Source organism: Myzus persicae, unplaced genomic scaffold (genome assembly GCF_001856785.1).
Source record: "Myzus persicae strain clone G006 unplaced genomic scaffold, MPER_G0061.0, whole genome shotgun sequence".
Taxonomy (NCBI): Eukaryota; Metazoa; Arthropoda; class Insecta; order Hemiptera; family Aphididae; genus Myzus; species Myzus persicae.
Genome location: NW_019104344.1, coordinates 615,645 through 759,823, shown reverse-complemented (window position 1 = coordinate 759,823; position 144,179 = coordinate 615,645). Strand labels below are relative to the sequence as shown.

General features: G+C 28.5%; 7 protein-coding genes and 1 long non-coding RNA gene across 13 annotated transcripts; 3 read left to right on the top strand and 5 right to left on the bottom strand.

Moving 5' to 3' along the window:
• Nucleotides 1-33,628: 33,628 nt before the first annotated feature.
• LOC111041348 lies at nucleotides 33,629-59,479 on the bottom strand. Its single transcript, XR_002605317.1, has 2 exons — nucleotides 59,040-59,479; nucleotides 33,629-33,776 (listed from the first exon to the last, which is right to left on the bottom strand). It is a non-coding gene; the product is annotated as an uncharacterized LOC111041348 (long non-coding RNA).
• A 20,689-nt stretch (nucleotides 59,480-80,168) lies between these two features.
• LOC111041363 (pickpocket protein 28-like) lies at nucleotides 80,169-86,172 on the bottom strand. Of its 3 annotated transcripts, XM_022325614.1 has the most exons (7): nucleotides 86,074-86,172; nucleotides 84,689-84,896; nucleotides 84,307-84,577; nucleotides 84,183-84,242; nucleotides 83,727-83,841; nucleotides 80,712-80,806; nucleotides 80,169-80,637 (listed from the first exon to the last, which is right to left on the bottom strand). In XM_022325614.1, the coding sequence occupies exons 1-7, from the start codon at nucleotides 86,106-86,108 to the stop codon at nucleotides 80,474-80,476; spliced, it is 948 nt and encodes a 315-aa protein (XP_022181306.1). In that variant the 5' UTR covers nucleotides 86,109-86,172; the 3' UTR covers nucleotides 80,169-80,473. The 3 variants fall into 3 exon arrangements, 2 of the variants coding, with proteins under 2 accessions (XP_022181306.1, XP_022181305.1); XM_022325613.1 differs by lacking the exon at nucleotides 86,074-86,172 and having other exon boundaries at nucleotides 84,689-85,157; XR_002605319.1 differs by lacking the exons at nucleotides 83,727-83,841; nucleotides 86,074-86,172 and having other exon boundaries at nucleotides 80,532-80,637; nucleotides 84,689-85,157.
• A 692-nt stretch (nucleotides 86,173-86,864) lies between these two features.
• LOC111041364 (amiloride-sensitive sodium channel subunit alpha-like) lies at nucleotides 86,865-95,824 on the bottom strand. The gene is made up of 4 exons (XM_022325616.1): nucleotides 95,589-95,824; nucleotides 92,681-92,865; nucleotides 87,184-87,408; nucleotides 86,865-87,097 (listed from the first exon to the last, which is right to left on the bottom strand). The coding sequence occupies exons 1-4, from the start codon at nucleotides 95,649-95,651 to the stop codon at nucleotides 86,887-86,889; spliced, it is 684 nt and encodes a 227-aa protein (XP_022181308.1). The 5' UTR covers nucleotides 95,652-95,824; the 3' UTR covers nucleotides 86,865-86,886.
• Nucleotides 95,825-98,613: 2,789 nt separating this feature from the next.
• Nucleotides 98,614-101,151, bottom strand: LOC111041346 (integrin-linked protein kinase). Its single transcript, XM_022325587.1, has 9 exons — nucleotides 100,885-101,151; nucleotides 100,629-100,794; nucleotides 100,346-100,538; nucleotides 100,180-100,260; nucleotides 99,750-99,945; nucleotides 99,437-99,680; nucleotides 99,270-99,369; nucleotides 99,024-99,154; nucleotides 98,614-98,963 (listed from the first exon to the last, which is right to left on the bottom strand). Exons 1-9 carry the CDS (start codon nucleotides 100,971-100,973, stop codon nucleotides 98,817-98,819), a joined length of 1,347 nt encoding a protein of 448 aa, XP_022181279.1. The 5' UTR covers nucleotides 100,974-101,151; the 3' UTR covers nucleotides 98,614-98,816.
• A 163-nt stretch (nucleotides 101,152-101,314) lies between these two features.
• Nucleotides 101,315-106,725, top strand: LOC111041347 (transmembrane protein 19). Of its 2 annotated transcripts, none has more exons than XM_022325590.1 (8): nucleotides 101,315-101,505; nucleotides 103,014-103,201; nucleotides 103,810-103,914; nucleotides 104,182-104,319; nucleotides 104,398-104,547; nucleotides 104,621-104,725; nucleotides 104,853-105,068; nucleotides 106,173-106,725. In XM_022325590.1, exons 2-8 carry the CDS (start codon nucleotides 103,045-103,047, stop codon nucleotides 106,328-106,330), a joined length of 1,029 nt encoding a protein of 342 aa, XP_022181282.1. In that variant the 5' UTR covers nucleotides 101,315-101,505; nucleotides 103,014-103,044; the 3' UTR covers nucleotides 106,331-106,725. The 2 variants fall into 2 exon arrangements, with proteins under 2 accessions (XP_022181282.1, XP_022181281.1); XM_022325589.1 differs by lacking the exon at nucleotides 101,315-101,505 and adding an exon at nucleotides 101,813-101,916.
• A 1,483-nt stretch (nucleotides 106,726-108,208) lies between these two features.
• Nucleotides 108,209-118,417, bottom strand: LOC111041344 (E3 ubiquitin-protein ligase RFWD3-like). Of its 3 annotated transcripts, XM_022325585.1 has the most exons (11): nucleotides 118,170-118,417; nucleotides 118,036-118,092; nucleotides 111,738-111,850; nucleotides 111,483-111,679; nucleotides 110,861-111,194; nucleotides 110,633-110,769; nucleotides 110,427-110,567; nucleotides 110,079-110,303; nucleotides 109,788-110,013; nucleotides 109,269-109,715; nucleotides 108,209-109,164 (listed from the first exon to the last, which is right to left on the bottom strand). In XM_022325585.1, the coding sequence occupies exons 3-11, from the start codon at nucleotides 111,838-111,840 to the stop codon at nucleotides 108,905-108,907; spliced, it is 2,070 nt and encodes a 689-aa protein (XP_022181277.1). In that variant the 5' UTR covers nucleotides 111,841-111,850; nucleotides 118,036-118,092; nucleotides 118,170-118,417; the 3' UTR covers nucleotides 108,209-108,904. The 3 variants fall into 3 exon arrangements, with proteins under 3 accessions (XP_022181277.1, XP_022181276.1, XP_022181275.1); XM_022325584.1 differs by having other exon boundaries at nucleotides 118,036-118,416; XM_022325583.1 differs by lacking the exons at nucleotides 118,036-118,092; nucleotides 118,170-118,417 and having other exon boundaries at nucleotides 111,738-111,861.
• A 230-nt stretch (nucleotides 118,418-118,647) lies between these two features.
• Nucleotides 118,648-121,669, top strand: LOC111041345 (T-complex protein 1 subunit gamma-like). The gene is made up of 2 exons (XM_022325586.1): nucleotides 118,648-118,889; nucleotides 120,034-121,669. The coding sequence occupies exons 1-2, from the start codon at nucleotides 118,796-118,798 to the stop codon at nucleotides 121,593-121,595; spliced, it is 1,656 nt and encodes a 551-aa protein (XP_022181278.1). The 5' UTR covers nucleotides 118,648-118,795; the 3' UTR covers nucleotides 121,596-121,669.
• Nucleotides 121,670-127,209: 5,540 nt separating this feature from the next.
• On the top strand, nucleotides 127,210-133,242 carry LOC111041350 (ATP-binding cassette sub-family G member 1-like). The gene is made up of 13 exons (XM_022325593.1): nucleotides 127,210-127,498; nucleotides 127,609-127,797; nucleotides 128,102-128,219; nucleotides 128,356-128,545; nucleotides 129,011-129,156; nucleotides 129,245-129,486; nucleotides 129,565-129,657; nucleotides 129,757-129,869; nucleotides 129,928-130,096; nucleotides 130,694-130,794; nucleotides 130,932-131,090; nucleotides 131,159-131,344; nucleotides 132,249-133,242. Exons 2-13 carry the CDS (start codon nucleotides 127,713-127,715, stop codon nucleotides 132,402-132,404), a joined length of 1,758 nt encoding a protein of 585 aa, XP_022181285.1. The 5' UTR covers nucleotides 127,210-127,498; nucleotides 127,609-127,712; the 3' UTR covers nucleotides 132,405-133,242.
• Nucleotides 133,243-144,179: the final 10,937 nt, after the last annotated feature.

Below are 144,179 nucleotides of genomic sequence, written 5' to 3'. Positions count from 1 at the left end.
TATCAATAATTAATTCGACTTTAATAGTTTAGAATTCAGATACTATACTAATAGTATACTATTTTTATTAGATGGTCTCGTTTAGCATAATATTGCAGTGTAATTTCTTAAGCCAGAAATTATCACTAAAATAGTCCAATAACCTGCAAGCTTAAACTCACTAAGAAAAATAATCATTTTGAAAGAATGCTATTTTTTATTTCATGATTTATTAACTCGGTTAATTTGTGGCACCTTTTGCAAACTATAACTCTTCACGTACACAGCATGTAAATTAATGATGATAAAATGAGTGCGCATAAATAAAAATCAAGTGCACGCTCAATTTGGTCACAAATATTATTTATGATGTTGAATTAATGAAAGTAAATGTCATCAATAATGTATTTTAACCAATTCAATACAATTAAATTAAAACACAAATTTTATTTACATTAAATTAAAATTGTTTGCTTTGAAAAACGTGCCTTTAAGAATGTATTCTCAACAAAGCTGATTTTCTAACTTAGGGTATAGTTTTTGTTTTTTTTTTTTTTTTTAATTCAAAGAACTGTAAAATCCTTCAATTTTATTTTATCTTTGACAGTAATAAAAACTGCGTACATATATAAATTTATTCAAATTTATTATTTCATGTTTTCAATGCATTGATAAGCTGGTCGGTAAATACGATAATAATTATATTATGCAACAACTTCTTTAGATGTTTATGGCTTAAAATAATATTCAGTACCGTGATTGAAAAAAAATTACTGTACCTACTTGAACCATAGTATAACACAATACCGAGTATTGTATTATTTGTATTTTACAAACAGAGGTCGATAAAATCTCTAACTTACAGATAACATATTATAAACACCAGCTTATTGCATTCGAATAATGCCCATGCCATTTTTATTTTTTAACTCGCCTGATTGTGACCGAAATTATCTCGGCCAATTATCGCAAGTTCAATTTACTGCGTTCAATTTAATATATGGCATGTACCTTCCTATCTCTTTTACGGTTTTATTTTGTTTACGTAATTTATTTCCACACAATGTAATTTAAGTCATTGATAATTCGAATTTTATTCTAGTTGTATTTCCGTACAGACATTTTGTTTATCCTACCATACAGGATATAAGTAAAAATCAATCATGAATCATTTGAAACGTTCAATAAATAATTTGCTAGGTACGTAAAAACAAATTGTGACGTAAAATATATTTTGGTCATAAAATCTAATAACTTCTTGCAGGTTAATATTTAAGAAAATATAGTAAAGCCAATTTCACAAAACAATAGTAAAATATTTTATTAATCTTACGTCAATAAAACTAACCTATAGTACCATACCTCTATATGAAAAACAAGAATTCCTGTCATGGTTTAAACCACATGGTGGCTATCATAGTTAATGAACAGAGACGGGTTGACTGAAAGTCCCATTAAATAATATATCTATTAGGTAAGTGCCTATATAGGTAATGGAAATTTATAAGATAACCACAATAGTTATGACAATACGCGTTAATATGTTTTGTGGCAAAAAGTCGGACAGGCGCAATGGATATGGGCTATATACCATAATATTATTATGAATAACACATGATGAATAAATAAATTTACATTTTTAGGGTCAATGAAAACTCAAGATAACAGAAATATCGATGACATCGCAAGGAGCTAAAAAAATGTTTAATGGCCTAGGAAAAATCCTTAGATATAGAGAAGTCATCACTAAACACTTAAAAATCAGAATACATCTAATTTAAATACATGGACAATGGTTTTCCACTAGATTTCGAATAGCAAATAATGAATAACAAATCATAATAAAACAGAAAGCCTGCCTACCAAACTTTTAATTATGTACATACTCTGTTTTCTAAACATCCACGAGTACAATATCGGTAAACTAAAAAGTCATTCATCTATATAATAAATATTTCAAGTTCTATGCATAAACATTCCCTAAAACTATATTAAAATTATTTACAATTATTGGGTGTATATCTTTCATACTATTATGGATATATTAAATGCAACAATCATAATAAATAAATATTTAACACACTTTAAGCTATTAAACTCTGTTGTTAAAGCGAATAGATAAAAAGGTTTAATGTTTTAAATAAACAATACCTACTTGCCTATAGTGAAAATAAATATTATATTTTTTTTTCTTTGATCCCAAAATCAATTACTTATTAATATTATTTAATTTTAATATCATATATTAATTAATTCATTCATATGTAATAAAAGGTTCATCATATTATAATGTATGACGCTGTAAACTGAAATACGGAATGTGGATTATTTTGGTGTGAAGCAGAAAGGAATTGATAAACAATTTTTCTATATTGCGTGATTTCTTTGCCATCAAACAATATTAGAATATCCTTATAATGAATATTTGTTGACCAAAATGTATAAACATATGTATATTTTCAACGATTGAGTTCCTAATCGTTCCAAAAATAAGAGTAAAATTTAATAAATTAAATAAACATAATTATGGCAGAATTGTGTATAACTTAGTATAATATTATAGTGAATTCCATTTCAGATCGTTCTTGGGTTATAACGATAGTAATGATTAACAGTCATTTGATTTTCAACCACACAACACTAATTCAAATACATATCTAAGTAATAAACTGGAAACTAGATTTATATGCATAATTAAATCCCGTCCGGTATTGAGTTGAACGAGACAAATGCCCTACACTACAAATTGTAATCAATACGTACTTTTGAAATATCGAATATCTAGTGTGTGTGTGTGTGTGTGTGTGTGTGTGTGTGTGTGTGTGTGTGTGTGTGTGTGTGTGTGTGTGTGTGTGTGTGTGTGTGTGTATTTATTACTTAAAATCGTTAAAAATACGATTCGGTTAGGTAGGAAAAATAAAAATATTTTTTGACGTCATTAATTTAAGCACATAAGTCATATTATTTACTTATATAAGTAATGTTAATTTTGAAATCGTATTAATAGTTGAAATTTATATTATTTTACATACTTATAAATTATAAATCATGGCTAAATATAAGTTACAGCTATACAATATAGTAATGATTAGTAAAGGTACTCTGTAAGTGTGTAATATTTTAAAACAACAACATTTATCTCGAGTATAAATGTGTAACTTAATGAGTAATATAAATTAGTATTGTTTGAATATTTTTCTTCCAAGTATAAAACTGTTATTCGACGTGGACAATTTAATATTATGACGTTTGTTTATAGTATATTTGAGGGTTTATTCCATTACATAGATACAACCTAAAACCAATTGAACATCATATTTCGATTGATCTAATTCCAGACTTCTATCGTATTAAACTATTAGTAGCAATTGTGTATAATATTATAATGTTTAAAAAAGGCTTGTTTACTTACAGTGCACTATAAAAAATAAATTTTACACATTTTCGTTCTCATATTTAATTCTCACATAAACCTATATAATATATAGAACATTTCAGCATGGGTTCAGTAGGTCGTCACGTTACACGCATTATGCCCAGATTTGATATTAGTTTTATTGATTTAGGCTGAAACTCGAATCGTTACTTCCTACATAGGTTGATGCGTATAATATACGCATACGGGACAATTGAAGCTTAATTATGTTTCACAGACCCAAAGGATATAGGGAGTATAGGTACTATTGTACCTATAATATTATATTGATATGGAGTAAATCACTACATTATACAAATGAGAGTTTATGGAATGCAAACCTCCCACAACGAAGCCGGACAGAGGGTATGGAAGAAAGAAGAAGAGTATAAAGTACACCGGATGAATTGATTTTGGCAGGTTGGATTATTTACGGAATTTTTACTTTAAACTTTGTCTGGCGCCGGTAAGGGCGTGTAACCAAAATGTTTCCAAACACCGGACTTCTCTATTGTAGCTGACAAGATGATTCTCACAGCACAACGTGTTATTTGCTGGAAGAGCTTTCACTCAGCTTGGAGTATATCAATCGAAAGTTATTCGCTACATTTCCTACTCACATAGCGGAATGCGATTTCGATATATTTTACTGTTCAGCTTGAACCGTTGAATCAAATACAAATATATATATATTAAACTTTGTTGTTCGTGATAAATAATGATAATATATGATGATAGGATGCGACCCATGCGTTTGTTGTCTCTATCTTACAGGCGTATACAACATACCAAATTGTCGTTCACTTGTTTCAATAGTGTGCAATTTTTTTTGCTATTACCGTGGTTTATAATTGATCAACTATCAAACTTCTATCGGCCATTTTTTTTTATCTTTTCATTTTCAAGCGAGATGTGGGTACCCATGTGAAATATTAAAAAAATAAAAATACTAATTTCTCTTGAAAATTAAAATATCAAATCAAATCAAAGTTGACTCAGGTAATGTTCTTACCTAAAAGTTTGTTGATAGGTCAATTCACTCTAATATCAAAACTAACAGCACCGCTATTGAAACTAGCGAACGAAAATTTTCTATACCATACATAAGTAAGCCGGAGACGACAAATGCATGGACAGCAAATGTCCTCTTAATATACATTCTTAAAATATGTTTGTGTCACAATTTGCGCTATTATAGCTATAAATCGAGTACCGTCGCAATAGAACATTTATATTTATTATTACATTTAAAGGGTTCATGCCCAATGCAAAATACGTACATTCTTACCATAAAAACAAAACTGAGTCACATAGAAAGACGTCAGTGGTGGGTGGAGAGAGGAGGTATCTTATACAGTTGACGTAGAAGCGTTTCAGTGTAGTGTCAAGTCATAATTTACAGAAATTTTAATATTTTGAACTTTTAAACTTATGATTATCACAAGGCATTTCACAATTTCAATTCATTAGTTGAAAGATTAGAAGTAAATTATATAAAATATTGAATGCGCAAATTAAACTATCTAATGACAAATTAGTATGCATATTCATCATAGCCATGCATAGAATATTAAAAGTTGTTTTTTATAAGTTTCAAATTAAAACTTATATGTTTCTTATGTTACAAAAAATGTGCTTAATAAAGAACAATATTATGTACCTATATATATATTCAATATTTAAAAAAATACTTATAATTTTTTAATTACTGACTATACTAAGATTTTAATTAGACACATTATTAAGAATATAAAGTACTTTATATTTTATTAATGTATATTTCTGGTCTTGAATTATGGCATTCAAGGCAATTAAAAATATAATTTTTAAGACTAATAGCGGCTATAATTAAAATTTTAAGTTCGATAGTTAAAAAAAAGTTATTTTAATTTTTGGTTGTCCAGCTGATGATAAAATACGGTAATTTATAAAAGACGTCAACTCCGTTATAATAACGAGCACATATTAATAATTCTTAATATAATTCTTGAGTTGCATAGTTATCAATCATCATTATCCAGGATATTATAGAAAGATTTTTTTTGCCAAAAACAACTTAAGTAATAATCTATACATAATTTTATCATTCAAATTACCTAGTGAATTAGATAAATACAAGTTACTAAGTTAATGTTAAACATTTTGGTGACCAGTCAAACTATTAAACTATCTTTGAGCAAATATCTCGTTTACAATAAGTACTTTCCAATTTCCACGAAGAATATAATATATCTCCATTCTCCATGTTCTACAATAAATCAAATTCTAAAGTTAAAAATTAAATTAAGTGCATAAAATCAATTACTCGCAGATATTTCTTGATATTTGATAACTGCGGCGAGTCATTTATCACTATGGCCATTATTCATTATTCATTAACCATTGAACATTTTATTTTTATTTTGGACTTAGTTCACCAAAAGTTATGTGTTTTAATTCTGCCGATGATCTATTCTGAGGTTATTTAGAAGGTAAATAAAAAATTGAAAATGTGTGGTCTCTAAATGGACATACGATCCCAAGTATTACTACATGTCGATACTGTAATATAATAAACTATAATAGTACAAAAGTATATAATACATAATAGTATATAATATACTATGATATTAGTTGAACACAGAAACATAAAATAATACAAATACCTAATATAATACATAACCTTGCTATACATTTGGCTATAACAGGGATCTTCAAAAGTAGTCCAGTCACAAGCATACTTAGCTAGGGAACCTACCCTCCCATTAGTGGGACGCGCAGGTGTTGTACTCTGAGTCTTACACACGCGTATAATATAACAAATCTACGTACTGGGTACGTCCTACAATTTATTTATAGTTGTTATTAAACAAAATGTAATTACTATTGACATTTTTAAAGGAGAATGTAAAATCTAAACTGTAATAATCGAGCGAAGAGTTTTTGTTTTAAAATGACTATATGAAAAATAACTATCCGCTCGAGCAGTTTATATTTTCTACTACAAATTAGATGACAATAAATTTGCAAAAAAATTATTATATATTGCTTCAATCAATTTCAATATCAATTTAAGCTATTATTTTAAATAAAGTAATTAAGTTTAAGACATAATCCAAAATTAAAAATACTTCCTTGGCTATTTAATAAACGCCTAATCAACTTAAACACAATACTAAAGTATAACAATACTAATACCACAAATATTAAGCCTTTTTCAAGAATTATTCCACTTATTCCCGGATTACGAATAAGTGAATACGATGCATCAAAAATCGGACAAAAGTCAGGACTATAATAGTCATGATATCAAACGACAGGAGTATTAAATTTCAAACAAATTGTGTCTGTTGTATTTTCAAAGTAGAAGCCTTAAAAATACTCTCAAATCCATCTTCAAAGCATTCAGCTTAACGACGATAAAAATAATTTAATAATGTCCGATTCTCTAAGCTCTCTAATCAGAGAGCACAATTTAAAAGTATCGTGGCCAACCATCATTCGAATGATCAATGAACTATAGGATCACAAAAATTGAATATATCTATGGACGTAATATTGGCATAATATGAAATTAATAAAGCTAACTAAAAATCCAAAGAATCTACATAGTTAACCCGGGTATATAATTATTAAGCCACAGCAGTATATCATCTAACCTTATTAAAAACTTAGAACTATTAATCTAACTGTATATTATTGCATGTAAAAACCTGCGATGGATTTTATAATTTACAGAGATATTATTTTGGAGTGATTAAGTAGCCATTACCGTTGTCCATAGTCCACTTTAAACCAGTCATAGATGTATCTATAATTCTTTTGTATGCTGTAAAGGCGGTTGACTTTAAATTAGGGTTTTAGGTCACACGCTGACATGTTATGGCCTTGTAGGAAGGTGAATCTCTATTCCCAGATACGGGTAAACTCATCATCACATACCGACACATACAGTGATAATAAGTATAGGTAGGTACTTTTCGAATGCCGACCACATGCCAAATTAAAATAGAAATTCGCATTTTCAAAAACTAAAAAAGAAATCCTCGAACGTTCGGCAAAATCACGTGTATATACCTAAAGGTAAATATTGGCCGGTCGACAGTGAATTATGTGCTCTGATAACATAATTAACAACATTTGAGCTGTACCCTTAAACGTTAACTGTATTTGCAAAATCGTAACACGTCAAAACGTTTGAGTACTTCCAAATATAGATCGATGCTCTTTAAAATAGTCATCCGGTACATTCGTATTTGTTGGTCTTTACTTAACTCAACCATTCTCAAAACTCATCAAAACCAATATCACTCTTACGGTACCTAGTTATCGACCATTAGAGTTAAACGTATTATAATTGTTGATCAATCTAAGACTAAACTGCTAACAAGGTTTTTCCTACAGAATATTTAACATTTAATTAACATGCTAATAATGCAAGGAACAACAAACCATAAATAGATTAAATCAAAACATTTATACTTATAGTATAGTACTCGAATTGTTCACCAGCAAGGATTGTAAATTTAATTTCTAAAATGTCTATAATCCTATATTATACTCCTGACTATTATTATTATATTTATTTAGTTAATACGTACAAAACATGTATCGAACATTTTTAGAACAGCGTTGAGTATAGGGTTGGAATTCGGAGTTCTAATAAAAAAACATTTAAAATATTATCTTTAGCTAAAATTGTTAAACTGTTTTTATTACTGCTTTTGAACCAATATCCTTTCAATTAACATTGGATCAATAAAGCATATTATTATTTGTATTCTAGAAATAAATACTCGACCATTGACTACTGCGTTAAACAGTTAACAATGATAGCCGCTATAATAGTTACCTAATTGTCTAAATGTTATTTTACAAAACCTATACTAGTATTTGATAGTTAAAAAATATTGCCCTTTTTCAATTTTAAGAGCTTAAATCTCTTTACAAAATAAAAATAAACTATTTAAATCCAAATCAATTCGGAATAATGTGAAATATTTATATTCTTATACATTACGATAAAATGTGTAAATAAATTAGATTTAAATGTATTTGATATTATAATGTAATAATATGTGAAGTTAGCCTTAGCATTCATTGTATTCTTCATTTTAATTTTATATATTATCATTACTCGATTAAATGTTTTACTAGCAGCTGCCTACCTATTAAATCCAAGAAGAATTATAACCGATTTGCATTCTACCCGGATTGGTTTTTTTTTTTAAGAACAATTTTCACAATGTAATTGTATTTTGTTTTAATAATGGACTACGGAAAACGTGCTAATATCTAAGGCGGGTACCTACAACTTTATTATTATGTTTACGGTATAATACAGTATTGTTGAATACGTCCAACAAATAAAACGTAAACAAAATACCGAATACATTATAATATTTAATTTGTTAGCCAACTATTAGTATGACGGCAAGCTCGCGATTAACTCGTATCTTATTGATATTATGCCAAGACACCTGCCCCTTACCACGCACTACTGTCAAAACAACCTTCAACCTAAACGTGTACTAACATTTCTATGCTATTAGTTTCGCATCGTTGAAGGCAATGACGAACTATTGATCTCGTTGCTGGTTGGGTTCCTTTGTGAGAGGTGTAGGGGGAAGGGCCAAATGCCGTACAGCAGACATAAGGGGGTGGGAAAAATGTAGAGATTTTCTCGATGAAATCTATATGCCCCATGAATACATCGTTTCTTATACAACTAGTGATTACGCTGCAACAAGTGTTGTTATTTTTTTTTTTTTTTGGAAAAGTTTTATTTTTCACTCGGGGAACCATATTACACATAATTAGAGTTAATGCGAAGTTCTTAATAACATCTTACTCAATTATAGGAGAAAAATCGAATAGTCTATAGCTCACTAGACAAGTTACACATAAATATCAATAGGCATAAATGTTTTCTTTGAATTATTTTATCACCGATAAAAAATAAACTCACTAAACTAATCGATTAAAAAAAAGTGATTTCATAATCTACGGCGGAATCTTTCTAAAATAACGCCGTTATTGGTCTTACAGTTTAATTATTAATATTTATTACTTTATAAGCATTTAATCCATCGTGAAGATAAATAGATTTAACAGTAAATAGTGGAGCGGAGATTGAATGCAAAATCTAACTGCAGTATTCTACTCCACTAAACCTATTATATAACTTCCTACTCATTATACGAGTAGTGACAATAATAAACAATTGTCTGCAATTGGTTCAATAATCGATGGTGGTATAGATAAACACGTTGAAAATAATAACCTTACTTTACGACAAAATATGAATTTTTAAAAAATGGAAGGAATTACTTTTTAAAAAGAATAATAAATTAAAAAGATAAAAATGAGTGTCCAGAGTGCCCGTTTAAAATATGTGAAAAAAAAAATTAAAATTAAAATCGTGAAAAAAAATAAGTAAAAAATAGGGCACGTTACTTTGATAAAAGTAATTTTGTACCTGTACTTATTAAGAATTTTGTTGAAGTTTCAACGTATTAAATTATGCTACAGGAAACACAAAAACTTGGAGAATTTGACCCATTATACATACCTAAATAGGTCAAAACTATTAACTGGATCAACATGATTATATTATATTGGTTTAAATGATTTTAATTAAATCTCGTTTCCAGTTTAGTCTGTAAATTATGACTTGAACAAATCCTAGCCAAAGTAATTTTTGATTCTATTTTTGTTATTTTTTTTGCTATATTTTAATATCCCTTTAAATATCAACTTTTTTGGCGAGAATATTTATATTTTAACAAGTATTTTTTTTTCGTGATCAGAGCGTCAGCACTTTTATCTAAAAAAAACTAAAATTACACTGACACAGACATACATATTTTAAGATTATGTAACTTTTGGAACTATAATAAAATAAATCTAATTCGTGTAATAAATTTGTCATTATTATATCTGTGCTTAGAATTATAAAATCTATTATTCAGTTCATTTTTCTAAACCTTTTTCACTCTTTTTTGAACTTGTAATTAAATATATATTATGAATATTTACACAAAATAACAATATGTAATAATTTATAATTTTAAGGATAAATCTTTGTTAAAAAACTATCTCTAAACTTTTGCTTAGAATACTGTTTTTTTTCTTTTTTGTTATTTTCAGAATATTTCACCTAATGAATTTAAATGGAAATTTATTTTCATGTACCGTAAGAAAAATTATATCAATTACTTTTTTGAAAACTCTTGTCTTCTTAACACTTTCGTTTTTTCAGTATAATTTGTTTTCATACTATTTAAGTAAAACTCTTCTGTTTTTTTTTAATTTTATTACACCCAGGTCTGATATTAAGTTCAAGTAATAAAACTTAACGTAAATATATTAAAGTTTTGTCCCAAATAAATTAGGCTTTTTTCAGTTCGATATTTAATTTTCTTTTATTTAAAAGTTGAAATAATAATTAATTGATGAAGTAATATCAAGCAAAAACAAATTTTTTTTTATTTTTACTGATCTTTAAACTTAAACTATTATTCCAGGATGTATCACGTCCGTAAAAAATTAACCTTGCAATTTAATAAAGATAAATAATTTACAACAATGATTCATCTTTATTGTTGCAAAATCCAAAATACAAAAACTTTTTTTTAACATGCACATTACATAAATTAAAAATAACTTAATGAAAATGAATAGCATAAATATTGTTTGTCTACAAACAATAACTACTACATGCTTTCTATTTTAATAAATAATTCATGTTCGGAATTATCAGGTGCTATAACCGTCCAACACTTTTCCTTCATTATTTCATTATGTCTTGTACCTATAGTACCACATTTAGAATGTTTTCTACTCATTTTCAAACTAATAACATTTAAAATGTATGGTATATTTAGTATTATTATAACGTGTAAACTTTTATATTTCGTTCCTAATTTATTTTTAGAACAGTGACTTTAGTTTTTACAAAGCTTTAATTTAATGAATGATAACATGTAATAATACTATAAAACAAAACAAAACAATCAATGCGCTAACTCGTGGAAATCTCATAGTTTACAATAGTTTTATGAAAACCATAAATTACCTTAATCTAACCACTGTTCTTAAATTGTGACGAATACAATAAAGAGATATGAATCTCAATGATGATTTACATACATTTCGTGTATGTTACATTTCAACCATGTACTATATGAAGATTTTACCATTTTGTTTTGACGGAGCTAACCACAATAACTATTCATAACAAAAATCTTAGCTATTTTATTACAAGAGTTGACTTATTCTGTTTTGTGAGTAGATAGTAAAGACCTCAATGTTCATCAAATCTAATTTATAAAATAATTTGTCGTCCAGTTAGAATGGTTGATGAAAACCATTTCAATTCGTTGAACATAAAACAAGATAGGAGATTAAAGTCATGAGAAAATTGACTTTTCTTGTTCATTAATAATAACGGGTGAATATATTTTATAGAAGTTCAAAATATAATTCGTTGTAATGGTCTTAGGAGAATTTTTCACGATAAACTATTCCAATATTCTATGATGTCCAGTGTCCACCTTATAGGTACTAAGATATATTATTGGTCATAAAAAAAAACTGACGGTATTACTCAACCATAATTTAAATTTTAAACTCATTATATAGTTGCCCGCACGCTGTAATCCGTAACACATGTGTGCAATAACGCTCTACGATTTTCTCACCATACATACGTGTATAGTGTATATGTTACATAAAAAAAAACAGTGAAAAAAATACCATACAGGCTTTCTAAACAAATGATTATCAGAGAATCTAGAAGTCGAAAAAAACAAAAAAAAATTGGAAATCATAATTACATATAATATACAAAGTGACTTTTCAAGCATACTCACCTCCATTTTTCCATTTAATAGTACTAAAAAGTTCTAGGTTAGGTTAGGGACTATATTAAGGTAGTTCTAAAAATCAGAAGTCGAATAGTTATTAAATATTTTTAAGTTAAACATGTATTCAAATTTCTGATATTTTTCGTACTACTTAAGGAGTAATAGTAGTATACAAACTTCTATGTTTCTAATGAGAACCTCCTTTTATTACTAAGATTTTGATGTACCATACTATGATATTGAAAAAAATGTACTTATTGAAAATGCGCACTGTACATTTTGAACTCTGGGAGTGAACTAGTAATTGTTTTTAATATTATATTAAACTTACCTAGGTATATGTTTTTTAATCATACATTATTATTTATTTTTAACAAAAACATACAGTGTTGCCCAAATTGCGTGAAAAATTTAAAATTTATTTGATGAATCCATTAAATTATTATATTTATAATTGAAAAATATTACCAGTGTGAATAATATAATTAAAAAAGATTGAACTATTGAAACAATTGTTGGGGATAATATAATATACCAATAGGTAAAATTTACAATATAATACGTTTAAACTCATTATTGGTGTTGATTGTTCAATCAAATCTACTTAAATTAATAAGCATATAATTCATATGGCATACTATATTTTTAAATATGTCTTAGAAAAATCTGTTACGGAAACTTCAATATCTCTTATAATAACAACTTTTACCAGCTAAAATGTATAATACCTTCTAATAATATCATACAAAATTAATATAATAAATATGCATTATTATTATATAAGTTTTTTTTAGGACCTGTCAAGGATACCGTTGTTGTTCATTATAAAATAAATAATAACTACCTATATTATGTTATACAATAGTTCACATGAATACATCCTGCAAATACTTTTAACTTTATGACAAAACATTTTTTGTTTAGCTCAGCATCTGTGAGACTGTGAATGGACCGTCGTTCAAAAATAATACCAAAATAAAAAGTATTAAAAAATATATATTTTACTCCGAAATAGCTAGGTATTTAATTAAATTAAAAATAAAAATACGAAAAAAAGCTTTTTTTCTGGGTAAAGATTTAATTTTGTGTGTCTGAATTATTAAATGTAATTTAAAAAAAAAATCTAGATTAAGTATTAAACAAGTTACTTGCATTACTTGCAGTTCATTACATTTTGAATACAATACTACACAATGTTTATTCTATTCCTAAAATATAAAGACATTAAATATGAATGAATCAAAATTAAATTCAAACCATTTAGACTATTAAGACTATAAGGCTATAATATTAGGTACCAAGTATGTTTTATGATATTATTACTATTTAAGTAATATATTTTACTATTAGTTTTTTTCCGAAAACATTGCATTTGAAAATGTCATTGTGAGCATAAAATATAATTATATACTTCAAAAGTTTCAAATATGTACCTACAAATAATAATTTTTAGTTACAACAAAGTAGCCAACATGGTTATTCTTTGATAAAATACCTTAAATTTGAATATACAATATGTTTAAAAAAAAATGAGTTTAAATATTGTTTAGTTTTTTTAACTTAAGTATAAAGTACTTATGAGAAATCTTGTTTCAGATTTTCAAGTTTTTTGACCTGGTAACAATTTTTTTATCCATATGTAGAGATAAAAAAACTAAAAAATGAAATGCTCAAATATTAATAGGTAGCTCAATAGAGTCAAAATATTTCTTTCATATATAGAAAACTATAATACAAACTTGTCGAGAATATGTCATGTATCCATTTGCTATTTGTTTTTGAGTTACGTCAAAAAAATTAAATGATTGTTGTCAAAAACTGGTTTTACGTAAAAATTCCAGTTTTTTCTCAATTTGTTTTTAGTTTTTTTTCGACCCTCTTAAAAACTACTATACATTTTCAATTTTCACCTCTCAAAAGTAATTATTAAATTCCACTTTCCCACCAGTAAATGAACTGAAATTGAAAATCATAGCTAATCATAATATTTCGACTAGTATCGCGAACACGGACACAAAAAAATAATAAAAATAAAAAAACAAATAATTGTAAAATCAATAAATTTATTGCTCCGCTCAGAATCTAAAACAATAATAATAGAAAGTATAAATACTTCTATAAATTTTTTTATCATCATATTTTCTTGTTTGTGGAATAGGCGAAATGTTCTTTTCAGTACTATAATAATACAACCCAAGTGAGTTGTTTTAATGCTGAATCATTATGAAATATTTATGTTGGTAAATTAAAATAAAACCAAATGTGATAAAAACTTTTTAATGATGTATTTTTGTACAAAACTAAGGTTTTGGAGGTTAAGGTGCTGCATTATATTGTTTTACTAACAATGCATTAAAGTCTTAAATGATCGATAAATAACATATTATATGAACAAGTAATTGTTATAGTTATTCTCAAGCTTAAAATAAAGAAGTAGGTAATTCGCAACAACTTGTAAGACATAAATCATATAAAAGAAGAAAAATAGTGGGATTGTGCAGATGTTCATACTTTTTTCTACTATATAAATATATTTCATTGGTTAGAAATACGGTAATTTATAAATTCATGAAAGTAAACATTAAACGTGGAGTAGAAAAATGTGAACTAGCCTACTTAAAAATAAAATAAAATGATTTTAATTATGTTTCTATAATATATACTATAGAATATAGCATTGTAGTCATACACAATAATTATGTATAGTTTAATATTATAAATTATAATATTACTTATTAGGTATGTGTAACTCTTATTATGTAAAAAGTCAGCACTATTTACGTATGCGTTCTAGTAATTATATAAATTACTATTTTTATTATATTAAGTACCTACATGACTATGTTAATTTAACAACAATTCAACATCAAAACGAAAACACATTCAGATGAATTTCAAATTAAAAACGTAATGTTCATTATTTCCCCTACACATAAAAATAATTGCATTGAAATAGAATGGTATGCATTTTATAACTATATAACTTAATTGAAATTGTATTTATTTATTTATTTTATTTAAAAATACACTTCCACTAACAGGGGTATTGGCGTTACTGAAGAAATACATTACATTTTAAAATGTCTAAAATACATTACTACTGAGTGGTATACAAAACATCTTAAATTGATCCGTTAAGGTTAATGTTATTGAAATTACATGTGATATAATCCATGTGTTCTTGCCATAATTACTGAAATAGGTTCATCCCTTTGAGTAATTCCAGGAGAGTCGATGTTCTCGCTGTGTTGGGTGCTAGTATTTCGAATAGACTGTTTGGGGAACATCAGTTTGTCTCTAGAGTCTTTTTGTGAGGAGGAATTCGGTTAATAGGCGTTTGACAGTAATTATTGTGGTGTTACATGCGGTGCATTTACGTTGTACCTTTTTGTTCATTAGAATGTTCGTAAGTGTATAAGGCGTGATCAATTCTTAATCAGTTGAGTATGGTTTGATGTCTGCGTGGGACAGACACATTGTCCACCCATGGGAAGGTGGCTGATTTAATTTCTCTCAGTTTTTTGTTTTTTATTAGTGTCTATTCTTATTGGCATCTTTGATTTAGGTTTATATTTATTGGGAGTTTTGTATCAAAGTGAGTTGTTATATTCCAAAACTCATATGCTGGTTCTTTGGTTGCCTATTAGGCTATATAGTCTGCTATTTCATTTTTAGTAATATTATTGTGTATTTGTGTCCATAGGAACCCAGAGGAATCTAAGGTTTTTTTTTGTTTTAAATAGTATATTCAATATTTGAGTGTATGGGGGTTATTTTTTGAGAATAAGTCAGTGTATTTGGTTGTGCATTGGTTATTTGTGGAGGAAGCTAAATCAGACCTAAATTTTATTTTTACAAATCTCCTCAACCACCAAAACTTTGAACGAACAGCTCCCATGGATTATCCCCAACCAGTTAATCTATTTCGATATGTTGCCATTCAAAAAAAATGAAACTGACTTCATTTTAATATGATACATATCAATCATGTTTAATCTAAAACACAACCAATTATGTAATTAGTTTGCTTAACTATTAAAAAAAATAATAAAAACACACAGCTCAATCCATTTTTATGTTCTTAAACATATTCTAAAAATGTCGGGTTATTTTAAATAATAAAAATAATATAGTAAACTACCTACATCATCTGAAAACTTCAATATTATAATATATCTTTTTATATTTAATGAAAAATTGAACTTTTCACAATTTAAAACTTCAAAGTGCATGGTTATTTAAAAAGTATATAATAGTATTTTTTTGCTGCCTATATTATTTTTCAAATAAGAATATTTACATAATAATTAGAAATATTATGAAGCCACTATATATTAAATTATATTTACCTACCTACCTACATAGTTCGATGAGATTTCAGTGTATATGAATATATCTTGCAAGAAAATGAAAATAAAGAGAAATTTTTAATATAAAATTTCCTATTTGCCGATGCTATAATATAGGAGTATAGATAAATATTTACTTTATAAATGAAAATTGTAATTTTGTGGTGTATAATAATATACGGAAGAATATTAATATACAATATTTAACGAGACGTATCACTGGTGAATGGTAATAGAAACTACAATAACTGACTTAAATATTATACCCTAAATATTATTTTATATATTAAATATTATAAACTAACCGGGTGTTCATATTATTCACCTATATTTTTTTCTATAATAATGTGGTTAATCTAATCCTGATTTTTAGAATTTTTAAATATATTTAAAAAGCACATTTTTAAATTCTTGAGATTTTTCTTAAGTACTATTTAAAGTGATAGTGTCCTGCAGAGATACTATCCAATGTTTTTGAAATGAAAAGTCCCTTTTTTATAATGTTAATTAATTAGTGGATAATTTTTTTGAACCGTTGATGTACCAAGTGCCAAACTTAAGTGTGTAGTTTCTCAGTTATTCAAATGTTTAAAATAAAGATAATAATCCTTAAAATGGTTAGGCATCTTCGAAACCCGTTATTGAGGACCTACTATCCTTTTAGACTTAAGTTCATGAAGTACAATAGCTCTGTAACCACTATTTTAAATTTATATTTTGATACTTCATAGTTTTTTAGAACAGGTTTTCGCTAACTAATTCACAGTAAAAAAAGAGCAATGTTCTTGTTAGAAAAATAGAAGTTTGAGTAATCACAGGATACTCCTTAAGTAGTACAAGCAATCTTGAGAGTTCAAAACTATGTTGTTGACTATTTAGTATTTAGTATATTTAAAAATTCCAAAAATCAGATTTTGAATAACTGCATTATTGAAGAAAAGGGGTTGAATCACCCTGTACATTATGAACAGAGTATCTGAGTATACAACTTTAATACCAGAGTCTATAACTATATGTGTGATTGAGAGGGGTAAAAATATTAATCGCGTTGAACACGAAACTAGATTTTTGGTGCACATCGTGCGTCGGTGCAGTAAAGGTCGGGCACACCGAAAACTATATTTTGTTTTTATGGATTTCGTGGTTATTTCAAAACTGTAGAACACCTATGACGTAGTTCCACGAACACGTTTTGCACTTAATTTGTAATTAATCACTTTTAACACGTAAAATCTAAATAGTTTGTTTGTTTACCATTTGGTCCCCTCGAATTGTAAAAATCGATTTCTACCCACTCGTTCAATCGGCTGCGTCGCAAATCGCTTTCAGGTTACAGTGGTAACATATTTTGTCATTATATTTTACACTAGACATTTTGTGAAATAAGAACCAAAAAGTTGCTAACTTTATTAATTTTTTAATCCACTTTTTTTCTTGCATATTATATAATATGTTGTGTTATAAATTCTTTATAATATAATATCCAGGTTTACAATCAATCATATTTAGGGCATCGTTGAAATTTCAAAGAGTTATCAAAGACTCTACTAATTGTTATTTATAATAGTGATCTGAATAAAACATTTCTCGTGTTAATTATAGTGTTCTTTTTTATATATGTATTTCATAGTCTATATAATCTGTACAGGACACGATAAGAATAATGTGTAATGACTGATAGTAATAATTATAAGTGAAGATAAATACGACGATAGAGAATTGCTTGATGGAAAAAGACACCCGCGGAGTCACATCCTATTTTTTTTTATTCAATTATTATTACTTATTACTTATTAGATTAACAAGTCTCTACATTATTTTCACTTCGGGCATCTTGGAGGATTACCAGGAATTACGTTGGTTGATAAGTCATAGATTAAGAAGTTAGTGTGAGTGCCAAAGCGCGCATGGAGGAACATAATGTCAAAACCAATACCAGGTTTTATCTACATTAAAAAATAAATAATTATAATAACCGAACGGTACCATGATATCAAACTTGTTGTGTCAACCATACAATAATAATAATAATTATTAATTTGACAATATTAATAATGAGTTTCAGCATTTTTTATGAATAACAGTACCATTATAATATTATTTTATTTTTCCGTTGTTAAGACGTCTCCTTTACAAATTTGATAATATTATGTAAATTTGCTCTAATGTTAACTGTAAATAAACTGTATTAATAACTCGATACTTGTACTTTCAGTGCAATGTTGTGGTCCTTATATTATTAACAAGCATCCATTAACCAAATAAACCTCAACGTACAGCATAATATAATAATTCAAAATCTGCTTCCCGAACTCAATGAAAACCACAAGTACAAACCTGTACTTATATCAAACAACTTAGATAGAACACTTGGCTGGGAGAAAGCAGAACCAAAACCATTTCCTAACTAAAATTATTTGAAAATTGAAAACCATACAATTATGTTTTTAATTTTGTAGTTCATAAAGTCATTAAACCGTATATACTACCTCAATATAATCATCACGGCTGAAGCCACTACTGAAAACTTTTTAAAAACAATTTCAAAAATCCAGCAATCAAGTACGAGTTCTAAGAAAACGTCTTAATATCTGCGACGATATTTGAAAATATAAATGGTACACACGGTTTTTATTGAAGCTAAGACATGGTAATAGATTGTCATTGTCCCACTACAATGACGACGACGATACTGCGCATCTAATTTCTTTTTTTGTGTTCTTTTGACCACTGTCAAATATAATAATTAATGGTTTGGTGTTATATCATTGCTCGTTAATATTTTTGTATTGACTTGTGGAAAAAATTAATGTAAATTAATTAACTATCCACTTTATAGTTTATTGGGCTGCGTGTTATTGCGTTTTATAAAGATAACTAGCAACACTTGTTTTCAATGTGGATTTTATATTTAAAGCAGAGAATGCTTTTTGTGTTTGCTCATCGCGAACAAAAGACAGTTTTTGAATAAATAGTATTTTCAAAAATATTAAAAAAAAAACAGTTACATAATAAAATTAAAACTGTAAAGAATGATTATTATATTATTATTCGTGACTAAATCTATACCGTAAAAGATGATAAATTAATAACTCATCATTGTTTTTTTTTAAATTAAAGATATCTGCCCAGTGGGCAAATGTGTACCATCATTTTTTTTTTTTTAAATACAAACAAAAGAAACTTAGAAAACAATAATTGTTGATTCATTTTTCGTATAATTATTTTTGTACGTAATTCATATTAGTTATGTATATTGTATTCTTAAGAGCTAATTTTCAGGGTTATAATAGCTGTTGATAAAATAAAAATGATAATTTGAACGTACCTAATGATGCCGCCTCAATGTGATTGTGAATTTCTAAATATTACAATTTACAATACTAATTTTATATTTTATTAGTTTAAATACTAAAATTATGATATCAGGTATAAGCTAAACATATTAAAATTTAAAAAAATGGTGAGTTCCATAATATTATTACATATTATTTAAACACTATAATACATAAATATATCATTTCAAAACTTATAATTTGCATAAATCTTGTACAACCCTATTTTCGTTTTTAAATTAAAGCGTCAAATTCAATTTTAATAAAATAATTGTGATTTTATTGTTATTTATAAAATTATTTGGTAACGTAACAATGGGTATCACTTTTTAAAAATCGAATATTTTGCTACTGGTCTATAACACATTTTTGCACGTTTGAACAAAATATCACACAAAAATATAAAATTAACTAAAGAAAACACATTATGATACAGTTTTTAAAAAATGAAGAATCTAGAAATATAAATTACAGTAATGTATCTTTAATTTGCTACCTATATCGTTTTATGTTTTTACTAACATGTATTAAAATTTATTGGACAATAACTATTTGGAGGGACAGATGGAAAAACCAATTGAATTCTGGTTCCTGGGACCGTTTTTGATTATATAAATATTTAAAATTATTTTTAAGTTTGTTTTCGTTGGGCTGGAATAATTCTAGAAATTCTAGAAATTCTGGAAACTACTATAAAACTATAGTTTTGAATTCACATAAATTATTCATATGATTTTACATGGTAGATACGTCAGCACAAATACGCATGAATACGAATGTAAATAATTATAGACCCGGAAAATCTAAGTTTGAGTGGTTACCCAGTAACCGATAACTATATCTCTGAGGACATTTTGAATATTATATTTCTTTTAAGACATGCAGCTGGGTAGTCCATAGGGAATAATTCTGCCTTACCGGTGGCCCAGTCTACCCACCGGTGACCCTCATAAAATATACAAATATGAAAAAAAAACGCAATAATTTTGGGTCATTATTTTTTTATCAATATTAATATTATTGAAATACGTATAGTATACAATAACTGATATTTATTTTATGTTAAGAAACGAGTTCCCTGACCAACAAATCCATCAGATTGCCAAAAGTAAAATGTTTATAAAAATACAAAATTATGCATTAGGCACTTCATTAGTCTCCCTTTGAAGAATCATTTAGATAAAATCATAAATTATAATTTTACTTTAGGAGTACCTAAAACTTTATACATTTTTTTTTTTGATTGTCTTAGGAAGGCAACATTTTATGTTTTCATCACTATTATGTGCTCACCAAAAACGCATAAAGAAAGTTTGAACTATCTAAATTATAAATTATTTTTAATAAATTTTATAATATTGTACAGAGTGATTCACCGAGCATGTTTCATTCACTCCCGTGTTTTTTTCTACTAACGAGTTAATTTAAATTGTGATTTTTGGAACTTTTATATTAACTTAAATATGATATTTCCAAATAATTCGATTCTTATACCATTTAAGAATTTTCCTGATATTGTCCACCTTCGTTTTTTTCCACGAAAATCGCCCTTCTTCCTAAAAATTAAATCCTCAAACACCGTTAACAATATTAACAAATATATTATCGTATATTCATACATTTACATATTTTATATTATATGATATTAAGTTCTGAATACTTATTAGGCGATGATTAAATAGTGTATTTATTATATTAGTAAATAAATGTAAGTTGTATAACTGGCACATACAATCGATTTATATCTTACACGTCCTTAATATTTGATACATTGTTTACAATTCGAATCAATGTATATGTAATCAAAAAAGACAATAATTAACACTATAGAAAACAATTAACTGACATAAGATTGTAACTAACATATTATCTGCTGAGGTAATGGTTAATAATTTAATCCTTTTTAAAAATATTTTTATTCATCGCCTAATTTATCATTTATCATACATCAAAAATATAAAATCATATTAGGTAGGTTAAGAAGATTAATTATACTTGGGTGTTATAACAATTTGTAATAATTTTCACAGCCTAATTCTATAGCAAATATGAACATACAATATCTAAAAACATAGCTAGTGGCGCCCAGAATATTATCTTGTAATAATTAAGTTTTAAAATAAAATATAGACCAAGTTTAAAGTTCACTTGAATTATTTTTAACCGTCAAAGCAAATTGTTTGCAACTATGAACAGTTCTTTATTTAGTTCAAAAGTGATCACCACTTTTTGAAAATGATAATTTGTCATTATAATATTGTATAGAACAGCATGCGAGTTTTAAATATCAATGATTGTTATAACTTATAAGTTTATAACCCAAACCCAGAACCGATATGTACATACATCAGAAATAATGTCATGTTATAGCTATTTGTCGAAATTTTTTGCTAACCCTTAAAAATAGTATATGAGAAAATAACAATTTTAAATTGAAAACTATAAGAAATAAAATATAAGTTTCAAATTGCATTAAACATTAAATTTTCACACGGCGCCTTAGATAGGCAATTCTGCTACATTTTTTACACTATTCGAACATTTTGGTAGTTATTAATTATTATACAGTACCTATATTTATATATATTATATTATTTATATTATAATACATTTGGAATAAAAGTTAAGATCCATTATCGTTAATGTTCTATCAATAAATTTATAAGTGCAGAACACTGATTTTTATAAAATAACATACGTCTTAAATAATATGAAGTATGCATTGTATAATATTTAATCGAACTAAAATTTAATTGAATTTAACTTTGAAGTATTCATTATGACTTATGATTTAAGGTAATGTACAGCCTTTAAGTTATGAGGTATCAGTTATGAATTATGATGATTATCCAAAAAAAATAAACATGCAATCTAAAGTTTATTGTTAATCAGTACAATTGTATTTTAAGAATACACACTTTTTATACAAACAAAAAAATGATTATGCTATTTGATCGCCAGTTAGATTATACTTAAATTTTATTTGATGATGTGATAATTAATAAAGTTGCTTCTCTAGTGAATTCAACTTTAGAAGTGAAATTAAGATTAAAACTCTACATATATTATATTTATGGTGTTCTAAAATATATTAGCGTATTGTTTGATTTTCATCAATTAAAATAATGGCAGTCAGTGCAAAAGTTTTTAGAGTAGAAGAGTAGAAACTTATTTACTCAGACAATTATTTTTGAGTTTACATAAGACATTTCTTTTTTAACATTATTAATAACCTACGTAATAATTTTACTATACATTATATGCTGCGATATGTTTGTGCATTTCCAACCTCCGTACGTTTAACAGAGTACAAAACACATTGTGTTTACCGTAGGTAATCATAAAACAATACATTTAAAAACAAATAAAAAATAAAATACGGTAAAGCAAATATAGTAACATTATATTTTGTTGTTATGACTGTATCGTGTCGACATCGCATTTAGTCGTAAGCAAAAATATATCCAATCTAGGTTTCCACGTACAATAATATAGCGATGCACAGAAAGATAATTGAAGTACGTGTTCTTATAATGAGGTGGAGTATAAATGGCTTGGGTAGCAATGATTATTATTTATTTTAAAATTATTTTACGATTTGTTCAACGATATGTTATTAGAAATTAAATCCTCCCCACTGTGTTACCGTAAGTACACATAATTATATATGCATATTATACATAACCTTTTTAGGTTACTTAACACATCGCTCTCGTGTTAAAGTCATATAGCCATATTATATGCCAGGTGTGTGGTTATTCATTCGAACAACGTCAAAACAGCGATAACAATATGAAGGTTTCTAACCATTCATCATAATGCGTTACAGGACAGGTAATTAGTTTTATATCCGTAACTCGAGGAGAACAATATAATAAAATGCGTTGTATCTACCTACACATCATATTATAGACAAAATAATATTACAGTGCCGACACGAAGGCCGGAACACAATATTTTATATTATTATTCTTCTATTGGTAGGTACGTTCCGATAAAAAATAAAATATTAAATTGATAATCGCGTCGAATACGTGTACATCGCTATATACTATCAGTATTACGACACAACACCACAACACGACGTTTTAATTAAATTGGTATCCATATCTCCAAACACTGCGTCGTGCAACTTTTTCGTCGCAACAATCAGTTCTAGAAATGTGTAGTAGGTTTCGATATTTTATTATAATATTATGACAAATGGTTATAAATTATTATCATATATTACGGAAACCCACGCGCTATAATTCAAGTGGCAGTATAAAACGAAATTATTATTTAGTGTGAACGTATATATTTACAGATCGTTTATCATCGGCGAAGATTGATTTCGGTTAGATTTCCACTTTAGGTCTTTCGGGGATATATATATATACGGTATGTGTGAATAGACACGTATAATAAATTGATAAAAAAAAAAAAAGAAACACAACACAAACAGTTTATCGCTCTGTTTTAGAGTCCGGTTACACACGCTGTGTCTTGTACCATTGTAACATGTGAAAATAAATATATATATCATATTATACTCTTGGAATCAGTTTACTTGTCACCCGCGTAGGTACCCATATACGCAGCGTCGTGTGTAGTTGTGTTGTATATCGCCATCACGTGCGACGATAATCATTCGAAAATGAAGCGCGCCGGAAGGTGGAGGAGGAGGGCGTAAATAAAATAAAGCCACAACATCGATTTCAATTTGGGTTAGTTCCGGTAGTTCCGTTTTGCGAGTCCTAAATACGACTGTGCAGACGCTCTGTCTGAAGTCGGTCCATTTTCGGCGCACAACCCGTATACATTTTACCCCCTTGCCCAAGACTGTCCAATTTCACTTATATCGATCGCGTGCAGTAGAAAGCCGGCCTCTTGTGTGTTCATAGGAAACGTAAATTGCTGCCCGTGGTGGTGGTGTACTTCATTTTACTAGTATAGTTGAAGTGCTAGCGTAAGGTTCATCAGTGTTACTGCCCGACTCGAGTTTTCACCGCCTCGCGGCAAATAGGAATTTGTGACGTCTTTACGAGTTTTGTTTCGCCGGATAAATTTTCATTAGCGTTTTAGAGTGAACTTAGATAACGTTTCTCGTTTTTATCCCGTGGAAAACCCTTATGAAATATTGTTTTATATCTATCTGGTCGAATACTTCTACTCCAAGTTGCCCTAATAATTAATTATTAAATAATAATATGCTGTTTGTTTTCCTTTTTACCTATATTATGCTGTTTATCTGCGTATTTATACTTTTAAGTCAATATACAAATAATTACACATTTATAGTAAACACACAAATGTTTTTGTTGTACACAAAATGTTTAAAAACTTTAGAAACAGTCATTAGACGACCAGTATTAGGACTAATAAACGGTAATGTGATTGGGTAATTAATGATGTGATTAAATATTTTATCTTATAAATGTGCAGCTGTGTTATATGTTTTTTTCTGTATCAAGTTACTATAGATATAAAAATGTGCAAAAAAAACAATTAGAGGGTTTCCACATTTTTTAACACTTTAAACATTAATGTATATATTTTAATAGGTGCATAACATATAATTTGAAAAAAGTAAATTCAGATTTAAAAATCTGCTATATTTCAGTATACTATTGTCGTGCATGTGCAGCAAAATTACAAAACTATATTTTCTAGGCATACTAGGAGGTCTTAAACATATTGTAGATTAATTTATTATTGTAATGTATACGAAATCTTTGACTTTAGGAGCTTCTAAATTTAATGAATTGTATCAAAAATACCTCTTTAATTCTTTAATCCTGCACCTATACGTACCATTAAATTTAAATAAAAAGTAAACAAAAATCCTTTAAGCCCCGCGGTATCTACCCTAGAGATGCAATGTGCGAGATGCATTCTGAAACAAATACTAATGTTATATTTAAAAAAACAAATATAACGTCATGCTATATGTTTTAAACTTCCGTGTATTCGGATGTGAACCTGGTTTTTCGGTAAAATGTTTATAAAATATTAATAAAAACACTACTATTCTTGTTTGAAATCTTCAACTTCAGGTCAAGATTTTAGTTATTTATAGGAAATAAAATTTTAATTTACAGTGAAGAAATTGTGAAGAGTATTGTGTTAAAAGTGTCCATTATCAAACTCAAATATTTAATTAATAACAAAAACTTTTTAGGTACCAAACTTAATGATTTAGTAATAGAAAATATGAATTTCTATAAAAAATGCAAGAATCAAAATACTGTGTATAACTAAAATAAGAAATTAATCCGAGGTTTACCAACATAAAAATATCATGAAAAATTATGGTAAAACTAAGTATGATTATAAAAATAAAATTAACGTTTTCCAACATATCGAATTTCTCCAACAACGCGCTTAGACCCTTTCAACCAGTGTCAAGTCACACGTGTCATTAAAATTATTGTTCTACCTATTTTTCCCCGTGATTTAATTAATTTATATTAAAATTAAATGTAAATAACACAAATACTAAAGAAAAACACCTAATTTATAAATTATGTAACCGCAGTGATGTGGTAATCTCAAATTATTGAATTTCTATGCATATTATAAACAAGATATTTGAATTTACTTGACTTAATATATTTGTGTCTTACAAGCATAATTTTAATTTAGCAGCGTATCCCAATGTGCAACTAGTGACTCCCGGGTTGGATAACAGTGTGTAATGTATATAATAGAAACCTACAGATTGGTTCAGATGTGATTTCATAATACGCGATTATGTTGTGCGAATACAATAATAATACTAATTTAAATACGAGTATATAACATTGCCCTGTATTGTTCCGTATATTACTATGATAATTTATACAAACCCAAACCTATTCACTATTAATTTAATATTAATATCATGTGTCTTGCGCTCATAATGCGTTATTACGTTCCAACATTTAAAATGTAATAGATTGATAATGATATGATAAAAAAACTTATTTAAAAGTTCATCTATGTATGCATTTATTTAATTACAAGTAAAAAACGATAATACATTTATAAAAAAAATAAAATTTGTATAAAAATAAAATTGCCTAACCCGCCCCGATTAATAAATTTAGTTTTCTCAACAAGGGACAGTCGATGAATATTCAGGTCATATTTAATTGGATTCGAAAGCCCTTTTAAGTTGTGAAAGTGCACAAATGCTTCCAGGTATCGACGTTATCAAATCCTCCTCATTTCCCCCCGACCGAACATTAATGGTTCCATGTACAGTTTTCCACATATTTGTAAGTATAAAATCTCTTAAAACTTTTCACTTGAAAATAAAATAAATGTAGTGCAACCTTCTAGAACTAAGGTACCATTATTCATTACATTAAAACGTATCACTAAACACATTCGACTAATTTTTATGAAGAGGATGCCAAATCCCCGTGTGTTGTGTCCGTAAATTACAACATAATAAATTAAAAGTTCCCAATAATTCATTTTATCCGGTTATTTTTCAAATTACACCGAATTGGCACATTATACGAATTGAAGATAAGATTATTATCTAGGGCGTATCCTCAGTTTTTATTGATGTTTTAATTTTAAAAAAAGTCATCAATTTAAAATTAACAACAAATTTACAGTTTATTTGAAAATTGCTTCAAAATAAAAATATATCAATAAATACTTCCGAGGTGGCGTAGATAATAAGGTAATACTCTTAACTTTGCATTTTTTTTATAGGTAAATTTATCGTAGTTATAAAAATAATAGTGTAAAATTGATTATTTTGAAGGTACAATTTGCGATGTTATACTTTTGTAAGACAGAGAAAACAAATGCCAGTGTATAGGGTCCTCTGAATCTGTATCCCTTATCATAAATTTGATTTATGATTGAACTAATTAATTTAAATTAATTAAATAATGCTTTTACATTATAACAAATCTCAAATCATCAAAATAATATTTCAACATATTTCATGTATAGCTTGTAATTAATTATTATTATATAACATATTTGTATTCAAAATAAGGTATGAGGCCATATTAATATTATGATGAGAAATTAATTTCATAATAAGGAACAAGTACAATACGTTTTTTCTATTGAAAAATTGATACAATAAGTGCATATATTTTATAGAATTTATATTACTATTTTAAACTAAATAAGACACTGTGGAAAATAACATGTTCGGATGAAATAGAGGTACGTTAAACCAATGACTCAAACTGAAAACTTGGGAAAACTTTTAACACGAGAAAACGTTTCGAAAATAAAAGTACTAAGAGATAGAGTAGTATGAAGACAGAATACCTACCGCACACCTTTTAAAATGCAAGAAAGATAAAATAGTGAGTGAATATTTTATTAAAAATGTAAGGCTCTGAAAAATATGAATATCAATGACGTAAATTCAATTAATCAAACAAGTAAAACGACTAAAAAATAATTGATGAAAAATTTAAAGATTCTTAATTATTACTATGAAACTTTCATCGAGTACTAAATAAATACTGTTACCTAATATAGCGTAATATTAAACGTTGCACAAGGTTCATTTTTCAACATTTTAACATCACACCTTAGTAGCTAACACATTTTTAAATGGTGTGGTGAATTAATAATATAATACCTGTGAATGAAACAAAAAAATGTAATAATAATAAAATTATGTTTTGCACTAACATATTTTTGGTGGTCAGAGGTTTTTATAATACAACAATGTAACGTCATAATGTAATACAGCATTTGCGGGTTGTTTTGTTCAACGTATCATATAGTATTATATATTTATATGTACATACACATAACAACACTGCACATGAAATAGTAAGAGGTATAAAACTTCATCAAAAAATAATAAGTCTAACCTTATCCTAACCAAATAATTCCGTTTTTAAAATATATGAAATAAAATTAGATTTCAACTACCACATTACTCCAAAGCACGAACATCACACATTTCCAAAAACAAGCGAAACTCGACCACTTTGAACTTAATATCGGGATACATCCCGAATTATTAATTAGTTTTTGAAGGGCAGCTATAAAAATAACATTTCTTAAATGAGATGTACGCCTGAAAAATCGTGTTGTAATATATCGTAAATCTTATAATATCTTAGTATAAACACTCAAATAAATTCGTTAAATGTTTCAAATGTTTCCCATTGATTTGCGAGTCGTCTTTATCATAATACAGAGAATAATAATAATTATTTATTTCCTTTGCTTTAATTATTTGTAATAAATTCTTGTGTATTTGAGAATATAAAAAAAAATCGAATTTACACGAAACGTTATTCAAAGTGAACGCACGTGCAAACATATATTGTTATTATCAGGAAAACTGTTACATAAGTATACTTTACTATATTGAAAAACCAGCAGTCGGTGATCGACAAAAAGAGAATGTGCGTTTAGAAAATACCAAACAGCTACTTACATCTCGCGGGAATAAAACCGGGGCCTGTAATACACTTTTGGAATATACCTTGAATTTTGTTCGAATTTTAAATTTATTAATATACTCAAAAAACTTGCCAAAAATGTAAAATGTGAAAGACTCATATTATGTTGGTACCTGTAACTGGGAATTAGGTTACCACACACGTTATGATTACTCTAATCATCTCAGATAATTAAATATTCTATATTTAAATGTATCGTGATAAATCTGTTCTATCGAAACGCCGTATAAAAATAATATAATTTACAATGGCCAGAGAAATTCGATTTTTTCCACATTTTTAATTTAACAAGGTGTGTTACACTGACACCGCCGCCTACAAATTTTAGATTCAAATCAAGAGCTTTCGTTTCAACGGTTTTTTCTCTCAATTATAATATTGTGAGTTCGTTTATTATTCAATAATTGTAAATTCGATGTTTATATTTTATTTATTACATTTAACTCTCAATACTCTACCAGAGAAACAACTATATATTATCAATAACGATTAAAGTAAATTTGTTATAAATGAATATGAACATAAGTGGCAGTAAACACAGCTGCAGACGTACACCGGGGAGCCATCCCATCCAATCTGCAACAGGTGAATTTCCCGCAAAAATCGAATTTTCCCACGAAAGGATTAGGCAAGTGCAGCACTTAAACCGACTTGTCCATTAAGCTTATAATGCAGTTATACCGTAGGCAGATTGCTCAATCAGGTTCGATTTTCCCAAACCTGGTCGCACCGAGTTGAATATATATTTGTACCAAACTGATGTATCAGAAACTGCGACTTCCACATCCCACTCATCCCGGTATTTAAACAACCGATAACTAGATATTACAATACAGTCAATCCACCGTGCATACAGTCTCATATCAGAATGGATATAGTAACATGGATTGGATACTTGCAATGATCCACCACGTGGAAACTACGAAACCTACACGGCTACACGAGCACATGAGCAGAATATTATATTACTATACAATAGAAATTAGAAAAGAGATTTAATTCAATTTACTAATATTAAGGGGTGTGTGTAATTTTCACCAAAAATAAAAATTGGCTCCACTTTTTAAGCTGTAGAAGACATCTGCACGATATAAACAAAAAATAAATAGTATCGTACAAAATAGTCAAAATCTCACACACCCGTACGACAAATATATTATCTGCATAACGATAGACTCGATAGAGGGTCAGAGTTTTTGTGTTAATACATACAACCCTATATACCTATTATCAGTGTTGTAAAGAACTTGAATTAAAGTAATCAAATACTTTAATAGTTCTTTTTAATTTATATATTTCTATTTAAGTATTTATCATGTAACATAAAAATAAAAATTGAGAATGATATGTACAATACATTTTACAAAAATATAATTTTTACTGTGAATTATACTCAACTGAAAATTAAATACTTCGATGAAACTAAACAGGTAAGTATTTTAAAGTTCTACCTAATGATACGGTGTAAAATATAACGGTGTGTACTAGTTGCGGTCATAATCAAAAATTACATACTAGTTGCGGTCACCCCTCAAAAAGGTTACATACTAGTTGCGGTCATCCATCAAAAAGGTTACATACTAGTTGCGGTCATTCAAATAATAATAACTAAGTATACTAAATAATATAATAAAATATAGTTTATATGATGATTAAATATGAAATTAATATTTCGTTTATTTATTGAATTTAGAAAAATGTATTAATCAACATTTTCCTTCCCATTTATATCGAAAAGATAAAAGACTTAGGACTGTCTACACTATTATTTTTTGTGTAGTTATGGTTAAAAATGTTGATACCTACTTATGTTTATATTACGTGGTTAAACTTGTGTCAAAATATAGTATATAATAGTAAACTTGTGTCAAAATATAATATATAATAGTATAATAATAATAATAATTATAAATTTTAACATTTTGTAGGTATAAATTGAAAGGAAATAACTTTACAGATAAGTAGTGGTGTTCCCACATATATACACTGTGTGCATTATATACAACTATGATAAGCTATGACCGCAACTAAGATATTACCTAAATTGGTGTGACCGCAACTGTTATATCTGTTTATCTCAAAAATCGTCATGACCGCAACTAGTATGCAGCCAAATATAACATTCACAACAAGATTAACGTAAAACATGAAAACCGGTTCAATTAATATATTAGGTAAAACAAAATGTTTTATACAAAAATTGAAAGTATTTGAGCGTATCCATAAATATTTTTTTAGTATTTGTATTTGTATCCGCTTTTTTTGCTGAATATTCAAATATGTATTTTGGAAATTTTAAAAATGGCCTATCCACCGCTGCAGTTATGAATACGTCAACACAAACGTGAATAATTAGGCAATTCGTATCTCGAATCGCCATCAAAAGTGTTTAAAAGTAATTTTTGAAGTTATCCCAGCCCTCACCAAGGTCATCCACCTATAATATGACGATCATTTATCACGGCACGTAGTAGAGTAATCTAAAAGTATGGTAAAAAAAACCAATGATAAAAAACGCTTGGTCGAGTGAATTAAATCTACTATTTTAAATATTCAATACGAAATATAGGTACATAACATTATAACAAAATAATCTCTAGTGACGCATGAGCGGTTTTCGTACAATATTCAAGGTGGAAAAACGAAAACCTAATCAATCTCGTCGGATTTTTCAGTTACTCTGCTGACCCTTGAATCATGCATATGCGCAGTTCGTCATCCTCATTTTCACGTCATTCACCAAGCAAATGCGATGGGCCTTTTCTGTAACAAGTTCGACTCAGGCGAAAACCCGACCCGAGAAAATATCTCTCCTAGCAACTTCGTCGCATTGTGACATAAAACCTGTCATTCTGTACTTAAGGATGATCAAAGAACTTTTGGCTAAACTTGTTTTGCAAATTATGCCATCTATTGACTCCCGAATAAAAATCATAAGCCTTTGACATAATAATTGTATCCAATCTTTTCCAACAACAGTCCGGATTGAATACTCATTAAGTTTTTGCGAATAATTTATATGCGTTTTGATGATTATTATCGTGGAATAACAAAACAATTCAAACTTTGGGTAATGTTTAGTATTTTTGCACTTTGCAGTTTGCACACTAAATGTGATTATAATTATTACGATATAAGTATATAACACAATATTTTTACAGATGAATACATATATCCATCGTTTAATAATGTTTTTACATAGTTGGTTTCGATAGCGTCTCCCATAAGTTAACATACTGATATTAAAGTTTTATTTTAAGTTTCGGTTCTTGTTTACGGCTGTAAACTTACAAATTTATATTTTCAGTAACTTTCATAGACCATAGAAATCATTTTTTAATTTTCTTATTATTTTGGGGTGCATAGCATCTCCCCTGAATAGTATACTTAAAATTTTATTTAAGTATTTGTTATAGGGTCAGTTGATTAATTGTTAAAACAAATTACCGACATTTATATAATATCAAACACCACATAGGTATATGAGTGTATCGTACAGGTATCATGAAAAGCTGGTGATAAAATCAATAGTATTATAAAACATGCGAACATTGATGAATTATGTCAGCGACTTTTTAGTAGTTTTTCAATATTATCTATAGTATTTATAGTAGGTAGCTCTTTAATAATAAGGTACTATTCATAATTTCATTTTCTTTTACACTGTACAATTCTTGAGCGCTCTCTGACATTAGAACTGAAGCTTTTGTAAGTTATTAAAAGTATTTTTGTAATTATTTCCATTTCGGTAGCTTATAAACAAACTAAATTTAACACTAAGAGGTTTATTCAATTCCGTCTACCCATAACTATTTCGTATATTTCATCATTCATCATACATACCATATTGTATTTAAATGTTAGAAAAAAAATTTTAAATACTAAATACTAACAAAATATAATATTATGTAATATTATATTTCTGAATATTATTTTGTAAGAATATTTTCAAGGCCAAATGAAAAATGTTTAGGCTTAAATAAAATTTTAATCAAGCTTAATCGGTTTTTATTTTAGCCAAACGTAAGAAAATTATTGTTAAGATTTTATATATTTGTATAACCGTCGTCTAAAATAATTTTTCATCAACTATTTGCATGAGTTTAATACACACATACATATTCACTAGTATGCTGAATACTAATTTTACTATAATAGATCTCCATTAAGATTTTTGGGTGCATTAGTAGTCTGGCATTCAGCCCATAACATGATCCAGGTAAAATTTATTTAGATCTCTATATTTTGGTCCTACTTACTTTTAAAATTAATCTTAATGTACTCACCATTGCATAAATGACGCTGGCATAACATCCCGTTCTAAGCGACTGAAAACAACAGCAAGATTGGAGAATGGCCATAATATAGTGAAAAAGCGATTTGTTTCCTTTAAAATACACTGTGGCTAAACATTACTCCGAGCTGAATTGATTCTGTAAAGCAAAAATAAAATCTAAAATTATTATACCATTCGTGAAACATGTTTTACGATATTCACTAATTATAATATATAAAGGAATAAACAAATATTTCGACAATATTAACCTGTTTAAAAAAAAATGTTTTCTGCTAAGCTAAAATAATATTTCTACATTCGTTATAGTGTAGGTACTTTATACCTGCAGGACCGTTTAGTGTAGTAGCGAGTGTATAAATTATATTTCCATTGCTAGTCTGTCATATTATTATGATAGAGTCCCGGGGTTTAATGTAATCATAAATTGTTTTTAATAACCCTTAAATCTTTGAAACTCCCTGTTGTTAGTAGATTTAACGTACTCGTACTTTCATACATTTATTACAATTTTAAAAATAATTCACTTTTAAGCACTGGTGTTTTTTTTTGTTTAAAGTATTTACAATTAAATTAACATTTTAAGTTTTAAATTCCTACTAAAATCTGCTGTTCTATTATTATTATTATATATTACTAATGTTATTATTATTATTACTATTATTATTATTGTAAATTTCACAATCCACACTCATAATTAAATTAATAGTCAAGGAAAAATAAAATAAGGTTCCTAATGAGGCGTATAGAAATTATACCTGGATTGAACCTTGATGGGATTGAATTACAGAAGGTCTCAAACCAATTATAAGTATACTATTTGAGTTATGTATCATCAATTTTCGAACAATACAATATAGAGTATTCTATAATTCTGAATATTAGATCATAAAAAAATATCTAATTCTACGAATCAAGAGAATGTACGGCTAAATTAATATAAATGTATTCATCAGCAACCTAATTGTTTTCTCTCAAATATAATATAGTTGGACCTGTATTATAGTTATATTTTATTGTTTACATTATACTGAGTACATAAATAGATAGAAATTAACAATAATGTATTGTTTAGCTAATAGTTTATTTTTCGTTGTATACAACGAATAGTGACGAAAGCGCAGAAAATTTAATTAGTTCTCATTAAGTCATGATATAAATTCCAACCATCATTTTAATTATTTCGTTTATATGAAATCATATAAAAACAATTTTAATTTAATAATAATTTTTTTTACGAATGTTTAATGAATATAAATATTATTACTCTTGAATGAATTTTTAAATCTATGAATACAATATCATCGTTTACTAATAAATATATTAATATTATTTTATCATTAGTTTTAAAAATGAAGTATGTAATTTAAGTGTAAACGTGAATGATTTGCAATCGTTTAAAAAAAAATCTAAAATAAATGTAACTATAAGCTACATGTATTTACCAGTCATACCACAATCACCAACCAGCAACCAATGCATGTGTTAATATTTATTTTAAGGTAGGTGAAGCCCGAAGTATTCTGAAGATTAACAAAGACAATAGACATCACTCTCATCAAGGCACATCTCCAAAGAAACGACACTTGATTTCATAATCCCCTCCCCCCCAAAAAAAAACCAAAAATTGTAATCAAAAACTCTAATTGTTGATATTTACGAAATATTTCCTGTTCCTTTTTTTTCGAAGAGAAGAAAATCAATTTATACACCGCGCATCCACGCATGTACAATATGATGAATCAAAATACATTCGAAATGTGAATCCCTCCATAGAGGAAGTTATCCATTGGTCCACCACTCATAAGTTTAGATTATAGGTATATTATCTAGATGTGAAAATGAATACAATTTCGTTTTTATTTTGTCAGAAAATAAGTGTCACAATTCTGCGAGTGGGCTCATTCGGGGGTGAAGACATAATTTGAACTAAGAGGTTCAACGTTCAATGTACAAGTTTCGAGTGAAAAACGCAAAAGTCGTTTTGCAAGGTAATTTGCAGTTTTGACCCAAGGCGTATCACTATACCACTATACCAGTAATGATGCGAAGAATAATATTTTGAAACGCTTGAATAGGACGAATGTTTGAAGGTTACGGTCGGCATTCAGATATGAATACCACAGGATCCGTGTGATTTGTATTTATTGTATCTATAATAATAATATAATTCATCAAGCTTCAGTTACCTCTATATAGACCAAAAAAAAAAAAAACTGAGATCATCAACGCCGGCTCCCAAATCCGAAAACAATAAAATTGAATTATTAAAATACAGTTCATACTGCACTATAGGTATAGTATAACATGTTTAATTTAAACCTGACATTACCGAGGTGCACAGGTGTTCGACTAGTTGTAGCATGTGCGTAGGTGGCTCCTGATTGCCTAATAATACATATATGAATGTATAATCGTGTATTGGTCTTATCTATCAAACTATAACGATCGATGGCTGGTGGTGGTAGAGTTAGTATTGACTTTTGCCCCGTGTCATCATTTCGTTCTACAAAGTTCATTTATTTTTATATATTATTCTACAATACATTTTGGAATATTTAATTATATTATACCTATAACTTTATTTACAATTTTTAATTTTTAATGAATTTACTCACATTATTATTTGTTTTAAAGTAGATATATCGTCTTAATTTATGCACTGGTGTAATGATATTCAAATATAATCGATCTTAAAATATTATATTTACTAATTATAATCTATTCTATTATTTGTATATATTATTATTATTTTATTGAATAGTTTAAAGTTAGAATTTTAAATTTAAATATTATTACACTTAACTTAATTCAATGTCAACAAAATACTTTTAATTTAGTGTTACTATAGTGACATAATAAAAATAAATTAAAAAATATATTGACATAAGGTATTAACCACGTTGTGGTAAATAATATGAATTTTCATATGTTGTAACCCCTATTATGTTAACTGTATTATCTAATATAATATTACGCCGTATTCACTATAATTCCACAGTTGTGTCTAGAGATAATTATAAAATAAATTTGGCGTATAGGTACAACGGAATAGAATAATATATTTTAGAAAGAATAAAACCAAATAATAAATATAGTTCTAGGTCAAATCAATACGAAAATATAAAAAAAAAAGAGATTTCGTACCATTAAAACTTCAAATAAATCTTTCAATTTATTATAATATAAATAAATTAAATAAAAAGTGACGATGCGCGATGGTAAGATTACCGATAAAGGCGGTTCAAACACTGCAGTATTGACCTAAACTATAATTGTTGAGAGGAAAAGCACGTTTAATTTTATAAGCGTCGTAGTATTGAAAAATAAATTGTTGAAATCATAGATAAATACACGGAGTCACGAAGTCACTGCACATATTAACGTTAAATATATATATAACAAAACATAATTGTATAAGGAAGCTTAAGTGGTAAGCCAACAATAATAGTAAATTCGTTCATCTACGGTGTCTATGCACTTGAGGCTAAATGTGTAGAAAATATAGTTCAGTCTGAAATTGGTCAGTTTGATTGATTGCCGAAGAAAATAAATAAGAAAATAAAAGCATAAAAATAAAGTTTAGAATAATTATTATAAAAGTTTTCTATGTGCATAAAAAAACACCCTGCTAAGTTTAAATATAAATTTAAAGTTTAAAATCTTTCAAAAATGTAGGTACTGGAATTTAATTTAAATAGAAAATAAAAACATTGTTAACATGTATTGGTAATTTTGTTAGTTACACGAATAAAAAATATATAATATGCAGCATCTTTTTTCGGGTGATAAGTTTAACGTAATACACACATTATTTCAAAAACTATAGACATTATGGAAATTAGTCTTATGCATAATTTTAAGTCATTAAAAAACAAAATCTAGCTGAAACTAATATATTTTCACTGTTTGTTATAATTGTAATTTTTTAAATGTTTCACTTTTATATTGACACCAACTATTTTTAATTCCTTACTCCAAAGAAGAATATTTTTTAAAATACTTTATATACTCGTATGTATAATAGTCACATTTTTTACAAGCATCTCAGGAGTTATAACTTTAAATACTTAAACTCCTTATCAGCAATTAGATTTTTATAGATCGAAATACTCCGAATACTATTCAGCTAATAGAGTAAAAAACTCAAAAATATATAAATAACAATGACTAATAATAAAAAAATCAATATTTTCCAAAAATGTTATTTTGCAGAGACTCTATATAAATTATTATATAAATCTAATGAATAGATTAGGTTTGGTTAAAAAAGAAATATTTTAAAAACATATGTATTTTCTGAAATAATGAATGTCGTTCGTAAAATGGATCACTCCGTATACAATCATGAACTATTTTAATTTAAGTAGTTGAAACGGATGCTAATTTTTTTTTTGTATAGTATTAGAGAATAGCAAACAGGCAAATATAACAATAAAATTAAAATGTAATACTAATGAAACCATGTGTAAAATGACTGGGCTTATATTGCACGAGACCGTATTATAAATTTTTTAAATGTGTATTTAATTTATTTTGAATTAAAATTAAACACAATATGTCGTCTACATCGCGTTTATATAAATTATTTTCAAAGCGCATAATACATAAATTATGTAAATAATTTATTATTGTTATATTTTAGTTATTAATATGTAAATATGATATCACCTATGGGTTTTTACTTTTAGCATTATAACGATTTGTAATGTTATGTTACTCATTTTTCTGAATAGACACTCAACTTTAACGGTTAGATCATAATTGTATATTATAAAATGCAATATTACAAAACACATTTTTCACACGAATGCCATAATGCATATAGCTTTAAGTCAATAAGCATATCCCATAAATACCTATATACCTATATGACTATTCTGACCTTAATACAAATACTAATGCAATATGAAACCATATTTTGGATGTTATAAGTAATAATAGTTATAATTTTTAAATTGTTTAAAGTCTAGTATAACCATACATAATACAAACGCAACGCTGTGGTTAACCCGGGTCACAGCATTTTTTTTTTTAGACTTCATAGGAATGCGCCGGATCCTGTGAGTGATATATTTGGATGATATGTCTACAACTGATACATTGGTATGCCAAACTAATTAAAGTAGTGGGTATAGCCCCCCTCATCAATTGCAGGGAAAAGCTATGTGATACTATGACTAATAGTCTTAATTTCGATTTTTTAGTTATGCAACAAATGGGTCACTACAAATCAGTAAGTGGCTACAAGTTACTAAAGTTTTAAGTAATGACCATGGAAAATATTACAATTTATTATTCATAGATGCTCATAATTTCATTACTCGATTTACTCAACTTAGTATTTTACGCCATTGCCCGCATGGTGTCAAATCCTAAACGAATTATAGTCTGCCTTTAAAATGTGTACATAATAATATATCTACGAAAGTTCAAATACTAGCTAGATACATGAATTTAACCTTGTTGAATATTTAAGACCAAATACATTTTGAACTATTATTTTATAAAAATTATGGTTTTGTGAAGTCATATCACGCCGAGACGTTTTTGGAAAGTATATATTACATTCTTAAAAACAATTTTAGTCCAAGTAAAACATTTTGAAATTTAAAAAACAGAACATTTTAATTCCAAAAAATTACTATATAAACATCTATTTCATGAACTATACAATATTATATTGATATGATATGAATTGATCAACACAAAAAAAAATGCTACCTGGAGGAAAAGGTTAATAGAAAATAAATCAAAACACTCGTTACAATAATTATATGAAATATTATTATTAGTATTATTTTTAGTCGAGCAATGTCATTTAGTTTTTGAACATTTTCGGTCAAATTATAAGTTTTTATACCAATGCCAAGTCAAGCCACCTATAGATATGTATTTTATTTAAATAATAAAACTATGGCAAACAGAAAAAACTTGACTAGGATAATATTTTAACCCTTACAGAGTATAGACTGCAGTTTTTATGCAGTACCTATAAAAAATTGATTTGGGTGGTTTTATAAATGTGTCGTTATATTTTTTCCCGACATTTATGTATTTTTTTATAATTATAACACGTGCACATGTGTTCATTAATTTTGTCATTTATTATTACAATGTAAAAGCTTCACAGATTTATTGTTTTATGTTTATGTATTGCACCGGGCCATGAACGCGGTGAGTGCGGGCGAATTCTATTCTGACCATACTGTTCCTAGCCCGTGTTCCCGTAGAACACGGTGTAAAGCACATTATTCTAATAAATAATTAATAACGGACAAAAATTGATTAATATACAAGCCATCGGTGATGTTTTAACTCACGTATATAAATTGAATTGTTAACTTTTAAACAACACCGTTCCATTCTCGGTGGAAGCTTAAACTATAATTAAACGTCATCTGTATTCAAAAATTGAAATAACATTTGTTTACAAAAACCAAACAAAAAAATTAAATCAAAAGCCCGATTATTCTGATATTAACTATGTATAACTAAATTATATTTTTCGATTAAAAAAATGACTACTTAATAAAAATATTTCATACAGTTATTGCATACTGAGTGTTTTAACTTATTTTCCATTAACACTTTTCTCCGAGTAGTAAGAAACGGCATTTATTTTAGTGTTCATTAATTGAAGGGCACGGAAATTTTCACGAATTTTACAAAAAACAAAAATAGTTTGAATAACAATGTAATTCCCAACAACTTACATTTGAATACTTTCATGGTTTAGAATAATTACGATTGTTTATCCCCCGGCTCGTAAATAATAAAAGAAAAGTAAACAAACCGAACAATATTCGTCAGGAATCACTATGTTTTTAAGTTTTACTCTTGATTCATCAAGTCACGTGTACTCAAATATCGACTTTGGAATGGCTGTAATTCGTGTTATGCTGAATCCTGCAACTAAAATATTTTAACGATATCAGAGAAACCATTCGCATTAGACCCTTTATTGTCAAGGTTTACAAAACGAAACATAAACTTTACAACTATTTACCTTCATTAAGGTTTCTGGGTGAAATGTTAACATTTACCCTATTAATTATTCTTCTTATACCGTTTGAAATGTGGTGTTCGACGTGTTAATACAACTAGTAGGAACAAATTTACTTTGAAAAATTCTTTACCAACATTAATAGATTTTTAGCAGTCGGTTGGGACGAAGAAACAATTTACCATTTACAAATTACGTTATGTGGGTGCTATTTTTTATTTTCCTGAACACACTAAGCGCTTTATTAAACATGTGCCAAATATATTTCAACCGACAATTATAAATTATTGCGTTTTGAGTTGGTAAAAATTAAGCGAATTGTTTACTTTGAGAAAACAAAAATAAATTGCGTATAACGACTAAAAATGTAGTTTTACATTATCACTTGTCGATATGAAATTTTCAACATTTTATTGGGTACTTTTTAACATTATATTAGGTCATGAAAACTTTACGCTTAACATTTTTATACTTAGGCGTGGTGTGTTCGTATGTGTAGAGTAGTGGTGCTTCTCATATTGATGAACATAGTGTAATCCCCATTTCTGTTCACCGTTGGTATTAATATACTGGGAACTAATATAGTAATATGTAAAGCAGTGGAGTAGCCAGGGGATGTTTTGGGTGTTCAAACACAGCCACCGACTGTATCTATTCAAAAAATATATGCACTAAATACCTACTTCGGATTTCTCCAAAATATTTTGCCATAATATTATAACTCTGTTGATTCTATTTTATATTTGATGTTATTAGTATTAAGATCGATGACTATAGAGAGTGGGTAAAGCCCTCTTCCCATACTCATATATGTTATATAAAATATAAAATTGAAACAAAACTCTAAAAAAATCCTGGCTTCAAATCTAGTGTAAAGTAGGTATGTATGCGTACCTGTAGGTAATAGGTATGCGTATGCTAGTACCTTTTAATGACTTACTTAGTAGTTCCTTGTAACTGACGAATAGATTAAAGTACATGTAACAATATTGGGGTACGATAAAGGATTAATTTAATCAATTGTAATAATGTTGAATATTATATAGTTCTAAATCTTAATTAAAAACATAATGAAACATAATCATACTACATTCCTGAATTTCGGATCAGAACACAACTCATACTTATCATAAATTATAGCAGCGAGCACCTATACTTAGTGACTTTGTTTTCCTTTCAATGCATTTACGAATTCAATTTAATATTTATACAAATTAAATATTATAGCAATGATAATATTCTGAACCAGATTTAAACAACTATAAATAGGTTACTATACAATACTTTTTTTAAACAAAACAAAACCATTAAAATCGTTTAAAACATTTCAGTTGGCATGAAAAAGTTTTTTATGTCTTCAAGAAGCAAACATTCAAACATTTAACAATACTTGTGTGGGTAGTTTACGAATACCTGCAATAATTTTAAATTGTAATTTTCTATTGTTTTCTAAATGAGTATCCTAAAATCACTCGAAGAAAATAAATATTAGTTATCGAAATTTGATTTTCGTAAGTACATCGCCAAGCAAATATTTTGTTCGGAGGTCGTTAAGCTGGACTACCCGTAGAGAAGGACCAATTGCCTGAAAACAACGCCATAACTTATACTATATTATTATCTAAACTGAAAATGAGAATTATTCTCGAATACTCTGCTGTTTCACTAGACACAAAAAACGTTGACTAAGTAAAAAATCAAAATAATTATTACTCATTCAATAACATTGCATTAAACTTAAAAGATTTTTAAAAAAATGCTATTAATATACTTTAATAATTTTAAAAACAGTATAGGCACGGCGAATTTAACGAATCGCATTATCGTATTATTTTAACAAATACGTCATTATTTGTTATTGTAACAACTGACAATATAGATAGTACCTATCTAAATAATTATTTTAGGATTTCAAACAATTAGTGTTATATTATAAGGATTACATTTTATCAAAATACTATTGGCGTGTCCTGCAGATGAAGATTCACGATATCGTTATCTGAATACACTATGCCAATATAATATAAGTAATCAGCGTACTCACTCGGGTTAAGAATGCTAACTTTGAAAACTTCATATTTCGTGTTTAACATCCTTTGAAAAATTCTCACGGCACAATCCATTAGTAGTTAGATCAACAAAAGTTTAATACGCTTATCCGATAAATATGTAAGAAATGATACCCATTTATTCAGCCCAGACACGATAAGTATTAGGGGGCGCGTGAAACGTGATAAAAAACCTATATTATAGTGATCATTAAAAAATATTTAGAACTGATGATAAATAATAATGTATACCTAATCTACCTCCCATAGGTAGTAAAAGTCATGAGCAACTTCTGTTCGTATGTGTAATAGCATTTAGTAAAAAAACAAGTGCCCCTATAAGGGGGTTTGAAATGGCCAATTTGAATGTAAGCGATTGGATGACGTGGTGACAATACGACCTTGAATTAAGTACACCAAATGGCTATACATCGGGGTCGCGTGTTTTACGTATGAAGTTCTCTGCCAACTCGGTCTATAAATTGATTTTAAAAAAACGGGTTAATATATTTATGAACGGATTGTTCACTATATTCAGTTAAATCATGAGGAAGCATTTGAATCGTAAATTCCATTTGCAATTGTGATCAATAAATATTGAACACCTATGAAAATAACCATCCTCGGCTTGTTATCGTAATAAAATATGATCCCTTAAAAGCACACGATATAACAAAACACAGTCCACGGAGAATTAAGATAAAACACGACCGAACAAAACAACAATCAATTATTATGTTTAGGTGCACTATACAGGTGTAATTCGGAAAAAAATATTACTGTAATTAATGGGTTAAATGTAATGAAAATATTGTCAAACAACCGTCTCAATTTTCTGATTAATTACTAGGTACCTAAATCTTATTATATATATTTTCTGTTTGTCGCTTTTTATTGATTATTAATTATTACATCTTTTTTGTATTATTGTATATTCTTTCATTAACTCTTGTCACTAAATTTACTGTTCTAATATTTCATGTATTTAAATGTTTACTTGTAATGTAACCATTGGGCTATCAGCTTGTACTTTCGATAAATAAATAAATAAATAAATAAATATGAACTTTCATACTTAGGTAAATACAAAAATAGTAAGAAAAAAATCATTGATAAGGATAATTTTTTTCTAAAGAGCTTAATGTACATTTGTTCGTATAAGATAAAAATACGTAACTGGCAATCTAAACCCCTCAAAATTATGTAAAAAAATGAAAATTAAAAACAATAAAAATCGGGAAAATACCTCTAGTTCTGGTACCTGAATTATATTCATTTTTTTACTTATACCTTATGAATGGTGAAGTGAAATTTAACGAAATAATAAACGCAATTGATTTATAAATACAAATTAAAACTTTTAACGAAGCCTGAAAAATCATATCGCTATAATATTTAAACATTTTATAGTCAAGTTATTATTTTAAATTAAATTAATGTTACTTATTAGTGTTATAAATATTGTGATGATATAATATATTAGTAGCAGGCATTAATTCCAACAATCTCTAAATTAAATTTTATAAGTACAGTATATAACTTGAAGATTTTTGTTTTTTAATCAAATATTACAATTTTATAATTTATAAAGTACACATTATACTATACTTACGAGTATCATTCACACGTGTAACATAATATGGTCTAGACAATTATTAAAGGTATTGTATGTTACTTCTTTTTATAATCAACGAATTATTAATAATAAGGAATTTGACCAGTTGGAAATAAATGTAAAAAGTAAGTATACACAATATACATGTATGTAGGAGTTTTTGTTATGGCGTTATTTTTAGAACGATCTGTGTATTAATTTTTTTAGGTTATCGTGCAAACTACCAAAACTAATTTCTATTTTAAATGTTGAATGTCGAGTTAAAAATTATTATATAATTATAGAATCATAAAGTTGTTAATATTCAAGACATTCTTTAAATATAATATTATGGAGTAGGTATCTTAATTAATTTATGGATGTAGTTATTGTACAAATAATTTTAAATCTGCAATTCAGTTAGTCAAAATTATCTATATTGCAAATATTACAATATCAGGTAAAATAAAAAAATTGTTTTAATGCAAACAAAATTACAAAAAATGATTAATTTGCATAATACACAATTATTTTATATTCATATCTTCTTACCGGATACGGGGGGAAAAATGACGACAAATTTGACCGAAACAAAAAATAATAACAACTAAATGCGATTATTCGAACACATATTGTAAACACTAGCCAAAAACAAACATTAGTCAGCTACACATTGTTACATAGGTAGCTGCTAATATATTTATACGGGGTGATACATTTAACATACGGCACTCATAATTTCAGAAAACATACAAGTTTTTGAAAATATTCCTTTTTCGTAATTTTAAGTGGTTCTATTTTTGGAATAAATTATATTTTCTATCGAAATTGCTTTTTTTAGGGTTTGGTACTATTTTTAAAAACAGCATAAAATTTGAATTTTGTATTTCTAAGCTTAACATTTTTCGGAGTGTTTCGATCAACGAAAATCAAATTTCAGACAAGCATGGTTTATTGTTCATATGTAAGTATTTAAAGTCATCTAATTCGATGAGCTGAGTAGTGGACCAATATTTTTCGGGATACCCCTATACCACTCCACCCCTCTCATCTAAGCTTTAAACAATTTTAGATTTTTTTATGTCAAAGTATTACAAAAGAGGTTCTGCTTTGGAATAATAGGATTACAATTAATACAATAATAACGAGGAAAATATCGTTTTGTAACGACTCAAAACTGTGTTAAAGAATTATTTTCAAAAACTATTTATAGTTTACATGCGTCAAACGTACTACCCGGTATGTGGAGGTATGGGTACTTTAAATACAACACATCCGTTTCACGCGTCTCTGCTGAGCTCGTTGGCGTGATTCAGGGTCGTTTTTCTTTCGCTTTACAACAACGGACTGCATGTGAGGATAATTTATCGCTGAGCTTTATCTGTTTGGCTTAAAGGGTACATGCCTTATGGCAAGGGGAAATACTATGATGGTACAGTGATTCCCACGAGGGGATGTGTATAGCCAAGACACGTTTTAGTCGCCGCCTTTAAAATATAGTTGAGTTGTGGGCAAAGATATAAATTGTTCTATATACCGATGTCTCGTGTAGTGACGTTATATAAAATAATATTATTAGACCGTAGAAAGTTTCTATTTTAAAATATTTTTCAAAAATATTCAATACAAAATATTATTACATAATCGAACTCATCATCCTACATATTGTTGCAGACCATTTTAATAACCATAGTACTTTTTTGCGCATGCCGTTCTATTCGATGTACTATTTAATTCGGGAAAACTTTTAAAAATTTTCACATCGAAAATGCGCAGTGTTTAGGTTTCGTTTAAAAACTACCAAATTTCTGGAATATGATCTTTGGAAACTTTTAATTTCTGAAATTCAGCATCGCTACACACACACTATACATATATTCATATGATATTATACATATTATATCAGATACAGCGGAGATATACGATAATACGATGTTATTTCAAAAATCCAATCTGAGCTTTCGGAATTCGTCGATTCGATGATTATTCGCTGTGCTACATTATTATACTTTTTGTATATTATTCTATACTCGTCGTTCCTAAGAATCAAATGAATAAACATCCGATGCGCGTTATTGAGTTAATATATTAAAATATATTGCAGTGTATATTATAATTTTTATTATTTTTTTGTTTTTATTTTCATTATTATTTGCATTTGTTCATTAATTATTTGGCTCACGGACGATCAACTATAGAATACCTCCTCATGATTTATGGAGGATACCTGACATCGTTTCGAACCCTTGCTATTTTAACCCCACTGAATTTTTGTTTTCTTTCTTGAACTGCAAATCCAATCAGCATTGTTGGATAATAAATAATAATTTCAAATGTGTAAAGTGCAATTCTCATTAATATTGTGATACTAAATTTTACGTGTGAGAAAAAAACACATGAAAAGTACCATTGACCTATTTTTAAGCTTTTTAATTAAGTTGAAACAAATTGTATAATTACAAATGTACTATTGATAGACCGCGACATTCGAGACTTGAAAAACGTATTTTAGTGTCACCAATGTCACGAATGTCGCTGCAATGTAATTTGACATTATCATGTAGGTACAGGTTAGCATTTTCAAACAGAACTAATTTATTTTTAAATCTGTTTTTGATGTAAACATATGTGGTAGGTATTTGTGTGGCTGAAATATTGGATAGGCTTTCAAAATGTCACTTAACGAATAAAAAAATAACAATAATTAATTATGCTGTGGTATTAGTTTCAAACAAAACGTTCGGATCAACTAAAACTTGACGAATACGTTGCACGAATTGAGTTAAAAAAATGTATTTTTTATTTTATGTACGTTTATGTGAAAGTAGATACACAATTTATACAACAACAATAATATGTCGTAAATATAGGAAATATTATTATTATTTTTTTTTATAAAGGAAAGGTAATTTGCGGCACTTATTCCATGAGCCATCATTTGAATAATTTAAATGTAATCCCATTAAATTATCCGGAGCTTTACAAAAATATTTATTTAATGCACATTTCTAATCAAATAGGAATGAAAAAAGCAAATTCGTTTTCACAAAGCATTTTTATAATGGGGAAAAAAACCGTTAGGGATATATATCTACTTTTAAGTTCTATTATTCATTTATTTGTATAACACTTTAAGACTAAGAACTAAATTCTTGCGATAAAATGTGGCAAGAGTTTATTTTGTTATATTAACAGTATAATATTCGTACGAATAACGATATACAACGACTAAGATTATTGTTTAATAATAAAAAAATTGGAATTATTTCATGATGAAAAAAAGAACTATGCAACAAAGTTTATTTAATTTTAAATTAATATAAAATCCCGATTCATACCAAGTTGCATTTCAATTTTTATATTATGCTCTTTTTTCAATTATATAATCTTGAACTGTAATATTATTATATAATAACATGAGTATGCATTAAATATTATAGAAATATTTTTTTTTTTCATTTTGTGATACTATTTTAATATGGGTTTTAATCATTATAGAACACAATTCTGTTTATGACTATGTTAAAACTTACACAAGCTTAAAATTATAGAAAAAAACTATTATTTATAAATTATATTATACAATGAAATAGTCCACTCAAAACGATTTTTCTAAACGTGTTCTAGCGACTACCATACCGAAACATTCTCAAATTTTATCCATCTTACTGCCTTATTATTATTTTTCTATTTTTCAATTATATTAGTTTATTTATAAACTGCCGATTCGCATACAAAGCCTGTACATCTATTCTATTAAACCAACAAATTGAAAAGAAAAGCGTTAACTTTACACACCACCTACGCTCAAAATCATTTTTCGTTTGTAGTGCTTTATCATTGAATTCAGATTTAATAAATTCACTACAGTGACCAATAATTGAGTTATACGTAATTTTCTGAAGTCAAGCAAGCTTATAAATAAAAAAAAAGAAGAAAAAAACCTATTTGATGAAGAGATACCTTGGCACCTATGATACAGCAGAACGACTTCCCTGGGTTTTATTTTTATAATTTATCATAACTATATTTTCATTTCAGTCAACAGCTAAATACTGGTTATTGGATAGGATACTATTTTTCCAGATAATATATGAAAGATGACTGTCTTCAATAGTCATATTAATTGAATAATCGTCATATTTTACAGGATTATCTTGACTGTATGGCTACATATTATGTTGTACTTCGTAGCGATGAAGTTAAAATATGAATTTTTCATCGACCAAACAGAATGTCACAATATGATACGAAGGTAATATATTTATTACTCGCGTTACCCTAGATATTGTATTTTATACATTGAAATCAAATATTAAATTATATCATCTATAATTAATAATAAATCTAAAATTAATAAAAAATATTCTTAATTAAATAAAAATCCAAATTGAATAAAAAATATTCTTATTTGATTAAATGCCTAAATTAATAAAAAAAATGTATGTTATTAAATTAACTTAAATTAATAAAAAATGTAATTATAAAAATCCATAACTAATGAACAATTTAATTTAATAAAAAAAAATCTAAAATGAATAATAAATATTCTTAATTTAAAATCCTAGTTGAATATAAATGTTTGATACCAGGTTCGAATGCGTAGGTGAATAAAGATGGTCCATGCAAAATTCTAAGTTCCTGGGTTAATGTGGGGGGCTAAAGTGAAGTTGGCCATCCAGGGAAAAAATTTTTTCTGAGGAAACCAAAACCATGCAAATTCTAAAAACTTTATAGCAAATTCGAGCAAATAAATAGCAATTTTTCTAAAGTGGTTTGAAGTTCCTGGATTAAAGTAAGGGGAGGACAACTTCACGCACTTAAATTGTATACGTAAAATTTATCCTAAAAATTCAAATACATTTTGCTTTATCGTTAAAATAATAATAAAAAAAACCTACAAAGAAATATAACACAGTCTGTGTAATGTGTAAGATGGGTGTCTAGATTAATGGCTTTTTTCATGTTTTTACAAGACGCGACGTAAGTATAAAGCATTATAATATCATTATTATTGCAAGAGATCGCGTATAGATCTTTTTCTCAACAATGACTAGATGTATACCCATAAAGGTACAAGGAGCTATGCATTTCTATGTCATAATGTAATAAAATACTTTTATCTTGTGAATAAAACGGAATAAAAGTTTAACTGACGTGCGGTCCTTTAAAAAGTAAAAATAAAATAAAAAACGATGTGACCTCTTCTATTCGTTTATCTTAGAGTCCATCTCACGGGTATAAAACGAAACTCAATACTATAGCTCTTTAAAAAAAAAAATATATATATAGATGGGTATAGCTTATAGGTAAATAAAAAAAAAAATGAAGTAAAACTGTCACTGAGCTACTCGGTATATAGTACATATAGTTAGAAGTGCGCTAAGCTCTACACAGTACACGTAAATAAAATGTACAACAAAAAATTGTGTGATGTATTTGATCTCGAAATTTCAATTAATTTTGTTTCAAAAAACTACAATCAGTATAATAATTTTTGTTTGTATAAAATAATTAAATGTGTATTCAAGTAGTTAAAGTGATGAAAAAGAAATTATTTTTACCCTCTTATAAATATTGGCTTTATTCATTTTTTTTTTTATATACATAAACGTTTGGAAAATTATTTTTTTCCATTCTTTCAGCCCCGAACAAATATTCATAACCATAGCGCAAATATTTAATTTTCGAATTATTCGAACTTCAATTTATATATACGTACTATTATTATGATATTATAATATCTGAAACATTTTTAATTTAATTTAATCAATATTAGTTTTGTCTGGTACACTCGATGAATTAACAATGTTATAATGTATCTAGTTGTAGTTTTATTAATGCATAGTTCACATTATTATATTTGAAAAATACTAGTATTATTCTACTCGATAATGATTTCGTACAGAAGTTTCAAGTTACGGGAAGAACCTACAAAAATTCTCCTACTTAACTTAACATTACAATGTGTATCAAATATCAGGTGAATGTATGCGTTGGCCATAGGTGGAAACCGGGGAGGCCTAGCTCCCCAAATATCCCATTAATACCCATACCAAAAAACAAAATTTACAATTTTTTAGTCATGTGAAATCGAAGCCAGTTTCTCACATTGATGTTAAACATATTAGCCTATCATATTTGTAAGGCTTATTATATGAGTGTCGATCTAAGTCATGTTTTATTTCGTTGGTTTTTCGACAATCTTGTACCGGTCTGTAAGCACTAATTATTAGCTTAGGTACTACACATTGTCTGTTCGCTTTAGAGGTGATAATTCATTTACCATGTATACTAGTTAGCGTATCATTAACTTAAAATTAATCTATATTTATAACCAAAACAATATTAGTTTGATGGCAGATATTGATTTTATACTGCGCGTTGCGACTAGTGGACTATAGTTGTGTAAACTAAAAGCCCATAAACTCGGAGGAAAAATAAATATCTTAAATAATGCTTGTCTCATGGGATTTTTAGTGGATGTCCCAAGAGTAAGTTGGTAGGCTCTAGTTCAGTAAAACTCGTATTCTCCAATCTGAGAAGGTTAGGTTTAAAATTGTATATAATATTCAGGAGTCGAAACTAGAGTAATTTATCTAGCTATTTGTCTAATAGGAAAAAAAACCCCAAGAAAACTTGAAAAATAGTATTATTTATTATAATAATTCAGACTGCACTTCAAACATCATTAAGTACTTACCTAATCAGAGTTTCTATTTCCGACAAGTCTAAAATATGTAAGTATAAATTTGAAAAATTAATTAGGTTAAATAATTATCACAAGAAAAATAAATAATACCGAAAGAACTATAAACTACTATACTATATTTTAATAATGGTATAAAAATGTTTATTTTTTAATAATAATATTAGTTTATTCATTTCATTCATTTTCGTTACATAAAAACATTTATTCACCGATAAAATCATATGACTGCAGAATGTAAAATAATATAATCTTATTACATATTTATGTTTAATACCTAAATAACCCTAACCTACTAACATATACTTATTGTGCTTGGAATTAGAGTGTATTTTTCAAATATAAAAAAAATAAATGATAATATTAATAAAAATAACAGATGAGTTACTGTAGGAATTAGGTACGTTGTGCATAAGTACTTAAAACTTGTATGTTGGGACAGTCGCTATTTGAATACATTATTCTTAATTTAAAACACTTCGTTTGATTTCTTAAATACTTACTTTCAATCGTAAAATAAAAAATAAGTAATAACAATGATAATAATATTTCATCAATAAAATAGAAATATTAAGAACTTGGACATTACATTTTTTCATAGGAAAAGCTATTAGTTTAAAATAATGTCATTGATGTATTTAAATAGCTCTTAATATTAAAAATAGGCCGGTCAAGTACACAGCACACCCGACTATTTCAAATAATAAGTCGTCGATGATTTAAATATTTCGTATACGCAGAATAAATTTAAAACGTTTTTAAATTTATTGCCTTCTTCGATTTGTTTTAGTTCCGAAAAATTGAAATTTAAAATAATTGTATTATTAATTGTTACATTTGCGAATAGTATTAAAATATTAATAGGTATTCGTAATATACAAGTGCGTTTAAATCTATTTTTTATGCATAACGACTTACGGGAACATGTTAAAATCGAAAAAAAAACAGGAAATTAAATTATAACTAAACTAGACGGGTATATGAGGATATTTGATCGAACTAGATCATGATGGAAAGTAAATTATATTATGCAAAAATGTAGAAATAAAAACTATCGAACAATAAAAATTATAATATTCGTTTGAATTATTAACATCAAAGTCATTGTAAAGAATGATTTAAAATAATTATAACTCATATTAATTGGTCAAAAATGGTAATGGTTAATGAATAATTATTGAGCAAATAAATACTCTAATTTTCAGGTGCCTATAGCGACAGCCGTGCTCAACTGGTGCTCACAAATCTCGAATATACTCGAATGTAATTTATACATATGAGTATTAAGTGCGTATAAAATGTCGTTCAAGTGGTTAATCGGTACTACTTTTTTTTTGCCGTGAGATAAATAATAACACAAAGTAAGTTTCTACAGTATCTTCAGTGAAAGTATTCCTTTTTTTTTTGAGAACTTAAGGTTTCGAATTGTATTAATTGAAGTTGCGATGAAGTACCTGTTGAGTAAGTCCCCCATTGAAAGTAAATGACGATGCTGTAGCTAAATTGTCACAAAATTAAAAAATAAGTATAAGCTACGTTATATAGAAACACTCTTTCTGTGAGGATGCGTTTATGTTCGAGTAATATAGGTAACTATTATTGATTAATGATTGAACAACTTTGAATATGTTTTTAAATTTACATGATTTTCTGGAAATAATATTAATGTTAATGTGAGTAAAAATGAGCTAAGCTTAGAATTGATTAATAATCGAAATAATAAAAAAACCGAACATAATTTATAATAATTTGTTTAGTTCTAAAATGTAAAGAGTTTTTTTTTCTAAACGATCCTATAGACCTATAGTATCATGTGAATGTTAAAAGTTTTAAGCTTATGAAATCTTAAATTTTGAGTTTCCAGAATAGTTTGATAGTGAGTTTCGAAATAAAATACTTACAAAAAAAAATATTTACCAAAATTGTGTGTTTTTTGTGTATACATTGTACACAGAGTTTTATTAGTTTTACTGAGTAGCGGCCATACATTATTATTGCTGTGGTCTGTAAAGGACACCATATTGTCAATAAAAGTATTCAAATCATATAAGTGCGTTCACCCTTTGTAAACAATTTAAGAACAGTTTTTCTTCACAAAAAAAAAAAATAATAATAAAAAGGATAACTTTGAGCTATCTAAGAATATTGGCTCAACGCTTGCTTTATCATATGCCCAGCCATTGACGAAAATCAAAAAGAAAGTATTCAAACAGAAATGAAATACCAAAATACACAAAAAAAATGTACACTCTGGAATATTTTCTTTATTTCTTATCTAAAAATATTTAATAATAGTAATGATATTATAATCACTATTCACTACCATTTTAGATCCTGAACGGAGCGATAGGCGTAAAGGTCATACAGACATATATTATGATTTTCTTGTGTACATCTGCCATCACCTTTTGGAGCAGTGAAAATACTTTAGTCTTCAACTCTGAGGATGGTTTTTGGTAGGAAATTGTATCTAGTGAGTCCTTTTGGAGGGGTCGAGAACAAAAACCAACAGTAATTTTCTTAAGAATAAGATAGAACGAAAAAAAATATGACAAAATGGTAATATATTTTACTCAGCACTAATTTTTGAGAATTTCGATTTCATTTTGTTGGAACTCAAAAACGAATAACTGCATAGATCATGAATATTTACTAGTAATAGAGAAAATATAATATTTTAAATATCTCTATGGAAATATGAACAGATTGTCTCCACTCAGAATCGTTTTTCAATATTCATAATATACAATTATATATTGTTATGATAAAAATAAAAAATAAAATTCCATTGTGCTGACCTACTAAATGACAAGATACATTCGATAACTACTATACAGCGAATCGAGTCCCTTAGTTTTTCTACATTGCTATTGCTTTTCACTATATCTTAGAAATTAAATAAAAGTATTGTTTGATGCTCAGTTGAAAAATTACAAGGAACGTCAGAACGATAATAATTAAATCAAATCGGGTAATCAGTAGTATTATTATACTATATATTTTAATAGAAAGTGTTCAGATATACTATTTGTGTTATGCCGACTTTATGAAATTTTCAGTCTTAATAACTTGAAAGTTCAAATCTTGCGTGACAGCTTGTATGTATATTAAAATTATTATAATGTAAACAATTTCAGAAAGCATTTTATGTTTTGAAAAAGCAAGAAAGAAAATAATATAATCCATAAAAATTTCATATTGTTATCATTTACTACATTGCTTTTTGAATTGCCTACTGAAATCGCAGCATTTGTAGAGTTATATTGTTACAGAAACAACAAAAATTGCATTCATCATCTTATTACAATATCAGAAGTTTCTATCGTACAAGATGTTACAAGATTATTCATTAACCCTACACAGATAATGCTAAACATCTCAGTAGTTTACTTGTTGTTTGGTATACTAAATCAAGCATTATTTAAATGAGCCTCGATAGAAATAATAGCGGACATTAAAATACACAGTCCTCATAATATAACAATATGGGTTTGTAATTGTTATTTATCGATGTGATCTCAGACAAAAAAAATGTAAGTACCTACGACCTTGATCGATTTTTAGAGGCAGCACTTTGGTGAACTCATTCGTGATGGCATAACCTTAGTCCTATATCTACATAGTATAAAAATAGAAATCAGCGTTTAACAGGTAATGAATAATGCATTTGGATGTCTTTCAGAATTATTCCCGAAGACATTTTTAGCCATAAAAGGTATGTTGTTAACGTTTCACGAACCGAGGATTCCCATTCAGAGCCAAATGCTTATGATTTGATCGTCTTGGTTATAAACGAAAACATTTAAAAAATATGTTCTATTTACTTTTATACCTACTTATATATTAAAATAAAAATTACTCGGATGAACTTGAAATTTAAATATTCGTTCGATCCATTTATTGTCGTATTGTGAACACACTCGGAACGACTTAAGATCCCCACAAAAAAGTTAATAAAAAATAATTTTTATAATGCACACGATATTATACTAAACACAACTACTATATCTATAATAAACTAATCTAATTTTCAAACGTGTTTAACAACCAACATAAATTATTGGTAAATAATACCTAAGAATTATTTTAAAATCGATAAATGTAGAGTAGATTTTAGGTAAGACTATATATTATTATCTTAATAGTTGGACTCAAGTCGGTAGTTAACTGTTCGTATTTAATTTAATATTAGAATAATAATGTGTTATTACAGTTTTTTTCGAACGAAAATGACATTATTTAGTTTTGACTTTTGTGTTTACGTTTTAAGATTGTTTATTATAAAAATAAAGTTAAAAATTTCATCAAACCACTTTCATACATACTTTTTGATAAAACATTTTTGGAGAGAACCCAAATTATTCTTGGTCTAATTAATTGGATTTTTTTAACTTAATAAAAACATTTTAAAAATGTAAATAAGTATTTAAACAAAAATATGTGAAGAAGACATTAAATTTGAACTTTTCTGCTACTAGTTAAGATTTTATCTTCAGAATAAATATCTATAGATGTCCATAGACATTATTTATCCTATTTTTTGGCTACATATAAATACTTTTCATAGATACTCGAACAATATTTATAAAATAACTGACTGTTTTTCATGTAATTATTATGATTTCAATTCATTTAATTTTTTGATGAAGCAGTATACAAATAAATAAATTATGTATCTCTGTATTTCATTACATATGTTGCTTATTAAGATGAAAATAAAATTTCAATTTTTAACACGTGGATTTAACAATACTAACACAATTTAACCATGTTGAAAAGTTATGTACTGCAATTACAATTATTATTACGATTATTAGTTCAAAAATATTTTCATTAAAAATCCTTTATATTTATATTCAAATTGCACTTATACCTAAATTAAATAATATATTATTATTTTATTTAAATCGTTATAATTACGCATACAGATGCCAGTGGTAGCAGTGACAAAATCAAAACTATCACATTAAATTTGACTAATAGAGGATAAAAAAAATATCTTAATTATATTATGTTATCCCCTATAAATCAAACCTCCGTCTGGCTAAATTGAATTTACTGTTCAGATGTTTACAAATTTTAGATGACAGTTTTACTTAAATTGGACCATTTTAATGGCAAGTTAAGTTGATTATACTGCATTAAAAATGTTCAAGGAACGTAATTATTTGTGACACTATTATTACATATAATTCTGTTATTCCATCAGATCAACTAACTTAACATTTTTTTTTTTTTAATATATAGGTGGATAAATATTATTATTATTCAAGATGTTACATAGAATTAAGGTAAAAAATGTAAGTATTATTGATTGTTAAATTTTCCAAATCGAATTTATTAATCCTCATCAATATATTTTATTCGAAAACATTTTTAAAAAATCCGACCATAAAGTTGAATAAATCCACTTTTACCTATATTATAATAATTGTAATATTTGTGGAAAATATGTTTACTACGAATACATTTTTTAATTTCTATTAATTTGAAAGGTCAGAAACTATAAAATGTTTGTATTAAAAAAAAATCATTCTTGTATCACTTAACTCAAATATAGATTACACAACGTACTAAATAGTGTATCAACTGCGATGGCACTTCTAAGCACAGTTTTAGTATTATAATACTGACTACTTTAAAAGTATTAAACTAAAAGCTATTTAAAAATAAAAAATTATTATATGATTATGAAAATGAATACTCATAGTTTTGTTTTTTAAGGGGGAGCAGGAGATATTTTTAAATTGGCTTTTCTGCGCTAACTCTACATTTTCGTATTATCTTTCCCACGATGAATATATATGATAACAAAATACCTTCGACGACTCGTAATTCTGCAGTTTCAGTTGCCACTCCACGAGTATTACTTGAATTTGAGGTGATCAAAAGGTTAAAGGAAGCGGCCGTTTTTGGAGTCCACATATTATGTGATTTACAAAAAAAAAATTATATTTTTATAAATAGTTTAGTGGTACACTTAGTGTGATATATTTATACCTTTTTTCATAAACATTAGAGTTATTACATAATGTAAAAAAAAAAACAAAAACTAATTTGATATAAAATTAATACAATTACAGTCATTATAATATTAGTAATCCAATGGTCACGTCATCGAGGCTTTCTTCTTTAATAAAAAAATAATAATAATAAAAATAATATAAAGTTATAGTATTTGACGTCCACCATAATGGACACACACCAACTGATGTGGTAACAACTATTGTGGCAACATAATATTAGTAGCGATAATAATATGTAACCATGCTAAATATTGAATGATGGTATCTACTATCTACTATAATTGTTTTAATACTTTGTTATTCAATACTCTAACCTATTTTTTTTTTTAATACATGATAAATACAATGAAGATAAATAAGGATTTCCTTCGAGATTTAAAATGTTTAAAACTTTTTCTAACAATTCCCACTAACGCAACAGGAACACAGTATCGATCGTATATTGTGAAAGTAGTTTTTGATGTTTATGGAGCCTGAAAACTTAGAACCGCTATGGGCCAAGAACATCGACTTATTATTATAATATAGTTTGGCTCTACTACAAATCGAAAAAAAAATGATCTTATTGACAGAGAAAAAGTTGTCAACCAGTTCAATAGATATGTCTGTGCAGTTTCTAGGCGTCGCATAGCTTAACTTTAGTATGATAATATTATAGTTATTTATACATATTATTCTATACTCGCATATCATTTAAAATTTGAAAATTTAATTATTTATAATTTTTTCATTTTTGTTCACAACAATATTGTATTTACGCGTAAAATATTATGCACAATCTAAATTGAAAAATATTTTAAATAATATTGAAACAATTGCATTGTCACATTAAGCATAATGATAAGGAATAAACTATTTTTGAAAAAAGAAGATTGTCAGCGATCGAAGGGAAACGCGTGGTCATTCACAAATATATTACTCAATTCTTTTTTTTATATACGTCAAAAACAGTTTTCAAAAATATAAAATTGTATAAGTAGGTAGTAATTAAAAAAAAAATGTTCTTAATTTAATATCACGAAAAATTACTAAATGATAAATTGGTATTCTAATAATTGATAACAATATGGTAAAGTTTATAAAATTTGAGTTGTGAACTAAATTGTTCGAGCATAGATGATAGTCTTTAATCTTTATTATCAATGATTATACGTGATAATATAGAACAAAATTATACAATACTGTCGTAAAAACGTATTGTTGTATTTTTTTTACAGTTAAAGTTGAAAGATAGACCACCCATCACAGGCGTAACTAGGCCTCTATAACGTGGAGTGCTGTAACTGTAAATGCCTCACAGATTCTCCACACACTCATTACTTCTAAATTAAATAATCTTATAAATTATAAACCCATACAATAACCGATCGAAATTGTATACACATTTTAACACACTTCATATAAATAATAAAGCATAATAGGTATATTATACTTATAAAACTCTTTTTACTCATAATATATTAAAGTGTGACTATGAAATTATGATAATTAAATAAAATTTAAGAAGGTTTATTGTTAAATGTAATACACTGCCCACCACAGCGTTAATTTACACTCAGCTTTTTGATGTGACCCATTGGCTTATAATTACTCGTAACCAATTCATTTCTCGGTAATGTGCATCTTAATGCTAAATCTTCTAACAATTATAACTTATAAGAAGATTTGATAGTTTATAACGAATTGATATTATGACTAAAGTCATACGCACCATAGTTATGAACAAAGTTTTTTTTAATTGTTTGCCGGTAAATATTTAATAATTTAAAAACATAAAATTGATGGTATTTCACTATGATAATAAAATTTAGACGTACTTATACCTAAAAAAAAAAAAAAAAACAAGAGGCGCTAAATTTGGACCCGGAGGTGCTTAAGATTCCTTTGCACCAACGGGGCCCACTAAGTTTATGGTGTCCCGGGGCCCAATTGGTCATTATTCCGGCCTCGGGTTTTCACACCTGATGCTGAAATTTGATGGAATTAAGGCAACGCGTCTTATAACGGTGTATTATATACCTGTGTGGTCGTGTGCGATGCGTCGCAATCGGACATCGGATGATGACGGCGGCGGCGGCGGCGGTGTCCACACGCTCGTCTGTCGTGGCCGACACGACGTGTGTGCGGCGGCGTGGTCGCGTTTTATGAGGCCGGCGACGACGGACGACCACCAGTGCACCGGTGCGCCGCTGTCGACGCGTTGTCGTCGAATGATAACAATAGAAAAACGACGTCGGCGGCTGCGGTGGCGGTGGTGACGTTAGCGGTGGCGTTAGTGGTGGCGACGGTGGTGGTGGCGACGGTGACGGTGGCTGTGGCAGGACACCGCATCCTTTGCGGCGATACACACGTGACTGTGCCGGGCGCGCAGGATGCGACCGGCGAACGTTTCGGCGCGCATGGCCACGCGGACCGACTACGACGCCGCCGCCGCCGCCGCCGAGACAGCGATACGTCGCGTCGTCTGCTTCTGTCGCGACCGTGGTAACTGGTAAGTAATAATAGTAATACGTGCATGTGATTTGGCGATGGATTTATGTTATGTAAGTGCATGTCAATAATTATATTATAATTATATTATATTATATATTTTGTATGCACCCTATTATATTATATTTATTTTACCGTTTAAAGAACCTAACAAACGGTCGCCTGTAACGTCAAAGGTTTTATAACCGAGTTAATTGACTTGAAATTAATAAGGTTCAACAAAACCCACGTAAGGTTGATGCTAATTTTTATCGTTTGTTACGACTTTCTTATATTGCTTAGGTATTATAAATTAACTTTATATATTTTGGTTTTGTTTATCAACCTGTTACATTTAATTTAAGTCTAATTTCATCTGTTATTACAAACTGGGATTTGGCCCGTTTTATTCAAACGAATAAATTATTGTTATTATTATTGTTATGACGTATGGTCATAACAATAATGTGTTGTAATGACGTTTGTTTTTGGTAAATTTAGACAAATAGCATATCTACAGTAATAACCATGAAATATACGGTCTATATAATCGATAGTTTATGATAGTAATAAATTTCAAGATAACGAAAAATATTAAACCACCAGTGTCAAATTATATGGCTATCAATAATATAAGCTCAAAACTAAACTTTAAAAAACGAAAAACGAAAAAACTACACAATTTTTATAAAAAAAAAAACAAACACATTAGGTACGAGCACAAACAAAAATAACAGATTTTTTAATATGCAACGATTATACTGTTAACTTTTTACTGAAGTACATAGTTTGGTGATTTAAATATAATAACAAAATGTATGGGTACTATTTTATAATATGTTTTTTCTAAATTTCAATTGTCATGACGAGAGACCGGATTTTTATGTTTTCGCATCTTTAGTATTTAGATTTTTTTACTTATGACTGATACACAACATTTTTTAGAGAATTTTATGCAAAAAACATGTATTAGGAATATATTGGCATATTACAATTTAATTTTGAATGTTTCATAAAAAATCTAATGGCTTATAAAGAAATAAAAAAATATTTTCATTATATTATCATATACGAAAATATCATGACAAAATGACAAAGCAATACTGATAAGAAATTAAGAACATAGCATTGATAATAAAATCAACTAGGTATTAGAAATTAGAATATTATGGATTAAATATGACCGTTTGAATATTTTTTTAAAAATTAGGATTAAACTACCTTATAATTTGTATGGACTGCTTTTTTTTCAGAATTTAGTATATATTTTTATGAAAAAAAAATATTTTTTCATATAAAAGATTATTTTTATGAAGTTATAGAGCATAAGAAACATCTTATTTTTAAAAGTTTAAGCACATATAAATCCGATCTTTAGTTATGAATATCGTCGGTTATTATGACCTATTTTTCCGGGTCCATTGAACTTCATTATAAACGATTTCTTCTGTGCTTGCAAATCTAATAACACAATACCTACTGACAAATTCTCCAAATAAATAATATTTACTTTTACTTTTTTACCATTCTTTTGCATGATATTTGTAATTGTTATAGTGCACACTTTATGTTTTAAGCTTACATTTTCTAATTTTCAGCATAGTTTCTTACGTTACCTCGAGTAAAAACTTCCAAACAAAGGTATAATAATGTTGTAAATCTTTTTCCAAAATTAATACCGTTGTAATAATGACATCTGGAGATGGAGATTTTTTTTTAATATTCGGACGCACTTGAGTTCTTAGAATATAATACATCGACTGCATATTATTTATACATTTATAAATAAAATGTTTTTTTCCCACATCAGTAAATGTTGAATGATTATTATAGGTAACTATATTTTTTTTATTATTATTATTGATAAAATTCACTTCAACGAAAATGTTTATCAGCGTAAAGTGGGTTTACATTTTTTTTTTTTTAATTACACATTTATTTAAATTTATTTCTATACCTAAATTATATTATTTTAACGTTTTTCGTGCATATATTATATATATATCACTATATCGAATACGCATATCGTAATATTATTCCACCCTGTCTGTATAATATAGTATAAAATATACAAATATAGATAATATAGTTTTCTCTTCATCGTCATTGATGTTATTGTTGTTGTTTCTGTTGTTGTTGTTGCAGATGTTTTCGTACAGTACGGTGCACGATAATATTGTTATCGTTCCTGAGGTCTTACACGTACGATCGCGTTGCGTCTGGGAGCACACGGAAATATGAAGTGTACTTAGGTCGCTCGACATTAATTTTAATCGTCCACAAGCGGCGGTGAAAGACCACGTTGGGTAACCCGCCCTAACCAGACCGCCTAGATAAAGGGTCTCTAATTTTACTCTTCTTGAAATATTTCAATGAAATCATAAACAATATTTTTTCTTCTTTTAAACGTGATCGGTAAAAGATGATTAGAAATTGTATGCTAATTAGTAATTACCTACACACAGAACTCATTGATAGTAGATAACTTATCAGTTGTCAACCAAGATTTATGAACTTCTAAAATATGTTAATAGTTATAATTTATAAATTAAGTTTATAACTGATAACTGTAAAAATATAAAATATGGTTTATTGGAATTAATTATTGGATTATAGTTGTTAGCTTATAAATCATATCAGAAAAACTAAAATCTCAGGTGATTGAAAATCAACAATCTATTATACAATAATTAAATACAGTACAACAATAGGAACATAACTTATATTGTCTTAAAGTTATTATTGATTTATGAAATTATAAACTTGTTAAGTTATTACACTCTGCACTACTTCAGTTTATAAATTATAATACATATTAGTAGTTTTAAATCATTATCAAACTATTTACAACAAGTAGGTACCTAAAGTAATAAGTAATAAAAAAAAAAACACCAAACATTTTTTTATATGAGTTTTAAAATATGTTACATGTTTTCTTTGTTTTATACTTTCATACAATAAACCAATTTTTAAAAATGTTCACTTGCAAATATTGATGGCTATAAGCTTTTCGATAGAATTAATATTTATTTTTCATAGATTAGAAATGAAATATTCCGAAATAATAAATTTCAAGACATTTTAAAAGCCTAATAATAATAATATAAACATAATACCTATATATTTTATAAGTATAATTGATAAGTGCGTAATTGCAGAAATTTGTTATCCCGGTGGTCCTCGACGGACGAGTTTATTCAAAAGAAAGAATAATGAAAATGAAAACATATTAATGTAATAATAACGCGCGACTCTATTTTATGTACGTTTTCCGTGCTTTCCAACCATAATAGTGATATATACGACCGGTTTTTGTTATGGGTAGAAATCAATAATTTTTCATTACGTTACGTTAGATTATTATTATTTTTATTAAGTATTAGCCGGGTGCCAATATTGATTTTGAAAAATAAATGTACATACTTACAAATTTTGTATACCAATAGCGTTTATTTGATCGATACAATTAAAATACCATAATATTACTGAGCACAGTAATATATTTTATTGCAGCAAACACGATTAATTAATTATAAAAGTAAATGATTTAAAAATTAACTTAATATATTTTGTTGCAATTTAGTTGCACACGTTCGGATAATAATTAATAAACAATTATTATATTGTACTGTTGACTTTACAATATCGCGTGGTCATAAATTGAAACATTTTTTTTCTATATTTTAGTCACTTATAATATTACGATGGGATAAATGGCATTATATAATGTTAGGTTATATAAACACTTTATTATATCAGTTTATACTTCATAAAAAAAATATATGTACATAATATATTCGATAACCAAATTGCAACCATTAAAAAAAAGAATAATGGTTTGCTTATATGTACTTCCAAAATATTAGTATTCATTTTTATGACTTTGGCATAACTGTTAGAGCATTTTATAACTTCGTGTTGTTGATGCATGAATGTAAATTGTCATGAATTGCACTAAGCACTACTACACGGTGTCGTGAAACTGACAATATGATATATTATTATCGTTTTCGTGTTCCTTTAAATAATTCAAACCTTCGTGGCTGTCAACACGAACAATCGTATGCAAATATGCTAATTTACAAGTTACTCAGAGAGCGTTGATAAGGTTTGAAATTAAATTATTACACAGAGTAGTTTTTAATTTTTTTTTTGATTTTAAATAAAAATGTTTTTTCATTGAACGATATTTGATTTATTAATTGATTTAAATTGTTTTCAATTATAGTGGGTGCTTAGTAAACGCGACGCAATAGTGAATTATTCTCATCCGTGACGGAGCAATCGTAGGTTTCTGCTGTCATATATTTTCTATTCTGATTTCAAATTATTAGTAAACTTATTTTCCATTCTGAACGGAACGAATAATCTACAATACTTGCTGGCATGACAATGATTTGATTTTATCGTCACTTTCTGTGGACTTTTTTCTAGACAGGAGTACTTCGGAATAACTTTCATGCAGATCGAAAATTGAGTTTATACATTACTTTGAAGAGGTCATTTTTGGATTTACTCTGCTGCAGTAGTTTCTATAATCGTAGAGCGAATAACTTCTACCAACGAGTAACGACCGACGACCGTCGAAAAACTTTGTAGAAATGTCAACAAGCGCAGTCTTTGCTTATAAACGTTTGCTTTTATTACATTTTTTAGCATACATTTTTTCAACAATTTATTCATTATTGGCACCAGACAGCAGTATAAAGTATACTATTAGGCAAATTATAATATGTACCTATAATATTGTATAGGTAACATATTATTTCATATTTTAAGTTTATCTATTAATTCTTCTATAGATACTTTACACACAACCTAACGATACTTTTGTACATAGATGTTTATTTACTTTTAGATAAAAATATGAAATCTTTCAGAGAAAACAGTTTAAAATAGTATATTTTATTCAATTTTTGTTTTTCATTTGGCTACATAATAAATATAACAAACAACTTTATAATAAGATAGGAATGGACCAAATATTGATTTTATTTTGACTTTTATAGTAATCCAAACGTGTTTATACGGGAAATCTATACTTCACAACTTCTGACTTAGTTATACATCTTCAATAAATCTCTCTCTAAATAATAGTCAACAGCAACCACCATATTCACTGTTGTATGAACATAAATCAAATTTAGATGGCGTAAGCACAAAGGTGATTAAAATTATTTGATGTAGTTTAGTGATTTATGGAATATTATAAAAGTATAATTCACATGATCACAAAATTATATACACTCTGGAATTTAATTAACTAGCTGTGGTAAGTTTAGTTTCAGAAACAATTTAAAGTTTTATTTGAGGTGCTGTGGTAGTTCTTCAAATTTTCAAAAGCATTATAAAAATAATTGCATATAGTAATATTAAGAAAAATCAAAAATAATGCTCGTGTTTAAAAAAAATTAATTCACGTTATATAAATTGTATATTATTAAGAATTATATTAATTAATATTTTATTTTTTATTTATAATGATTAATGAATTTTAATATTTGGTTTACACAAAATATTTATTTGAAACAATAAAAACCATCTCCAACAAACTTGAAACTGGATATTTATAAACAATTATCGTGTTTAACAAATATCAGATTTATACTACTATTTCAATGTTATGGATGGTTATAGCTTACGTAGGGTTATAGATAATATAATATATTATAATATTGTATACCTATAGGTACAAATATCATTTTAATCATAAGTACACCAACAATTTTTTTTTAAACCATTTAACATTTTCGGCACAAAGGCCCAGTCTATCTTTCCAAAAGTGTCTTCCCATACCATTAATGTGATTACAGGTTAGGATAGATTTTTACTTTACACAGACAAGTTTTTTAACAATGACTCTGCATCGCATAATATTTACACAGAAACATATTTTAAAATTCAGAACAATGTAGATCATTTCATAAATATAAAACTGATCGATTTTTTTTTTTGTTAGTTTCAAATAATATTACCACGTACCACAAATATAGTTTACAGTGCCTACACGTTAACCTTTTAAAGTATTCTCATAGATTATTCCATACAAAAGTAGAAAACAATTTTTTTCACACATAAAAATATACCATCCCGGCAGGGTCACTCTTTCTTAGATAGTTTAAATCGAAAATATCTGTCAAATTATTTTTTTTTTGAAACTCATTTAGGATGGGTCACAGTTGGGTAAAATGGTAAAGTAGAAAATTGAATCTTATGTGACGGATTGCCGGTGTGCCGTGAAAAATACATAGAATAGGGTATACCTTGGATGGAAATGTCCAAACACCTACTAAAATATACGAGAAAATCGAATAAGCTAAACAGCTGATTCGGGTACCTAAGCATAGTATATGTTGACTAATGATTGAGTTATAAATATATAATGATAAAGTTATATACAGGGTAATTCACCGAGCATGCTCACCCCCATTTTTTTCTTTAATGATGAATTTGTTCAAATTCTGATTTTCCGAATTTTTAAATATATTCAAAGACCATATTTTCAAAAATTCTTGAATTTTTTTGTACTACTTAAGGACTAAAGAGTGTCATGTGGTGATACAAATATTCAAATAAGAACAGTAAATTAATTAGAGAATAATTTTTTTTGAAAATTTTGATGTTCAACATTTGAATTTCGAATGAGTTTAGTTTCTTAGTTATTAAAATGTCTGTAAAGGTAGTAAGCATAATAGTCCTTAAAACGGGTCTTACAAAAATATTAAATAGACGTAAAAATGGCCCGAGTTTAATAAATACTTCGACAAATTAATATTAAAGACTAAAATGTTCAAATCATCATAGCCCTATATCTTATAAACTCATTACCATGGACCTTTTATCCTAAGAACTCAACGTTAAATAACTAAAAAACCACTGGCATACATTTTGATTTTGATCAAAAATTTCAGAAAAATGATCTTCTGTATAATTTATAGTTGAATAGGGGTGTTCTTATTTGAAAAACAGAAGTTTGTATCTCCACAATGCACTCCTCAAATAGTACGAATAAACTCAAGAATTTGAAAATATGGTCTGCGTATTTGAAATTTAAAACATCAGATTTTTGAAGAAAAAAGTGAACGAGCATGCTTGGTGAATCACCCTATGTACGATTGCACTCGAAACATTAGTGGAAAAAAATCGGAAACGTACATTAGGTACCTACTACCGTATACCTACACAATTCCATATAACCATGGGCATGACTAGAATTTAATAGTTAACCTACCCATCATGAGCATCGCTAGAGTTTAATATACAGGTATCATAGGGAATCCTGTAAAATCAAAGTTGAAAACAAATCATTCAGTAAAAGCTCACCCTCCCTTGTCATTAAAAATAAAAGTAAGCAACAATACAAGTATGATATTATATTATTATATATTTAATAAATGTATACGAATATATTATTTAGATACAAATTTTATGATAGTCTTATTGAACACCTAATATTATCTTTCTATATTTATTGTATAAAGTTCACCTATTATATGTTTCTTACATGTGTCCTAGTCTTCGACTTGATGTATGTTTTGATTCCTGGCACACACTAAATTGTACGTCAGAGTACATCCACAATATTAATATATTATTGATTATTATATATTTATAAACTTACATAAAATTATTAATTATTTTTACATAGAACCCATAAAAGTTTTTTTTTGGGCAAGGATTTGGATTTACCCAAAATATCGATGAATGAATAAAAAATAATAAGGAGGGGGGGGGGCTAAAAATTTGTTTGGTGAATCTGAGTCTGTAATATCACAAACTAGCAATAAAAGCGAACTGTTTCATAAATTGTGCACAGTTACGTCGTTCAACAAAACCATAAATAGTTGAATAATCGGTTCCTGACTGTATGTCATTTCAAAATCCCCAAAAACCCCCGCGGTCATAACAATTACTCAATTACCGACCAATAGAAAGACGGTTGAGATTGATCGTTCTCTATAATGTAACGTTCTAATTTATTTCCTCTGAATTATATATTGTTCTACAAATTAAAGCTTTCCATAAAAATGTGTGCTAGTGTGAATTTTTGAAACTAAAAAAATTACCACAGCAAAAGTAAGTATTTTAAAAGACGGACTATCGGTATAGAATATGGTCTTTAAAAATAAAAATAAAAATTTGTAATCTGATCAATATTTTTTAAAATTTGAAAATTACTTTAAAAATGTTAATCAAAGAAACAAAACTGCTATATGTTCTGTTACTACTGGACTCTATCATATAGTACGAACAGCACGTTATGTACTTCCAACGAGTTCTTACGAAAAACAATACAAGAATTTTTTACAGGCACGATCAATACTGTTCTTGATTAGAATCATTTTTTGAATGTGATGATTTATTATTGCTATTAATATTAAAGTAAAGATTTAAAACTCTCTTATTAGATATACGACCACGGTTGGTGAAGCGAAGCAGTGTCCACTCAATGCCTACAGTAATTATGTTTACACTTATTAGACAATTTAGATTTGAAAAAAAAATATAATATAGGATAAAAATATATTTACAATATTATAGAACGATAAAAAAAGTAAGCCATCAATAATAAGTAGTTTGTTTGATTTATTTATTTTCATATCACACGAGTGCGCCGTGCTCAGACTGCGGAGCATCTGATTAATCTACCTCATACATATCTCGAGTTAAGTACCTATAACTACTATAGTACCTAACTATTCAAATTAAATAATTAGTCAATTTAAAATTAGGTACCAATTTTCTTTCAAATTTCCGTTTCTAAATTTGATCATACTGAACGTTAATTTTCTCAAGACTTTTTGAATTTCACGAAGATTTTAAAATTATTATATAATCACCATAAACATAATGGTCTTCCTAATTTCGCAAATTATATGAATTTAATGAGATGAATTCATATTTCTTTTAACACAAATCGAAATCAATAATATGATGTGTCCAGACCTTTTATAAGCAAACAAAGTATTAATAACTATAAAAATAAACACTTGATGTTTTTGAACTGATAATGTATACCTACTGATCAATATTTTTACATTTTCTAACCGGAATTTCAGACAGCGCTAAATATAAAAAATATTCTCAAGAGAATTCACAGGTTAAAAAGGTTTTAGAATTTAGTTAAAACTTTTTTTAACGAATTTTAAATTGTTTGTTTTCTTTATATTTGATGTAGGTAATTTTCATCTCTGAAATAAAAACACTTTCAACAAGGAAAACAATTCAGAATAAAAACAGCATAATATTAAATGTATATAATTATATGTAAACAGTAAACACGTTTTGTAATATTAATTTATTCACCCATAAATACCTAGGTATATTAAATTATAGTTGGGTAGTTACTAGTTATAACCCAATGTAAAATGTGTAGTCGTACAACATTCATGTCCATGTATAATACATCTATACCAATTAATTGTTAATCATCCATCTAAAATTTACTTATTAATTATCTTAACTTATAATAATTGTATTAATTGTTTGTTATTTTTGTTGAAGGTTTGACGTTTATTGTCAATAATAAAATAATGTATGTTAAACATTTTAAAATATTATTACGTAAAATTACTAATTCGATACATGTATTCATGTATTTACCTCACTAATGTAAATATTAAATTAAACTTAAATGGTTGAAACATTTTAAGTCTTTATAGTGCTTAATAAATTTATTTAATAGGTATATAGTCGATATTTTCATTTTTTTTTTTATATTACTTTATACGAAAATATTGAATACTAATTGAACTTCCATATTAATGTAATGTTTGCTGTTTTGATGTTTTTCTGAAAAATTAACGAATTTTCTTACAATAATATCAAAAATTCAAAAGTACAATATAATTATTTATGAAAGCATACAATTCCCCATCAACCGACACTACAGTAATACACATAAAAGAGTATGAGCACATTTACTGCCCTTTAAAGGGTTTACTGAAAAAAAACACATTATCATAAAACCAATAGTTATGAGACTCTACTGTTATATCCGAATATTATAGAAATCTATAATAGCAGTCTCAATTATAACATATTTTGTTTGGTCAGTTTATATTATTACCAATAACCATTAAGCCAAAAATACACTTTTAAGGGAACAAATTCGATCGATGTCTTAAAAATGTGTTCAATTTATAATTATATATAATCAAGAGAGGTTATATTCTCGAATTAATACTGAGTCGTGTGAGTCGTGTATCTACTTATGGTTTTGTAGTAAGTTCATTCGTTGCACATTCTTCGATACCGCGAGATTTGAATATATAGGCAATTAATTTACCATTACGTATCAAAAACTGAAAACATATGAGAATGATATTTGAATGTATTATTGTATGCCAAGTGCGAAAAAACTATCGTAAAAGTGCAATAATAAAAAATAAAAACAATAAATAACGTCTATACGTTATTTTGTTATACGTTTATAATAATAATTATTATAAACGTAGGTATAACAAAATTTAAGACATCACATATTGAAACATCTTCAACCAAAGTATCGAACAATATTTTATTCTACGTAAACGCCCGATATTGATTATAATTTGATTTTATTAAAATATAAAATATCTAATATTGTCTATTACGACCCGAGGGACGTACGTGCAAATATGCGTTATAGATCCTATTGTTTTGTTTATTTTATAGCGACGTCATGATGATGAAGTGTCTCGCAGTGAACAATCGCTGTTCCATTTATTGTTTATCAGCTCAGTGTTTATAGTTATGATCCATTCAATATTACTGAAATATATTTCGTGTGTCTACTACATCACGAGAGTAGATCTAAATTATTAAACTGCATTTTATAATTTAATCAATATGTATGGATGTGAAGTATGAGTAGAGTTATTCGAAATTAGAAATTAGAAATTAGAAATATTACAAGGGTTGCGTTTCAATAATTGGGTTGAATCTATTGATTTTAATTAGACGACACAAAATTATAATATGATTATGTTGTTATGTGTTACCCAATATAATTTCTTCACGCGTCTATTGTTTTAGACAAAAAAGCAGGACTTTTGAGATACAGTTATAATTGGAACATTTTTAAATCTTAATAAAGACGTTTTTAATTTTAAATATATATGTTTGTATGAAACAAGTTTTTCAGATTTTTAGAGCCAATTTAAAACCGTATAATAATATGTAATATAACATGACCATAAAAACCTTGCTATAAACTATATACGAAGCTTGTTTTATATGGCATATTTAAAATTAAACAAGATGACAAAAGGCTAAATAGCTATAGTATAACATAATAGTATACTATATTTGAGAAATATTTTAAAGATTTGTTTACTTCAATTTATTTTATACTGCAAGATATCATTTTCGAGTTGAGGTATTATACTTTAGATATCATATAATGTATAATACTCGTACATTTCTTTGGAAACAAAAGTAATAGGATATTGTGCGGAATATGGACACTAATACACTATAGCACACCATAATATAACATACTGCATTCAAAACATCGTGTATAATAAAGAAATAAAATTAATTGAAAATGTTGATTATATTTATACACCACGGTCGTTATAACAACTTTGAGGCCGCAGCGAAAAAAAAATTGTACCCAAAGAAACGCACTACTGACCGAAATACTGAAACTTACTTTTTAATTCTTTAATAAAGAAATCCGGAACGTAAAATTTGTTTAAAACGTTTAAAACAAAATGGTCAGATATTTCACATTATATTTAATAAATGCAAAACAATATAACAAGACATACTACGCACTACGCACTAGACCAAAGTCGTCAAACGGTGTTTACGGTTTCAGTAAACCGAACAATGAATTAATTGATCTTTGACTAACCAAGTAAATGAACGACGCGGCCACGCAGCAAAACAATTAACAAGCTCTTTCGTGTTTCTTTCCTACACAGTCGTTTACTCGTTTTGTGATTGCAGTGTGAGAGACCACGATTTTACGACGCTGTGGGGTACGGGGTATGCCGGTATCATAGATCTATAAACAACTTACCCTAACCTAACCAAAACTTAACTAAATACGTAGTTTATAGGTCCACAGCTGGTATACGGCTGGTAAAAGGCTGGTAATAGGTATTCCCGGGGACATAATATACGCTTGGTTATATTTGTCCATGTCCAATCATTGTTATATACTCTGTGATCATCACAGACCTTCAAACGGGTTTCCTTTATACAAGTTCGCTTAAATGCTTTGCTGTGATTCTTTGGTTAGGTTGTGTTACCATGTTGTTAGACATAAATGATTATTTTTCGTGTACACGGCAAAAGCTTATCATAGTGAAAATCCGCCTTTATACTGTCAACCACAGCCTTAGAAGATAAGGACTCTTTACTTATCATTGTGTCCGCAAACAAAGGACATTTTAGTACTTGGTTAATCCGCTATTTTTATAGAGTTTCTGTTCCAACTTTCTGTATTTTACTTTTACCAACTTACAATTAGTGATCATCGAGACATCGAGTAGACATCTGTACAAAAATATATTTGAAACTGAATATTTTTAAATATCCTTAATACAATATGTGCCAATACTCAATCAATCAATACCATTTTTTAAAAATATTTTCTATTTATATAGGTAATATGTAGGTAAGAAAATATGAAAACGATAAAGACATTTTGTGTTTTTGATGCTCAAAGGAAATATAATATTTAAATCGGCATCTTTTTTAATCACTTATCGTTCTATATTATCAGAGTTAGACAATTTTTTCACAAATAACAAAATTACTTTTAAGTTTTATTCTAATATTAGTTTTTCATTGGGCTTAATTACAACATTTTTGGTACAACAAAACACAGATAATTTTGAATCTTTATTACAACCAAAAAACAAAATGTTCAAATGGGCCTCCCAAAAATTGCACTTAGCTTACCTAGTAAAACAATTATTCTCTTAGCTCATATAATAAATAAATAAAAAAAGTGGACAAGTGGATGTCACTGAGTCGTGCAGTAATGCAGTAGGTAACAATCGGCTCACTGTAATGGATGGTATTTAACTTGAATTCGATGATATAAAATCATTGTATACGAAAAACGATTCTGAGCGAAAACATTTTGTTAGCCTATAGTATATCACTTAGTGATTTCTAATTTAGTACATTTTATGATATTATGATTGTGATAAATGTAAATTATTTTACCATTAAGCCTAAGTACTACAGTAGGTTAAAATCACTTTTGCCAAATAAAAACTACACTCAAAGAGTCATTATGTGTATAAAATATAATAATATCCACTAAAAGTGTCAAGTACCCACGAATAATATTTTTTAATTAGAACACTTGAATCTTTATTCTTTGTTATTTAAAATATAATTTCGACCAAATTTTAACATAAAATAACACTATAAAAAAACTGTGTTTATATATATTTTTATTTTTTGGTTACAGAATGAACTACTTTGTTTTAAATGGTTGATCTTTAGATATAAAACTTGAACATTTTAAAAATATTTAACTAAAAAATCATTTATACATTTTTAATTTGATAAATGTTGTCAAAATTTGAACTTTATACGCTTATAAAACAATATCGTGCATATGGATTTTTAATATTTTTCAACTAATATTGCAACAATATATCAGAAGCATTGTATTAAACTTTCACTCTTTTTTCCCAGCAAATAAAATTATATTGACATTTACAGAAAAAAACTAAAAAAATGTAATTAAATGTCTTAAACAGCTCAAAACAAGTCGAAATATTTTGAAAATGTTATCAAGTATATGAATTAATAAAATAAATATATAGTGTAAATTTAAAATATCTACAGTTATTATTCGTTTTTGGGTTTAAAAAAAATCAGAAAATCGCTGGGTAAATGAGAAATCTAGTGAATATCTAATGTTGTACAAATTTCAACTTCAAACTCTCATAAAAATGTAACTTGGATTCTCAGTCGACATTTTTTTTTTCCAAAGTACCAACTGGATTCACTTTCTTACCAGAAAAGATGCTGTTGAAGAAAATCGAAGCATTTTCATTGCCCCAAAAGCTGGTGACAGACACAAACATGACAAACATTGCTCCGCTCAGAATCTAAAATTACAAATTCTGAATTCAGTAACAATGTTTTTATATCACATTATATTTTCTAAGTAAATAGTAAGGTTATGTCTATGTGGATACAATTATTACACAAATTAGAAGTTTAACCTTCTATTTCTCGAGATGACACTTATTTTTTTTTCAAATTCAACTACCCATGTTCTTACACAGTTACAATGAAAATTAGGTAATCGAATAATAAACAAGAGTAAAAGTTTTTTTTTACATTTAGACACCTAGGTAATACCTATCGCCATTCGTATAGTTTAACCACACTATCAATAAATACAAAGTGAAAAGATTAAGCTTGGGATTTTAATACATTTTAATAAATTACAAAAAAATTATTTGGATGCCGCTCATTATTTTACGAAGTGGTTTATTTGTATTATCATGTGCATAAATAACTATGGTTCGCTGCGTGCAAAATCGGCAACGTGACACGGTCATAATATCAAAACTCATATAATCTCAGTGAATATTATGAATAAAAAACCGTGACAACTACTTTCCCTGACGTACTTCCTCATACCTAAGGAACTTAAACTTTGGGTATGCTATATTATGCTCTAATAAAAACTTTGTTTTACATTTTAATTAAAATACGCGTAGGTAGGTATATAAGCGCATCTGATAGTTTTAAATGTTTTAATACACAAGTTCAACCAATAGCATGTGTTCTTTTACTTCATTTAAGATTTTACGTGCTGAAGCTAAACAATAATTCTATATGAGTTTGAACTTTTACTAGCTGTTATTCGAGTTTGAAGTAACAATACTCTTTTGGGTAATACAATATTAATATTGGACTCGGAATAATCTCAAACACAATACAACCTAATAATATTTGAAAATGTATTAAATTCAAAAAAAACTTGTCTTAGTATTTTGGTTGAAATAGTTTATGAAAAATAAAAAAAGTGGGTATAATAACAGTAAGTTCTCATAACAATATATTCTTGAAACTATTGAAATAACTATCCTGTGTTTTGTTGCCATGTAGAGTAATACTAATAATGACTATAATAACCATAATAATTATTATTTTACATAATATTATCATCAAAACAGTCAAGATACATGATTAAGGTCGCTCCAATTTTGAAATGGTCACTGTAAATTCTATTAATGAATTACCCGGTAATAATGACGAAAACAACGAAACCAACAGTTCAGCCACTTTTACGGAAGTAGTGAACGCGCCACAGTGGAACCGTAAGAGTAATATGAATAAAATACCCAGTAAACATGAGAAAAACAATAAAAGTATTGTCGATATGCAATCGAACACACAGTCATCTTGGTGTTCTTCAAAACTCAAGATTTCCAACGAGAAACTTCAATCATTTCACCGATCATCGTCTACGTACTCACCGCTTAACAGTCCATCCATTGACGAAAGCACTCATCAAACTATTTTTCAATCAAATCGAAAGCCATTGAATTCATATTCTTCGTCACAATACACAAGTTCTGATGATTTTTTCAGTAACAATCCATTTGCTAATAGGTTAAAAAATCCAACCGTAGCTCAACAATATAGTCATTCGTATTTTGATTCGAACAGTTCGTCCACAGATAGTCAAAACGCCAACTTCGATACGTTTTTCCCAGAAAATTCAACGACTGCAGATTCATTTTTAGATAATTTGGAATCTCGAGTAATAATTTTTGTTTTGTTATATATTTATTTATTTGTACATAAACAATAGTATTATCCATCGTCGTTTAATATTTAAGCTAAATATTTATAAATTGTGAATGTTTAAAACTTAGGATCTTTTACATAAGTTCTCATAAATATAATATAATCAACTGTACTGCATTGAATATAGGAAGAACGTAAACCATCTTTAGAAATGCACTCAAAATATATTTCAGAACATCGATTTCATTGGTCGGAAAATATAGAATATTGTTCTCCGTGGGTGAGGCAAAGAGCAAAAGAAATCGCTAACCATGTCAACGGACTTTTTGAAGTGAAGAAAAAATCTGAGGAATCAGAAAACGATTCCGAGAAAATTCACAAGGATTTAAAATCTGAGGTCGTTTACGAAGACTGTGGTGAAATCGATGACGATATCACGTACAAAATTGCAAGTAAATTGTGTGATACGTTTTTAAAACATGACGAAACGAATGTGTCGGATAATCAATGTCCAGATGGTGAACATTTCAAATGGAGTAATCTCTACCAAAAGCTTATAAATTATGGACAACTTTAAAAAATATATATTATATTCAAGTGTGCTTGATTATGATATTATATTATGTTACATATTATTATTATTATATTTATTATAATGCTATTAACTGTGTAGATCTATCTAAATATTATGCGTTGAATACCGTCGACGCGTCGATCCTAGATCCAGATGTCATTATTATTATATTATACATGTATATAATTTTTTTCAAAGCATGAAAGCTTTAATACTTATTTTAACGACTGTGAGGTCTTAATAAATATTTAACAATTGAGTGTATTTTACATAGATGATATTATACTTGATGAAGTCACACTTCATGTGTGAAGTGGTCCTGCCCTTGAAATTCTTAAGCTATAAGTCCTATGTTTTCAGACGCTTAAAACGTCTGATATCCTTGGAAGTTGGAATTGCCTTTATATTGGATCGCAAATTGATTGATTTGGTGATTTGCCTCGTCTCGTTTTTGAGAGCAAATCTTTGGGTTTTGTCTTCTATAATTTAGGTATCACATGATGGTGATTCGCGTTGTTTCCTTTAATTTTCATTATTATTAATATATTGAGTTTAAGAAATGCGGTCGAGTGACAGATTTAAGTATACGGTATTTTATATTTCAACAAAATATTGTTGTGCAACGATTTACCTACAACTATTGTTAAATGTATACTTTTTTCCACATATTATTCAATAAAAAATTAATATTATTATGTGAATCATGTGGTGCGGAGTTCACCGTCATACACATACTTATTGACTGTTTCAAGTACTCAGATGCAAGATCCGAATACCACATACCACATCAATTAAGTGAAGCTCTACGTCTACAGCCCGATCTTCAATCAAACATCAACATAGTCAACCTCCTAAAAAAAATTAAATTATATAACCTAATTTAAGTCTTAACTAAAAATGCAAAAAAAAATGTAGTTCAATAACTAATGGCCTAGTGCCGATGTTTTTATGTTCAATGAAAAAAAAAAACTAATAAAAATAATAATTAATAACATTTTACTAATGCCAATGAATGAATTAACATTTCAAGCGTGCTTCTATTAAAGTATAATGTATTATGATGACCATGACTTATAGAGTTAAATGTGTTATTTAGGTACATAATAATATGACAAATATAATATACGATGATAAATTTTGATATACGTTGTAACGTTGTGCAAACAATGAAATGATGGATATAAGTCAATATAATATTATTATATGGATACCAGTTGTATATATATCATATCCTATATACACCTCGTATTTGTGTGTGTGTGTATAAAATTATGTGCAATAATATTTTAGTTTATTCGAGTGCTTTAGTTCTCGCTACGTGTTGTGCTATTTTAGTGAACCATAAATACAGAGAATTTGACCTAAACTTTCACCGAGAATAGACCCCTTTGTCATTATAATTTAAATTATTTAAGTTTATATCATAAAATGTAGGTCTGTTCACCGAATACTTTGCATAATGTTATTGTTTACGTAAAAGAAAAAAATGGAATTCAGTATCATTATTGTTTGATTTAACTTGGTCTTTGACAGTTCGATATGAAGTAGTATACATAATAAATAATATATATGGTATATATTTAATTTAGTAAAAATTATAATATTATTTTAACATCCTCGTTGGTACTTCAACAATAATTATTATTACCACAATAAATGCTTTAGTAACTTGCTTACTACCTATATTGAATATTATTATGACCTATTTTTAAGATCCTGAACTAAAATGCGACTGCTAGCTACATATGAGTATTACAATTTCATCTTTACATTAGTTTACTTCTTAAGTGGTTTTACTGTACGGTCTAGTGTAATTACAAAAATGAATTAAATCATTTTATAATTTATCGATTTCAATCGTAATTATCATTGAATTTCAAAAGTCTATGATTTTTGTGTTTTGATGTAGAAATAAAATGGTGTTTCGAAAGTCTCGTATAGGCTCCGCGAGTGGCTTTATCGATTGAGTGGTGTCCAGAACGGACACTACAGATGGTGTTTTGTATAGTATACTAGCTTTATAACCATAATAATTTTTTGTTATATAATAATGGTAGATTATATTCGAAAATGTGCGTATGTGGTACCTGCGTACAATATTATATTCTTATCTTTGGGGAATATTGCGGAAAACTGCGAAGAACAGAAGAAGAGGGGAAAAAAGTGACAGTTTCGGCAAATTTCTCATCAGTTTCCGGTGACTCGGAATAGGAGAGCTCATTTCACTGTCGTAGGTAAGTGTGTGTGTGTGTGTGTGTGTGTGTATATTATATATAAGTACTATGGGTATAGTATGTTCTGTATATATAGCTACACGCACGCAAAACATCGGCCAAACACACAAACATGATTAATGAACACAATCTCGAACAGGAGATGGCCGTTGAACCGTTCTACGGTCAAATAACGTCAGGCCGAACAAAACACACACACACACACACACACACACACACACACACACCCCGAGTTAAGGTACAACCCCCACGAGCCGGCCGTGTGCCCCCCTCCCCGCGCACCTCACAATGTATATGATATTATATGATAGTCATGCGCAGACCTTAATTTCAGCTAGGTCATGGCCCGCACGCCGCGGTGGTGTCTATAAGCATAATAATATCGTAGACCGCGGACCGATTTAATAATAATAATAATACGAATAAAATAACATTACTCATTAACTCGTGACCGCAGCACTCGGTTTTGGCAAAACTCTCGTTAGTTCCGTAGGTGTTATGATATGTACGCAAGAGTGCTGGGCCTGTGAGTGTGGACTTCTAGTACTCGAAAATCTCAAAATAAGAATGCACTTATGCATTTAAAATAGGTCGCTGTTTAAAAAAATTTAACATTTTATGAAATAATATTGTACCTGCCTAAATTATAATATTCACCCGATAAAAGATAATAAAAAAAAACAATATTTTAATTAATTGATAAAACTTGAAAAATTAATTGCACGATAATCAAACAGTTGAACGGTTGTGAAGGTATACTATAATTTATGACGGGCAACTACTAAAGTTCACTTCACACACACGCCGTGGTGTTATCGGCTAAATGATGAATTACATAACCTATAGAATAAATATTAAATACATAGGTACCTACAGGCTACAAGTTTGAAAAATGATATTATTAAACAGATTTTTACATGTTACAATATTATATTTAATATCAAAGTTGTCCAATTTTGTAACTACATACTATAGTATGCTGTTAATTTGTCTAATATACTCAAATATTCGCATCTATATGCAATAATACAATTTTGAATAAACCTCTCCTTGTGTTGTGAAATTTACCTCACTAATATTACTCTACGACCTTTATAGAGAAATACTAGAAAATTAGAAGTCCTCAGCCTTATACATAAATAAAGCTTTTTGATCACCGATATACAAATAATTATATTATTCTAAAGTACCTATTTTATCATACCACGAAAAAAGGCAATTAGTCTATGTGAAAAGATAATTTTAGCCTTAAGGTGAAACTCAAGCCCCCCTCCCCCCCCCCAACACAAAAAAAGCTAACCAATTAAGTTCACAGTTATATGAATTGCCTAATGTTATATGTAGGTACCTTAGTCCGTAATAAAAAGTATATCTACCCTTAAAATCGTATGCTAAATGAATTTAACTATAAAATTAAATTAAATTAAATGTTTACCTGCAATTATTCGTATATTATTCAACTGCACTTAATATAGCGTTTTACTATCATCGTGAGGACCAGACTTGACAAATGATGGTATGATTTACAATATGATCAATTGTCAATAATATCTTTTGTACAACAATCCAATATAATATCAATGTTATCATACTATTAAGAGCAGTTCTTCCATAGAGTATTACCTACTCAATGAGTGAGCTCTCTTTACGCTATTTATATAGGCATTAGAAATGTTAGATGCTAATTAGTTACAAACTTACAACTCGCATGTGCACATTGCTTTGTAAAATGAATACATTAATAATTAACAGGGGACATGGCTAGTAAACAGAATAATATCTTATATAGGTAAGTGTAATACATTTGGTGTAGGTCTGGTGTTAGCCATACATTGGTGAAATGCATAACTAAAAAATAATACTAAGATTAACTGCACACAACTAATTTTTTAAAAATGAATATTTTTTCAAGAGAGTTGGAATTACACTTGATACGTTTGTGCATCAGTGTAATATTATATCCTATGCATTATGCTTACTTATAATATATGCTGATACAGTTATATTTATAAAATATATCTGAAAATCACGATGAGAAAACTTGCGATAAGCCGATGAAACATTATTAAATTTCGTTAACACATCCAACATTATATTTTCGTTATTATTTTCAAGAGTTTAATTACTTAAAATGAAAAATATAAGCTACAAATCAGTTTAGCACATAACAATACTGCAATATAACAAATTATTGATATTAATTCCATTATTCCAATATAGTTTATAGTTTAAAGTTTTCTTCAATATAAATATTATATTATATTATGTAAATACAAAGAATCAGATACTAAAAATTTGTTGTGAAAACTAATAATTTATTATTATGTGTATAAGAGTATCGCGTATCTCCGGTTTTCCAGCAATATCTGTAATAATATTTTATAAGAGATAGTTAACAATAGTTCATTTAACTAAATAGCAAGGCACTATTCATCTGCCGACGAAACTAAATTAGATCAAATTGGTTCTTCTCCCAACACGCGTGTTGGATCAACTTTTTTCAATTTTCTTTTTGCGTTACAAAAGTTGACGAGTGGTCTGAGTGTTAAAAAATAAATAATCTCAACCAAGCTCAAAAAGCTAAACCCCAAGCACAGTCCCATTATACCTCCCACGTTACCTAAAATATGTTAAAATTAAATCACGTTAATAAAACAAATTAGAGTACAATATATTTTCAAAATGTGTTCTTACCCATGAATTGACCGAACGTAAAAGTCATTATTCGATTATGTCCAATGAAATTTTTACTCTGATAATAAACACTTAATATCACCGAACTAGGTGCTCTAAAACAATTAATTATATTATACAATTATTATATAATATATTATAATCATTAATAAGGGATGGAAACATCAAGAAAATGTGTATTCAATTAGAAATTATTCGCGTTCCAGCCGAATATATGACACATAATTCTTAATAAATATTCTAAGGTAAAATTTATAATCATCAGTTTCTATTTTATTTTATAGATTTAATAAACCCAGCACAAATTTACTATCAATGTAAGTTTATTTTTCTATTTGAAAATGGTAGAAATTAAAGTTTTGATAATTAATACTGTTTGTACTAATCTCTAATTTGAATAATTATACCTAAGTCATTCTAATTCAAGTAAAATAATGGAACCAAATGAATCAATTCACCAACATGATACATAATATATATAAATACAAATACACATATTATAATAATAGTATATAGGACGTAGGTAGTAAAATATATAAGAAATATAAAATATTATAAATGTATAGTATATAAATTAAGAGAATCCCGTTATATTCTCTTTGATAACACTTTGTATTGTTGACATTTTAGTATTTTACAACTTATTAAAGCGATTGTATTAATAAGTGTAGAGCGGATATAGCATATAGATATTACTTATAAATATTTATACTTGATAATTCATTTATATATAGAGATAAACTTTAATTTTTCAAAACTTTTCAAAAATGTATACGATTATGAACAGTTACGGGTAAAGTTATAGAGACCAAAACAAGAAAATATATGTTTGGCTGTATACCATGGGCGTATAATATTTTTTATAAAACGTCAAGATTTACAGCGAACATTATAATACGTAAACTTTTATGATACAAAGAAGAAAAAATTAAATTTGTTGTCAATTTTGTTTTTCTATTGTGTGGAATAATGATATTATTCTCACATCTTTATCACTCGTAGAATCATTCACATGCATTCACCTAAATACATATCCGATATCGCGTTTTTCAGATACGACTTCTTATGTCTGCTTTTTCCCTTCGCCATTTTATTTTAGGGTGGTACCTTCAGGAAATTTACTGTCAATGGTTTATATGGACCCTCAAACTTTAAGATATTATTACTCACGTTATTCGATCTCTTTCAGAATACTATTTGTACTGATATTTATTATTCCAGCGTTCTTAACTTTTAAGTACTTTAAAATTATGTTCCTGAATATTATAAACATGTTTTATTCATTATTTTTATTAAATTATTTAAATTATTTAAATTATTAAATTAATAGAAAATTATTATTTTCACGTAGATCACTGTTATTTCACTGCGGGTTCCTACCTGAATTTTTACTATCACATTTTAGAACTGTTCGCGTTATTTTACAAGTACTTATTTTTCGTCAGTACCAACGATGTAATTTCCAAAAACAACACTACTGCAATGTATACAGTATAACCCACAGTTGGTTATTAAATTTGACTACTACGCAGGTACACGAAGTATGCTCCCGGTAAACATTTTTATAGGTAAGAAAACAAAAAATCTTATCACCACTGTCCACCACACAACCCTGCAGCTATGTGTTCCGGTAATAATTTAATAAGTCAAATTATAACGATTAGTTTTAAAATGTAGGGACAAACCGTTTGTTTGATACAAAATAACGTTGTCTATTCGTTGATGAATAAATACAAAAAATGTATTATATTCCCCAGTCATAAATACACCTAATACCTGAAATTTATAAGGGATTATCTGTAGAGGGGGAGGTGACCACCCCTCAAATGTTCTTCAAATCCACATAAAATAATATTGGACTCTAATCTGAATGATAATTACAATGGTTTTACGGATATCTACAGTCTGATGAGTGTTCTTTCTATGTCTGAAAACACCTCAGAAAAATTACCCAGATCTTCAACTTCAAAAAAATATCTGGTAGAAAATTGATTCTAGTTTCTACTTTTTGGTAGAGGAGGAGTCATAATTAGTAGATAAACCTCAATACTTTACGAGCTAATCTGTATAACCGAAAGAAATTGAGAAAAACACGTTGAACAACAAATATTACCATTATACCAGGTACCTATATGTATTAACGTATTTACGAAAAACCAGATTTTTTAAAATTAATTCTGTTTTTTTTTTATTCAAAAACTCAAAATTATTTAGAGACTTAATATTTTTTCCAAAAATATATATGAGCTTTACCTAGATATCATACGATTTTAAAATATTTTGGTTAATTTATTAAAGTTTGACATTTTACTGCAGCTACAAAATATCGAAAACAGAATAACTTAAAGACACTTTTTATTTCAAATTTCTCAAAAGTTTTCCTAACAAAAAAAGTAAAAAATAAGTGCAGCATAAACCAGTATGAAATTAGTATGCAACCGTTTAAATTGAACATTTTTTGGTAGTTGAATCGGTAAGACAATATTTATTTATACAAAATCAATTTATTTGTTTACTGAATAATATTTTATTTTCAACTTTAATTTCAAAACTATATTTACAGTAATAAAACCAGGCAAAAATGGTTTTAACAGAACGTAGGCGTGAACCTAGTTTACTGATAAAATAATAACCATTTCAATAAAAAACATATTTATAAGTAATCTTGAAGTATAGTAGTAGAGTAGCTGCGGTATTATGCTGTATAATTATAAACTTGATAATAATTAATAATATATTAAATATTTATAATAAAAATAAATGCAAGATAAGTACTAAGTAGTTATGTAGTACTTCTGTTAAAAATATTTAAAATCCATTTTCTGAATTGTTCTAGTTCACCCATCATTTTCAATATCAAGGGAATTTTTTATTTCAATTATTTTTCCTTTGCAAAAAAAAGTCTTAATAAGTTGTAAATTATTGCTTTGATAATTGATGTAGATACAAATATTTACTTTAATTTTTAAATAGTATACTCTTTATACATGCATAATTTTGTCATTAAATTCTTACAGGTCAGTTTCATTTTCTTTTTTTACAGATTCAGTGAGTTGCGCATTCATTGTCGATGTTTTGAAAAAAAATTCAGTGCATCCCGGTAAACAATCACATGCATCCGACGAAGTCTCTTAAATTTACAAAAAAATGCACATCATTTGTTTTGATATAATATTTTGATTAAAAAGTGGATGTCATACACACGCTTTTTAAATAATTTTTAAAAAAAAAATTGATAAAAATGTAACATCTAAAATACATTTAAACTTGTTTATGTAAAGTAATTTTCTACAATAAATAGAAGAAAACTTAATATTTTATAGCATAGCGTTTTTAGTTTTCCGCTAACGTAAGTCAATGTTTTTTTATGATTATAAAATAAACTTAAAAAACCAACAAATTGTTTGAAAGCTCGTACCCCCGAAATTTCCTAAGCTAACCGTAAAACCGCGCAACCGTTGAATAACTTACGTGACGCAGTAACCCAACATGGCATTTTAGCAGGTCCGCAAACTGGCGTGTTTTTCGTTCCTGTAAATTTCCAAGCCAACAAAAATGATCGGTTTTTTATAAGCGTTTTGAAATCGGCCCGTACTTAAGTAATAAAAAGGCACACAGCCACACTGCGCCAAAATATTAAAGCTGCGACACTCCAAAATGCAATTATTTTTAGTGTAAACTTTGAAAAATTTGAGTTTTCTCTCGTTTTGAAAGTAACAATGTCTTATTTGGGGATCCCACGGTATCAGCTCCTCGGCGGTAGTAACCACATACGGTTTAATTGAAATAGTCGAGATCATATTGACGCTGGCTAACAATGTTGGATGTGACCTGTCGGGCCATTCGGCCGGACTGTGGATCAATATCTATAAAACAGTAATACGTGATTATATTGTACTCGTGCGTATTACATTATTGTTATAGCAGTATAAACGACAAAACCAATATATTGTAAAATTGTCGTTTTATCGTATTACGTAGAATACGTCCAACCCCTGTGCACATTGTTTGTTCATGTCCTCGGAGTGAAGTTCCAACTTCATAGTAGCACTGTGATAATCACCGTCACCAAACGTCCTCAGAGGCAAATGACCTATCAGCGCGTCGCTTCTATATCCGGTGTCCGGCTTCCAGCTACTATGATATTTTTTCCAATTGTAGTTGTTGAACTCTTGCGACCATTCGCTGAACAACATAACAATTATATAATGACATGTAGGTACTGCAGCATGTCCACGACAACTGGGTACACCTTTCAACTTTGTAACCTGCATTTCTCGGTGTCTAGTGTCTACCCTATACCGGCTATACCTACATATTTTAGGATATCGGGAAATATCTGTCCACGGGAAATTTAAAATCCAATGGTCTATATAGTTTTGTGTTCCGCGAGCAGAATTCGAAAATACGTATAGGGTACTATAAGGGGTCATATGGGTAATTTAATTAGTGTGCCCTGTTTTCGTCGCGGATAACATATATGCGTAAAATTCGTCCCCTATTTTGTCCAATTTACATCAGACCAATTTCAAAATTTAGTAACCTTTTAGTCACTAATTGTAACCGACATCAAACAATTTGTAACCAAACAGTTTCTGAGAAAACTCAATGTTCATTTGGAGGGGGAGCAACCTCACACAATCCGTGTATAAAACACAGTATTCCACATGTGGATAACACCGCAGTAAAGTAGTATTAGTTAATTTACTAAAATCGTAATAGCTATATTCTACAGGAATCCCCCGAAAAAAATAATACCAACAACTTAGACCCAAAATAACCCTGGGGTAAAAGTTTGTATCAATAACACATATTATATTTACGAGATTTCAATGTCATTATAATATTTAAATAAAAACGAACAGTCAAATTTTGAAATTCAATATTATACATTATGTCAGTATAGTTATAATAATATATTCGATCGATATGACTGGCAGACCGTCTCCGCTCTAAATTGTTTTTATCGCAAATAATAGGTATATAAAATATTTAATCATTTAATACAAATTAAAAATAAAATTGAAAATTCCCAATATATTTTTAAAGGTTTTTCAAACTGCAGTTATGTTTTAATTCAAAAACATCATTTGTGGCTTTGTGGAGACTTAATAATTGCACAATAAATTTTACTTTGCACAATGACCTAAAAATATTTGGATTAATTTTATCTATTTCCTGTGTTGCCTAGCTATTTATATTTCATACCTTGAACCCGTTATCACTGCTCTGCGGTAAGGTAGTATCACAGAACAATAAAGGTAGTATTAGGGTAGTAGTAAGGTAGTATTTACTCAAAAGTTATTAAAATAGTCAATAATAAAAAATATGATAGATGTGTAGTATTAGTTTTATATATTACTCCTCGCCGCTCAATAAGTCCCTCATCGGCATCATATTGAACGAGTAACACAGGCCATACGACGTGAACGTTTCTTGAAATAGAACGTTGCACGGTTCGTTTTCTGTTGATCGTAACCAAAAAAATGACTTGACCACTTCTTCACACGGAAAGGACAAATTCTGTTAACACGTCCAACATCAAAACAAAATTATAACTTATAGTTGCTAAAATATTCCTGATTTCCGGTTTGATATTTTTATGTCCTAAGTCAATATAAATTTAGTTGTATAATCATGGTATACTTAACCTAGATACCTATTAACGGATATAAATTATTTTTATTGCCACCCGGACAAGTTCAAAATTCAATTACGTATGCTAATTGATATCGAACAACTACAATAATAAGACCAATGTAATTATTATAAACGAAGAAAATAAAATCCTCTCTCGTGATGGTTGGTATGTACGTCTTCATATTCAACTAGGATATATTATTATTATTTAACTTACCTATATGTTATCATAGCTGATCATAATAGTTAGGAGTAGATATTTTATACTATATAGCGCAGTTGATTAAAATTATAATATTTTAAGACCAACTGATAATTTTTAAATGCATTTTACTTCATCATATAATTATAATTGAGTTTTTTTTTGTAAAATATAAATCTTAATTGCAAACATTGGGCGGGAGTTGAGAAAGTTTACAATAGATAGAGAGGTTGCTAAGATCGTTGAATTATGTCATAACTCTTCATCACATTGTTTATGTTTTTGTTTTGTATATACATATACGATACGAATACACACTGCACATGTCATGATCTATTGAATAAATACACCACAGTGTAAAAACTTGTAGGATAATAAAAACGCTTTACACGAGTTGGATAATATTAACAATAATAACAATAATGGTATACTTTCCTTTAGAGCTTGCGAAACAAAGGAACCGTCTAGAAAATCTTCATACGATTTAAATTTTTTTTTCATTAGTTTATTTTCGCAAACACCGTACATTGTATTCCGAATTAATCTGTCGAAAAAAACACATAAAACTAAACAAATGGCCATCGAATATGTTTTGTTAGCGTATATGTGTATAGAAATCCCGTATAATACTTGTTTTCGTAGTCGGTATTGTTAACATCCGAATAGTTATAAACGGATGGGCGGACTTTGTTCGCACTGCACACCGTAACTGCCGGAAACGGAATCTCCCAAATAGACGAAACCGAGTTGTCTAACGATATTATTGCTGGCATCTCGGAGAACATGCTTATTAAAATGTAGATCGACACACCGCATAGTATGTATATGGCCACCAAGATAATGGCCCAAAAGAACCTGAAATAATTTTAAAATATTATACGAGTATTACGGTATCAGTATATTTTATAATATTAAGGCATTATAGGTATAGGTACAAAAAACTATGATTAGAATGTGATATTGCGATTCCGTGTTAAATTAATCGGAAACGATATAATATAATCTGTCATTCTAGGACCATATAATCCTTTACTCTATAGATGTTACAATGTATTTCAAGCGTATATAGGTTCACTTGTAATTTATCTATCCGTAGTGGTGGAAAGAATCTAAAAATCGTGGCGTATGACCTGCAGCTATAACCTTAAAGAGGGGTGCCGGCTTACACATACACAGAAATAAGTTTTATGGACAATGGTAAAATGTTACCAGATATAAGAAATGCTAATATAAATATTTGGCGAAAACTTCAAGTGTCTACAGTTATTATGGTTTCTATAATTACAAAAGAAAAATATATTTTATCAAATATTGGTTTTGAGTAAAAAGTATACCATTTTTTTCAATTTTTATTTTGTTTTTTTATATGTTTTGAAAAACTACAAGGAATTTTCAATTTTGACCCATCAAAAGTACCAATTATATTTGCCTTTCTACCAGAAAAGATGCTGATGTCGATAATCTGATCATTTTTACTATCCTTAATGTTGATGACAGACAGAAAAAAAAACACTTATCGTTGTAAAATCAATACATTCATTAGATAAGCTCAAAATCTAAAATACATAAATAATTTTGAATAATGATATACATATGATAATAAATAATATGGATTAAGATAATTACACGAGTAAAATTGCTAATAAAAAAATATTGATTTTCACAAATAATTCGGATTTGTGTTACCAAGTTTTTATGATGTATACAAAAATAATTCACATGAAGAATTAAATAATAAGTTGTATACCGAAATGTCCAACTTCATGTTATGTTTATTTTTACTGTAAATGATGAAGAAATTATTTAAATAGTGTATCGGATATTTTGAAAGTTGCCCTAAAATGTCCAACAAATCGAGATAAACATGTTAAGCACAAAAATATGTTGCAATAAAAAGTTGCACAGCTTGTGTGAACTTGGAAGCTCAAACTTTGAAATTGTTCCCTAGTTAAAATAATGTCCGACAAATGTTGAAAGTTGTCCAACAATGTTCAACAATTTATTAACAAATTTGTTGGACTGCTTGGACCGATGCTGCTAATGTTGCGCTGCCAAGTTCACAAGGGTTTGGTGCTATTGTTAATAAATGGAGCTACGAGGTCGTAGTAATTTTTTGGTAATCTGCTTACGATGCAGTTGACTCTGCCTATTGTAATGATTAACTCTTTTCTAATTAATGGCGACACTATCAAAATCTTTATTATAATATATATTATATTGTACATTGTGTCATTTAGTTCTTATCTGTATATACATAAACTATTCTCTCGACGACACTCATCTGTCCGAGCTCGACAACAACACTATTTTCAAGTCTCCATTCGACTACGGTTATGCGTAGTAGTGGTGTATGTATTCATTTCAATGTGTTTTTTTTTATTTTTAATGTTCGCGTTTCGTGTTTTAACAATTGTATAAAACATCTTTAAAAAATATAATTGTATTTATTATTATTTTTAAGGTATAAACTATAAAAAACATTTGGCTTCTTTCCAAAGAATATAGGTCCTCTCCATTTTTCTCACACAACGTTTGATATACCTACCGGCTACCCTATATAATCTGTATAATGTGTATTCTTTTATAAAAGTTTTATTTTTTATATACAATAATATATGCATTTAAATTATTCTTCTTCAAAAATGTTTTAATTGTTTTAAATGTTATATTATGCATGAATACGAATAACACAATACATTTTTCAATATCAAAATGTTATATTATGAAGTTGCCGTGCGAAAAAGTAACTATATTTTATATTTTATATGTACACATTATTTTGTGAACCATATAAACTAAAAATTACGTGATTATGTATTCCGTATAATATAAGTGTATAACATGTATACATATATAATATAGTGTCTATAGACATTGCACGGTTCATAGGACAAACGACAACTCTTGAATGTTCGACTATTACATAAGTGTGCACATACATAAATATATACTATAATACAGTACATATGACATATATACAATATGTATATTATATATGCATGTACATAATATACAACAGCTAGCGTTCTCAAACTATAAATTGGTCGAAAACATATATACAGTATAAGCTGGGTAATATCTAGAGAAAACGAACCGGATGATTGCATATACACACTGTGTATACTTTATATGACAATCGCGCACGGGAATAAATGAATAATATATTCCATAAAACTCGCCCCTGATTTGACCTATTTCCCGAATTTTTTCATCTAGTCATCTCGTATATACCTATATGTATGTATTTACTATTTAATGTACCTATATTATACATTTCGTTGTTTTCGTTGCACGCTTTTAACGCAAATCCATTATTCGATTGCAAGAAAATATAATATGGAAATGGTACTGATGCAGTAGTATATGCGAATACACGGCACGAAGCTCGAGTTTGATTTCCACAATAAAACTTTTTTTTTTAGTTTCTACACTGCACACAAAACCACCTTTTATTCGAAAGTCTAGCACGAAAAGTAAACAATATAACACGTTATCGTTGTACCAAATAACTTCGCTAATTCTTTGAGCTGAATTCCTCATTACTCATAATATTTTAATGATAACGGTTTATTATAGTGTCGGTATAGGATTGCAGGTAAATTTCACGATATTATAAGTGTTTATGGGTACTACAATATCTACATAATAGGTATATTTCATAAGCATAATATGAAGGTATTCAAGCGTATATATAATAATATGTTTAACCATTAACCAGCGCAAAATATTCATATTAAAAGATAAATATATACGTTTAAAAAGATTGATTTAAGTTCATAAAATAAAGTTTATTTGGTAAAAATTACGATTTTATAGACATTTTTCAAGGTAATTAAAATTGTTTTTCAAAACTTGGAATCGTGAATAATTGTAAATCGGCCGATGCGGATTTTTAAAAAGTATACCGAAGAAAATACTTAATAATTCCGATTAAATTTTAAATTTTTGTCATCATTGATGCGTCATACTCACATCAAACATCGACGTCAATATTCCTAAACCTAATATAATGTATACAATAATGAATAAAATATGCAACATGCATATAGATTGATAATAGGTTTACAGGGTGATTCGTTGAGAATGTTCACTCCTATTTTTTCCTTAAATAATGAATTTATTAAAGTTCAGATTTTTTAGAATTTTTAGTAGGTAGGTACAATAAAACATCCCTTAGGTAATTATTTATTTGACAGGCATGCATCCCTTTATAGATATAATAGATATAATATAGTACAGTAAGTCAGTAAAATATTGATAAATTTGATAAAGTACATAAAATAATAAACAAAACGTTTAGATACAAAAATAATATTCATCAATAGATATAATAGATACTCTTGGTAAGAGTAAGTATAAATAAAAACCAGAGGCTTGGTGAGGCGCTGTCGATCTGCGGAAACGCTCTGAATGTACGTACTGGCCGGCGTTGCTAGCTCCCGGATGGGTGACCACCCGGAATTTTTAGTAATAAAATCCCTGCCACACATACAATACTTGATCTAAAACCAACCGTCCCCCCTACACACAGCTAATGGCCATAGTTGCTATGCTTTAGTTCAATACAAAATTTAAAAAATGCATTGCACAAGATTGTTATTTATTACATCCGTAATTTTTGGTAATGAATTGGAACAATGAAAGGAATATAAAGTCATGTGAAACGGGAAGGAACTTTAAATATGACTTGAGAGATCAAAGAAGGAGGATCAATAAGTCCATTCATCAAGAATATTATAGTAGGTATAGGTATAAATAATTAAACTAATTATATTGTTGTTATGGTAATTATGAAGTTTAATAACAATTAGACACCTAAACTAAATAAGATAGGTGCTCGTCTCAAAACAAAAATATTTGTACCTATATGCTCTTTAAATTTTATAAACAATTAAGTACGTATGAAATGATGGTACTTCATCAGAATTTGGATAAGCGCATTGTTAAACGAAAAAATGGAGATGAGTATGCGCTTGGAGTATCACCCTGTATTAATTATATATTGATGTACTTGCAGACACGTCACCCCCGTAAACTGAGGTCCGCTTTGGTGAAAACGTGTGTCAATCAAAACTGTTAGGTACCGGGAGGTCAAGTAAGTTTTTTTTTTATACAATATGATTTTATATTATTTTTCAATTTCATAACTGTAACGAACTTGGAGTAAAAAAAATAAAAAAAAACAGATACAAAATTGTGGAAAACAAAAACTCCGCTCGTTTAGTATTATCAGTAAAGTTGCAGACTCTTTCTCGTTTTTAATTACCTGTACATATATATTATTATTATTGTATATTCATTCGATCGAACTCAAGTTTTTTCTGGACTGAATATTTCGTTATTCTTGAACATGCAATTGAAACAGAAAATAATACTATAATGATATAATAAACAATTTTTATCTCCCCGCACCATCCGCACCATAAGGGTAGATAAATAGGTACAGTTGGATTATAATTTACGAGAATTGTTATTATTATAAAGTCGGTTGTCAAAATATAATTCTGTACCTACAGCGTGAATAAAGCATATTTGTGATGTATATTGTTATTAATTTATTATTATATATTTATATGAATATGTTTACAATAATATAATATGGAATTAAAATATGATATCGGTAGGTTTATTTTTCCACGTCCACTAGCGTAAATTTTGTACGATAGGTTTTAGAAAATTTAATTCTTTCCACACAGAACGAAAACTAAAAATGTTTCTACTAAAAAATTTCAAATTTCCAAAATCCATTATAAAATCTTAGATTTTCCTTAATTTTTTGTTTGTTTTTCTTGACGCTTTTCAAAATTATTAGGAATTTTTCACCTTCAAAAAGTGCCAATTAGATTAATTTTCCAATCGAAAAAGATGACGTTGAAGAAAATCGGACCATTTTTACTAATTCAAGACGTGATTACAGACAAACACAAAAAAAACACACACACAAACACTATAAAATCAATACCATCAAATCGCTCAGCTTAACATCTATAATGGAAACCAAATTAAGCAGCTGCGGCCTGCGGGTAGGTATCGACAAAGTACGAGTAGGTTATCCTTATCACATAATGATATTATAATGTAAGCTTTTACAGATCATTATAGGACATTGCAATTATTATTAGCTTACTTTCCAATCTTATTAAAATTGTTTTCCACAAAATGAAAGAAGCCGTGCAAGCTAGTCATGGAGCAAAACGTCTTAAACTCAAACGTGGGCGATTTGGGTTTGTTATATTTCTGGTGCACGAGACTATTTTCTTGGTACGTCGATGACTTGTTATCTTTGACGGCTCCATACGGAAAAAATGATCTCTACAGACAGATAAACATAATATTATTATTAAGATTCAATAATATTATGTAAATAATGATACCTAATAATAATAATATTCATTACACATACCTAGGTAAGCCTACGTAAATGAAATCCGATGATTGTTTTTTATTATTATAATAATTAAAAAGTGTTTTTTAATAATGAAAATGTAATGTATTATTGCCGTATTGCATAAGAATTGATTGACTATTAATGGTTAACTAAAATTGAATGTACTTATCATGGGCCACTAAATCTTGTTTAAGGGACCATTAGCTCACTATTGATTCATTAAATGTTAAGTGCAATCCGGCATCGGTAATATAAGTTATGTACCATACTTATATAATCAGTTTAGGTCTACAATTGTTGAAACTTTAAGGTGACTTTAAACAAAATGAAAAACAAACAAAAAACCACAATAAATTAGCACTTTATTGTGTCGTAATAAATACCGTTATATAATATTATTATGATGTTCGATTGTATAATGTATTTTACATAATATTTTTTTTCATAGACAATTGATTTGTTTTTAATCTCTGTCATCGTTTTTGTTCAGCTAATATCGTTCAAACAAAAAACTTCGTAACAAAATATTATGTTTGCTTAACAAATTGGATTGAATAATATACATTCGGATTGTATCGGACATTTTATTTTTTTAATTAATCCCAGTCGGAATAAAATAACAATATTGATTATGATAACACAAACGTGCCTCACTTACCTGAAAAAACTTTTTGGTCGTTATAACTATCTATAATAGGTAGGTACTTACCTACTATTATGCTCATATATAGTCATTTCGTTTGCATTATTAAAACATAATAATATGAATAATATGAACCTTCTATATAATTGTATTCATTAATTATTGTAACAAAACAATTTTTAAAGTAGCAAAATTACCAGGTAGTATTTTGTACAAAAAACCCAATACCGACGTGCATCACAATATTTTTTTTAACAATCCGCATTCATGATGAAATGTTCCACCTCACTATATGTACAAAAACTTAGTATTTATAAGAAACTTTCCCTAAATCTGCTTCATATAAGATTGTCTTGGTCTTCCTCTTCCCGGTTCCCATAATTTAATAAGAACTTACAATTATAAATAGTAGGATGGGAACAGGATGAAACGATTTTTGACCGAATTTGGCACGAATTGCATTCGTTTATTGAATTTTGCTTACACAAAATACAAGTGACGTGACTCAAAATATTTAAATTAACTATTTTTCAAACAAATTAAAAAATACCTCAACTGAATTATATACGTATATTCATGTAGGTATATAGACAATAGGTATTAGACACTCATACAACCAATATAGGCGTAGAATTCACTCGCATATTTTGAAAATTTAATTAAATTGATCTTCTCATTTGCCCTAACTATAGATTATTCGAAAAAACCAACTATCGGCAGTAAAAGTTCACCTTAAGCAATTAGCTTTGTTCGATTCGTAACGATGATAAATTAATACGAACGTTTGAGCTGCCTTTTTGATATTTTTAATCAGTTGTATAATATATACTCAGACTACCAGGCACGGTAGCAGTGCTACCAGCATCAAATTTTGGGCAACCGTACTAAATGTTTTTATGAGCCAATAATAATAGTTTTACAATAATAAAATACAACCCATTACTAGCAGTGCGGGTGTCACATATGTGATAATTTCTAAGTATAAATATATAATCAATGGTTAACCCCCAGTTTAATATATTATATTATATTAATATATTATTTTCATAAAATATTATTAATATACCTATCAAAATTTCAAAAATTACCAAATGCATTCCAATGGGTCATTAAAATATTGGGTGCTATATCCTGTACTCCAGGTCCAACGACCCCCCCCCCCCCTTGGGCCTACCCTGAAGTATGTATGAGGTATATGTTATGTATATTAGCTATTAGGCGAACATTGAATGACAGTGCACGCATCATTATATTTTGTTTTAATTATCTATAACTTAAAGAACACGGACCTTGATGGTGAGCGAATATTGCAGCCTATTTAGAAACTAAACGGAAACTGAAGTGTTAATAGTCAATTTTTGTGATTTAAAAGTCGAGATCAAATTTGGTACTTAAAAAATCATCACCAGTGTCGCAGTTAAACGGATCAGATTACCAGATACTTTAGTCACAGGTCGTTAACTGGCGAAAAAACTTTAATTCTGCTGCAGGCTTGTTAAAATTGCCCGTCTCGATTGGACCTTAAGATTTAGGTTATATTATAGGTTTATAAATTATAGCTTCTGAAATTCAACGCGATATTCCCGTCACGTCTTAATCTCTGTCTGACGTTTATTTATGACATACCTATTGTTAACATATTTTACCATTCCACAACCTATTCGGAAATTCCAAAGCGCTTTTCTGACAGTCACGTTGTGTAAGAAACCGAAGATAGTTAGGTACGACTGGTTCAAATCCGGTGAAAACGTAACAGAATGTGGCGATTTTCTTCACATTTTCTCAATTTAAAAAAAAATTCCGAAAAGCCAGGGGGGGAATGGCTTAGCTTTCCTCACTCCGTTCACCTATGAATGAACTTGCCTACAACAGCAAACAATTCATACTAAAAAGATAAATATTTTTATTTAGATAACTATATATTATCTAGATAACGCACAACACTGAATCATATACTATAGTACTATAATACTTCCTATGTGGATATTGGAAAACAAAACGTACCGTTTTAAAATATTGGCTGAGCAGGTTTTCCAGCTGCTCGTTTTCGTTTTTTCTCGTATGCATTTGGTTTCAACGGTGTGTCTCTTGCGTAACATAAAAATATAAAATACGTAAGTAGGTACTACCTATGTGAAGTAGTGAAAAATACGTTTGAGCACTTGAAGAGTCTCTGACGAAGCGGATTAGCGTGTTTAATATTTTAAATTGTAATATTCAGTGTGGGTGTGTGTTTCACTCGTTAAATATTTAAACACACAATTGCAATAATATCATCCCCAAGGGTACATTGATGATATGTTCGATTGCACTGAACTGCAAGAACGGCAACAGTAAAATGGGAAGGTTGGCTATCAAAATCAACAACATATTTCGATTAGTAATACATATTATAGGTATTTTATATTATTATTATTTTACAATTATTAGCAGTACGATAATTTATTTTAACAAACTGTATAAGTATAATAAGGCACGCGATCGCGATGTGTTTGCCATCGAGGAATAATTCGTTTGTATACAACTGCATGAGGCATAGCATTAACAATAATTGACAAAAACTGCCATCGGCTGTATAGAATATATTATGCATATTCAACAAAAATATTGATTTTTAAAATATATATTTAAATCTAATATAAATTGTTACAGCATAACAAAACTAAAATTAATCACAATAGGTACCTATGTTATTGTAAAAAACAAGTTAAGTACCTACCTATTCAAAATGTAAGCTCATATTAAATCCTAATTATACCACCTATTTCCTTGTAATTTGAGGCCCATATTAGACTATTTTAAAGGGCTGGACATCAAAAATAATGGTGGGTAGCTGAAGTGAATTTGTTCCAGAGTTATCAATAAATTGTAATCTGTGCCCTCCCTACATTAGAATACTTTAAAAAAAATATATGCAGGTACGTAGAAATAAACAAATTGGCACCCAGGCATCATTGGCTTCGGGTACCAACGACTAAACTACGAGCTGCTCAACCACCGATTACCTACCCAGACCCTACATGTCGACTAGATTTAAGCCGAGGCCCGAATACCAAACCGAACGTTTGCAGGATGCTGGCCGGTGAAGAGCTTTGTGCCTCTCGCTAAAAAATCAATGAAAATTGACCAATTGTACATGTTGTATTTACTTTTTCGAACCCTTAGAAGAACTAACCCTCACGATCATTATTGTCCATTCATAATCATAAGGGCAGAAACTTGTAGCTCTAAAAAATCACTACATTTGTGCACTTGTGCACATTAAACTGTATAATTTGCACTAAACATTTTTTTCTAGTGATTTATTTAGAAATTAGAATAGGTAGCTTAAAAAAAGAATATCTACCTATAACAATTAGTTACCTTCATAATTTAATTATATGTAAATACAAAAACGTTCCTGTGCTCTTGTTAGCCTATGCAAATGGGACAAAATAAAAAATAACAAAATAACACTTCAGTAATCTGTAAATTGTTACAGTATTATAGGTACTATAGAGGTAGATAGCGGATAGATACATATTAGTATATTACATACCTGGTGTAAAATAAATGAACTCTAACAATAAATTAACATAAAATGTGTTTTACTTATATGGTATTATTTAAATAGCATTATGTGACAACTCACAATAATATCTTACAATTTTAATGAAATAGGTACCTACTTATAATATAGAATATTTGCTTCAATCGTTTAATCACCTTTCTACCAACCTGGCAAATTGTCACCATATGAATACCATGATTAAAGATATGATTATTATGTACCTATATCTTTAATTATGGTCCGAACCTAACTGCAGGAACGGCAATGTCGGCAACAATATTATGGGAAGGTTGGCTAACAAAATCAACAACATATTTCGATTAGTAATACAATATATTTTTTATTATTATAATTTTACAATTATTAGCGGTTCAATAATTTATTTTAATAAACTGTATAATAAGGCACGCAATGTATTTACCATCGTGGAATAATTCGTTTGTGCATAGCTGCATAACTGCATAACGCATAACATTAACAATAATTGACAAAATCTGCCATCGGCTATATAGAATATATTATGCATATTCAACAAAAATATTAATTTTTAAAATATATATTTAAATCTAATATAAATTGTTACAGTTTAACAAAACTAAAATTAATCATATGTTATTGTAAAAAACAAGTTAAGTATACAAAATGTAAGCTCATATTAATTCCTAATTACACAAATTGTATTCTACCAGAGTAAAACACGGATAATTTTTCCCTCCATGATACCTAATCATCTAAACAAAAATTCAAATAGATTTAATGAACTTATTTCAGTCCCACTAAACTTTAGGAATTGTAGTGGTTACTTTGACATGAAACATTATAATAAACTTTTAATTAAATGTTGTATGTTACAGCTGTGATAATTAGGATGTTGGGCATACATGATATTAAAACCACTTAGCAAGATTATATACCTCTGGGCAATAATCTATTTTAGTTTTGTTATTATCTACTGCATCTATAATAGACAACTAGAACAGATTTAGTTTATAATGGAAACTTATTATGCCCAGAGGGTGTGTATATTAAACTATATGAACATTATTTACTAGACAGTTCACAAAATTGTATTATAGCTGCATTATTAAATGTATTTAAATTGTTCAGTAGATCAGTAAGAGAAAAAAATATACCTGTTCAACTCTGAAACAAAAATACAGTGTTGTAACGAGTTTGCTTATTAAAAACATAATATATTTAATAATTAATTACTAATTAGTTATTACCTAATGTTAATAAATAGTCAACTTCAAAGTCTTTATTAGTCTGCATAATACAGGAAGCTCACGCTGGAATATTATAGTAGTCCAAAAGTATTAATATTATTATGCTGTAACATTCTAACATTGAAATATCTACATTTTTTAAATAAAATATTAATATTGATTTCAACTGATTTTAGTTTATAAAAAGTAAATTATAATAAAAATCAAATGATGAACTTTCTAACAAAATAACAAATATGTGTATTATATAAAAATATAATTTGTAACTACTTGAAATACATTGGTTTTGAAATAAATACTTTTGTGTAAAATTTACTGACCTATTCTGTTTTATTAAATTTGTAACCATTTGAGATGTATCGGTTTTGAAATAAATACTTTTGTGTAAAAGTTAGTGACCTACTATGTTAAGATTTCTTCTTCCGCTATAGCTCTGAAGAATTTTGTTACTTTTTATTATCTTTTCATTTTATCCAAAATTGGAAGCACCATATCAAAAGTTGGCCTCTTGCCTGGATCCTCATTCATACATATTTTAATCAGTTTGGTGAGATGTGGAGAAATATCAGATGGAATAGACACTCTTAAACCCTCCAAAGCCACCTAAAAATATAACTGTTAGTTAAGTATATTTTATAACATAAATAAAAAATCGTAAGATACCTTCATCCCTATTTCCATTGGTGACAAGTGAGAAAATGGAACTTCACGAGTAGCTAATTCCCATAGAAGAATTGCAAAACTCCACATGTCACATGCTTCTGAATTGGTATCAATTCGCTTTTTTTGTAAAGCTGAAAACAAAAAATAATACATGTAAAAAATTTTTAAATTCACTTTTACAATAATGTCATTATACTTAGTATATTTTAAATGTCACAAAAAATTTAATTTAATTCAAATATTTACCCTCAGGAGACATCCATCCAGGGTAGTATACTCTTGCTTTTTCTTGGAATGAAAATTTAGCATCTGCCATATTTATTCTAGCTGTAAGATCCTCGTCAATCTATAGATTAACATAATAACTGCACATGAAATTTAATTAAACAAAAATATTTAAAAATTAAATATACCATGATATGATGACTATTCAGATGAAATTGTGGTATAATCCTTTCCAGACTATGCAAAAACGCCATGGCCCTAGAAACATCTACTGCAAGTCTAAGTGCTAAGGCTGTGTCCACTGTAACTCTGGCTCCTTCGTGCAATAAAGTATGAAGCGAGCCCCAAGGCATATACTGACTAATAACCACCAAATTGGGAGGGGAGTTACAACATCCTATCACTGGCAACACATTTGGGTGTGAGAATATTCTACAATAAAACAGATAATTAAGTTATTAAAACTGCGTGAAAGTAAACAATCAATTCAATAATTGTCACCTTAGTTTTGGGAATTCTTCATTAAAATCCCTCGAAATTCGAGGGGTACATTGTCGAACAGCCAACACTTTAGCGACAATGTCATTCTTCTGCCAATGACCACGCCATGTTTCTCCACTGGGGGAAGTAGCCATTTTTGTGTGCAAGTAAAGATCACTCAAGTTTATTCCTTTATGGCGTGATAATGTAGCATCTCCTAAACAATTAATAAAATAATTGGGTATACATTTACAAAGATAACATAAAATAAATGAAACTTTAAACACTTCAAAAGTACCAGATGATCACCAAATAACTTTTATAATAAAGCTCTATATCATATTATAAAATTATAATATAGGTACACTTAATACAACACATAACTTATTTTAAATTTATGACAGTATAAAAATATTTTATACTTAACAATTGATATAATAAATTAACTTACTGCTTCTTGTTTTCAAACCTAACCAACTTTGATCTTTGAAATTGATTTTAGTAAGATCTTGTCCAGATTGCAAAGCTAAATCTGTAATAATTTTTATAATTTATATCATTATCGGTAAAGAAAGTTAGAAACAGAAAAAAAAACTTTTCCACCAAGTAAGCAATACCTTTTAAATGTTTTAAAATTGGTCCTTTTCCCTTGTCTAGCGGAGTATCTCCATCTTTGTTGGCCAAAGCAGCCAATGCACCGTTTTCAATGAGTTCTTCAGCTATTGCTTCATAGCCCCAGAAGCAAGCGTAGTGTAACGGAGTGTTACCGTGTTCGTTTGTGAAATTAATGTCTGCTCGGTTTTTCAACAACTACAACACAAGGAAAGGCGATGTTAGCTATAGTGCATTATATTAAAATCAAACAGAGAAAAGTGGAGAGGTAACAAAAATGACACACACCAGATGAACGATTTCATGGTGACCGTGCGCCGCGGCCAAGTGCAGAGGCGTGTCATCGCCTCGATTCGTGGAATTTATGCGTGCACCTCTTTGCACCAGCATCTCAACAATTTTCAGATGGCCCTCTTTGGCAGCCCAGTGCAACGGGCTGAATCCGTGATCATCTCTGGAAACGTAAAGGGAAGGGTGAAAACATCTGGTGACCAAAAACATTCCACCCACCTTACCACGGCGGCATGTACAAAATTTAACTCACCCGTGGTTCATGTCATGTTCGGTGTCATCGAGCCAAACCCGCACTTGCATGGCGATGCCTTCCCGACACCACTGAAATATGTCTTCCATCGCGTATGTCAACGAAAACTGGACACGCAGACGGGAATCGCAACAGGAAATTGGCCTAGTTCGGTGCGAATAGCCAGGCGGATGCTGGAAATCCTACGCACTATGACTGTAATACTGTATTGCTTATTTACTGCTGCGACTACGCGGACAAACACTCCAAATTTGGCAATACCAAAATAAACAGTGTTATCTCGGCCAATAGCAGCTGTTTAGCGAAGACACTGATAACGCGATAACGGTTCAATAGATTATGAAAAAATTAATAAATAATAATATTATTATGACGTATTTATTTGCTGCTGACTGCAGCTGAGCTGTCGGTAGTGATAGCTGAATGCTGATAGTGATAAAGCAGCCAGTAGCCCGCCTAGATCGGCTCTCCGTCCGTCATTCCGTCGCCAATATCTCATAAATTCTTTATAGGTACCTATAAATAGTGCGATTGTGCGAGTAATACAAGTTAGTAGTTAACAACATTGCAACATTTGCAACTGTCTAGTGTGATTACGTCTATAGACGGTTCGCCGCTCATGTACGTTCAAAGTTTAGATTTATTATATCGCTTCTATATTGTAATTTGTAGTAATATATAATAACCATGTCACGGATCACGAATTTTAAATAGTTTTGAATTTTGATAATGATTCCTCTAGGTTATGATTATCTCGTTTGAGCTACAGTTTTTAATTTATATTTAAATTTAATAACCATATCTCCCCGTCCATCGTCTCTTACACACGTCGACCACTCGACTTTGACCGTTCTTTTTTTGCCGATCAGTTGACTACAACTTACTTACTCCTCCCCTCCCCGCAGAAAAATAGGTGCTTACCTATAATTTGAACGTTTTTATTGTTGGTTGTGACTAAAGAATTGTTGTGGAAAAGTTGCCGATGTTCTTGAAGTGTTATAACATGATTCGTGCTAAAACTTATCAAAAAATGTAATGTTTTTCTTTTAAAACGTACCTACTATCGGTAACGTAGTAAAATGTGTTCACAATTCATATCATAATATTGTATAGTTACCTACATAACGTCTCATGGTGGATTTACCTTTAATTTATATTCTATTCGTTTTAAATTGTATGCCCACGTACAATGTACTTTAGATCAATGTCATTAGGTATTGGGATTAATTAACCACCACAATTAACTGAAATTATAAATGTATCAATTCTGATTGGCTGTTATAAGCTTCAATACTTACAACTAGCTATTGTTGTTATGTCTGTACATAATTAAATAAATAATAATCTAATTATATACTATAAGAAAAACAAATGTCAATCCTTCTATAACAATAATTTTGTGTAATGATAGTTGATTAATATTTTAAGTATTGTGAAAGGTAATTAGTTGTATTTAAGTACTATGATTTGACAGGATTTGTGTGCGCATATGTTGGTTTTTACATGATACATAGGTCTATATTGTTTATAACAATTCATTAAGACTTAAAAGTTACCTTAAATAAATTGGAATAGGTATGCTCTATAAACTAAGCATCCCTTGTAGTTCATTAGAAAATTAAAAAACAAGAAAAAAAGTACATTCAAAACTGTTTCTATAGTTTGTCCTACTATTCATTATTAATTTTTATTTTGTAAATTTACCCATGTATTTTTTAAGTAACCTTTAGCATTTCCCAAAATAAAGATAACTATGCTACTTTATAAGTTCTAACTGTTGTAATTAATCAATATTTTGACTATAACAATAATTGTAAACAGATAGCAATTAAACTGTTTCCAAAAGTGGGTTTTTGTGCAAAAATAATTAAAAACTGAACAATAATAATACTAAAGATATTAGATATCATTCTATATTAACTTTATCTAAGTTGTTAATGATTATTTAATAAATTAATTGAACTCAACTAATACAATCAGCCTACAAACTTAATTTTCATGTTACATAATTATATTGTTGTAAAGCATGGTGTTATTACTGTTGACAATGTAGTTGTTTCTAAAGTAGATACCTTGGTGGCTTGGTAGTTTGTTTTTAACAATATATTAACTAGTGTTTTTTGTTTTAGTGTACAAGAACAATTTTTCACTTTCATCAACATGGCCAACATTAAAAGTGATTCTGAAGAAATGAATGTTTCAAAGCCAACCATATCAGTTGCTTTAACTATGGTTTCTATTCCATTGTCAATGATCTTATGGATTAGCAATATTTTGTTCCGAAAATTTTATGGCGATAATGTAAATGAACTAGATGGTAAATTCATTAACTAATAAGCATAACAATTTAACAATTTTAACCAAAGTTCTATAGTTAAGTATTTTATTGAAATTTTGGGTAATATTTCATATCATGTCTTTTTAAGTAAATATTTGAACATGACTAGATGCTAGAATACTAGTCACTTTATTTAATCATAATATTAACCTTTTCACTGCTACTCTTTACTATACTCTGCAACCTAGTAGACTACATATAATTATTTTTTATTTTAATTTTGAAAGCTATGTGATCTATTTATTTAAGCTTAAAATAATGAGGGCCTGGGTTTCATACAATTGCATATTTACCAGCAAATGATAATATTATAAAACACATGAGCGTAGTAGTATGTCAACAGCAGTGAAAGGGTCAGAACTTTTTTATTATTATATTTATTCTTATTAAAAGTATTTATATTTATATTTATATTCTATTTATAATAAGAAAGATACTGAATGAGCATGCCAGCGTTGGTGGAAGAAACATCTGACTGCCACCAACAAAAACCGGTCTCTGTCTGATACCTTTCTATTCTGAATAGAGTATAAAACATAAATTAACTCAATTATATTTTATTAATTAGATATTTTTACAATTTTTAGAAGGACTTCCACCTCTGCGGTGGTTTATATCCACTTTCATTCCACTATTTATTGCTGTGTGGGGATACACCAAACGTAGTTTAAACCTAAGTGGAGCACTATTAGGTTAGTATTATTGTCAAGTACTCTATAGTCTATAATATAGTCTCAACTAATTATTCTCAACTTGGGGGGTTGCTAATATAATTTTTATGGTAAACTATACTTAAAATAACTTGGAAGTGTTTTGTATAGTTATCGTAACCAAAGAGTCAACAAAAATCTTGATGACATTATAGGGGGCAGTGGCCTTAAACTGATTGAGAATTGCTGATCTAAACTCTTAAGCCATAAATATAGAGCCAACATGATTTTTATTTTGGTATTATTCAGGTGTTGTTGTTGGTTTTGTATTGACATTGAGCAGCTATGGATTTCTGGCTTGTTTGCTAACATTTTTTGTTACATCTTCCAGAGCGACAAAATTTCGTAGCAAAACTAAAAAACAATTGGAACCTGACTTTAAAGAAGGTGAGGTATTTCAAAAATGTTTTTGTGATTTATAAATTGTATATAATATAATATTCTGTTATTTATAAATAAACGTAGGTGGTCAAAGAAACTGGATACAGGTGTTGTGTAATGGAGGCATGGCTACTCAACTTGCGCTCTTGTACATTTTAGATGTTGGATGTGGTGAACTACCTGTTGATTTCAAACGCTATTATCGGCCTTCTTGGTTATCCATTGGTATTCTCGGTAAAACTTGATTTTTCTAAAGCTATTAGCTCACTTATCAAAAATATAAATCAAATTTCTATATGTTGTTTAGGTGCTTTTTCCAGTTGTAATGGTGATACTTGGGCCTCAGAATTAGCAACAGTCTTGGACACAGGCTTACCCATATTGATAACAACTGGTAAACCAGTTCCCAAAGGTAATTCTTTAGAGCTAGTAATTTTGTTGTGCTTCATAATATATATTACTTGTATTATCTAAATATCTAATACTGATAAGTATTTGAACAAATTGAAGTATTATTAATTGTAGAATTTATGGCCTAGGTACAAATGGTGGTGTGTCAGTCATTGGATTGGTTGTCAGTCTATTGGGTGGTGTGGCAGTCGGATTAGCAAATTATGCAATGCTTATCTATACAATCGATGCAGACATGTTGGCCAGAAGTCCTGCACAGTGGCCTATAATAGTAGCTGGAGGTTTTGCTGGGCTAGTTGGCAGCGTTGTTGATTCAGTATTAGGTGCCACCTTACAATACAGTGGTAATTATATTTTTTTTCTCTAATAATTAATGATTTTTGAATAAATATCCTGTAGATTCAAAGAAGCATATTTCACTGAAATAGTTATCCACACATCAATATTATATAATTGCATTGATATATTTCTGAGTATTTTCTTACTCGTTGTATTATCACTTTTTATTTTTTAAATCTTTAGTTATGATAAAAGTTGTTTTAATTTGGTAATTTATTTAAAGTTATCTTCGTTTAACAAATGTCATGTATTAACTATGTAATATTTTTATTAACAAAAAATATCTAGTACAAGAAAAAATATTAATATTAGGTTACCGAATACCTTAATTTTGTGTATTTTATTCGCTGGGTCTGGACATCTGTCCATAGATACATGGATAGTAAAATATAGAACAGCCGACCATTGTCAACAACTTATATAAGCAAATAGACAGAAAACAACCAAATATTATTTGAGCATAAGGTTGTATTATTATATATTTAATTTAATTATATCAATTTGTAACTAAATAATTATTAATTAAAACGTTTAAAAAAAAACTATTCATCCTTGTATTGCATTTTCAAAAAAATAATTTTAAACATACAATATCTTAATATATTATCTTTATATTATTATAATAAATCGTAATTGTTGTGAAAAATGTAAGGTACTAAATAAGATACAATTACAGTGTCACCATATTACACATAACCGTGCGGTCTGTGTGCTGAATAATAATTAAATATTTATTATATATTAATATATATAGGTAGTTACAAGTTGATATTACAAAATCAACTATATAATAAACTATAAGACTTGTGGTGTTAACACTATTTACCTTATAGTTGTCCGTAGAATTTGGAATTATGGCTTTAGTGGTCTGTGAGGTTAAAAAATTGGCAACTGCTGCCCTAGGATTTAGGAGGCCAAGTGCCAAGCAACGATGAATTATTTTGAATGACTGAACAGCTGTATAATTGTACCCTAAATAATTAAAAACTGCCATTAAAGCCTAGATACTCTAATATTAATACATATTAAACTGTAAAATATTTTGTTTACAAATATATTATTGTTGCCTATTAATCATTAATGACTTGTTTGTGTACAATTTTATTCAGGTTTTAATCGAAAAACAGGAGCAATAGTGGAACACCCTGGAAAAGACATTGTACACATATCTGGGAGAAGAATATTGGATAATCACAGTGTCAACCTGATATCGAGTGTGATCATGGGAATTGTAACCCCAAAAATTGCGTACCTAGTTTGGCCATAAACATAAAAAAAAATATGGTCACTTGAGACTTTTATTTAATGTGACTATTTATTCCATTCTAATAGCTAGGTCTAAACTTTTGTTGTATTTTGTTTTATTTTTGTTAGAGTTGGAGCTAGACTGACTGAAATATTTTGTTGTAAATATTATGTCGCAATTTTTATATACATATACTTTTTATATATACTTCAATTTTTTTTTTAAAGTATTTTTCTTTTTATCCGTAAAATGTATATTTTGTTTGTTTGATTGTTAAATTATTGTATAATTATTTTTATCATTTATTTAATTTGAATTAATGCAATACATGGTTAAGGTTAACACATACATATCAATCCCTCAAATAAGTTGTTACTTAATTATTACAAAATTTTAAAATAAACTCGTATAATATAAATTGTATTTGTTTCCACCATTTTTTTTATGGACTTACCTTATTGTGCAGCTGATGTTTACTTGAAAATACCTTGAAAAAAAAATTAAAAATAGCCAAGTACATTGTTGGCTGTTGCTAAATAAAATGAACTCTGCACATTCACACAAATTATTTTAGGTGCTATAGCAATGAACAGCTTTTCGTAAGTTTTTTTCTATATTTCAAAGTAGATTATAAACCAACCTGTTATTAGCTGTTGTAAAAATATTGAATTATTTTTGCCAATCATAATAGCAGTTCTAACATAAAAATAATAGTACAATGTTGAGATTTGTTGGTAAAACCACAATAATTAACATTTCTCTTGTTATTATGTCAATGCATAATAATTTTAGTTCCACAATCAAAAAAACATCGTTTTAAATTTTTATCAGAGATTAAAGTGGGGTGGTAGAAGGTGGAATACACTAGACGCTCATCTAAATTCTTAATGTTAATACAATTTTACATCAATATTCAGTGAGATAAAAATAAAGGTTGGCATCATTTTAGAATCATGAGTTAATACATAATAGTTGTAATTTCACAAAAAAAACACAAGGTTGTCCAAATTTTTGAATTGCTATACCGTGATACTTTTCAAAAAGAAAACTCTTATAAATACTATCACTTTTAGAAATAAATAATGATGAGCATTTGTAGTCAAGAGAATGACAAACCTACAAAGTTCATGATGTAACTAGCAAGTTATACGAGGAAAAGATTATATGGGAGGTAATGATACCACAAACTAAGATAGATCCCATTGTTGCAATCTCTTCATGAACCGACTAAATAAACTCATTATTATTATATCAGTTTGCGACACACACAAATCAAATATCAATACAATATGATGATTATTATATTGTACCGTATGAGTATATTATTGAATGCGGCTCTGCCAGTGATTCAGATGGTAGAGTGCTTAGTAATTAAATTAAGATTATTTCCAACAGTAAAACGATAGTTTATAGACAAGTTAATTTAATGTATTTGTACAAGTTGTGTGTGGTGGGTGGAGGTGCTCATGACCAATCTACTGTGGTACATCTGAAAATGCTGTTGTGTTGTTGGAAATGGGATCGTAAGTCGATCAAAGATCCCAGTATTGATGAGAAACAGTGTTATACATTTTTTGTTGTGTTGGATAGATTGATAAGTCATTTATATGATATTATATTAGTATATTATTATAATAAATTGATTCCAAATTATTTTACAGTTGTTTCTTTTTATAATAAGCTGGGACACCATTCGGCATTCATTAATCACGTTAGTATAGACAGTACAACTTCTATGAATCCGTGGTCCCGTAACATTATGAAATTGTAAAAATGATTTAATCTTAAAATGATATAAGTATAATATAATACACAAATAATTAAGTTTAGAGTATGGATTTTGATGTGATTTTCTTTTTTCTGTCAGTTCAAAACAAAGCTTTGTCAGTTATAAATGTGATTTATGCATAGGCATAGTATAAATGTCAACAATTTTATTTTGTGTTTTTGAATCCTGCACTCTTTTGTTACCCCTTTATACAGTTTTAAGTGATTTATGTACTACTTAATTTAATTTTTTAATTTTTTAATGAATTTGAAATTGAGTAGCTTTGTGTGAATACAAGCCCCAATTACTATCATTCATAATTTTAGTACAATTTATAAATGAGTGAATAATTAATAAAATAATACAGCATTTTTAAAGCTTTACTTTAAAAGCTTTTTCTATAGTTTTTTAGTGCTATAAAATCCATACTCTAGTAATATTACTATCATGATTTGATAATATTTTTACAATATGATACATTTTTATTTTATTTTTGGATAATCATGAATTCATAAGACTAAAGATGTAAAATAGTTTTGAAAATTTAATGTAAATTATATAATTAAAACTAAATGGCGAATAAATCATAACAATAAAATATTTATAAAAGCAAACACATAATATTGTAAGTCAACAGACATCAAACTTACTAAGTAACTAAGTTTAAAATATATCAATATAGGATAGCACAATGTTTAATCAAATATTCAAATGTATATGCACAAAATGCACAACAATTATTTTGTTCATGGAAAAATCTTTAATTTAAATTTATAAGTAATAAATGCATATACAAACAAAAACAAATATTTTCTTCGGTTTTTTTTCTAAACAGTGAATAAACTAACAGCATTTTCTGACAAACCAGCCAACATTCGTCTACCACTATTCATCATACCAGTTAAGGGGCACAAATCCAAAAAGTTTTCTTTAACATGGAAATTGTGAGTATTGTTTCCTTGATTGACATTGAACACTTTGATTGTTTTGGATCTTTCATCAAAACTACACGCTAGTGTGTCTTCGTACGATGCACCGGTGGTTGGCACCAAACATGAGCGGGACAATTGAGTAGCCTTATCTCCGCCTGAAAGAATTAGAAACATATTTAAAAATATTTAAGACAAACACAATTAAATAATTATTACTTAGAGGTACAATAATACTTCATAAAATATTGTCATGACTAACCATAAAAAGTGACAACTGGAGTAATTACAGGCCCTTCTGTATTGTGATCTGCAATCTTAGACACAATATGTCTGACAGACTTGTTGGGGCCACAGGGTTTGGCAGATGACAGAACGAGATTAGAATTGTAGTCATAAGAAGTATTAGTCCAGAGTCCTTTCAAAGGCAATTCAGTCTCTGTGTAGCGATACAATTCTTTTCCAGGTTCTTGTTCAAACATAGACAAATAGTCCATTCTGGTCTTCATGAAACCACCATGAATGAATGCCCGAGAAGTCGATGGTGGGATGGAAATGAGAGAAACACAACCAAGTTTTCGAGACTGATCAGCATTGAACAATTTCATATATCTACGGTCGATATAGTATAAGGACCCCATTTGACCACCAGCAACCAACATGTTGGTATTGTCACCAGCCCAACAACATGACCATAACGGTTCATTGACTGTAAATTTAAACATAATATAATATACAATTATATTGAGATATATAGCTAAAACAAAATGAATATAATTACCATCAACAGAAGAAATAACCTGATTGCAATTTACATCCATTAGACTGATGCATTTATCCAAACTGACAGAAGCCAAAAGATTATGTTCATAAGGATGGAACGCCATATCACGAATTTGCTTCTTGTGTGCAAAAATACATTCTTTAGAAGCTTCCAGTATTGATCCATTCAATTTTCTGATCACATGTGAATTGAATAATGGAGACTCAGAATGCTGTGACACCACCTGATAATAATTAAATTATTAACAATCATTTAAAAAAAAATTAATTCACTCAAACTAATACTTACCAACATCATACTATATTTATTGTACGCCATAACCCTACAGCCCAAGTTCTTGCACAAATTAATTTTTTTAATACATTGTCGTAATGAAGTAGGACCAGCTGCCTGTTTATTTAATAGATCTGCATCCACCATAGTTTTTAATCTTTTCACTTCGTTATCTAAATAAGTCGCCTTGACTTTCCACTTTTCTGCTTCTAAATGCATTAAATTTTTCTCTCGGTTTTCCTAAGAAAAAACGAAACAAGGACAATAGTTAATATAAATGTAAAATGATTTAATAATCTAAATCAAATAAAAGCTAAATTATTGTTGAGACTATGGTAACTATATTTTATTAATTAATCATACTTTTTCCACTTTAAGTTCAAGAGCAGTTACTTCAGCTGTATCAACTGCTACTAGATTTTTTGCATACAAAACTCTAATATCTTTTACATTTGCTCTTCTGTTACATGTTGGACATCTTTTTGCATCTCTATTACATCCAGTCTAATATACGAGAATATAAAATATATAATATGTGTACAAAAAAAAATCATTGCTGAACTAATAACCTTAATCCATCTTTGTAAACAATTCTCTCCAAAAATATGACCACATTTCAAACAAGCAGGTCTATGCAAACCGGTATTAGTCAAAGTATCTAAACATATTGAACAAGAAAACGCTTCATCGTCCGCCTTTGAATTTTCTAGGAATTAAATGAAATAAAAATAAATATGCATACAACCCTATATTAATTATTTAATAATCTAAATATTAAGAAAATGTGTGTATTTTACCGTCTTCAAGAGTATCATAGGCTCGTTTTAAAGATGTTGCTGAAGTTGTTGCTGGGCATCTAGTTGGAGATGTGGCGCGAGATCCCACTGGAGATGTAGCCCGAGATCCAACTGGAGATCCAACTACAGATGATTCTGGAGATGTTTCTGGAGATGTTGCTAGAGAATCCATTGGAGATTCTATAGGAAATCCTACTGGGGATCCTGCTGGAGGATCTATAGGAAATCCTATTAAAGATTCTTCAGAAGAGTCATTTGAAGATTCTGAAAATCTTCCTGGTCTTGGAGTTGTTCGATTAATTGACATCATGATTGCACTTGATGAACGAGAATCCTGAATAAAAATTAATGATTTGTTATGATGATTAACTTACAATAAATACTAAGGTAATATTGTAATAATAAAAGTTGAGTCTTATGATGAAAGAAAAGTTAAAAATTCTTGATTCTTTGAAATTTAATATAAAAAAATATATACTAACATCTTCAATAACAAAAAATGTACCTACCTATTTCTCATCCATATTATTTTTTAAACTAAATTGATGACATTTTAATAGCTTAAGTATGTAAATATAAAACTACATTTAATATAACTATACAACATAAAAGATACACTAACTTCATCATCTTCATAAGCATCATAATCTTCATAATCTTCATCAGCTGCATCAGATACTGAATCTTCTGCATCTAAATCTACAGTTGGAATATTGACCAAATTTAGTGGAATCGCAGGTGGTACTGGAGGTATTGGTTCTGGTGGAGGATTAAACCGTGAAGTAATTCTTAGACCAGCAGCCAAAATATCTGGTACATCTGGTACATACGACGATTGTAATAATTACAGTAATAATTAAAATATAACTATTCTTACCATTTAAAATATCTATATTATCTCTTGCAAAAAAAGCACTATACAAATTTTCTACTTCCATAATGTCCTCATTATTTTCCCATGCTCTTGGTGGACTACCCATAATTTTATCTCTGTAAATCATATAAAAAACATAAGTTTATAAATATTTAAAAGTTGAATTACATAATTGTATTCAACCCTAGAAAGCTAACTTTTTGTTGATTTGACGAACAATAATAAACATTGAGAATAGGTAGTTATCTAAGAATATTATTTACTTTTGTTTTAAAAATTATAGGATGCAATATTGATTCATAAGAATTTTGTAATATTAAAAAAATTGCTAAATAATATTAACTATTTTGTTTAATTTTTATCATGTACATTGATGTGGTATTGCAACACTTTGTTTCAATTAGTTAATTTGTATTTACAATTTGGTTTCATAAATCAAAAAATAACTAAATATCAACACATTTTTATTTTTCAAGAAAATTGAAAAAATAATAATAATAGTAAGTAACTGGGTATAATTATAATTTATAATGTATCAATAAAAATGTATTAATTCTTATAAGAGGAAGAGTAAATGATACTTTTGAACCCTAGTAAAATGTAGGGGCTGTAGGGATGCCCCCCTACAATAAAGCCATTGTTTTTATGCATTATGGACCGAAAAAAATTGAGCCACCCAATCGAATATTTTCCGCCTACGTGCCTGCCCCTACGGCCCCCACGCCACCTCTAAAGTTTCCGATACTTTCCTACGATAATATACTGCATAGCAGTGGCCCTCAAACTTGTTTGTGTTTATTGAACACATATTTTATAAAGAAAACTCTACAGATCCCCAAACATTTTTTAATTCTGATAAAAATGTTGCATAAAATATTTGCTTTGTTCTTTAGTAATCTGTATAATATATATTATCCTTCAACCAATTCGCATCTTTTTTTATTACAAAACAAAATATACGGGTTATTATTAATAGAAATAAACATGATAAACTAAATATTACTTTATTTTAGTTTAATTCAGATAATATGTCCAGGGACTAGGGAGCCCTCCCCCCACATTACTATCGCAGACCGCGGCAGTCCACAGTATTACGAGGCCTTAGAGCAATACAGAGTACAGTTTAAAAACCTCTGTAGTACACTACTACACTAGTACACGAAATTCTACATTCAGACTGAATAAGATCAAAATAGAAGCCAGTAAGTACTACTCTGAGTATAACAGTTTATATAGGGAATAGGGATAATATGATTACACAGTTGTGAGTTGTATCATAATTGCTCTGTGGTAAACACATAACATAAAATAATATTTTATCATTTAATATTTATTTAGTCAAACACTTGCGGGCATTGGTTACTATTACACTAGTCACTAGGTGTTATTTACTAAGTTAAAAATAAATATAATAATGATTATACGTAAATATGTAATACAATTAAATATTAATTACAATCTGCTAACGTTTCATCTAAAAATACAAATGTTGTTTCAAACCAATCATACAACAGTATACTGCTATAATACAGTTCAATTCTAATATATAAATAATATACAATAGGTATTATCACATAGGTATTTTAGTCTAAAATAAATTAAATATTTTGTTTTTATATAACACATTTACGACTGTACAGCCTGCTTGTCACGGAATTTCGGCGGCAGCAGAGCAAAATGCAAATGTGAAATACAATGAGATAGGGGTACCTACATTTTTGTAATTTTTCTTACAATATTTACAGGGTGGAAAAACCACCAAGGCGAGATCTATCTCCTAACCTCCCCTCCTCCTGTAATTGTACAGCCATAGTTGTTCATACAACAAGTCCGATATACAAGACAACACACAATTTATTTTTAATATTATAAACGTATGGTGACGGTTTTCTTTTGTGCCCTTTTTTGAAAAGTTTCATTTCAAGAAAAATAAAATCGATTTTTTTGAAATGCAAAAACAGTTATTTTCAACATTTTGCAAATGAAAGATAATCCAAATGACTTTAGTTATTCTGTGGTAATAACTTTATTCCGCTATATTTATTATTAGCTTTTTACATAACCTACACAATGAATTATCATCGGAATTATCTACATCATGAATCACGGCTTTGACTATCTTATGCTAATTTAATAAACTTATGGAAACCATGCTATGGTACATCAGTACTGACTTATGATAGTTGATAATATATCTTAACCTAACAGCTAATAATAAATTATTACTCTTCAACATAATAAATGTTTATCAGGCATTGGTAAGAGCATATATTTAGGGAAATTTATATTTTTGGGGGCCATATTATTATTAGCTTACACTGCACCCAAAGTCGAAGCACAACTATGATCATTATTTATTAGTGTTACCTACTTATTAAATGTACACATGTAATAAGGGGTTATAAAAAAAAAATTGGTTATACTTTTCTATTTAAGACAACGTAATTTAATTTTATTGCTGGCTTAGACAAAGGTGGTGCCCAAGCATCCATAGCTGAATCCACACCCGTCTTGAAGTCAAACATTTATTTTTTTCCTACATAATTTTAACATAATGGGAAAAAAAATGGAAATTCAAAATAAATACTGACAAATCAGTGCAAGTTACTTTCACGTTAAAACAATCTCCCCGAGAGTGCCCTCAATTAATCATGAACAACGTCCCCATCCCTGTCCGAACCGAAATAAAGTACTTAGGCATAACACTCGATAAAAGACTTACCTGGGGCCTCCACCTAAAAGAAAAAAGAAAATCAGCGAACAATTGACTTCATCTCCTCTGTACACTCATCAACTCCAAAATATCACTCCAAAACAAACTTATTATATATAAGTCAATCATAAGACCAGCCTGTTCTTATGGAATAGCAATCTGGGGCCCAGCCAAGCCTCAAACATCAGGCCAATTCAGGCTTTTCAATCAATTGCGCTAAGGTTAGTAACCAAAGCCCCCTGGTACGTTTCAAACTCTACCTTACACAATGACTTAAAAATATTAACTACAACTGAACAAGCCAAAACAATGCAAGTATAAACGTTTCCACCAAAATTTAAGCACTCATTTAACAATACTTTGATATCACACATGTCCTCCCTCACCCTCCCAAAAAACCCACCACACAGACTAAAGCGAAAATGGTGTAGAGACCTTTTAAATTAGTAAAGGAGGTGTTACCATTGGGTTTCTTCCTCATCACGTTATTCAAGCTACTTTATTCTATTTTTTTTTTTAATCATATTTGTTTATTGTAATTATTGTGTACAGATTGTAAATTGTCTTTCTTAATAAAAAATAACAAAAAAAAATTTTTTTTAACTATATACAGGGTGATTTATTAAGCATGTTTACCCTCTTCTACTTTTTCAATATTGCAGTTATTCAAAATATAATTTTTGAATTTATTTATACTATTTAAGGAGTCCAGCGGAGTTACAAACTTCTGTTATTCAAATGATAACCTTTCTACCCAAAAATATTTAGAAAAAAATTTTTCTGAAAATTTTAGTTTTCAAAAAAAAAAAATTGTTTTAGATAGAGAACAGGTCATGTTCTTAATGTGCGCTAGTATATTAAACATAATAAGTATATGGCGATAGATTTGGAAAATATAAGGTCTATGATAATTTGGAAATATTAGTAATTACTTGTGTGTATTAATCAATCAATAAATATAATTCAAAGAAATGGTGCAATCAGTGGTGTCTATGAAACTTTTATTTTGCATATTTTTGCATTTTTGACATTTTTAATTTTTTAGGTCATTTTTTCGCATTTGTAGGTCATATTTTGCTTTTTTAGTTCATTTTCTAGTATTTTCAATCAAATTCCGTCAATTGACTTGTTTGAAAACATTTTTATTTTATTTTACACGGGCTGTATATATTATGTCAAATTTATATTTTATTAAATAATATTTTACACAAGTCACACGCTATATACGGGTTAGGTAAAGTTCACAATTCGATAAAATAAAGCAATTGCTAGACAATTAGATAACTTAGATAAGTTATTGTGGCATATCATATATCAGTCACGAATTTCATGGTTTTTATGCGATATGCTCCTATTACGTCTGTAGATGTTGAAAGGAGTTTTTCGGCATTTAAAAATTTGTTGACAGACAATCGGCAGTCATTTTTATTTGAGAACATCAAATGAGCACTTGTTGTCCAATGCAACAGTAAAGGTATACTTGGAAATAAATATCTTTAAGTTTGTTTCATTATTTTAATAAATAAATAAAATGTATGCAAACAAATTTTTTTTAAATATGTTTCAGGTGAATAGCATTTAACTCAATGCAAATGTAAATTCAAATTCAATCAACATTTTTATTTTATTAAATGGTTTTTAAACACTTTTTGTACTAATGTTTAATATCTTGTATCTAATATTAATATAAATATAAAAATGTTATACTATAATTTTTGGCATTTTATATTCCTTTTTTTTTTGCATTTTAAGTGCATATTTTATTGCTTATTGCAAAAGATTTTTTAGTGCATTAAATTCACAGCCCTAATAATCATATATAAGCCGGTAGGGGGCTCAACCCTCCACCTTTAGGGACAACTAGAGCTTACATTTTAGGAGGGATATATGCACCAAATACAATTCTGAAATCCATTATTTTTCATCTAGAGTGCTAAGCCCTTTCCACTAGTTGCGCGTAAGCATATACGTATGTTTACTGCAGACTGCTTTATTGCCATCATTCGATTATGAAAAATAATATGAAGAAAACAAAATATATATTCCTATAGACTAGATAATTGTAATCAGATAGTTGGGTATGCAGCCAAAGATTAATAGTAAAATCTGACAATACGATTTCTTAGCTATATGATTACCGCAACTTATTACGATAAATCAAATAACAAATTTTAAAAAAAAGATTTGGGGTGAAAACTAGCATACTAAATATTGATCCAAATATTAAAGTAATTTTATATTTTTTAAAACCATTTTTAAGGACTATTATCTTTAATACACACATTTTAAAAACTGAAAACCTAATTGTTCATTTTCTAAAAAAATTTCTATAAATAATTTATACTGAAAAGGGGTGATCTTTGTTTATAAAACAAAAGTTTGAATTGCTACATAAAACTTTTTAAGTACTACAAAAAGTTTCAAGAATTTGATAATGTGGTCTAAAAAGATATTTAAAAATGTCAAGAATCAGAATTATAATAAATTCATTACTAAACATTTCCAACATAAGCACCTACTGTACTTCAAAAACAAAATGTGGAAAAAACTGATGAAAGCACGTTGCGGTTCATGCATGTGCAGTTTTGTGGCTGTAGTTGGTGAGCAACAAACTAATCGCAAATCAAAGTGGTCCTACCATTTCGACACTGTGCAGTTTTTTCCAAACTTATAGAGAATTGAGTAAAGATTAAAGGAGCAGAGTAAAAAACAATCATAGTTATAATTAAATAAATAAAAAAAGTATACAAATATAATAAATGAAGACTCTTTAAGCCAATAACCATTATGATTGAAGCAAATTGAAAAAAGAAAAAATTAAAAATATTATAGATCCCTATACTGAATACTAAAAAAATGCTATATTATTTTAAGGTAGAATATATAGTTAGGAATGCAGGACATACCTTCACCATGGATTTTTTTCAATTAGATAACTACTATATTATTATTATTGTGAAGCATTTATTAGGTAAGACACCACACAATGATTCGCATAGAATATTAGTTCAGATAAACCTGGCATTCAAATAAACAATTATTAGGTAGCAAAAAAAAAAAAAAATGTTGATTGTGTTTAAAGCCATGCTTAAGAGAATTAATTTTTTACATAAGTAGACGCGTTGTTTCCAAAAGTCCAAATCAGTACTGTATATCAATTGGAAACCATGTCTACATAGTCGGTAATATTTGAATAGGTTATAATTCTAACACCACACAACACAGAATACCAACATCATGACAGACCTCTCCACCCAATTTTTGTATAACTGTAGAAGTATTTATTTTAGTTTATGATAAAATGTAGTTAACTCACACTTAGATGGGTGCAACATAGAATTGTATTTAAAATTGTAACGCCTAACAGGGAAAACTGTAGGAAAACTTCAAAAGTAATTAAAATACTCTGCCAATGGGCGAGTGGGGTCGAGGGTCGAGTGAGGGGGCGAGTTGAGAGGTCATGTGATCGCGCCCAAAATGGCGGCTCAACGTCTAGGGACATCATTTTGGTTATTTCGGTACCGAAACTACAAATGTCTGCGTTGCATAGCTGATCGCAAGCCCACCAATTTATAATGATATACTTACATCTGAGAACTTTATTCCCGAAGTAGAAGCGGAGATGGAACCACTACTGATCACCACCTGGAACCACGGAAAATGGAGATCACGTTTTTAAGCAACAGATAATACCACTGCTTGTCCAGAGTCCGGACGCTTACTACGAATGTGCTAAGTAGTTGTTCAGCAGGAGTTGGCAGGATGCGGGTGGAGGCAAAAAAAGTAATAAAAATGTAAAGATAAACGCCTCAACTCAGACACTCATCGAACAGTAGTCAAACGCTATTGAGTGTTGACTCCCTAGTGGCGCTAGCCAGACGCTATTGGAGTTTGTAGTCCCGAATCCCGATCGATGTTCAAAACTTCAAAACAAAATAGTAAATACAAATATAATAATATAACGTTGTTGATAGTGAAAATGAGAAACGAGCATTGCGCAGACGCCGGAGAAGATTGTCAGGGTGCCCAGACGAAAATATAAACAAAAATAATAATATTATTACACATTTACACGGCGACCCCGGGTCGATACACTCCAAACTCTGTGGTGGCGGCACTGATCGAACGATGTTACCCACACCGTTCGGTCATCCTGAAAAATATGGTCGACGCGCCCCGTCCGGCCTGTGAATTATATTTTGTGGTCGGGTCCACTAACATTTTGATAAGGATAAGAAGCACATGCACTAATTGTCAGCGAATTTTGTTTTGTAAGTTAAAAGTTTTACAGTAATTTGGAGTCTTTTTTTTATTTCGCTCAAACAAATTTAATTCGACTATTACCAAGATGATGTCCCAGAGTGGTGCTCCGATTTTAGTGTTGAATGCCAACACAAAAAGGAAGTTTGGACATAAAGTTCAATTGGAGAACATTGCCGCAGGTAAATAATTTCATTGTCATCTTTTTATATTGATACATGCAAATGTTATTAAATCCATGTTATTTTAATATAATAATATAATAATATACCTAACATGTAATTATTTTATAAATATGACTGTTGAAATTGAAATATTTACATAAAAAAATTATCTGAGTTAATGACTCATTAAAATATGCTTAGTTGTAGTGAACCTAAGAAAAAGTGTGTGTACATTTAATATTTATTAGATAATGCATAGAATATGTCATATTATAAATGATATTTTTTGACCTGTTTATACTTTATATATGGTCAGTATCAAACTTCCAACATTATCAACACTATTCAATGAAATTAAACTTACCTACATATTATATATTGTACAAAAAACATATTTATAATATTTTCAGCGTGAATTTAAAGTTTTTGAACCTTAAATTTTACTATTTATTTTAACTATATAGCTTTGTTGAGAGGGCAACGGGAAACAGCTGCGCTATATAACAGCCCTGATGCACAACATTTTAATCTGTTAAAAGAATTGATTGTTGTCAGATCAACCTATCAGTTAAACATATATATATAAAAGTTATATTTATGCTCCATAACTGTATCACCCATGTTTTTATAATATATCAAGTCTTATATTACGTGCTATATATGGAGCATCTAATATGATTTTTGCATTTTTCTAATGTTGGACATTTACATTAGGTACATTTTACATTCTACCAAAATGTATTTTAAATATAAACACATGTAATAACAAAACTCATAATTAATATATTATAATAGGTAGACGGTAGCTATTACCTATAGGTACTTAATATACATCATTTTGATAATTTATGAATACATGAGATTTATATATTTCTTTAAATGGGTGCTTTTGTACTGTTAGCTTATAATTTCAATTATGATATTTAACAAGTTTAAAAATGTGAGTGACTAATTCACAAGAATGTTTAAACCCTAACCTAGCCTTTGAATTATTAGTTAATATTGAATTTAGTTTTTAATATTAAAAAATACTACCTAAGAACCATAATTTATTTCAAATGTGCATGCTATCACCTATTTTATAATTAGTTAATCTTGTGTCAGTAAGTTAAAGTTCTTAGTTATTTTATTAAATTATCAAAAAAATCAATTTTTATTTCAGGCAAAGCAATTGCTGATGTTGTACGTACATGCATTGGACCCAGAGCTATGCTTAAAATGTTGATGGACCCAATGGGTGGAATTGTAATGACAAATGATGGAAATGCTATTTTACGAGAAATTACTGTTCAACATCCTGCTGCTAAATCATTTATTGAGATTGCTCGCACTCAAGATGAAGAAGTTGGGGACGGTACAACATCAGTAGTAGTACTTGCAGGTGAAATTCTTGGTGTTGCAGAACAATTTTTAGAACAAAAACTTCATCCCACTGTTATAATCAGAGCTTATCGACAAGCTTTAGAAGACATGTTGGACTTCTTAGATAGGGAATATAGTACGCCATTATCTTTGGATGATGAGCCTAAATTAATTGAAGTAATTAAATCCTGCGTTGGAACCAAGTTCATTGGTCGCTGGTCAGATTTGGCATGTAGTATTGCTTTAAGTGCTGTTAAGACAGTGAGTATTAGAGATGAAGGTCGTACTGAAATTGATATCAAGAGGTATGCAAAGGTTGAAAAAGTACCAGGTGGAGCTATTGAAGATTCTCAGGTTTTAAATGGTATTATGTTGAACAAAGATGTCACACATCCAAAAATGAGAAGGTTTATAAAAAATCCCAGGATAGTTCTTTTGGATTGTTCTTTGGAATTCAAAAAAGGGGAAAGCCAAACAGAAGTCGAAATTGTCAAAGAAACTGACTTTACACGGTTATTGCAGATTGAAGAAGAATATATTCAACAAATATGTTCTGATATTATAGCACTAAAACCAGACCTGGTTTGTACAGAAAAGGGAGTTTCTGATTTGGCACAGCATTTCTTGTTAAAGGCTAACATTTCAGTGTTGAGACGTTTAAGAAAATCTGACAATAATCGTGTTGCAAGAGCTTGTAACGCTACTATTGTTACACGCACAGATGAATTACGGGAGAGCCATGTTGGAACTGGTGCTGGTCAATTTGAAATTAAAAAGATAGGCGATGAATATTTTACTTTCATTACTGAATGTGTTAATCCAAAGGCTTGCACTATTTTGCTTAGGGGACCAAGCAAGGACATATTGAATGAAGTTGAACGAAATTTACAAGATGCTTTACACGTAGCCAAAAATATAATGCTAAACCCTAAATTAGTATCAGGCGGTGGCTCTATAGAAATGGCTATATCACAGTCATTAGTTAAAAAAAGTGCTGAAATTGCCGGTGTGACTCAATGGCCATACAAAGCAGTTGCCCAGGCATTGGAAGTTATTCCACGTACACTTTTGCAAAACTGTGGTGTCAGCACAATAAGAACAATGACATCTTTAAGAGCAAAACATGCAGTAAGCGGTAATGCGAGTTGGGGAATAAATGGTGAGACAGGTGAAATGGCTGATATGAAAGACCTCAAGGTTTGGGAACCAATTGTTGTGAAATCTCAAGTATACAAAACTGCGATTGAAACTGCTATATTGTTGGTGCGTATTGATGATATTGTGTCAGGTACAAAGAAGAGGGGTGATGATGGACAACCAAAAGCATCTGCTCAACCTACTGAAGAGTCCATGAAAGAATAATTTTTAATTTACTTATAGTTTTTTATTATAATTATTACTCACAAATTCCTAAAATATAATCTAAATAAACACTATTAATATTATTAATATTTTGATGTCAAGTTTTTTGACAGGCTTAACAAATTCTGCTATTAAACTTTTTTTTTATTTAATAAAAATAATTTTTACTATTTGCGTATTATTTCTGAACTTTTTTCCCATCATTAGGTAATTATTAGTTTCTAATATAAGAAATATAACAAGCATAATATATTAGAGTTTATTTTCGACAGTGAATTATAAGAATAATACATTGTAGGATGAAGCTCATGCTGCTTGTGTTTCATTAAAACTTATCAAATACACAACTAATATTAAAATAATTTCAGTCAACTTTTTTTGGGACTCCACAGACAAAAAATGATTCATAGGTACCTCATTCCTATGAACATATATTACTGGCAAATGCATTATTTTACAAATCTGATTACTAAATGTTGACACAAGACACGAAAAAGGTTGCCACTCCTGATATAGTTGTAAGTCTTACTATAACAAATTCAAATATTGCTCATAGATAGGTATACTAGAAAGGATATATAAAAACCGATGTACATTTTTATGTATATGAACAACTACTCGAGTGTTACATTTTAAGTTTTTATTCATAAAAAAGTAAAAGATATATAACTCCTACATCACCCCTGGTGTATACACAACTGATCAACTAGTGAAAAACTATAATAAAGTAATAAACATGATCTTTCGCTGTGTACAAACTACAAGTACAATTAATAAATTTAATTACAGATTTATACTTGGTAAATTTTTCCTCTCAAAATCTATCCTCTTCCCCAAATTAAATCTCCACAAACTTTTTAAACTATTCCAGAACATACTGTATACAAATTCATTAAAACAATCAAATAAAGCAAAACAACATTTTTTGACTATTTACAAGTCAAATATTTGACTTATAAATTAAAATAATTGCTAAAACAGCTATACAATCTTACACAGTTGCATCTGTTCGCTGTTATGTACTAAGTCTTAGAGTGACTAGCCAGTAACAGCCTCACAGAAAATGTACTTAAAACAATTTCTTACACCCCCCCCCCCCCCCAAAAAAAAAAAAAAAGGATTGAAAAGATCCTACATACAGAGTAATCCTATTTGATTTTACTTATCTCTAGGAGTGTTGTCAATGGACAGCTTTCCCAAATCAAGTTTTCTTATTCTGCGTAATACACTAATAACTTTTTCTTCAAATATCGTTGATTTTCATTCCTATAATTAGTAGTATTTAGTAATTTTTAGATCATATAAATTCTCTAAATCAAGTATAAAACTAAAATACAATCTTAATATTAATTTTTATAATTTGAACATTATGAACCCACAGTACCTAATACAATTTATTTATTGAAACTTATTATTTAAAGTCAAATTCGACTATACGTATCCCATACCTAATAGTTTTCTTTGACTATTATTTTTAATCTTTGTTACGACTTACGAAGTACGGACATATTGACATAATAATAATATGGTACATGATTGCAACATGAAAATATACAAAGTAAATCACCAAGCATTCTCATCCCCAATTTTTCCTTTAATAGGTAATGAATTTATTGAAATTCTGATTTCTGGAACTAAATATACCTTCCTACTCAAATAAACTGTAAAACCATATTTTCATATTCTTGAATTTGTTTGTAATACTTGCAGAGGAGTGTCCTATAATGAGACCTCTCTTTTTTAATGTAAATTATTAAATTTATAATTTTTTTGAAAATTTTAATGTAGGTACCCACTTCAAAACTCAAACGAGTAGTTTTGTAGTTATTAAAATTTTTATAGGTACTAAGGCTAATGCTATAGGTAGGTTTATTGAATCTAGTATTTAGTATACTTGGACCGTTAATTATGCAAATTATAAATGTTGAGGGATTACCTAATGTCCTAATATTATTTATTAAAATGTTCAAATCACCATATAGTGTTCATTGTCGTTATATCTTTCAAATCTGATTTCATTGATGTATGAAACTAATAATTGTCTATTATCCTTAGTACAAATAGGTAAATACCTGAAAGACAACTCTATTGGATTATAATTCAAAATGTTCTAAGTAATATTATTATTAATTTAAAATACCTATATAGATATAGAGGAGGTATAATCTTTCAAAAAACGTAAGTTGGTATCTTCACACGACACTCCTCAAGTATAAAACCAAAAATCTCAATAAATTGGCTACATTTAAAAATCCCAAAAATTAGATTTTGAAAAATTTGCAATTTTGCATTATTGAAGAAAAGATTGAATGGTCATACTTGCGAGTGAATCATCCCAAATATTAAGTTTTGACCTACGGGCTAGGAATCTACTCTAGGAGTTCCCCAAAATATTTATAAACGTCGTACCGTTGATTTTATAACCTAACGTACAGACCTATACCTAGGAATTTTTTTTTAATAATTTTTCGTATCACTATCAAGTGCATATAAGTATTCAACATTTAATAAAACCATAACATAAGTAAACTATTTAAACACGATAAAATAAAATAAGATAAGCAAAAATATAGTTACACTGAAATAATTTAATGGTGTTTCTATAGTATACCTAAATTATAAATCATGGTGGTTGAGTACTTTTTGCGTAAGACATTATTGGTGGATACGTGAATTAATTTATATCGTTTCGGCCCAAATGAAGGCCACAATGCCACATTAATGTTCCTTAGTTCGTACCTACCGTTTTCGATATCTTCTGCAGTGCAATTGTCAGTAAGTTGTGGGGAGACATAATATTTCTACGAATTACGACACATTGTACCTTTACTATTGCCTATACGGCTATACCACATGGAGGAATATAATAATACATATTATAGTGTTCTATAACTTCTATGCAGCTACAATACTGTAGGCAGTGGTGACTCAAGGGGGGGGGGGCATGCCTCTCCCAGAAATCAAAAAGAAAAAAAACAGTCGAATTTAAATACATATAATATTATTAAGGTTTATAATTTAATATTATATTAGTGTACTCGATATCGTGTAAATGTAAAATCTCGTCAGTCGTTACCTATCTTATGTTTCCGCGTTGTGCACTATAAAAAAAGTAATATATTATAGTAAGCCAGTTCGTAAAAGATACGTAGTGTTTCCGATAGGGACTGTTTCATCGACACATATCTATAGATATACATCATTTTACTATGATTTCAAATAGCAATAATATTGTTATAATATTATTGTAGTTACTAGCTGGGTGGAAAGGTAGATGAATATAGGTATAGTAGGCAAAATATACTAAATACTGTGATTAACGATAAAAAAAACTATAATGAGAAAACGAACGACTGAACATATATAGTAGCCAGTTGGTATTATTAATAGTAATTAAATAACAATTAATATAATGATGGGTCATTATAATAGTGAATCGTTGCCACAAGCATCTCGAGTGAAATTCGAAATCATTCAAAGGTTATCGTCAATTGTAACCCGAAATGTAATTCAACCGTTACTGACAACTGACCCCAATATAACTTACCATAGTCGAATGCTCGATTGTAATTTGTAGATAATAGGTAATGTAGTAATGTACTAATGTCAAATGTTGCAATTAATTAAACGCCTATTGGCCTATTATATATTATACTATTATATACTACCTATGATGATTGCTACGGAATAATTTAGTGAGTACTAGAATAATAATACATTTTAGAAAATGTTGCGGGATTTTTCAATAAAGAAAGATGGACAATTTAATGCAACTATGCAAGGTTAGCAATGTGGTATTGGGATCATTAGAGTAACATTATTTATCAATTATTACAAAATAGTACATAGATACATATTGTTTTCCATTTAGCAACTACTGTGAGATCATGAAAAATTGAAAACCCTGTTATTTGAGCTTAAAAAAAATGGCCATTTGGTGTCACCCCGTATCTCCCGGCGAGACGGTCACGTTTCAATGTTTAATAAATACATCTACTATCGAATATTGAATACTCACAGTTTGTAATTGTTTTTTAATTTAATATTCTCGAATTTATCGTCAATAATTATTTATTAATTTATATTTTATAATATTTGTCTATTATTTCATACTGTACTCTGGAGCCTAGACCACAGTGTAATAAAGACTGTGCTCTAAACTAAACACTAAACAGTATCGTCTCACTTTATTGAGTTCGTCTAAATTCGAGATCACATACTTTGTTCTGGCTGTTTTAAATACTGATGAGTTCTGACCGACAGACTGCTGACACATCACACAACTCCGTGTCCACTCCACACATTCTTTAGGTTTCACGCTTCAGCAAGCAAGTTCCAACTTTGGAAATAGGCAGTAGGTTCCATTATATTGAAATTAGGCTTTAGTAAGCAGTACTTTTTTTCATTCAAATTGGTCAATACACCAGGAAATCCATTAAAATATGGCACTGTCTGCTGTTACCGAGCAATAATTAATTAATAATCGTTGAAAGGTACAAAATATACTTAGGTACAAGGTACCAACATATTATTTGACAAACTCTCAAATTGTATTATATTATTCGGGCAGTAGGTAGTTGCTTATTGCTATATATCGATGCAGTAGCTAGGGGGGCTTTAGGGTTTAAGACCCCACCCAAAATATCAAACTTACTATAGCTAGCCGGTAGTACCTTTACGGTATAGGGCTATAGCCTATAGCCCTAGCATTAAAATATTGTAGCCCCCTCCTCCGAAAAAAAATTCTGGCTACGGTACTGTGCTATACTTATTATTCATTACTAATACCCCCCCCCCCCCCCCATCAATAGTTGAGGGGGTCATAGTTTCTCCACTGGATACTATATAGTGTACTGCAGGCCACGAGAGAAAGCATACGGCGGCTGACCAAAACTCGTCTACTCTCAAAATGACAATCTTGAAGCTCAACAATTAAATATTTTTTATCTTGAAATAATAAATGTATTTTTCGTTTTACAGAGGGTGTTTTTGATAGTTGGGTCACGAAATTGGTCCGTTTCCGTTTTGTAGAGGTTCCATCTTAGAGATCTCAATTTCATATATTATTTGAACCAGGATTATCGACATTTTCCGTTATAAGGAGGATTCCGACGAAATGTCGAATAGAGGGATTCCTCTATAGAGGGGGTTTTCTGTATACTATTACGAGTACCGGAGTACGCAAAACGCAACATAAATATACATTAATCATTATAGTACCTAATATTGTCCCTCGGCCGGCCTTAAACCTTAAGTCTAATATGCCGATTTTAAGGATCCTCGCGAAGTCTGGTTTTTGTTTTCTAAAGCAATTTAGATAGTTTCGTCAGCGATGAGAAAAGTCGAGTTCATGATTTAAGGTTTTGTTTTGTTTCCTTTTCCTGTGTTGACGACCACAGAATAAAGATTAGATTGGTGTAACCCGACAAGGCGGCGTTATCCATTTGTGAATTATTGTGATTTACTGATTTGTGACGGACATTTGCCGTTGGTGACCTGCTGTTATCAGAAATCAGAATAGGTCTTGTCGTCGAACAGCTGCTTCGACACCAAAGTCTGTTGGAATGTGGGTCAAGTTGGTAGGCGATAACACACAACAACAAGTCTATTTAATTTTAGGTATCTACTATCTAATATCTATAATAATAAATAATAATAGTAGTAATTATTAATACATATTATAAATTGTAATGACATTACTAAATTTAAAAATAATGGCCGTGGCCCGTGACATGATGACAATAATGTCATTTATATCACGCGTCAACGGGATTGTAATAAACATTAAACAATAATAATCAATAATGACTACCAGTATCCTGTATTTATATCTGTATAATTTTTCATCAAGCCATCAAGGCCGAATGCCCATCGTAATAACATAATAAGTTAATAATGGTGGGGTAAGTTTCGTTCGTATACTTAACAGTTAATACTGTGCATTATTCGTGACGTACAATAATTTGTGAATCAAAAAAATTGCACTTAATTAATACAATTTTGTATTTTCTAGTCCACTGCCACTGTTTGGCTAGTTTAAGAGCAGTTTGAGCTGCCGCTTCCGATGGTGTATATGCTAGGTAGGTAGCTATAGTTAAATCATCCGTTCATCCGGAGATGGAAGGTATTGACGTGGAGTTCACAGACGTGATCCTGACAGTCAATGTGTGGGACCCTCTGGTGACGAAGACCTTAAGGCCTGGTATGGTACATAATATCAAATACTATAGACAATACTATGTGAAAATATTGTTTATTCTGCAAGTGTGGCCAAAGTTTTTTTGATAAATATTTACTCAGAATATAATTTTCCTTTAAGATGCTCTAACTATTGTCAAATGATGTCACTTGGATTTATTAAAGGGAATCTATTTCGAAATAGTCTATAAATTATTGGTCTTTTGGCCTCCCCTTTCCTTTCAGAATTTTCTATCATTTTACTGGCTCTGTTCAAATTAAATCATCATATTATAGCTATCAGATATCAACACACCCTGTTGTTTCAGAAAAGAAAACCGTTTTGAACAATGTTAGTGGCTTGTTCCGTAGAAATCAAATAGGAGCAATACTTGGATGTTCTGGATCTGGAAAGTCAACTCTTATGAATATTTTATCTGGTTACATGTGAGTATGTTATTACCAACTATATTTACTTAACACATAATTATACAAGTTTAATAAAGAATCCTATAAAATTGATAATTTTAAAATGTATTATTTTACAAAAAAATCTTTTGTTTTATATTTTTAAACTGTATAGGTCAAGTGGTTACCAAGGATCTGTAACTTTAAATGGAGCACGGCGAGATTTGCTATCATTTAGGAATGTTTCAAGCTACATCATGCAAGAGGATAGTTTGCAATTGTATTTAACTGTTCAAGAATCTATGGAGATTGCAATGAAACTTAAACATTCTATCACTACATTGGATGTTCAAAAAAGAATCTCAGTGAGCTTCCAAAAATTATTGAAACCTTGTCAATCAATTTTATGAGGCTGCATCATTGAAATAATGCTCTCACTCTTACTCACATAGAATATATTAGAGTAACGATAAAACCTCCCCATATTTCACTCATTTTGATTAAATTATGTATTATAATTGAGATTGCATTACTGATTATAAAAATATAATTAATAACTCAAAGAATAATATCTGTGATTCCTAGGAAATTATTTAAAAATGCTTAGTTATTTATAATTATTAATAACTCCAAAAATAAAATATTAAAGAAAGATTTTTATGAAAAGCAGATAATGTTATTATTTATAATTTTTATAATATCTTCATTTAAATAACAGTAATCACAATGTGTGAATTACGGGGAGAGGTTTTTACTTTTTACAATATACATTATGTTACTAGTGTGTAAATTAGAAAAACAAGTATACTGATAATATTTGGATCTTTCAGATAGACAGTTTACTTCATAATTTACTTTTACATGATAAACGAGACTCATTGGTTTATAATTTATCCGGTGGCGAGTGTAGAAGATTGACCATTGCTTTAGAATTAGTTCGCAGCCCAAAAGTGATGTTTTTTGATGAACCAACAACGTAATATACTTGTATTTGTCCATAGCTTTTCATAAATTATAACCTTTTGATTTATTTTAATATTAAAATTGTTATTTATATTGATCAGAGGTCTGGATATCGTGTCTGCAAATAATGTTGTTAAGATTATGAGAAAATTGGCTGATTCTGGGAAAACCATAATATGCACCATACATCAAGCTTCGGCTTCTCATTTGACACATTTTGACACTGTTTATGTTCTTACACCTTCAGGACAATGCATGTATAATGGCAAATCATCACAAATAATTGATTATTTCTCAGATCTTGGATTTCAATGTCCTGTTTATCACAACCCTGCTGATTATGGTTGGTGGTAATGCCTCTAAAAAAATGTATATGTGTAGAAACACGAATGTATTTAAATATGTTGAATTATTTATTCAGTAATTGAACTGAGTTTGGGTGAATATGGAATCCCCATTAATACAATGATTGAGCTAGCTAAAGAACATAACAAGAATGATCGGCATATAATTGGTAAGCAATTTTAAATCAATATTATTATTACACCATAACATTGAACAAATTTATTATAAATTACATAATATAATGTAATTCATTGTTTATTTATTTCAGACCAAAGTGCTAACTCTGTACCTGTAATTTATAGTCGAGAATATTCTTCAAAATGTTTTCCTGAGCTTTGTATACTTGTACACAGAACTTTACTAACTACTTTTAGAGATCATGTTAGTGATTTATAATAGACTACTAGGTAAATTTATAAATATATATTTTGTTTTCAAGTTTCTAGTTAAAGTAAGACTTTTTGTCCACTTCTTGCTGGGGAGCATGTTTGGAATTGTTTACATAGGACTTGGGCAGAGTGCCATGCACGTTCGTGACAATGCAGTATTACTATTTTTCTGTGTAATGTTTATGGCTTACGTAGCAGCCTTTACAATGTCTATAAAATGTTAGTATTTGTATAAATACATTAAATATTTAAATATCTATACATATATTACTGTATAAATTAAGAGTATGTTACAGTTGCTGTATTGTTTCTGTCTTACACACATACGACAACATTTTGTTCAATAGTTTGAATTGTGTGATGTTAGTTTTGATATAAGAGTGAATTGACCTATTATGAAACTTGTAGGTAAGGACATTATTTGTATTCTCTCGTTGGTTTTTTATGATATTTTAATTTTTAAGTGAGTTATGAGTGTGTAAAGTATTAATATTTTTAAATACTCAATTAATTTAAAAAAAAATTAAAATATTGTTAAAAACAAATGAAAAAACATAAATAAATTTCTTACCTAAAAGTTTGGTAATAGGTCAATTCATCCCAATACCAAAACTAACAGCTAACTATTAAAGCTAGTGAACATTAATTTGCTGTGTGTTATGTGTGTAAGTCGGAGACAACACATACGAGTATGACATCATCTTAATAGAAATAACATTACACAATACACAATGTTATATTTGTATGTATATATGATAAGTTAGTATTTATAATGCAATGTGTGAACATGTTTGTGCTTTATGTTAAATGTTTTAGTTCCATTAGAGTTGTCAGTGATGCGAAAAGAATATTTTAACAGATGGTATTCATTAAGTTCTTATTACATTTCTGTTACAATTGTGGATCTACCAGTACAAGTAAAAACTAAACATATTAAACAATATTTAAAGTTTAAATTAATTAACTAATTATTTCTGATTCTTTGACAGAAATAAACAAATATTGTAAACTACAAAGTGTATTTATTACAGCTCTTATATTTTATTTTTTTCAGATTTTTTGTACCTTTTTGTTTTGTTCGTTAATATACCTGTTATCTGGTCAACCTTTTATACTCTTTAGGATTTCAATGTTTCTGTTGATATTTATTGTAACAGGACTTATGTCACAAGCCATTGGAATGCTTGTCAGTACTCTCTGTAAAGGTTTTGTTGTAAGTTGTGACACCTAAGCTAATATTTGATAAACATAAATACTAAAATAATATACATTTTGTTCTAGATTAATACTGTAATAGTAGCATTGATATTAATGTTTTGGACTACCTATGCAGGTGGCATGATAAGAATATCAGATACCCCTAAAATATATCGATGGCTATATGATGTATCATTTATGAAACATTCTGTGCAAGGCGTACTTCATTCAGTTTATGGTTATGATCGCTCTGTATTGCCTTGTCCAGTTGTAAGTGAATTAATTATATTTTAGGATTTTAAAATTGGATTTGTAATTAGTAGTTAATTAATAAAAAAAAAATCAACAAAATTAATCATAACAATGCAACATGCTTTTACAGAATTTATAAACCAATAGGTACTTATTTTCTAGGTATATAAGAAAATATACATCAACAAGAAAATTTTGTTTAACTTTTGTTCAAAATAAGTTTAGATGGAATTTCATTATATATCTCCCAGAAATGTTATGAAAAATGTAACTTGATACTTGAATATTAAATACTTCATAAAAGTTATTGTGAATCAAACATTTTAACAAAAATGCAACATCAATACAGCCTAGGTTTAGAATATTAAAAATTATAGTGTTCATAATCTTAAAGTTTTTAAAATTTTGCTTGATGCCTGAACCAATTTACAAATCTAGCATAATCACATTTTATTTATTATAGCTTAAAATTGTGCAAATGACATATTATGTCATACAAAGTAAATGACAAAAGACAGAATACTACATTAATGGTATATTGTTGTAATAGTTTGAACTATTTCCGTTAAGTGGTGTAGTAGGTAGTTAATACAAGAATAGCGATTATTATTTCATTCTCTACTTATATGATTTTATATTTTTCTTTTTCTTTCCTTCAAATTATGGGAAGTATAAATAGCTTTCTAACATTCAATACCAAACACTTTCATAGGTTCATAAAAAAATTACTCCCACAGAAATTTGAACGCCCTAATTCCGCATCTAAAGATACATTGAGAACATTTTTTATTTTATATTTGTACATTTTCTATAAATCTGATGGTAAAAAACAACTAAAAATTAATATATTAAAATAAGTGAGCAGGACAAATTATAATATTGTTTAACTATTAAAATAAAGTGTTTTTTTATGTTTGTTTAGATATTTTGTCCATTTGGTTCACCAAAAGTAATGCTTAAAACAATTGATATGGGTGAGAATTTGTACTGGATAAATGTCAGCTTTATCACTAGTATTTATGTTGTATTGAAAGTATGTGCTTTTATCGCCCTTAAGTATAAGTTGTCTTCTACTTGAACCAAAGGCCAATCAAAAGATCTAATGGATTACGAGATACTGAAAATTCAAGATGATTCATTTTCATTTTTTATTTAATTTTTTTTTATTGTTTATTATCACTTTTAATTTATCAATAAGTATACTTAAGAGGATGTCAGCGCAATATTTTTTTTCTCTCTGAGATTCACACTCTATATTGATGAAACTTAAAATCGTTGTTTATAATTTTTGAGGAACCTTAGAGAGTAAAATCATTTATTAAAAAAATTATGGAGGATAATATTTTTAAATGTATGATGTATCAGTGATATATAATATAATTATTGAATTCATATTTGACTTTCAGAATAATAAATAAAAATTTGTAAATTTGAATGATGTTTAAATTGCTTTTATACTATATTTAAACAAATCAATATAGAATTTCCTCAAAAAAATATGTTCTCTATTGATTTTGTAATGGGTAATTTTACTGTAAGATTACACAAAAACATAAAAAAAATTATTCTGCCAAAATGTAGTTTGTCTATGTTGCACATGAGCCAGAGAGACAAAAAAAAATAGTGCTCTGATATTTTCCAACTGTTTTTTTTTTATGCTATGGCTAACAATAAATTTAGCTTAGAATAGACAAGAACCAAAATTTCTTAAACGATACGACCATAATAATGTTAAAATAGCTGACTTATTAACTATTTCAGTTATACTCGACACTCGTATTATAATAATATGTACTTATGTATTATATTATATGGTAGCAATATTTGAAATGTTACTCTATTATGACTTTATATAATGTATTTTAGTGTAATATGTTTATTCATCATAGATTATATCATGTTCATTGTTCACACAAGTATTTTTATTGATTCCTCAACTTACTACTCACAGAAAATACAAAACTTAAGGCATGACTCATGGATTTTCTGTGGCAGTTACTGGTCAGTAAGAAACACTCGTTTAGAGAACGTTGCCTCGGGTACACCACGTAGAGGTTTTTTAAATGTGCCCACACTGACTTTGGTATACTAGTATACTACCTGTTCGAACACTGACGGGTGTTCGCGTCTTAAACTTAGAATTAAATTCACATGATTCGCGAGGACAGAAAAAAGTTTAACTTAAAAAAAATAAATGAAACGCCTCATTGTATTCAAAAAATCAGAAATTAAATAAGTAGTTATATTATTTCATACATCGTTTATTGTTTATTGTTTTTATATTTCAAACGTAAAACGTAATTTTTTTAGAAATACATAAAGATTTATATAAACATAGCTTATGAACAGAACATAGATGATAATTATTAGGTTAAAAAAAATAAATAATAAAAGTTTTTTGTACTCGACTCCATCATAAATGCATTTAATAAAATTAATAATTATGTACGAAAAAATCCATAGTTAAATTTATAATGTATTATAAAAATTCAAAATATTATCGTACTTGTAAAATTGTGAATTATTGTTAGCTGAAACGTTTCAATGCATCCATGTTGGCGTTGAGAGTAAACAAAAACCTAACAATATAATTAGAATAAAGTTATTTCCTTTAATCTTTTATGTCTTGAACCTTTATTTGACCGGTGACCAAATTGTTATAATATGATGGTGATTCCTTAATCTCGATTAAGCTTAACATAAATTTTCTGTAATTGTTTTCTGGACTTTCTTCAGTATTAGTTTCACAGAAGAAGTCAACCGGATTATCAGATTTTAAGTCTGCAAATGAAATTGTTAATAGATCTTTTGATTGATTGCATTAAATTGTTCTACCACAAATCGTATGTATATAATGTATATAAAGAGAAATTTGTGCAGCAAACCAGACGAAATTTTACTCTACACAAAGCGATTGTACTTTATTTTAAATACAAATTCAAAATATTAGATGTTTCAATAATTTTAATCCAAACAATAATATTTAACCTTTCCAATTATGATAAATCTTAACTACCAATACAAATCCTGGATGGCTGCCTTAATCTGTCGATAACGTAAGCCTAGGCTAACATCTCACACCAAAAATACTCTTTTATTTAATATAAATACGTAATCAAAATTGCAACAGAATTCTATTATCGTATACATATTTTACGATCAGGCATTCATTCACTGTTTTACATTGAATATACTCTAAATTGTTATTATTATAGAATATTTTAAATCAATTTTAATTCTTAAAAAGTTAAAACAGACATTGGTAATACATACTTGAGTTTATAAACTTTAAGTATCTAACTGCTAGACCTATAAAAATAAACTACATTGTGACAATTTCCGATTGATTTTGGTATATCTTAAAATGTACTTTCTTCATTTAAGTCAGTTACTCTTTACATTAAATATTCAATAGATTCAACAATTCATTCATCAGACTAAACATTTTGATTTGATATTCTTATTTATTTAAAACCTACAAAGTTGATCTTACTTATATGGCTATACGTGTGCTTATGCATACCATATTACCATGTATAAATTAAATGTAATAAAAAAAATTTATAAAAATGGGTATTAAGGTATTTCATTAAATACTAACAAATAGATTCATGTACAAAAAATATCTTTCAATTGTTATGTTTATCACTTGGCCAATTTCGAAGTACAATAACCAGCGATTGATTGAAATCTTTTTTAGTTTTCCAAAAACACAATTATTTTTAAAATTATAAAAATGAATGTTTATATAAGTTTGCTAGGCGGACAAAATATAAGAAAGTTAATTACTTTTTACTTTTTATTTTATTTTATTATTAATTTTAGTTTTAAATACATATAAAATGCTTGAATGAATAATACTCTTTCAATGAAGATTTTTAAAAGCCCGTTTCGATGATTCGAATGGTGATAAATTCAACTCAATCTTCAGAAATAAATTGTACATAAAAACGAAATTGAATATATAGGTAGGTACGCACTGAGTAGAATTTTACCTAAAACATAATAAAAAAATAATAATTAATGTGTTAATGTTATTCATGTGATATTATTAAGGAACCTGGCATATAATCTTATAGATACAGAATGATATAAATATACGGTTTTAAAATATTTAGTTGAATAGGATGATTTGGAATCAATTGAAATATGGATAAATTATATTTTTGAAAATATTAGTTAATTCTTTAATTCATGAATCCAAAACAATAGAAAGGGAATAGATAATAAAAGTTGTACAAAATATTGGGATGACAAGTCTAGAGACTCATGCATGTAACGGTACTCGATTAGTAATCTACAATTTAAAGGTTGTTAATTATTACAAAAGATGTGGTCACAAATCAAATAAAATGAATTGCAAAATTATAAAAACATTTTTAAAAAAACACAAAATTCACGTACACATCATATCTAGAAATAAAATAACAAATATACTTTTTAACAAATTATATAATACCTTATGATTCACATAATCTAAGAAATATACTACATGTATCTTATTCTACAAAATATTTCATTACGTAGAACTTACAAACTACATTTTCTTTAGAAATACAGATGGCCTTTTGGGGATTTTGGTTAGGTTGTCTCCAAAATGTTTTCTTTGGGCTACTGACAATGCTCAAATATTTAACTCTTCTACTGATGAACACTTTACTGATTAAAAAATGATTTATAATTGAAAATCGAATTTGAACAACGTGGTAGTTCTATCAGTTTGACGGATTAATATCAACGAATGCAATAGACTATAGATTCGAAAAAAAATAGTTAAGTTTACAGATATAATATGATAAATATAAAAGTATCGTTGGAAAATGCATGTATTTCTTTCATTCTATAGAGGAAAACGTTGTAAGGATAAAGACCATCTGTACAAATTAAAACTGATTAAGTATATGTACCTTCTTTAGCTGAAATAAAATAAAATTTTAGTTATTAAATATAAAATATTCACAATACTATTCTTCAGTAAGAACATGGATTAATTAAAGAATTATAAGCAGATGGTTTAAAACTAATATTTAAAAATAATAAATAATAGCTATTCAATTTTTTATTTTTAATCATCAAAAAAATTGTATGTAGATGTTTAAAAAGCAATTCACAACAAGTAACAACTATCTAAATTGCATTTAATATTATATAAACAGTAGAAACAAATAAACAATGGATTATTAAACAATACATTCACATTTAAGAGTCATCGAATATATTGCATAAAATTAAATAGTGACTAAAAAAAAATTCAACTTACGCACAGGATCTAGAAATCAAAAACAAAGTTATGATTTAAATAAATATAATTATAAAATTCTCATATTATTTAATGATTTAGAAGATGTCAGCTCATTATTTATCGTATCTCTTAGACCTACTCGCAATATTGATAAAACGCTTACACCTAAAATCGTTTTCATCATTTTTTAAATAATTTTATAGTTAAATCATCTAAAACACAAATTATAGACTATAATATTTATGAGGATTCGACTTAAAAAATAAATATACAAACATTTTTGTCGGTTTAATTTACGTTTAAAATATTTTAAGACAATATTTAATCAAATCAATATATCATGGCCTCGTAAATATTATTCCCTATCGCTTTTGTAATGAATGATATTACTCTAAGATTACTAAAAACATAAAAAAATATTCTATACAAATGCATTTTATTTATTTTGTGAGTGATTCAAAGTGAGAACTCAAACAGCGCACTGAGATTCTCCTAAAGGGCCTACTCGTGAGTCTTTATTAACAGAGATTTTTTTCGTGAGATTTTTTCTTGTGAGGCATGTTTTAAAGCCAAAAAACAGGTCATGGTCAGGCAATTTAAGGTGGAATAAGAGATATTAAGCACAAATTTAAATTTTGTCTTAATTTGTACAATAACTTCGAAGAAAAAGAAAAGTATTGCTTATGTACCTATTAAAAAACTTAAAAAATAAATTAGTATAAAGATCAATGAAAATTAAAAAATGTTTCATACCGTATGCTGAAAAATAAGAAAAAACAATTAGAAAAAAATGCTAGTAATATAATATAATTTGTCTAAAAATGTTAAACAATAGACCAAGGAAGAAAAAATTACTGTCAAATTGTTGTGATCGATTTATTTTGAATTTAATTATCTATAATATGATATACCATAGCATGGTAACAAACAAATAAGACAACAATAATATATGGCCTAATGCTAAAACATTTTAATATATAGTTTAGTATGGCTGTGAACTTTTAAATCATCAGAGTATTTAGCTTTCGGTGGACTTGGAACCAAAAGATATGCTATCTAAAAAATATGACCTGCATTATGTTCTTTAGAAAACTATGATAACTAAGAGACGATCTTTAAGATTGTTAAAAATAAAATATGTTACGGAGTAGATAGAACCTATGGGTTGTAACTTGTAACACACATTGTTAATAACTAATGACTAATGAATATATACAGGGTGATCCAAACAGTATGCTCACCTCCCTTTTTTTCTTTAATAATGAAGTTTTTCAAATCTGATTTTTGGAATCTTTAAATATACTCAAAGACCATATTTTCCTATTCTTAAGAATTTTTGTACCACTAAAGGAGTGTCCTGCGGCTATACAAACCTTTGTTTTTCAAATGGGAACCCCACTTTTTTACTGTAAATTATTTAGCCGATAATATTTTTTGAAAATTTTCATGTATTTGTGCTAAGGATAATATAGTTTATAATTGGGAAGAAGGATATGCTTATACAGTATACGTTGTTATCTATAGTTCATACACATTATATAAAATAATACGTTATTTTATATTTAGTTATAGCAAGTAAAATCCTTCATGATTTATTTAGTTATTTTTCTTATTCCATGTGTAGAACTGTGTAAGCATATCCCTATTATGGATTATTATCCTTTAGTATAAATTGCCCAATAACTAGGATACATCAAAATTCTCAAAAAAGTTATCCGCTACATAATTTAATGAAAAACATTAGGGTTTTCATTTGAAAATCAAAGGTTCGTATCGCAACAGGACACTCCTTAAGTGGCACAAAAAATCTCAAGAATATGAAAATGTGGTCTTTGAGTAGGTATATTTAAAAATTCCAAAAATCAGATTTTGAAAAACTTTATTATTAAAGAACTGACATTTTAACGGATACGGGAATTGGACTTCGATGGTCAAGCATGACAACGACACTAAATACTTAATACATAATAGAAAGCCGGTGTACTCAAACGCTCTGATAATTTTTGAAATGATATGTTACATGTAGAGTAACTGATCAAGTTTGATGCCTGTGTACTTAACTTTCTTTGAATAGAATACCAGATCTCTCTCGTCAATTGCACCTGTATTTATACAACATTAGTTGGCTACGTTGGGTGGTTTTCACATAATACTTAAACGGGCACCCTTGTGAGAAAGAAAATATCTACTCATAAAGGACCGAGGCACCTAATGTTGAAGCCCAAAAAGACATTTTTTCATGTTTACCACCGACAGTTTTTACTTGGATAGTTTTGTATTATCATCATATTCATGTCATATTCATTCTTTGGCTTTAGGTCAACCTAACCTAACCTAACTGTCAACTCGTTGTTAATCACGTGTAGCACCGTATCAGGTGGAAATGATATCGATTGTCTCTGTTGAGTATTTGTTGCAAGTTTGTTTCTTAGTAGAATTATGAAGGATTGTTTTAGTTTTTGTGATTACTGTTACAATATAACTATAAAAATATTATTATTAATAGTAATAAACAATTTTATTTAGCACCTTTTGGTTCCGAGCACGCCAATTTTGTTTATACAAATTTAAAATTGACACAAACAAAATTATGAAACTAGTAAGTCAGTCAAAGTTAATATTTATTGCATACATACTTATATCCACTAAAAAAAAATGTCAATGTTATAGTTACTAATATAAGTTGTAAAGTAAAATAACTCATACGGCTTATTATGAACTAGTAGTCCTACCCGTCGTTGACGGTGCTGAATAGACTGCACTTGAGACTAAATGAGGTTATAAGTATTGAGGTTTTGGATTAAGCGAGCTTTATATGATCAGGTCCCCCCGAGATGAGCACATAGTGTATTATTAATACATCTAAAGCACTGATGATTTTATCACTTTTGTTATAAATATTACGTTGAAAATTATAAAAGCTGGCTGTTTCAATTGTTAGTAAAGAATAAATAAATATGTCAATTAAATGTTATTTAAATGCAATATTTCAATACAACAATGTTATACCAGCATATATTACAAAGCAGTTTTTAGAGATAGGTACTTGATATGTTTATTTTTATTACATTTACTAGAATTAGTAGGTAATGTATTTTTAATTCTGAGGAAAGCGTTGAAGAAATTGATATTACAATGCTGTGTGTGGAGTGTTTATTTTGTTTATCACTAATTTACAAGTTCCACAGAAGACAAAATGCTACCATGTTCAACTTTGAAGGTAGTTTCTAGTATAAAACGGATCTATTTGATAGGCTATCAAAGTCTTTGATAAAATTCGTTACATTTTTTTGTTATAGTTCAAAAATAAATGACCATGGACTTGAAATGTCTGCCAAATATTTATTTAAAAATTATTCGAAATTACATAATTTATACAATCACTTGTATCATAAAAAAATATTTATAGTTATGATAATACCACATTAATTATTATACCATATTATTGCTTATTAATCCTTATTAAACGAATAACCATTTCAAAATTGTCTAAAAACTGTAAATAAAATAATTAATAAATTATACTTACAAGTGACCTCTGTTAAATGTAAACGATTATGTTTAATTAAATTATTACTACATAACATTTTCCATGTCTAGATTATATGGATATGTTTATTTGTTTATTTGTATAAAAACTTATAAATGTATTGTAGTCTTAACCAGGGCCAAACTGGGCAGGTGTGATACTGCGGGTTTCCTGGTGGGCCGCGTTTTAACTCGTATTGACGCTTTTTTTAGGTTTATCGGTGAAGGCCTAACCTAACCTAACCTAACCTATCGACAGACATAGACTCATTTTCTTATGCAACTGTATTAGAAAACTATCCAGTGGCAGCTAAAATGTGCGACAATTTATTATTATACGAATTTCCACCTATTCTGGTGCCGCCGAAATCATAATCGACAAAATTTCGCAAAGGAGCTCATTAATATGTATTCTGGAGTCTAATCTTGTTAGTTATTTATTCTTACGATATAGTTAACCTTAAATTTTTTTTGATCAATGTAATTAACATGTTTGTATTTTGATTTCTGAACAATTGACATATTTTTCATTTAAAATTTGTTTTGAATGTTTAATAAATTAAACCAATTACAAACAATGTAAGTCCGCATTCATATTGGAGTTGTCATTTGATTATTTATGACAGTTAACATCAAATATGCTTACCAAAAATTCCTGGAAAAAAAATTAATATTTTACAATTGGTCCTAAGTAATCCAATTATATACGACTTAACAATTTCTAGCTGTGTTCAATGTGATGAACACCTTCAGTTTTATCTACCGCCACCTTTAAAAATGTATGTATTCTGATGTGTGTTTATTAATAATATACATAGATAATATTATATTAAGATGAATATTTGAGAGTATTGTTAAAAATATCCTTGTTATTTTGGGTGTTTCACATTTTAAGTCAGAGTTTTTGTGAATATATATTCATCTATAGGTATCTAAATGAACATTGAAGTTTATTGAAGAAATAACTAGGTTATTCTTGAAAACAATCTTGAAATCTGACACAAAATAAAATATCACATTTTAACAGTATAAATAAAAGAAATTTATACATAGTACATACTCATATAAGCTAGAAATAAACATAATAGTAATGAATCACTATAGTAAGCTGTATTGACATCTCAGTAGTATAATTAATTCTAATAATTAATTTGAATAATTTATAACTTTTTCTAAAAATGCAGGCAATAATAAAAACGCAAGTTAAACGCACAATTGATATTTGTTAAACGATGTAGAGAATTTGTGAAGTGGTTTGGAAAAAATTTAACTTGAAATTATAACAAAATATGATACTAAGTTTGTACAGTAACAATGACACAAAGAATGATACAATAGATTATATTATAATATTATATTTATGAGAAACGTATAACATAAAGTAATTATATAGCTAACAAAAATGTAAAACAATAAAAAACACCAAAGTGACTTACTCAAAAGGTTTTCTGGATGTTTGTTAACTAGAAATAATTATAAATAATATTTAATAATATGTAACTCATATTAATAATCATTTACAAATAACGCATCCACCCCAGGTGGTTGAGAAGAGATTACAAATTGCATAAATGTAGCCCATTAAATAATAGCCATCGCGAGGCCTTTACAAAGTTATTAGTTTATTACTTATTAACAAAATTCTTAATATCATAAATCACCGGATGTGTTGAATTTGAATACAATGGTAAATCATTGAATACGATTAAAAACGATTCTGAGCGGAGATGGTATATGTTTCTAAGGATAACTTCTTTGTTGAAAATATAATTGGCCATGTATAAATCATGTACCTCTATGACTATATCTCGTAAGCATAGAACTTATATTGTAAGAAAACAAATTTAAGTTTTCATAAAATATGTTTTATATTAGTTTTAGATAAATGTGTTTTAATCACAGTGAAATATTACTTATTATTATTGACACTATTTGTGTTATTTGTTTCATCGCTAATCGATGGTCGATCTATTTCATGAGCGGTATCACGGATATAGATACTAGGTACTAGTATCTATATCCGTGGATCCAATATAGGCGATAGGCCGACATGCAACCATAGTATCTATATCCGTGGCGGTATTCAACATATTTTTGAAATAAGTATTTATATTGTCATATTGTTATTCGTATATTTTTTCTTTTTCAAATATACATGGAAAATCTTATCATCGGATACAGTTTTTATAAAAGTGAACTCAAACAGTAGTAAAACTGTGAACTACTCATGTTTGCGACGACATAAATGTTTTTAGGAAAATTGAAAACATATCTGACTGTTCTGAACTAAAGAATGATCTTAAAAAATGGTGGTTTAATAGTGTTGGACTGCAGGTGAGTGTAAAAAAATATAATTCTGTGTCATTTTTAAGACACCGCTCTTCTATTGATATGACACTTACCAATCAATGGTTCAAGCGTAACTTCTGTGGTTAAGAAAGATTTTTGTATCATTTTTAATACAGAGCTGTATTTTCACCTACTTGCTGAAATGATATATTGCAAAGCTTTCAAAACTATTAGGTTCGTAATGCGTATATTATCTTCATTGAAAACTTTAAATTTCTTATTGTTAAGTTCCCTATTAGAGTATGCATCTGTCATATGTGATCCTTATACGGTAACTGACTCCTGTCAATTATAACGTGTACAGAGATGATTCTTATCTTGTTCAGCTTTTATATTAAAAATAAAGCATCCTACCAATTGCTATTCTATAGTAATGCAAGAATATCTCGGTCTCATTTCGCTGGCAGGCAAGAGAGTTAACGATAACGTAGTTATTTTGAAAAAATTAGTAGATAGTCGTATTGAGGCTCCCTCAATTCTTTTGTCGGCCAATTTCAAAAATTTTCTCCGCGCTAATAGACATCATGTTCCTTTCGTAATTCCTGTGCACACAGGCACGTAGCTAAGGGGTGGCGTGGGGTGGCCCGGCCACCCAAAATATTTACAGGCCACCCTGTTGGCCACCCCATTACATTGAAATATTGTTGAAATACCCAAGGCTCAAATAGTTGGGTAAAAAAATTAAACATATTTTAAAATTTCTACTATCATATTTATTACTCGTATTTTTACATAATTGTCTTTCCGAACACTATGGTCAGATTACCAGATATCAGAACTCAGAATAGAAATCGTTCATATATACTCTTTGTATTAACTAGTAACGACGACAACAATGCTTCTGTATTATTATATTAATTATTATTATAAAGCCGCAAGAACTTGCAGGTATTCCTATTCCAGTAAATGGGCATTTCCCATAGCGGCATACGTGATATATAATATTTTAGTACAATTTATTTTATTACAACAGCGATCAGCGAATTAGTGTTATATTATTATTCACTTTTCATTTAAACATATAATATTGAAAAGTGACAATAATATTGTGTCTCTATTTCTGTACTATTTTCTTATTTACCTAGCTATACGGCATTACGTCTATACTTATTAAATTGACGTTTGAAGGCTTGTGGTTGTAGTTTTTTTTAATTTTTATTAATATAAAAATAATAATAATTGTCGAGCTATAATAGTTGTAATAACTGAAAGCTAATAAAAAAAATTTTTTTTTTTAATAGTGCAGTGTGGAGGGGTGGGGGGAGGGGGTAAGTAAAAATGTTGGCCACTCAAGAAAAATATTGGCCATAACTGTGCCACTCTAATTATTTAATCCTAGCTACGTGCCTGTGTGCACACCACCAATCATTTCAAAAATTAACATGACGCTGTTGGTAAATGAGAGCACTATTTAGACAAATCATAATAGGTACAATAATAAGTAAACCGTCACAGAACTATTAATAGCAAACTGCGTTCAATAAATTAATTAGTAAAACTTAATTGTAATAAACGAAACAATGAAAATACTTACATGCTTTGACTAAAAATAAATACAACATGTTATTTAAAATGATGAAATATAGGTTGGTACATTTGTTCTTATATTTATAATAGCTGATCCCGTGCAATTAATTGCCCGTTAAAAATGCCCCAACTGTGTATGATGATTATTTATATTTAATATGAGCGAACGTTCACTATGGTTTTGCCCAAATGAGATTGGTTATAACT

Bases quoted from the DNA above. Each gene is read 5' to 3' on its own strand.
- LOC111041363 (XM_022325613.1), bottom strand. From the start codon at position 85,144: ATGACCCCTTATAGTACCCTATACGTATTTTCGAATTCTGCTCGCGGA. The intron at 84,243-84,306 runs GTACGGGCCGAT...GGAAATTTACAG, and splicing joins TGTGCCTTTTTATTACTTAA to GAACGAAAAACACGCCAGTT. The intron at 80,807-83,726 runs GTAAGAATTTAA...TAATTGTTTTAG, and splicing joins AAAGAAAATGAAACTGACCT to AGCACCTAGTTCGGTGATAT.
- LOC111041364 (XM_022325616.1), bottom strand. From the start codon at position 95,651: ATGCATACGAGAAAAAACGAAAACGAGCAGCTGGAAAACCTGCTCAGC. The intron at 92,866-95,588 runs GTACGTTTTGTT...ATCTGTCTGTAG, and splicing joins TCAGCCAATATTTTAAAACG to AGATCATTTTTTCCGTATGG. The intron at 87,098-87,183 runs GTATTATACGGG...TTTTTTCGACAG, and splicing joins AATACCGACTACGAAAACAA to ATTAATTCGGAATACAATGT.
- LOC111041346 (XM_022325587.1), bottom strand. From the start codon at position 100,973: ATGGAAGACATATTTCAGTGGTGTCGGGAAGGCATCGCCATGCAAGTG. The intron at 100,539-100,628 runs GTGTGTGTCATT...CTTGTGTTGTAG, and splicing joins ACCATGAAATCGTTCATCTG to TTGTTGAAAAACCGAGCAGA. The intron at 100,261-100,345 runs GTATTGCTTACT...AAATTATTACAG, and splicing joins AATTTTAAAACATTTAAAAG to ATTTAGCTTTGCAATCTGGA.
- LOC111041347 (XM_022325589.1), top strand. From the start codon at position 101,867: ATGTTCTTGAAGTGTTATAACATGATTCGTGCTAAAACTTATCAAAAA. The intron at 104,320-104,397 runs GTGAGGTATTTC...AAATAAACGTAG, and splicing joins GGAACCTGACTTTAAAGAAG to GTGGTCAAAGAAACTGGATA. The intron at 104,548-104,620 runs GTAAAACTTGAT...TATGTTGTTTAG, and splicing joins GTTATCCATTGGTATTCTCG to GTGCTTTTTCCAGTTGTAAT.
- LOC111041344 (XM_022325583.1), bottom strand. From the start codon at position 111,861: ATGATTTACAGAGATAAAATTATGGGTAGTCCACCAAGAGCATGGGAA. The intron at 111,680-111,737 runs GTAAGAATAGTT...CGTATGTACCAG, and splicing joins TAATATAGATATTTTAAATG to ATGTACCAGATATTTTGGCT. The intron at 109,165-109,268 runs GTTAGTCATGAC...TAATTCTTTCAG, and splicing joins TCCAGTTGTCACTTTTTATG to GCGGAGATAAGGCTACTCAA.
- LOC111041345 (XM_022325586.1), top strand. From the start codon at position 118,796: ATGATGTCCCAGAGTGGTGCTCCGATTTTAGTGTTGAATGCCAACACA. The intron at 118,890-120,033 runs GTAAATAATTTC...TTTTTATTTCAG, and splicing joins ATTGGAGAACATTGCCGCAG to GCAAAGCAATTGCTGATGTT.
- LOC111041350 (XM_022325593.1), top strand. From the start codon at position 127,713: ATGGAAGGTATTGACGTGGAGTTCACAGACGTGATCCTGACAGTCAAT. The intron at 129,157-129,244 runs GTAATATACTTG...TATATTGATCAG, and splicing joins TTTTTTGATGAACCAACAAC to AGGTCTGGATATCGTGTCTG. The intron at 130,795-130,931 runs GTAAAAACTAAA...TATTTTTTTCAG, and splicing joins TTGTGGATCTACCAGTACAA to ATTTTTTGTACCTTTTTGTT.